General features: G+C 42.2%; 3 protein-coding genes, 1 long non-coding RNA gene and 1 other non-coding gene across 7 annotated transcripts; 2 read left to right on the forward strand and 3 right to left on the reverse strand.

Moving 5' to 3' along the window:
- Positions 1–111: 111 nt before the first annotated feature.
- Positions 112–7,304, forward strand: CMTM5 (CKLF like MARVEL transmembrane domain containing 5). Of its 2 annotated transcripts, XM_056810073.1 has the most exons (6): positions 135–769; positions 860–1,081; positions 4,964–5,116; positions 6,290–6,382; positions 6,710–6,794; positions 6,943–7,304. In XM_056810073.1, the coding sequence occupies exons 2-6, from the start codon at positions 965–967 to the stop codon at positions 6,951–6,953; spliced, it is 459 nt and encodes a 152-aa protein (XP_056666051.1). In that variant the 5' UTR covers positions 135–769; positions 860–964; the 3' UTR covers positions 6,954–7,304. The 2 variants fall into 2 exon arrangements, with proteins under 2 accessions (XP_056666052.1, XP_056666051.1); XM_056810074.1 differs by lacking the exon at positions 4,964–5,116 and having other exon boundaries at positions 112–769.
- An 8,784-nt stretch (positions 7,305–16,088) lies between these two features.
- On the reverse strand, positions 16,089–67,384 carry MYH6 (myosin heavy chain 6). Its single transcript, XM_007479836.3, has 38 exons — positions 67,326–67,384; positions 66,598–66,810; positions 65,357–65,500; positions 63,559–63,715; positions 63,433–63,460; positions 63,066–63,177; positions 62,655–62,747; positions 59,862–59,925; positions 59,302–59,400; positions 58,411–58,514; positions 58,154–58,292; positions 57,211–57,479; positions 55,701–55,871; positions 54,131–54,440; positions 51,807–51,874; positions 51,448–51,535; positions 51,224–51,341; positions 50,935–51,058; positions 50,346–50,482; positions 48,930–49,185; positions 46,167–46,409; positions 45,179–45,355; positions 44,459–44,604; positions 44,046–44,136; positions 37,702–38,091; positions 35,889–36,015; positions 35,630–35,748; positions 34,698–34,894; positions 32,917–33,100; positions 29,979–30,144; positions 29,725–29,849; positions 28,468–28,776; positions 26,108–26,311; positions 23,399–23,524; positions 22,517–22,792; positions 19,919–20,014; positions 18,636–18,770; positions 16,089–16,200 (listed from the first exon to the last, which is right to left on the reverse strand). The coding sequence occupies exons 2-38, from the start codon at positions 66,796–66,798 to the stop codon at positions 16,180–16,182; spliced, it is 5,814 nt and encodes a 1,937-aa protein (XP_007479898.2). The 5' UTR covers positions 66,799–66,810; positions 67,326–67,384; the 3' UTR covers positions 16,089–16,179.
- A 6,878-nt stretch (positions 67,385–74,262) lies between these two features.
- MYH7 (myosin heavy chain 7) lies at positions 74,263–109,119 on the reverse strand. Of its 2 annotated transcripts, none has more exons than XM_001369320.3 (40): positions 108,942–109,119; positions 105,476–105,536; positions 104,854–105,062; positions 104,319–104,462; positions 102,429–102,585; positions 102,203–102,230; positions 101,671–101,779; positions 101,495–101,587; positions 101,329–101,392; positions 101,027–101,125; positions 100,729–100,832; positions 99,855–99,993; positions 98,869–98,987; positions 98,585–98,734; positions 97,884–98,054; positions 96,770–97,079; positions 96,382–96,449; positions 95,993–96,080; positions 95,625–95,742; positions 95,320–95,443; positions 94,730–94,866; positions 94,247–94,502; positions 93,058–93,300; positions 90,821–90,997; positions 90,098–90,243; positions 88,565–88,655; positions 87,068–87,457; positions 86,320–86,446; positions 85,461–85,579; positions 84,490–84,686; positions 83,351–83,534; positions 82,233–82,398; positions 81,877–82,001; positions 79,817–80,125; positions 78,888–79,091; positions 76,086–76,211; positions 75,709–75,984; positions 75,397–75,492; positions 75,064–75,198; positions 74,263–74,397 (listed from the first exon to the last, which is right to left on the reverse strand). In XM_001369320.3, exons 3-40 carry the CDS (start codon positions 105,052–105,054, stop codon positions 74,380–74,382), a joined length of 5,808 nt encoding a protein of 1,935 aa, XP_001369357.2. In that variant the 5' UTR covers positions 105,055–105,062; positions 105,476–105,536; positions 108,942–109,119; the 3' UTR covers positions 74,263–74,379. The 2 variants fall into 2 exon arrangements, with proteins under 2 accessions (XP_001369357.2, XP_007479899.2); XM_007479837.2 differs by having other exon boundaries at positions 74,263–74,400; positions 108,942–109,036.
- MIR208B (microRNA mir-208b) lies at positions 84,284–84,340 on the reverse strand. The gene has a single exon (NR_127518.1). It is a non-coding gene; the product is annotated as a microRNA mir-208b (primary transcript).
- LOC103093447 (uncharacterized) lies at positions 94,862–101,033 on the forward strand. Its single transcript, XR_008914853.1, has 3 exons — positions 94,862–95,172; positions 95,592–100,581; positions 100,891–101,033. It is a non-coding gene; the product is annotated as an uncharacterized LOC103093447 (long non-coding RNA).
- Positions 109,120–135,909: the final 26,790 nt, after the last annotated feature.

Here is a 135,909-nt window from a genome sequence, read left to right on the forward strand (position 1 = left end):
TCTCCTCCTAAGATTCCTTTCTTTCTTTTTGTTCTGTCACTCCCCCCTTCCCACCCCACCCGCCGGAACCTTGTGCCTCCAGCTCCCCACATACCCAGGGTGGGGGTCAGGCTGACTCTGGCCAGGCAGGGAGGAGAGACAGAGGCGCATTGAGGCCGCCAGCGCTGAACACAGCTGGCTCCTTGTTCCCTAGTGCTGCTCCTCTACCCCCCAACAATCTCCCTTTGTCCTCGGGTCCCACCGGCAGGCCACAGCCCAGGCCTGGGGGATAGCTTGGGCTGGGGTCCAGCTTCCTTCCCCCATGGTGGGGAAGGAGAGAGGAGGAAAGGAAGAGTGGAGGGGTTAGAGGAGGAGAAGGTGATGATGAGTGCAGGAACAAGAAAGTCATTCGACTCATCACTGGCCCCAAAGTCCTGAGGGTGCAGAGACTTTGGAGAGCTCCAGCCCTCTCCCTTCGGATTTCAGTTTGTCTGTTTCTCTGCCTCTATTCTTCTCTCTTGGAGGCTCTCTTCTCTGACTCCCCTTTGGGGCGGGGGTTGGCTGTGGGAAAGGGGAAGGCTTAAGCACTCCCTCTCTCCATCCCAGTCCTTAGCCACCTAGCCCGCCTCCTTCTCCCATCTCCCTGGCACTGCTGGGGACATCTGGCAGGCACAGTCCAGGGGACCCTGGCCTGGAGCAATATTTTTTACCCATCTAAAACGTCTCTACTTCACCCACCATTCCGGCTCAAGCCCCCCTCCTCATCAGTCTTGCACGTCCTCATTTTTGGGTAATCTTTCCCTCTAATTTCTCCTTTTTGCTTTTCTCTCTCCCTCCTCCCCTCACTCTATCACTCTCTCCTTTCCCCTCCCCATTCCAGATTTCCGGTTCCCTTCTTGGGACCAGAAGGGAAGACTCTTTGCCTTTTCCATCTGCTGACCCGGGTCTACCACTCTTCTGCCTAGCCCCCAGCTCCTCTGCAGAAATGCTGAGTGCCCGAGACAAGTCTCCAGAGGACGGGGGAGCTGGGGGGCTTCGGGGCTTCGCCATCGACAAGAGCTTTCTCACCAACCCCAAAGGCATCCTTCTGGAAGTTGAGCTGGTAACCCTCAGCCCTGCCCTGTCCCGTCCCTCTCCCCCCTCACTTCACTTTGTTTCCCCTGTTTCTCCCCCCCCCCCCTTCCCCTTCCCTGGATTCTGTTTACTTTCCCCAGGGGCTCAGCCTTCCAGCTTTACCGCTTCCCTCCTTTCCCTGACTCACTCAAACTGCATTCAACTCCCTTCTTTCTGCCTCCTGCCTCCACCTTCTGCATCCTTTACCTCAACCTCTCCTTACTCAGCCCAGTCTCTCCTTTTGCTTCTAACCCAATGGCTCCTAGCAATCATCTTGTCCCACCCTCTTGCCTGGCTCCTTCTCTCTGGGTTCCAGGTGCAGCAAGAAGGATTGGAGTTAGACACAAGGAGGGGATAGATGTAGATGCACATTTAGAGACAAATATAGATATAGAAACACAGCTATAGAGATACACATGTAGATAAACACACACACATAGATGGAGAGATAGATAGACACATATAGATAGAGATACACATAGAGAGATGCATAGATAGATACATATAGATAGACACATAGTCCCATATAGACACATATAGAGACACATATAGATAGACACATATAGAAACACATATAGATAGAGACGCACATAGAGAGGCACACAGAGAGACATACAGATAGACAGCTATAGAGACACATAGCTATAGAGATACACATAGATATAGAGACACATATAGATAGACACATAAATAAAGTCAGTTACAGCCACATAGATATAGAGACTCATATAGAAACTCATATAGAGACACACACATATAAAGAAGGAATGGGAGAAACTGAAGCAGTCTTCCTTCTTTTGGAGATCTTAAAAAGAAAAATCTCTCCTGCCAGGGTAATTCTAGGCAAAGTTTTAAAGCCAGGAGGGACTTTTATCTCTCCCACCTTCCATTCTTTTGGCTTTCTCCCCCCCCCCCCCACTCCTTTTTTTAGCCATTCATCGTCCTCATGCTCCTTTTCTTCACCCTAATCAAAGTTTATTTTCAAGACTCATAGATCTTTTCATTTCAGTAAAAATTTAAGCCCTCCTTTAAGGCTATTTTGCACCTCAAATCTTAGTGATCATCATGGGTTCAAAGATTTTGTTTGTCTTTTGGCAAATGGGGGGCTCTAACTAGAATTTTTTGCAACAAAACATGCCCAGGTACCCTTAAATCAAATTGGGTGGGAGATCTGGGACACCTTGAGATTGTTGTTGGGAGGCTATCAGTAGAGGTTGGAGAATGGGGAGGGAGTAAAGGGCTGAGTAGGAACCTACCTGAGGTTTAGCTTTTGGGAAGAGGAAATTTCCATCTGGTAGCTTCCTGTTTTATATAATTATTCTCAATAATTTAGTGCAAAGTTCAGAGTTTTGTTTTGTTTTTGTATTTGCTGATATTGAATATCTGAAACTGATGTTGCAACCTGTTTTGATGTTGGCATTCAGTACAAGGTTCTAACTTCAATTTCCTAGTTATGACTCTGGATAAAAGAATATCTAGAGAAGGAGCAGCTGGGTGGCTTAGTGGATAGAGAGCCAGGCCTAGAGATGGGAGATTCTAGGTTCATATCTGGCCTCAGACACTTCCTAACTGTGTGACCCTGGGCAAGTCACTTAACCTCCATTGCCTAGCTCTCACTGCTCTTCTGCCTTGGAACCAATTCACAATATTGACTCTAAGACAGAAGGCAAAGGTTAAAAAAAAAAAAGAGTATCTATAGACATCTTAGTCTAAATGCTCTATTGGAGGAATATAATTTTGTCCAGCTGGCAGATTGTGTATTTGTCATCTGAAGGGCAAGTGAGTTCATTTCAGAGGGGCTTCCTTAACAGAAGGTTGGCCATCAGGTGATGGGTTTTTGTTGTTGTTGTTGTTACTTTTTGGCCATAGCAATTCATGGGGTTATCTAGAAAGATTAGAATAATCTGGAACTAATTTGGTGTAGGGATGAAATCAGAGATTCTTGGAGTGTTGAACTAAAAAACATCAGGGAGTGGTAGCAACTGTTTTAGAGCAGGAAAAAGCTGTAAGTTCACAAGTTCATAGATTTAAAGTTCTTATGAACGTCTAGAATCACTTAATCCTGGCAGAATGAGGATTGATTTGAACCTATGTCCTACCTCCAAGTTCAAGGCTCTTTTCTCTACATCTTATGAGTGCTTCTCCCCAGTCCTTGGAATCATCCTTAGTAACATTAACCTTGCCCAATCTAACCTTGCTCATCTGTCTGGTTTTTGTACCCATTATTCCCTAGAGGCACAAGAATGTCTCAATGGGAGGTGTAGGAAGGGAAGACAAAGACTTTTGATATCTTGGTTTCTGCTTTACCTTCCTGGAGTTGGTAGGTGGTGTGAAAGGAAATTCTTTGAATTATTTGTCTATTCTGAGTTTATACTTGTGAAAGGGAATCCTTTATTCATTCCCTTTGTCTATTTTTGAGTTAACATTTTGGTTAACAATAATTTAAATACCCCTATTTAGTACCTCACTAGGTTGTTTAGACAGGATTAACTCTACTTTGTCTACCTTTTGACTGAATCAACATGTTTAAACTAGGTGGAGGAGCTCACTAGCCATTTAGTGAATTCACACCCTCAGAAACTCAGTGGTGATAGAGGAGGGACAACCTCATTACAAAAAAAGAAAAAAAGCTTTTTTTTGATGCCTTTTGTGTTTCATTATGACTACCCCCAATCCTTTAAAATTATTTTCTTTTATTATTATGAATTTGACCCATGCCAATGAAGATTAGCATCTCCTAATGCAAGGATTTTGTATTTGAACCTGTGAATTTCTATGTATAGCTTTTAAAAAGTTTGTATTGATTTGATGTGGTAATTCCAACACAATTCAGTTTGCTTGTATCACCTTCTTTTTTAAAAAAATTATTTCCTTTGAAAATGAGCAAATAAAATAATGTTTAATAGGAAAAAAATATTTCCTTCTGTCTTATATCAGTACTAAGATGGAAGAGCAGCAAGGTCTAGGCCATAGGGATTAAGTGACTTTTCCTGAGTCACACAGCTAGAAAGTGTGTCTACCTAGTTGCCCCTGCCTGTATCCCTTCTGAAGAACCTTCTTTTGTAACAATTGAGAGAGGAGTTGTGTCTGGCTGTGTATGTAGTATTCCACATCCAAGGAAAAGAGGAAGGAACATTTCTTTTTTTTTTTAGTCAATTTAGAACATTATTTCTTGGTCACAAGAATCATATTCCTTCCCACCCTCCCCTCCCTCCCACCCCTCCCGTAGCCGACACACAATTCCACTGGGTATTACATGTGTCCTTGATCAGAACCCATTTCCATGTTGTTGGTGTTTGCATTAGAATGTTCATTTAGAGTCTACATCCCCAATCATATCCCCTCGACCCATGTAATCAAGCAGTTGTTTTTCTTCTGTGTTTCTACTCCCACAGTTTTTCCTCTGGATGTGGATAGTGTTCTTTCTCATAGATCCCTCCAAGTTGTTCAGGATCACTGCATCGCCACTAATGGAGAAGTCCATTACATTCAATTGTACCACAGTATTTCAGTCTCTGTGTACAATGTTTTCCTGGTTCTGCTCCTCTCACTCTGCATCAATTCCTGGAGGTCATTGCATTTCACGTGGAATTCGGAAGGAACATTTCTTGTCTTTTCTCAGGGCCAACCTTAGACATCATAATTACATGGAAATTGGCTTAAAAAATCTTTTCAAATAAAAAAACAACTTTTTAATATTTATTATTTTACCGACAATTTTTGTCAGACTGGGTCTCTCCCTGGCAAGGGGAAAGCCAGGCTGAAGCTGGGTTTGGGAGGGCTGTGAGGCTGGGTGGTCGAGGATTCTGGACACTTCCAGGGCACTGGGGAGTCCATTGCCTTCAGTTCTTAGGATGGTTCTGCCTTACAGGCTCTGACATTCATCATGGCCATGTGCTTTGCAGCCTCCATCTCAGCCTACATGGCAGCCCCCCTGCTTGAGTTCCTCATCACTTTGGCCTTCATCATCCTCTATGCTACCCAGTACTACCAGCGTTTTCAGCGCCTCAACTGGCCCTGTTTGGTGAGACAGCAGTTGCTTCCAGCCCTCTGGTTTGGACATTCCCATCCCTTTTTCCTTTTCCTTTTTCAAACTATTTTCCCTTGGTATTCTTGCCATTTGCTCTGCCCAGGTCAGTCTCTAATCTACCCACTCTCCTTATCTCTACACCAAAACTCTGCTTCCCACCTCTTTAAATTCTCAATTTGGGGCCATCTAGGGATGCCATCTTCCTTAAAAAAAAGAAAGAAAAAAGCACTAATATAACTCAAAAATGATAGAGCTCATGGGCAGCTAGGGGGCTCAGTAGATTGAGATCTAGGCCTAGAGACTAGAGGTCCTGGGTTCAAATTTGATCTTAAGCACTTCCTCGCTGTGTGACCCTGGGCAAGTCACTTAACCTTCATTGTCTAGCCCTTACCATTTTTCTGCCTTGAAACCAACATACAGGATTGATTCTAAGGTAATGATTAAAAAAATAATAACAGAGCTCATTTTATTTTGATTTTATAGCTAATATGCCTGATTCATTTGATTATAGCATCTTAGTACTTAAAGGAACTATAGATTTAACAGACTGGAAACTCAGACTGAGAGAGGAAAGCAGCTTGTTCAAAGCAATATAGCAAGTTAGTGGGCAGATTTGGTTGTTAATATAAGAGGCTAGAAGTCCTGGAAGTCCTCTTCCTCCTTCTCCCAATGTTCCCATCCCATTTGTTTTCTCTCCTTCTTCACCTAAAACCTCAGGTACTCAGTCCCTGCAGACAGACTATCAGGGGAAGTAGAGTTCAGGAAGGAATCTGAGGTCCAGTATCATAGGGTCTAAAGCTTCCCTTGTAGTAGATTTAAACCCTTCCCACCTTCCTTGCTCTATCCTGACAATTTAAGGATCCTCTGGTAAAGTAACTCCACGCTTCTTCCCAATAATCAAGCCCTATTGCAAACTTAGATAGCCCAGAAGACCATGAGTTGGGGAGCAGGGGGTGGCAATAGGTCTCTCCTGAACTCTCTTCCATCCCACCTTCTTCCATCCCAGTTTCTCCACTCTCCCACCCACCCCCAGTTAGAGTGAGTTGGCTCATTAATGGAATAGCAGTTTGAGTGCTCAGGATTACCCAGCTTCCTCAACATTGGTCCTACCATTGTCCCACCCTTGACTCATTTGTTTAATCTATTCCTATTCTCCTCTATCCCCAGGACTTCCTTCGATGTATCAGTGCTATTGTTATCCTCCTAGTTGTGTCTTTTGCTGCAGTAGCCTCTCGGGAGGGACCTGCCATCGCTGCTTTTGTGAGTTCCTTTTTGCCTCTCAGACCCCTAGTCTGTCTGTCTTCCTCCTGCTCCTCTTCTCTACCAGACAACATTGTCCTTCAAAGAGTGCCCCATAGTTGAGAGTCCAAACCTTGTCCCTGGGGGAAAGAGGCTGAATGATGTTTGGGTAGGGTGCCCTATATATTCTGGGTCATTCCCCTTCTTCCCCAGATGCACATTGCATCTTACCCTGTTGCCTGACTTGTTTCTATCCCATCCTTCTCCCCTCACTCTTCTCCTCCTTTGTCTAATCTCACAACCTCTACTGTTTCACCCCAAATCTCCAAATCTTCCCCTCCAACCCAGGTTTTTGGTGTTATCGTTGTTTTTGTCTTTGTCTATGATGCATTCAAGACCTACCAGACAGAGATGGCACCCAGAACCACTGAGGGTGAGTAGGCATGCTGTCCCATGACCCCAAGACTAATCAGTTCTTTTCTTTCCCATCCCTCCACCAGCACCTTTCAACAGAAGAGGGGTGGGCAGAGAAGCACTAAGCCATGACCTCATTTCCCTTTCTTTGGGTACCATCTTTCCAGGGGACCAGTAGTGAGAGAATCTCAGAAGTTCTGGTTTCTATCATGAATCATGTAGTTCCTAAAAGCCTCAGAGACCTGTTGGATCTCCAGAAGCCCAACCAGCCTGAGGAGGAATGAGCAGGGGGACAATACTTCTGCTCCTTGAGGTTCCCTCAAGCCCAGGAAGCATACAGAATCCTGAATGTGTGTTCATCCAGCTTTCCAGCAACAAGACCCAGGTTGCCACTGGTTCAAAGTAGCAGACTGATGCTATAGATTGCGGGGGAAGGGAAGGAAGAGAAGAGAAGTTGGGGAAGGGGTTGGATGTGGCTAAGCCCTAGGGTCTCAAAGACTGTTCACAAATTAAAGGTGTCAAACCCTGACTGAGTTTGTCTCTTTCCTAGTAAGTTAGGTGAATTCTGAATGTATTGGTCTACGATAGTGAACCTATGGCATATGTGCCAAAAAGGGCCCTCAGAACCCTCTCTGTGGGCATGCCTGCAGTCACCCACCAGAGTTCTTTACTAGAAATCCAGAGGGATTTCTGTGTATGTGTATGTGAGAGGGAGGAAGTGCTCCCATTGGGCTGCTGGGCAGGGGGCAGATGAAGTGAGGGTAGAGCTGTTTCCCTCCCACTCTCCATGCACCTGAGGATATTTCCCCCATCACCAGCCCCTCTGCCCAGCAGTCCAATGGGATCACTTACTCCATCCCCTGCTGGGGTAAAGTGCTGGGGGAAAGACAGGACTCACATGCTGCATGAGGGTATAGCGCAGATAGCAGCCTGTTGAGTCTGTGGTGGGGTTGGAGAGGAGGTAGGTTTGAGGGAATCATAGTACACAGTGTGGTACATAACTAGAGGGGAGCAGAGCACTCTAGTCATTCTCCCCCCCCCCCCTCCATGTGCCTGAGGACATTCCTCACTTTATCTGCCCAGCAGCCCAATGGGAGCACTTCTTCCCTCTCTTGTCTGGGGTAAGGGCTGGGGGTGGGAGTAGAGGTAAGGTGGAGTGTGTGTATGTGGGCATGGCACTTGGCCTCTGGGAGGGAGATAAGGCACTTGGTCTGGGGGGTAGGGGGGGGCCCACTACTCCATCTCTAAAAGGTATGTCACCATTGGTGTAGATTTTTTTTCTTGGAAGACTGTGTGTGTGTGTGTGTGTGAGAGAGAGAGAGAGAGAGAGAGAGAGAGAGAGAAGACACATACACAGAGACAGAGAAAGCAAGTTTTATTTATTTTGGATAGGGAATAACTGGTTAAGAAATTGATGTCAGAGAAAATAATTTGGATTTCTGGACCAATAAAATACAAACATAAAGGGCTCTTATCCAGTAATGGAGTGCTCCTATAGTAAAAATGTATATAGATGATATTCAAAATGTCTTATGAGGAGCTGTTACAAGGGAATCACTTTAAAAGACTGATATATATTAATTTAAGGTCGCCAAGGAATTCAGCTATGTAATTCCTAAATGAAAACTCAAGCCAGCAGTCAATCTTTTATGGAGTTTAATTACAATAGGAGGAAGAAAGGAATTAGAGAGAGAGAAAAAGGGAGAGAAGGGAATAGGGCTTAAATACCCCTTCTGTTTAGTCTGGGCCAAAAGGCCCAAGCCCTTAGATAGCTGGGGCAAAGAAAAGAGATCAGTCCCTATTACTCACGTGACCAAAATGGAGAAACAGTCTCAGAGGCCCCCACCTTCAGCTTCCTTCAGAGCAAGCTTCTCAGAGCACACCGCAACCACTCTGGCAAACTCCTCCACCCCCCTCTCGAGTCTTCAGACCCCCCTATCCTTAAGGAAACCATCCAAGTTCCCTCCCCTCAGTCCTCACATCTACCAATCACGTGTCCATCAATTTCCCTGTGCCAATGGAGGCTCTAGCTTAACCCAGGACCGCCCAGAGGCTTTGCACATGTCTGTTGAAGGTCATATTTTCAAATAATTAAATCTTTGCTCCTTTGCTACAGCCCTTTCTAAATCCTGTTAACCTGAGTAGGGTAGAGATTGAAATAATTAAATTTTGATCTAGGCTGCAGCCCTTACTCAATCCTGTTAGGACTGAATAGGGTGGAGATTGATTCCAAGTATCTCCATTGTATCAATTCTAAAATCAATCATGACTCAAAGAAATTCCTGTTCTATGCTTAAGCATAGGTCAAAGTCCTTTCCATTGTTCAGCAAAGGGTTTCTGTCCTAAAGTAATCTTAAGAAGGGAAGGAGAAGGAACCTCCCATGCCAATGGGATTCACATTCCAATAGTCAAGACCCACTATTAATAGGAAATTTTTCAAGTATGAAATTTCCCAATGGTGAAATTTCCAACATTTATAAGTCTAAGAAATTTTGAGGTTTACAGAGCCCACTCCTTTTCTTTCTTGAATGTCCTGGAAAATATGTGAATTTTTTAGAAGGTATGTATTCAACCCTCTTGAGTCCTTATTGTATTATGTACCTTTTTTTATTATTTATTATGTACCTTTTTATTATCAATAATTAAGAATAATTAGTTGACACCCCATTGCTGACAAAAGTCATAGGGATCCATACCTTTAGGTTTCCCCTTTATTTTTTAATTATTATTTCTTTTAGAAAACTCTTACCTTCTGTCTTAGGCAGAAGAGTGGTAAGGGATAGGCAATGGGGGTTAAGTGACTTGCCCAGGGTCACACTGCTGGGAAGTGAATGAGGCCAGATTTGAACTTATGACCTCCTATCTCTAAGCCTGACTCTCAATCCACTGAACTACCCAGCTGCTCCTGGGGTTTCACCTTTAAAGAGAGGTCCTCTTCAAATATGTGGGTTGGGGGACAAACAAAAGGAGAAAGGAGAAAGGGGCTACTTAGAAAAATCTACTGAGTTCTCAGGAGAGAGGCTGGTGCAACCAAGTAGTCCTTCTAGGGGCCCTTGAAGCCCTCAAAGGAAACGTGCATGGGGAAAATGGACCAAGTTAAGATAAAGAAAAATTTAGGGGAATGAGGCGTCTTATTGACTGTAGATACCAGAAGGTCCAGGGAAGGAGTGGAATGTTCTCCTGAGGGACAGAGCAGAGAAAGAACTTGAAGTGGATGGAGATATGGAAGATGTAAACCTCAAATTTCCTTAGACTTATAAATGTTGGAAATTTCACCATTGGGATATTTCATACTTGGAAAATTTCTTACTGATAGTCTATTGGAATGGGAACCCCATTGGCATGGGAGGTTCCTTCTCTTCCCTTCTTAAGATTACTTTAGGACAGAAACCCTTTGCTGAACAATGGAAAGGACTTTGACCTATGCTTAAGCATAGAACAGGAATTTCTTTGAGTCTTGATTGATTTTAGAATTGATACAATGGAGATACTTGGAATAAATCTCCACCCTATTCAGTCCTAATAGGATTGAGTAAGGGCTGCAGCCTAGATCAAAATTTAATTATTCCAATCTCTACCATACTCAAGTTAACAGGATTTAGAAAGGGCTGTAGCAAAGGAGTAAAGATTTAATCATTTGAAAATATGACCTTCAACAGACATGTGCAAAAGCCAGAAACCTCTGGGCGGTCCTGGATTAAGCTAGAGCCTCCATTGGCACAGGGAAATTGATGAACAGGGATTGGTAGATGGGAGAACTGAGGGGAGGAACTTGGATGGTTTCCTTAAAGATAGGGGGTCTGAAGACTCCAGGGTGGTTGTGGAGGTTTTGGTCGGTGTGGTTCCTGGGCTCTGAGAAGGCTTGCTCTGAAGGAAGCTGAAGGTGGGGGCCTCTGAGACTGTTTCTCCATTTTGGTCACGTGAATAATAGGGACTGATCTCTTTTCTTTGCCCCAGCTATCCAAGGGCTTGGGCCTTTTGGCCCAGCCTAAACAGAAGGGGTATTTAAGCCCTATTCCCTTCTCTCCCTTTTTCTCTCTCTCTATCTCTAATTCCTTTCTTACTCCTATTGTAATTAAACTCCAAAAAAGGCTGACGGCTGACTTGAGTTTTTCATTTAGGAATTACATAGCTGATTCCTTGGCGACCTTAAATTAATATATATCAGTCTTTTAAAGTGATTCCCTTGTAACAAAGAACAGAAAGAATTGGCAAAGTATTGGAGCAATCCAGATCTATCTTTTCGCCCATACTGAGTCACAAGGACTGTGTTGGTCTTAAGGAAAAGTATGATCTAGCAAAGCAAAGAATTTCTAGACTTCCTAATAGCCCTGTCTTCTGGTTCAAAGTGCCACACCTACCCTCTCTCCCAAGGTAGGACTATAAAGACTGTACATCTTCCTGGGAGAGATGGAGATTCACCAAAAGAAAGGGTTGCTTGATTCTTTTAAGGGCTAGCAACTGAAAATACTTTCAAAACCTTTATGGTGGGGACAGGGCATCAAAGATAGTACAAATTTAAAGTTCTGTATGAGTCTCTGGAAAATATGGAATTCCACTGGAAAAGTGTAGGAAAGTTGTATTGACTATCTAAAGACTTGAGTATGAGTTCTTTTCTTTTTCTATCAGTTTAAATAAAATTTGTCTTATAACCAATGTCTGGTTACCTTGAGTTCTTGAAGGAGATAGCAAGGGTTTTTAACCATTTTTTTTGTTTGTTCATGGATCCTCTGACAGGCTGGTGAAATTGATGGACCCCCTCCATAGAATAATGTTTTTAGAAGCATAAGATATAATACATATGATTATAAAGGAAGCCAGTCATAGTAATATATGTATAAAAAAAAAAGACAACAATTTCATGAACCCCTGGCTAAGAAACCCTGCCTTAGAAAGACAAAAACCAAATTCTATTGTTTGCAGGGGAATCCTGATTGGGCAGAAAACAGAGGCAAAATTATCATATTTTCAGGAAAAATCCTGAAGGGAGATGTATGCCATATATTCAGATGCTGAAAATTCTGAGACTTGAACTGAGTTCATGAGAGTTTATCCTCATGTGAATCCAGAGACTCAGTAAAGGATTACAAATGACAGGCATTTGCCTAGAGGTTGTAAATCTAGAACTTGGAACTGAAAAGGAAGCAGCAGAAAGGGGAAAGGAGAAAACAAACAGGTATATTCTCCAAACTAAGCCACCTAAGTGTTTATAAGGGTAGGAAAAATAATAGCCCTAAATATATCTGGAAATTCTCAGGAGATATAAAACTGTGCCTACCCTTAGACCCAGCAATGCCATTTCTAAGTCTATTTCCTGAGGAGATCAGGGAAAAAGAAGAAAAGACCCCATATATTCCAAAATATTTATAGCAGTTCTTTTTGTGGAGGCAAAGAATCAGAAATTGAGGGGATGCCCATTAATTGGTGAATAGATAAACAAGTTGTGGCATATTAATGTGATGGACTACTACTGCATCATAAGATATAATGAGTCCATTAATTAAAAAAACAAACAAACTTGGAAAGAACTTCACAGGATAATGAACAATGAAATGCTTAGTACCAAGAGAACATCTTATACAGTGACAGAATTTATACTGGAAGAATAAATTGGAAATGCTGCCTTTAGAGAGTGAACTGAAAGGTGGAAACATGAAAGATAGAATTTGTATGAATTGTCTTCCAGGTGATACCTTCTATGATATGGGGAATGGAGGGAGAGCTGGGACACTTGTGGATACATTCTTTTAATTAAAAAAAAAAAAAGAAAAATACTCAGGAGACAAAAAGCTAAGAAAGGAACTAATGATAATGTGGCTAACGAGAAAAGTGATCTAGAAATCCCAAGGCAAAGAAACTAATTTGACCTCACAGGTATCACTGAAGGTTGGAATCATAATTGGATCTGGCTTTAGAAAGGGTATATATACCTTATATGAAAGGAACACACTAGATAAAAGTATGGGTTGATGTGTGCGGGAAGAATGGGAGGGAGAGCATGTGGGCAGGAAGAAAATGCTAAGAATTTTGGTAACAATCAGTAAATTCAATGAAGGTAGAACTAGAAGTAATGCCATTTCCCCCAAACTTACCCCTTTTCCAGACTTTCCAGTTTCTTTGGAAGGAACAACCATTTTTCCAGGCTTCTTGGTTCATAAGCCCAGTGTTATCCTTTGTTCCTCCATGTCCCTCACTCATATCTATGTGATTTATTGCCAGTCATGCTTTTCTACCAACATCTCTTGAATCTGACCCCCACTAAAATCCCTTACTACACCTCTCTCTATACATATGTGACCTATTAGTTCAGGCCCTTATGAGCTCTTGTTGAGATTATTGTAATGCTCTCCATAGAAAAAATTATTTTATGCGTATTAAAACAACTCTGAGGTACCACCTCACATCTAGTAGATTGGCCAATATAATAGTAAAGGAAAATAATAAATATTGGAGGGGATGTGGCAAAATTGGGACACTAATGCATTGCTGGTGTAGTTATGAATTGGTTCTACCATTCTGGAAGGCAATTTGAAATTATGTTGAAAGGGCTTTAAAAGACTGCATGTCCTTTAATCCATCAATACTAGGCTTATATGCCAAAGAGATAATAAAAAATAGTTGTACAAAAAATATTCATAGCTGTGCTCTTTGTGGTGGCAAAAAAGAAATGAGGGGGTGTTCCTTGATTGGGGAATGGCTAAACAAATTGTGGTATATGATGGAGATGGAATACTTTTGTGCTATAAGGAATGATATACTGCATGATTTCTATATGAACTGGAAAGACCTCCATGAACTGATTCAGAGTGAAATGAGCAGAACCAGGAGAACATCGTACACAGAAACTGAAACATTGTGGGAAAGTCAAATGTAACTGACTTTGCTACTAAGAGAAAGAACTGTGGAAGTAGAAGTACAGAAGAAAATATATGATTGATCACTTGTTTATATGGGGATAGGATTTGGGGCTTGGGTTTTAAAAGATTATTACAAAGTGAATAATATGGAAATTGAATGATAATACATGTTAACCCAGTGGAATTACTCCCAGAGGGGAGGGAAGAGGGGAGGGAGAGAACATGAATCATGTAACCATGGAAAAAATATTTTAAAATAAAAAAATTAAAACCATCAACAACAAAAACAAAAATCTAAAAAATAAATGAAAAAATATATATAATTGAAAAAAGGGAAAATGTTTTTATATATTATTTGGAAAATTTTTTATATTTTTGAAATCCAATTGTATGTGACTCAAAGTTGTCTATATTCAGAAAGTTGCCCGACTCCAGTATTTTTCTAGGAATGTTAGAGATGGCTTACAAGGTATTTTGGATTCTCCTAGATCCTGGATCCACCCAGAGCATTCTAGTTTGGGATTACTACACTCAGGATTTGTGATGGGTCCACCATTGCTCGTGTTTTGGGTTCTCAGAAATTTCATTGTATGTTTACACTAACTCATATCTCTCTCAATATATCTTACTTTCAAGTTGCCTCCTTGGCAACTTTGCTTGACTATGCATTTGTGGTTTCTGTGTTGATTTTTATTGAGCTGTGCTTGACTCTTTGTGACCTCATTTTGGGTCTTCTTGGCAAAGATACTGGAGTGGTTTGCCATTCCTTCTCCATTTTACATTTACAGATGAGGAACAGATGAAGCAAAGAGGGTTAAATGACTTGTTCAGTGGGGTCATATAGCTAGTTCAGTGTCTGGGGTTGGATTTGAACTCATGAAAATTAGTATTTCCTGATTCCAAGCCTAGTACTCTATTCACTGCACCACCTAGCTGCACCTAATGTTGGTAGCCTTTTCTAAATCCCTCATTTTGCAAATTTTCTAGAATCTGGAGAAGAGGGAGCCACATCTCCTTTCTGGTTCAATCTCCTCTACCAAATGATCTAATGAATTTATTTCTAAAATTATTTAAGATTTGGGGGTCTTTCCTCATGAACAACAGCTCTTACTTGGTGTCCCTGCCTCTAGTCTATCCTCCGCACAACTGTCAAAATGATTTTCTTTAAGTCCAAGTCTAACCAAGTCATTCTTATACTCAAAAAACTTCAGTGTCCTCCACTTGCCTCTCTGATAAGATATAAACTTCTCGGTTTTGCTTTTTCAGTCCTTTCTACTTGACTTTTTCCATCCTCATTGTATGTTCTTCTCCCTCTTTTGTTCTATGATTGGACTAAACTGGACTTCCTTCTTTTCTTCACATATAATATTCCACTTCCCATCTCTGGGCATTGGTACTATATATTTTTCACTCCTGGATCCCATCGCTTTCTCCTCTCAGACACATATCCAAGGGGAGACTTAAGTCCAGGGCTTAATTTAGCTATCAATCCCCAATGCCATCCTAATGGCTCTCCACAAGTGGGACAGATTGCCTTGGGAGGTAGTGAGCTCCTCATTGGAGGAGTCTTCAAGCAAAGACTGGACTGAATACTTGTTGGATGTGTTATAAGGAGGATTCTTTGGGAACTATGCTTTAGACTAGATGACTGCCAACACCCCTCCCCATCTCTGAAATTTTATGATTCTATATAAATGTGAGTTATTGTTTTTTATTTTATTTTTTAAAAAAACCCTTGCCTTCAGTATTGTGTATTGGTTTCAAGGTAGAAAAGTGGTAAGGGATAGGCATTGGGGGTTAAGGGACTTGCCCAGGGTCACACAGCTAGAAAGTGTCTGAGTTCAGATTTGAACCCAGGACCTCCTGTCTCTAGGCCTGGCTCTCAGTCCACTGAGCCACCCAGCTGCCCCTTCTCTAGATATTCTAGAAGAAAAAAATCCCTCAAGACGAAGTTCAAGTGTGGTCTTCTACATTAAGCCTTTCCTGGTGTGGGTCTGAACCAGAAAAAAATGTAATTGGGAAATATTTAACAAAATAAATAGAAATTCAGTAAGACTGATACTATTGCATTTTAAAAAGAAGTCAAAGCAACGAGGTAGCTCAGTGATAGAGAGCCAGGCCCTGAAGATGGGAATTTAAATCTGACCTCAGATATTCTTAGCTGTGACCCTGGGCAAGTCACTTAATCCCAGCTGCCTAGACTTTACTGTTCTTCTACCTTAGACCCAATACTTACTATTGATTCTAAGAGCGTAAGGGTCTAAAAAACAAACAACTAAGTCAATATGCAGCCTACAGCGATCCTTCTGTACAGTTTAATGGTCCACATTTTTATGGGAATTTGGAGACATTGACCCAGAGGATTGGGTCTTCCCTACATTCAGTCTGGGACACACCTAGATCTCTTGTAATGGAAGAGAAGACAGAGCAGACAGAAAGGACAAAGACACTGGAGCTAAAGTAATACACGTTTATTGTGTGCCAGTCATTCTGGACCCCAGAGGTGGAAGGGAACAGAGGGCCTTGCTTGGATTGTAGAGGGCAGGCTTATTCCTCATCATGCATCTTCTGTAGGAGAAAAGAATTGGAGAGGTGAGAGGGATATCTCAGCAGAAGGGAGAATAAAGTCAGAGGTCTGAGGATGGGGATGGGGATATGGTATATCAGAATTCAGTAACTAGGTGTTACGGTTTATAAGTTGCTGAACTGAAGTCAGGAGAGTCTTGGACTTGAATTCTGTCTCAGTTACTTATTAGTTGTGTGACCTTAGGCAAGTCATTTAACCTCTTCCTTTAAAAAACAATATTATTATCATATGTAGATATTACATCATGGTATATTATATAAATTAAAATTAAAACATTATATTTAAGAACAATTTAAAAATATTCCTTTTTAAAAAAAGTTTTGAATTCCAAATTCTCTCTCTTCTTCTGATCCTCTCTCCCTGCGATGACAAATAATCTGATATAAGTTTTACATGTGTAATCATGTAAAACATTTTTCTATATTAGTCATTTCATGAAAGAAATCTCAAATTAGAAAAAAGAAGCAAAAATAAGTAGAAATATGTTCTGCTTTCAGACTCTATCAGTTCTTTTTTTGGGGGGCAGATGGAATTTTTCATCCTTCCTTCCCTCCTTTCTTTCTTTCTTCAATACTATGTATTGGTTCCAAGGCAGAAGAGCAGTAAGGGCTAGGCAATGGGGGTTAAGTGATTTGCCCAGGGTCACCCAGCTAGGAAGTGTCTGAGGCAAGATTTGAACCCAGGACCTCCCATCTCTGGGACTGGCTCTCAATCCACTGAGCCACTCAGCTGCCCTCATTCAATCTCTTTTATTATCTTCATCCATTAAATTAGAATAATAATAGTCCCTAACTCATAGGGTTGTTGTAAGGATCAGATGAGATAGCACATGTAAAGTATTTTACAAGCCTCACAGTGCTAAAGAAATGTTAGCTCGTATTAATTATTATGTCAGAGGGTGATGTGTATGTGTGTGTGTCTCAGGGAGGTTCTCACTGGGAGTGAGAGATGGTAGCATTATTGGCTTATGTATGTAACGATCTCTCTGTGGGAGAGGTCAAGGCTTTTAACATTTTTCTTCTTCTCGGTGGGAGGAGAGGAAGCTTCCTTGAAGAGGCCAGGATCTCATGGGATCTCTCTAAGAGAAGTCCAGGGTCTTAGGGATTTAAAGGATGGTCTTTGGACATAAAGGTGAGAGTCGTGGGTTGATGAGATCTATATCTGGGGGGATTACTCTACACTACTTTTGACTCTAAATACCTTGCAGTTGTAGCTTTATAAATCTTTTGGGCAGGGGGCAGCTGGGTGGCTCAGCAGGTTGAGAGCCAGGCCCAGAGATGGAAAGTCCTGGGTTCAAATCTGCCCTCAGACACTTCCTAGCTGTGTGACCCTGTTTAAGTCACTTAAACCCCCATTGTCTAGCCCTTACCTAAATGTTTCTATCTCAGAACCAATATACAGTATTGATTCTAAAATGGAAGGTAACTATGCTACTGTGAGGCATCAGAATTACATGGGTTTTCAGGGGAGGAGCTGAATACTATGTATGGGCCACTGGAAAAGATTTGGGGGTAAATAGGAAGCTAGTAGGGGCAGATATGTATATGTGAGGCTATAGCTAGAGGCTTTTCCCCAGAGTTGGGGAGGTTTGGAGTAACTTAATCTAGAAATAATAGAGATGGTAATTTCTCTAGCCAGCTAAGGCATGGGGAACTGGAGAGGACTGGCTATGGACTCTGCTGTTTTAACATTCTGAACCTTAGGATCATAGATTTAGAGTTGAAAGGGACGAGAGGTCATCTATTTGACTTCACATCATTATACAGATTAGGAGACCTAGGCTCACAAGTTAAGTCCCTTGACCAAAGTCACAGTCAGAATTTGAATCCAGGTTCTTTCTAAATCCAGGGGTTTATCATGGCTACCATCTTGTAAAGTTGGATACAGGCTCTTGTCCTTAACAACACTTTTGCTAAAGAACAATAGATACTGAAGAAAGGGAAAGGAGGGGAAAAGAGTGTCAGAGGTAGACTGATAGCCATGTATAATGGCTATGGACACTTTGGAATATATATGTGTGACAGCTCCCCAGTGAAACTGGCCCTTTGGCTGGTAAGATTTTGTAACAGGGAACATAAGGGAGAGAGACCCTCTAGGATGCATGGGAATGAAGCCTGTGTCTTTTGAGACCAACTTTGTTGGGTAGTTGTCATGGTCCCCTTGTTCCTTCATAGGATGAGAAGTTGAGAAGGGAGTTACAAATTGAGGCCTCATAGCCTAAACTCAGGGCTTCACAGAATCAATCTTTAAGGGCCCTGGGCTCCTGATTCATGAATAGGGGTTGGGGTATGTAAGTGTACTGCTTAGTGTGGGTGAAAAGAGCCTCTTGTTGCCTATTTTCATGGGGCATGAGGGTATCTGACACAGTCATCCATGTTCAGAGTTTGGGGGGGGGCCCTCCATGATGTGGGCTCACCTTGGCACCAATATCACGGCTTTTGGCCCGAAGCTTGTTGACCTGGGACTCAGCAATGTCAGCTCGTTCCTCAGCTTCGTCCAGCTCATGTTGTACCTTCCGGAACTTGGACAGGTTGGTATTGGCCTGTTCCTCCTGTGACAGGAGAGAGGAGAGAATAGGATAGGGTGGAAAGATTAAGAAAAGCTTAATTCTCCATCCTGAGGATCCATCTCCCTTCCCATTCTGAAGACTTGGGTCTACTGCCCAGAATGAGGACCTTTAACCCTGATCTACAGGTCTTTGATCATATTACTTTCATGCCCCAAATGTTCAGTGGTTCCCTTTGCCTATAAAATAAAGTCCAGACTCTTTAGTCTGGCAATCAGTGCTCTCTGCAGTCAGTATCTTATCTGCCAGTCTTTTGTGTACACAACCAGCTTTTCTAATCTTTTTCTTGACAATCCCCTAGATATAACATTTCCTCTTTTGCTCTATTACATGTGCTATTGCTTTTACTTGGGATGCCAACCATAATCTTTCTGATCTAAATTCTAGCCCATTCTTTGAGGCTCAGCTTAGATCCCTCCTCCTCCATTTAGCTCATCCATTACCCACATACAGATCTCTCTTTGCCTATAATGTCTATCATGCTTACTTTTTTGTCATTCAATCATATATTGCCTCATGTTATCCTAGGGTGATTTTGTATAAAAATCCTAATTCCTCCAGTCTTTAAAAAAAAATGTTTACCTTTTGTCTTAGAATCAACAGTAGTGCTGGTTTCAAGGCAGAAGAACAGCAAGGGCTATGCATTTGGAATTGTGACTTGCCCAAGGTCACACAGCTAGAAGTATCTGAGGCCAGATTTCAACCCAGGATCTCACTTCTCTGGACCTGGCTCTTAATCCACTGTTCCATCTAGCTGCCTCAATTTCCTCCAATCTAGAAGTCACATAAACTTTATGCTTGTCATATCTGTTCTTAGGTAGTGAGGAAACAACAACTCCTCTCTGAAGACTTTGGTTAAATAATGGCTCTATTGCTTATAAGCTGGGTGACCTTGGGCAAGCCATTTTAACAGACTGAACCTTAGTTTTCTCATCTGTTAAACAGTGATTGTGACACATACTATTTTCTTAATAAGGTGGTTTTGAAGAAAGCATTTTATAAACTGTAGGGTCCTATAAAATTTGAGCTATTATTGCTTTTTTTGTTCAACACAGTAGATGCTTGTAAATATATTAGCTGAATTAAAGTGACCCTCTTGTGTCCAAGTCCCACTGTGGGCAGCCCTTGCTTACCGCCTCCTCAGCCTGCCTCTTATAGGCCTTGACCTTCAGCTGCAGTTTGTCCACCAGGTCCTGGAGGCGCAGTAAGTTCTTCCTGTCCTCCTCTGTCTGTAGGGGGAGAAGAAGCCAATTCAGAGGAAAGGGAGTATGGGCCTGAAAGAAGGGGTGATGAGGAGAAAGAGTCATAGTAGGGAATGTGCCTGAAAGAAAATATGAGGACAGAGACTCATGGGAAGGTGCCCAGAAAAAGGGATGATGAGGACAAAGGCCCATGGGAATGTGCCCAAAAGGAGGGATGATGAGGACAAAGACCCATGGGAATGTGCCCAAAAGGAGGGATGAGGAGGACAAAGGCCCATGGGAATGTGCCCAAAAGGAGGGATGAGGAGGACAAAGACCCATGGGAATGTGCCCAAAAGGAGGGATGATGAGGACAAAGGCCCATGGGAATGTGCCCAAAAGGAGGGATGATGAGGACAAAGACCCATGGGAATGTGCCCAAAAGGAGGGATGAGGAGGACAAAGGCCCATGGGAATGTGCCCAAAAGGAGGGATGAGGAGGACAAAGACCCATGGGAATGTGCCCAAAAGGAGGGATGAGGAGGACAAAGGCCCATGGGAATGTGCCCAAAAGGAGGGATGAGGAGGACAAAGACCCATGGGAATGTGCCCAAAAGGAGGGATGAGGAGGACAAAGACCCATGGGAATGTGCCCAAAAGGAGGGATGAGGAGGACAAAGACCCATGGGAATGTGCCCAAAAGAAGGGATGGTGAGGACAAAGACCCATGGGAATGTGCCCAAAAGGAGGGATGATGAGGACAGAGACTCATGGTAGAGAATATGCCTGAAAGAACGGGAAAGAAAGATACATGGAAGGGACTTAAGATAGAGAGATGAAGGGAAGGGAATAAACATGTATGTTGTATCTACTATGGATTAAACACTATGCTAAGTGTTTTACACTTACAAATTTACAAATATCTTATCATAAAATCTCCATTCCCTAGTTTTACTTTTCCATTCATGCTTTCACCCCCTCCCAGGCCAAGAATACACCTAAGGTATGAACAGGTTCTAAGCAGTAGGGAAAAGTAACTAGAGTTTTGGGCTTTCATTCTAGAATGGAATGAAGGAAGCTGAGATGTCTCTGGGAAGGCAACTAGGTCTGGTTCTGGAACTAAGGCAAAAGTTTGGCCTGGTGTGACAATACAGGGTTATCAGTATACTCCAACTTGGGAGATGGAAGCACCAACTTAAATGTTTTTGGAGCATGGGAGGAGGTTGGGGAAAGGTTCCAGGTAGTTCTATATTCTAGAGCAACTAGAATAATTCTGATGTGAGTAGAGGTTGAGCTTAGGGTTAGAATCACTCTTTCTAAATGGACATTTCTGGAGAGAAGTTTTGAACAGAAAACATGGAGGAGAGAATAAAATGGTTTAGAGCAGGGATTCTTAAGGTTTTTTTGTGTGTCTTTGATTCCTTTTTTTTTTTTAACCAGGAAGTAAAGCCTATGTATTACTTCTCGGAAATTTAATGTTACATATTTGGACAGAGATTCTCCATCTAGAAGAAGATGCCTAGAAATGATATTGCCTCTATTAGTCTCTAAACTAAGGGTTTTTAACCTGGGTCCATAGACATATTTCCAAATAAGGAGGCTTGTGAATTTGTTTTTTTAATAACAATATTCCAACATCTCCTCTATAATCACCCTCTGAAAAGTGGGATATGTTACTTAGTCAGATGTAGCACTAAGGCATTGATGGTAACAATGGGAATCACATGCAAACCTGGGGCAATACTAATTAATAGGACTCTCAGGAAAATAGGTCTGAGAAGGAGAAATACATTTACTTTCCCTTTACTAGAAGAACACTTGTGCAGCTCTAGACTTTAGAGTACTTTCAGAGCATCTCCAATCATTTACTCTGCTCTTGACCACTTGTGCCATCATCAGCAAACTAATCATCATCTTCAACTCCCTTCCCACATGGAGAAGGGATTCTACCAGTGGAGCCACCTTGTGTTTCGAGAGGCCAACTTTGAACTTATCTTTCTCAGTTCTAGACCTCCACCATTCTACTCATACCTCCTCCCACCCCAACTTTGTAGCTATTCATATCTCTTTTATGAGTTATCTTCCTCTAGTAGAACATAAACTCCTTGGAAGCAGGCAGTATATTATGCTTTTTTTTTTTTGATACTCCTAGAATTTAATATTGTGCCTGGCATATATAGTAAGTGATTAATAAGTTCTCTCTCTCTCTCTCTCTCTCTCTCTCTCTCTCTCCATCTATACACCCACCCATCCATCTTTGTATGTATGTATGTATACATCCTTGGATCCCTGTATCTATCTATCTATCTATCTATCTATCTATCTATCTATCTATCTATCTGTCTGTCTGTCTGTCTGTCTGTCTGTCTGTCTGTCTGTCTGTCTGTCTATCTGGATAAAAGAAAATAGTTAAGACTAAAAGACTAGCTCAAGTTTCAGCCTGGTAAGACATGGTGACTTGGATAAATTCTCTGTTTGTTTACAGTGAGATGTTCTGATGGGATTCTGTAGTTGCCATCTTGAGGATCAGACATTCCTATGTGTTCTCACCTGGTAGGTAAGCTCCTTAATTCTTCTCTCACATTTCCTCATGCCTTTGACTGATTCAACATTTCTCTTTTGTTCTGACTCAAGCTCATTCTCCAGCTCCCTAACTCGGGCTTCGAGCTTCTGAAGCTGCTTTTTGCCACCCTTGAGGGCGATCTGCTCAGCCTCATCCAGCCGGTGCTGCAGGTCCTTGATGGTCTGCTCCATGTTCTTCTTCATTCTCTCCAGGTGGGCACTGGTGTCTTGCTCCTTCTTCAGCTCCTCAGCCATCATGGCTGCCTGGAGTGTAAGGAGAACAAAGTGATTGACTAGATATCTCCCTACCCTACTAAGGATCACCAATATTTCTTATTCTGTCCTCTGCTTCCCAAAAACCTTTGGTCTTACCCTGAAGTTAAACTAGAGGCCAGGACCCATGGGATGAGAACTGTCATTTGGCAGAAGGGCTAGATTGGCTTTTGTTTGTTCCTACTGGGAAAAACTGTTGATAACAGATGGAAGTTTTAGAAAATCAAATTTCAGTTTAATTTAAGGGAAAGCTTCCTAACAATGAAAAGATATGTTAAAACATATAACAGGTTTTTTCAGGACTCAGGGTCTTGAAGTACAAGATGGATGATTACTTCTTGGGGACATGGTACAGGGGATTCCTGTTCAAGAAAAGGTGGGATTAGGTGATCCTTGAGGTCTCTCCAAGCTCTGAGACTCTATAACCACAATTACTTCACTGACCTGAATCCAGCTTTCCTCAGTCCCTCTAAGTCATTCAAACTACAGTTATAGTTACTGCTATGGTAGTTTGGGCCCAATCCTTCCACTTTTTGCTTCTTTACTTTAGAACCCAAATGAAATATAGAAGGCAAGAGGGCAAAGGTGGTAACTCACGTCAGTAATGGCTTTCTTGGCCTTTTCCTCAGCATTTCTGCATTCCTGCACTGATTCTTCCACTTCTGACTGAAGTTGAGACAGGTCGGCTTCCATCTTCTTCTTCTGGTTGATTAGGCTGGTGTTCTAAAATAAGGACAGCAACACAAAACAAGGAAGAGAATTTAAGACTTTCTGATCAAGTCAGGGATTCAGGCTATTCCTTTCTCTTTGTATAATGCCTTTCTTCCTCTAGAGACAGTCTTGGAGGCCATTTGGACATGTTCTAGATCCGAGGTATTGAATATGATAATATGGCTAAACACAGGAATGCTGTCCTCAACACTATCAGGTGTAGCCAAATCAAATTAAAATGTAATTGGCAAGGGGCAGCTAGGTGGTATAGTGGATAGAGCACCAAGCCTAGAGATGGGAGCTCCTGGGTTCAAATTTGGCCCCAGATACTTCCTGGCTATGTGACCCTGGGCAAATCATTTAACCCTAGTTGCCTAGTCCTTACCATTCTCTTGTCTTGGAATCAGTACTTTGTATCAATCTATACAGAAGGTAAGGGTTAATATGATAAAGCACCAGATCTGGAGATGGGAGGTCCTGGGTTCAAATCTGATAATAGATATTTCCTAAATGTGTGAACCCAGGGAAATCTTTAACCCCAATTGTCTAGCCTTTAGAATGGAATTGATACTCATTCTAAGATAGAAGGCAAGTTTTTAAAATTTAATTAGAAAATATTTAACAAAATAAATAAAAATACAGTAGAATACAGATGTTAATATATGATTTTCCAAATAAATATGTCGTCAGCAGGGATCTTTTGTATAGTTTGGTGGCCCTATTTCTACAGGAGTCTGACACCACTGATAGCTCTTTCAGTTTACTCAGTGTTGGAGAAAGACCTTTCAAGGAAGAAAGTCTGGAATTTTAAATTTTAGTTTCAGAATGAATGTTGTTAGAGGCACAAACTTGGGAGTGAAAGAAAAGATTAGTCTCTGGTTCCAGGAAAATAATTCTATAGCTACAGTTTCAGAAAGAATGAATGAGAGATGGAGGCTTTGTTACTAGAATAAAGGACTAGGTTTTACTATGATTTAGAAAGAGATTAAGCCATTGATTAAATGGTATCATTTGCCAGATTCCTAGGTTGGTGAATTCTACATAATAGTAGCATTTTAAGGTTTCCAAAGTATTTTGGTAACAATGAACTTTTGAGGTAGGGGTTGGGAGCTCTATTATCCCTCTTTTAAAGATGAAGAAATTAAGCTTCAGAGACATTAGGTGGCTTTCCTATGGTCATAAAGCACTGGTATGTACTAGAGTTAGAATAGAAACGCAGATTTCTAGGGTCCAAGTCCAGCATTCTTTCCACTATAACCCATTGTCCTTCTAGGACCCTAATCTAAGATGACTCATAAGTGCATTTAACTTAAGCAAATTCAACTCTATGTATTGATCCAGAATGATGGCCCCTTGGCCAATGGTCCAACTGATCCCTCCTTGTCTCCTTCCCCAGGGTCTCCTGTGCTGAGCCTAGCCAAATCAAATGATCAGGGTGCAATTGCTATTCTGGAACCCAGTTGGACTGTGAAAGTTCCTGGGGGCTTTCTAGATCTTGCTTCCTAGCTGTTTCTTTCTCTTGACAACCTCGAGTTGTGATGCCTAGAGTGTGTGTGAATCCCAGGTCATACCGCTGGAGAAAGCCTTGCTGTACAAATGCACTGCAGGCACTTCCTTTTAACTGGGAGCCTTAGGATGGGGGAAATACCCTTGGGGAAACCAGAGCACCCTTGTGGGGAGAGAATTAGCATGGATAGAATGTTGGAATTGGAATCAAAGAAACCTGGATTCAAGTGTCACCTCAAATACTTACAATGTAACCCTGGCCAAGTCCCTTAACTATGATCCTCTGGGCTTAGTGGAGTGAGGTGATGCTATTGTTTGTTTTGAATGTTACATTGTAAAGACCATCCTTCCCTATAGTTCCACTCCTTGCACATAGTAAAAAATAAATGCTTGATGATAGCATGGTTGTGGTCATTGGGTGGTATTTCCCCCTTAATTAGGTTCCATCTAAATGAGAAAGTAATAAGAGTTCTGCCTAATAGAAAGGAGTGAAGGGTTTTTGGGAAGACTGAAAAGGCATTAAATTTTACCTAGAAGATACAATTTGTAAATTTGTGTCTCTCCTTGACAATGCTTTGTGACATAGCTTAAGATCTTAGCCCTTGCTTAAATTTCTTATCAAAGTTGTATAACTTTCTTTTGCTTTTTTTATTTTTTTTTAACTTTTACCTTCTGTTATAGAAGGGATACTAAATACAGGTTCCAAGGTAGAAGAAAGGAAAGGACTAGGCAGCTGGGATTAAGTGACTTGCTCAGGGTCATATAATTGGCTCATTTCTAAGATCCTTATCTTCTGTTTTAGGATCAATACTGTGTGTTGATTCCAAGGCTGGGCAATTAGAGCTAAATGACTTTCTCAGGGTTGAATAGTTGGGAAGTGTTTGAGGCCACATTTGAACCCAGAACCTCCTGTCTTCACTACTTGGCTTTCTATCCACTGGGCTGCCACCTAGCTGCCCCTAGAGTAATACTTTAAAATTCCATCTTGCCATAGCAGGTAACCTGCTGGGTATTAGATGTTCATCAAAAAAAGAATGACTGAGTTGTGGGTGTTCAAGCCAGTTTTCACCTGCAGGGAGAGCCTCTCACCTGGGAGTGGAGCAGCTGTACCCTCTCACTAGTCTCAATCAGCTCCTGCTCGGCCAGCTTGCGTGCCCTCTCTGTTTGCTCCACCACTTCCCTCAGTTCCTCCAGCTCAGCCTGCAGCAGGTTATTTCTTCGGTCCACAATGGCGATGTTCTCCTTCAGGTCATCATTGGCCCGGATGGAGTCATCCAGCTGGATTTGGGTGTCCTATAGGGGAGAAAGGAGAGTGCAGAATAGATTATCCCAAACCTCATTTGTGTTTCTGGCCACCCTCACCCCTCTCTGCTTCTAGAGAAGAACCTGTGGCTTGGAGTTGAAAAAGCAATTATTTCCTGGGGAGACAGGAACCACAGATTAGTGGAAAGAGTGTTGGTTTTTGAGGAAGAGATCCTGGCCCTCTTACGTGCTACCTCTGGGACCATGGATAAGACTCCATTTCTCTAAATCTCAGTTTCCTAAACTGTAAAATGAGATAGTTGGCCCAAGTAACCTCTAAGATATTAGTGAATTAATGTACATTTGCTTTCCTTGACTGCATATTTTCACAAGAGTTTTTCCCCTTTTCCCATGAAAAGGTGAAGAAAATAAATACTGGTTAATTTGTAAAAAAAAATGATAAAATGATAAGCAGGTTAATTTTAAGAGAACATTGAAAGGGAGCAGTGAGGTGGCACAATGAATAGAGAACCTGGGTTCAAACTTGACTTCAGATACTTCCTAGCTGTGTGATTCTGGGCAAGTCACTTAACCCTGTTTGCCCATTCCTTGCCCTTCTGTCTTAAGAGTCGTTACTAAGACAGAAAGTAAGGATTAAAAAAAAAATAAAAAGCAGATGGCTCAGTAGATTGAGAGCCAGCCCCAGAGATGGGAAGTCCTGGGTTCAGATACTTCCTAGCTGTGTGACCCTGGGCAAGTAACTTAACTCCCATTGTCTACCCCTTACCCCTCTTCTGCCTTGGAACCAACACATAGGATTGATTCCAAGATATATGGTATGGGTTTTAAAAAAATAAATTAAATTAAAAGTAAAAATTATATAAAAAATAAAATAAAAATTTCATGAAATTATGAAAAACAAAAGGGAATCGAACCAAGAGAACATTATATATAGTCACAAAAATAACGTTTGAAGAATAACTCATGACTGTCCATTTCTAAAGAAAGAACAGATAAATAGAAACATGCAAGATATAGTTTTGTGTATACATACATATATATTTTAAAAGACAAATACCTTCTGTCTTAGACTCTGTATCAAGTAGAGGTTCCAAGGCAGAAGAATGGTAAGGTTTAGGTGGTTGGGGTTTAAGTGGCTTTGCCCAGGGTTACTCAGCTAGAACTGTCTGATCATATTTGATTCTATGGCCTCCGGTCTCCAGGCCTCGCTCTCTATCCACTGAGCCACCTAGCGCCCTTACATATATATTTTTTTCAAACCATGCCTTCTCTAGTGTGGGGAGGGGAGGAAGGAAGAGAGATACCTGGGAATTTTAATGTAACTAATAAACTAATTAACTTTTTAAAAGGAACATTTAAAAAATTCTAATTACTTCTGTTTTCTTCCAAATCTAAATCTGTGATCCTACGATTTTGCTCCTCCCTTTTCTCCTATCCCTCTTCTCATACGCTCACATCTTTTGTGAGCTAATTTTATTATACCACCTGGTCTGTACACATTCCCTCACCTGCAAGTGAGTTTGAAGGACAATGAGTCAGTATGTAGAATGAATAGAACCAGGACATATTCAGAATCATCAACTATTCAAGCTGGAAAGGCACAGAGAGACAACCTAGTCTAATCCTTTCATATTAATGATGAGAAAATGGAATCCCAAAGATCCAGGACTCAAGCAGCGGTCCCTTTTCTCCCCTCTGAGACTCTACTAATGTTGCCCAGATCTAGTTTGAAAAGAGAGCATCCATTCACCTATGTATTAATCTTGTTAGCCTCCATTGCCTAGCCCTTACCACTCTTCTGCTTTGGAACCAATACACAGTATTGATTCTAAGACTGAAGGTAAAGTTGTTTTTTTTTAAGAAAGAAAGAAAACAAATGAAGCCCAATGGGGAAGTGGACAGAATGTTCATCTTGGATTCAAGAAGACTTCCAGATGAAGCCTACCTCCATCACCTATTCTCTGTGAGATATCAAGTTTATTTACCCTATTGGCCTCAGTTTTCTCATTTGTAAAATGGAGATAATTATAGCACCTACCTCCCATGGTAGCTGTGATGATCAAATGAGATAATATACTTTACGTGCTTTGTAAACCTTAAAGCATTAAATAAATAAAAGCTATCATCATTTCTTTCTCATCCATAGACTACAGTTTCACTTTTTTCTAAGCCCCTCATTCTGTTACCTTTAGGTGGGCCTGGGCTATCTTTAAGTGCTTCTGGGCCTCAGAGGACATCCGGTTGGCTTGGCTGAGCTGGATCTCCATCTCATTGAGGTCTCCCTCCATCTTCTTCTTCACCCGAAGGGCCTCATTCCGGCTTCGGGTCTCAGCATCCAGGGAGGTCTGCAGGGAGTCCACCACTCGAAGGTGGTTGCGCTTGGCCTGTTCCATCTCTTCATCCTTCTCTGTTAGCTTCCGTTCAATCTCTGCCTTGATCTGGTTGAACTCCAGCTGAGCCCGAAGAATCTTCCCCTCCTCATGCTCCAAAGAGGCCTGGAAGAAGAAAGAGGAAAAAGGAGTTGAATGCCACTTTTAATGTCAGAGGGGCATGCTAAGAGAGGAAGGGATGAACAAAGAAACATATAAGGAATTACAAGTTAAAGGAAACAAAACATAAAGAGTTAAGGAGATTTGGAGGATAATGCAAAGGTAGGGGCATGGAGCAGCTAGTTGGCTCAGCAGAAAGATAGCCAGGCCTAGAAATGGGAGGTCCTGGGTTCAAATCTGACCTCAGATACTTCCTACTTATGTGATGCTGGACAAGTCACTTAAACTCCATTGTCTAGTCCTTACCAGTCTTCTGCCTTAGAACCAATCGAAGATGAAAGGTAAGGGTTAAAAAATAATTTTTTAAAAAATCATCACCTGGACTCAGTTCATGGTGCTTTCTTTTGAACAATTATCTGTCACCTTTAGGGTACCTAGATGGTGCAGTGGGTAGAACTCTGGGCCTGGAGTCAGAAAGACTCATCTTTGGGAGCTTAAATTCAGCCTCAGATGCTTCCTAGCTGGGTGACCCTAGGTTTCCTCATCTGTAAAATGAGCTGGAAAGCAAAATGGCAAACTCCTCCAGAACCTTTGCCAAGAAAACCTCAAATGGGATAACAAAGAGTTGGTAACAACTCAACAGCTATCACCTTTTCCTTAGAGGCAACCATATAAAATATGGCACCTTGCCAAGACTGTCCTGAAGCTTCCGTGAGGAAAGAGACATGGGGGAAACTTGCAGGAAGATGTTTTTCCTTAAAGTATAATGATGTGGAATCTAAGAGGAAGGAAGAGAACATTCCTGGGCAGGAGCAAAAGGAGGAGATGATTTTTCACAAGTGGATCAAGCAGTTATCCTAAAATGGTTTCCATTCGACCTTGGGGATGGTGATGGGGGAGTTGTACAGAGATAGAAAGAAGAGACAGAAAGCAGAAGAAGCCAGCCCCTCTCACCTCTGCTTCCTCCAGGGCTGACTGCAGCTCCAATTTCTCAACTTCCAGCTGCTTTCGGATCTTCTCCAGCTCATGGACATTCTTTCCCCCTTCTCCCAGTTGCTCTGTCAGGTCTGAGATCTCCTCTGAGTGAGGGAAGAGATAGGAGAGCCTCAGGAACTGTGGCCTCTTCATCCCATCCTTGCCATTCCCAAACACTTTCCCTAGCTGCTGCTGCCTCCTTCCTCTTCTCTTTTATTCTTTCCCCAACTCACCCTGGAGGTTCTTGTTTTCCCTCTTAAAGGTCTCCAGATGCTCCAGGGATTCCTCATAGGCATTCTTTAGCTTGAAGAGTTCAGTGCTGAGGGAACGAGCCTCCTTCTGAGATGACTCTAGCTCTGACTGAGACTCCTCATATTTCTGCTTCCATTCAGCAAGGATCTATAGAGCCAAGAATAGAGATCAGGTCACCTGACAAGTTCCCAGGGCTGGTTTTCTGCACTTCCATCAGCTCTATCCTAAGCATTTTGGGCTAGAGAGACTCCATGACTTTTGGCTTGTATTTCTATCTATAACACAGTCTCCTTCATCCCCAGTGTAAACCTCAAAATTCCTTAGACTTATAAATGTTGGAAATTTCACCATTGGGATATTTCATACTTGGAAAATTTCTTACTGATAGTCTGTTGGAATGGGAACCCCATTGGCATGGGAGGTTCCTTCTCTTCCCTTCTTAAGATTACTTTAGGACAGAAACCTTTTGCTGAACAATGGAAAGGACTTTGACCTATGCTTAAGCATAGAACAGGAATTTCTTTGAGTCATGATTGATTTTAGAATTGATACAATGGAGATACTTGGAATCAATCTCCACCCTATTCAGTCCTAACAGGATTGAGTAAGGGCTGCAGCCTAGATCAAAATTTAATTATTCCAATCTCTACCCTACTCAGGTTAACAGGATTTAGAAAGGGCTGTAGCAAAGGAGCAAAGATTTAATCATTTGAAAATATGACCTTCAACAGACATGTGCAAAGCCTCTGAGCAGTCCTGGGTTAAGCTAGAGCCTCCATTGGCACAGGGAAATTGATGGACAGTGATTGGTAGATGTGAGAACTGAGGGGAGGCAACTTGGATGGTTTCCTTAAAGATCAGGGGGGTCTGGAGACTCGAGGTGGTTGAGGAGTTGGTCGGGAGTGGTGGCAGTGTACTCTGAGAAGCTTGCTCTGAAGGAAGCTGAAGGTGGGGGCCCCTGAGACTGTTTCTCCATTTTGGTCACGTGAGTAATAGGGACTGATCTCTTTTCTTTGCCCCAGCTATCTTAGGGCTTGGGCCTTTTGGCCCAGCCTAAACAGAAGGGGTATTTAAACCCTATTCCCTTCTCTCCCTTTTTCTCTCTCTCTATCTCTAATTCCTTTCTTCCTCCTATTGTAATTAAACTCCATAAAAGATTGACTGCTGGCTTGAGTTTTCATTTAGGAATTACATAGCTGAATTCCTTGGTGACCTTAAATTAATATATATCAGTCTTTTAAAGTGATTTCCTTGTAACACCAGGAGAGTTTTTCCTAGCATTTTTACTACAAATCATTCTCTTCCATTTCCCCCTTTAGAGCTATCTTTCCTTTCCACCTGGTTCTTATACCATATTCTTTCTCCTTGCCCTTTTTTCTTTTTTCCTCTCTTCCATCTCTCTACTTTGATTCCTTCTATCTTTAATTAACCTTCTTCCTCATTTTTATTTCCTTATTCCCTTTCTTCATACTGACATGGGCACTGTACCCCCAGAAACCCAGGCGAACTATTATCAGGGAAACTCCTTTGCCCTTACATCCTTGTGACTCTTAACCTAGAAACACCCAATGACCCCACCCAGGGTCCTGAGATGTTTACCCTCTTTTGTCCTCTAGATTTAAGGTGGACAAAGAAATGAATCTTTATGCCTCCAGGCAGACCCCAGTCAGATGACCACCTCACCCCACCAAATGCCTGAGTGACTAACACTCACTCTGGTCTTGTCCACACCAGGACCTAGCATCTAAAGAGCATATAAACCCCAGAACTGATGTCGTCTGGGGGACAGCCTTTCCATCCATGCTGTCCCCATGGAGGAACAGCCTTTCCTTTCATGCTGTCCTCCCAGGGAACTGCTCCCCATCTTGCTGTTCTACCTTGCTATCCTCCTGGCCACTCTCAACATTACTTTCTAAATTAATAAATCTCTTTTGTTTTTAAGCTAAGTTTTGGAGTCATTGCATGCTTGCAAAAGGTATCCTTCCGGAACCCCAAAGGGTATCATTCCATACCCATAACAATACCTTGTCCAAGTTCCTCTGAATCTTGCTTAGGGGCCAAGGTTGAGAACCAGATCACTCCACCAAGTCTCCAGACTGCACTCTCCTTAGCCCCATTCCTGGGGCCTCTTTCTATATTCCCCCCCAACCCATTTATCCTTCTACATTCTTCCACTTTCCTTGCCCTCATCTCCCTGGACATTTCCAAGTTCCCATCTTCTCCCTTTGGTTTCCTCTCCCTGAGTCTCTCTCTGCCTTCTCCATACCTGGATCTTCCCTCTGGGCATTACTCAGCTTCTAGAAGGTCTCTTTGGTTCTTTTTACTCCTATCTAACTTTCTCTTTCTTCTATTTACTGGCCTTTTGCTCTAGATTCCACCCCCTTTTCTCATCTATAGTATGGCTCAGAAAAAAGGATTGGATTTGGTACCATAGCCCCTGGAGTAGGACTCCAGGGCTTGCCACTTGATAACTGCATGACCTTGGGTGAGTGAATTTTCTCATCTGTAAGATGGATGCCAGTAACAGAAAAATTGTGAAATGGTCAGCTGTGATAGACTTAGCTACTCTCAGCAATACAATGATCCAGGACAATGCTGAAGGACTTATAACAAAGAATGCTATCCACCTTCAGAGACAGAACTATTGAAGTAGAAATGCAAATGAAAAAATATGATTTATCACTTGTTTATTTGGGTTTATGTCTCAAGGTTTTGGTTTTATAAGATTATTTGCTTATAAAAATAAACAATATGGAAATGTTTTGCAGGATAACACATGTATAATCCAGAAAAATAATAAAATAAATGTAAAAAAAGATGAAGATGTTGTCATAAATGTCCTTAAGTCCTTCAGGCTCTAAAGCAATGCCTGGATTAACCCTCTGACCTTGTTTCAGTCCCTCTCCATCCCATCCTCACCTTGTCAAAGTTCCTCTGTTTCTTGTCCAGAGCAGCAGCAGCAGCATTGGACCTTTCCACATCTACCATCAGGTCCTCGATTTCATTCTGCAATCGGTGCTTGGTCTTCTCCAGGGATGAGCACTTGGCATTCACAGCCTCCACAGCCTCCTCTGCATCCTGCAGCCTCTGAGCCAGCTTCTTCCTGGGAGAGTTAGAAGGCAGAGGGGAAAAGAGTGGAAATAAGTCTATGAAGGAGGGGACAGCTAAGTAGTTCAGTGGTTTGAGGATTGAGCCTAGAGACAGGAGATTGATTGTTGGTTTCAAATCTAGCCTCAGATACTTTCTAGCTGTGTGACTCTGGGCAAGTCACTTAACCCCCATTGCCAAGCCCTTTTCTGCTTTGGAACCAATACACAGTATTGATTCTAAGACAGAAGGGAAGAGTTAATAAAATAGTCAGTCTATGAAGGAGCAATGCAAGCTTCTGAAGAAACTGCCAGAGGTGTGTCAACATGGAAATCTAGAGATCCCCAGTTTATTTAGTTTGAGTGTAGAAACCCCAGGTTTTGACCTTGTCACAGGAGAGGTTTTCCCCTGAGGGAAGGTCCCTCTTCACCAGACAGTGAACTTCCTGGTAGTTTGGGTGGGAATAGCTAATCCCATCCAATATTAAGCATCCCTTTTGTCCCAATGGCTTCTCCCCCTAGGCTAAGGTCCATGACCAAGGTGACCCAGCCCTGGGCTGAGTCTTTCCCTTTTGTGTCCATTGTAGGGCACCAGCCCCTCACTTATTCCTGTCTGGAACTCCTCATTTTCCTTTCTTACCATTGTAAAGTCAATCAACTGTCTCTAATCCTAAAGCCCCCAGGTCATCTAGAGTGGTATATAGGTTCCCCAAGTTCTTTTGTTCCTTGGAGCCCATCCTGAGTCGGTGGCATGACCAGGGGCTGGTGACCAGGGCGTCTTGACTCTGTGCAGTCTTGGAAAGCAGCTCTGTTGTAGCTAACCCCTTTTCCCTTGATTAAAGAGTGATTTTTGGCTATTTAATAGTTCTGCATTTTTTCTAGTTGATAGATATAAGGTCATTTAAGGAACTATTTTCCTACAACAGCCTAGAAGTCACAGCAGAGATATTGGAAACTAGTATTCTAGACCCAAAGTTACCGGGGATCCTATTCTAGAGGGATCAAGTGTCTAGGACTGGAGTTACTGTGGTTCCAGCCCCTCCCCATGGGCACTTACCTGGGCCGATGATGGATCCTCCGACCAACGAGCTTTTTGCTCGTCTTATACACATGCATCAGGTATAACCCGGGCCAAAAGCTCGCCTGTCACAGGAAGTGGGCTAGGGCCAGCCACGAGGGGGAGGGGCAGATGGTTGGGGCTAGTGACTTTCCAGATACTCATTACCTGGCAGAGATGGCTCCAGATGACCTCCTTTTCCCATCTTTTGAGGATTCCTCGATTATTTCCCCTTACTTCCTCTTTCCCCTTCAACCTCCCATCTCATGCCCCTTTGCCCCAGGTCTTTCCTCATTGCTCCAAGTGAGGATGTTCATGCCTTTCCTCCTTGAGTTGGATGCCTGGGAGAGATGTAGTGTGTGGACCACACAGCAAGGTTGTCCCTGACACATGTAGCGAGGTTCTGGGGCCTCCTGTCCCTCTTCCTAGAATCACTTCTCTATCATTCCCCAACTTTCTCATCCATGTCACTCCTTGTAATTTCATCTGCTGGAACCCCAGGATCCAGAACTCAATGGAATTTAGTGACTGGGATGGTACAGGCCCCAAGGACTCACTTGGCCTCTTCCAGCTCTTCAGTCCTCTGGATGGCGTCTGTCTCATATTTGGTCCTCCATTGTGCCACCTCTGAGTTGGCCTTGGACAGGACCCGCTGGAGCTCAGCCTTGGCCTCAGTCTCCTCCTCATATTGCTCTCTCAGGAGGTCGCAGTCATGGCGGGCTGACTGCAGGGCATGTGCCAGGGCATTCTTTGCCTTTGGGAAAGCAGAGGAGGGAAGAGTTGGGGAGATTCTGCTTAGCTTCTCTGGTGAGGAAGAACACACCAACCCTCTGAGTTCTGTCCCAATGTAAATTCTCCTTTTAGCCTGTAACTCATCGAGCTGTAGAATTTGAGAACTGGCAGGAACCTTGAAGATAATTTATTTTAACTCCCACATTTTATAGATTAGGAAACAGAGGCTAAATGACTTGTTCAAGATCAAATAGTTGGTGAATAGTAGAGAAGGGAATAAATCCAGAACTTTAACCCTAAGTAAGGTACTTGGGGTGCAGCAGCTCAGTGGACTGAGAGCCAAGCCCACTGATAGGAGGTCCTGGGAGGTCAGATTTGAACCCAGGACTTCTCATCTCCAGGCCTGTTCTGTCAACTGAGCCATCTAGCTCCCCCCCCCCCAACTCATTATCTTTGTGATTGACTATTGGTGAAGATCAAATGAGATAATGTATGATGTCATCCATACGTACAGCATTATTATTATTGTAGGTGGACAAACTAAAGAGAGAGAGAGGTCTTGTTTGCCTAAAATCACACAGCTGACAGCTACTGGGGCTACAAGAAAAATACAAGGTCCTTGGGCTGTGTGTGTATTTTACTATCTAGTATACTCTCTTAGTCTCAAGACTCTACCTCTCCACTCCCAGGTTCAATCTTGCTTGGCCAACACCAGACATATCTATGTCTCCAAGTCCTCTTCCTACCCTGGACTTACCTTGGCCTCCTCTTCCAGCTGTCTCTTGAGGTCCTCCATTTGCTGAGTGTAGGAGAGCTTTCCCCTGGTCAGTTGGGAGATCAGTGCCTCTTTCTCTTCCAGCTGTCGAGTCAGCTCGCCTAGAGCAGAAGGAATGAATGTTCTTGTATGTGACATATGGAGTGCGCTTTAGCTGATGACCATAGTAGAGGCAAGTTTAGGGTGGTGGGAAATCATCTATAATGGGGGGCAGAGAAAGACCTAAGGGAAGGTCACTCACCATTCTCTGTCTGTAATTTGGCTCGCTGGGTGGTAAAGTCGTTGAGGGAACGCTGTGCCTCTTCCAGCTTTATCCGATACTCATTTGCCTGGTCCTCCAGGGTCCGGGACACTTTCTCCAGGTTAGCCTGTGGATGATAAGGAGAAAGAAAGGCTCAGAGATTGTGTTTAACAGAGGGTAAGGATGAAGGGAACCAAGTAGAATAATCTAGCTGCTTAGAAAGAACTGAATGAAGAAGAGAATGAGAGGGTTACAGGATAAAATGAAAGAAAAGTGGGAAATGTTCAGTTGAATACAATTCATCAGTCATTCATTAAGTATCTATTAGGTGCAAGAGGCCAAATGACATAGAGGATAGAGTACAATCCTTGGAGTTAGGAAGATTTGGGTTCAAATCCCACCTTGTCCAGGGCATACCATTTAGCCTCTCAATGCCCCAGAGCAACTCTAAATTTGTAGAACAGTTGACAATCTGTACAGGTAGAGGGAGGGGCTAAGACTGATTAAAATCACAAATCCAGGCCAAAGAAAAACAACAGACAAGATATTCTACTAAGTGCCAAAATGTAAAAAACAAAAAACAAACAAAAATAAAGCTGTCCCTGCTTTCTAGAAGCTCCCATTCTACTGGGAGGGGAAACGTTATCACTTCCTTTGAACTGGAATCAAATCACCAACCCAAGGATGCTCCAGAGAATCAGACTTTATGGTCCTCCATTCTACCAGCTAAGCTGGTCCAGAATAAAAAGGGAGATGAAAATGGATGTATGCTATAAATAGTTAGAATGAAAGAGAGAATGGGATGGTGAGAGATTATAGGTGAGATACACAGAAGAAAAAGGATGAGATTTCCTAAAAGAGTGAGGGACAGTGGTATAGAGGAGGAAGAAAAAGAGCAAGATATATATAAAGGAAGCAAAGAGAAAAGGCAATGAAGGAAACTGAAAAATGTGTTCTTAGAAGTGATCCAACTTTGTGACTCTGGACCAGTCACTTAACCCCCATTGCCTAGCCCTTACCTATCTTCTGCCTTGGAACCAATATATAATATTAATTCTATGACAGAAGGTAAGGGTTTAAAAAAAGAAAAGAAATGCTCCAGTTTCCTCATTCTGCAGTTGAACAAATTGAAGCAAAGAATGGGTAGATGATTTGTCCAGGGTCACACAGGTATGGCTTCAAACCATGTTCAACTCTGTCTTCTAAGCTAGTGCTTTTTTTTTTTATGACACCACTCCATGATAACACAAGGTATCAGGAACTTGGAGATCATTTAATCTAACTCTCATTTTAGCAAGCTAATGCTAAAAGACAGCAAAGGTAATTTCTCTCATCAAATGTTCTTATAACATTTTGTCTAGATCTCCCCTTGGTCCCCATCACATTCTTCTTCCAAGTATACTTATTAGGGCGATGCCTATCACTTCAGAAGTATTACTATCAGCTCCTTGTGGGCAAGGAATCTGTAAAAATCTTTGCATCCCTGGCAACTAGCAATAGTGCTCTGAGCATCAAAGGCACTAAATTGTTGAATTGTTGAAGGAGAGAAACAAACAAAACAGAACAAAAACAGAGGGCAGATGGAGAAGAAAGCAACCAGAGATGAGGAAGAGAAACCAAGCCAGAAACTACCCGTCCCTCTCTGTCTCTGTCTCTGTTTGGCTCTGTCTACCTAAGTGTCAGTCTCTGTGTCTCTCTCTGTGGTCTGTGTCTGTCTCTCTGTCTCTCTGTCTCTGTTTCTGTCTCTCTTTCTGTCTCTTTTGAGGGGTGTCTCCTTCCTCCCCCCCCCCCTTCTCTTCCTCTTCCTTTTCACCTTGGCCTTGATGACTTGCTCCATGTTGGAAGTGACATCATCCAACTCCAGCTTGAACTCACTCTTCTCCTTCTCCAGCTTCTGTTTGACCCTCTGCAGGTTGTCAATCTGCTCTCCCAGCTCAGCCACACTGTCTGCATGCTTCTTGCGCAGGGCAGCTGCTGTGGCTTCATGCTGCAAAGTGGCTTCTTCCAGGTCCCTCCGTATTTTCTGGAACTCTGCCTCCCTCTTCTTGTTCATCTCAATCTGGACCGAAGTGGCCCCTCCAGCCTCCTCCAGCCTCTCACTGATTTCCTCCAGTTCCCTGGATAAGTCTGAGCGTAGCTTCTCCACCTTGGCCCGGGCTGTCCTCTCTGCTTCCAGCTCTTCCTCCAACTCCTCGATTCGAGCCTGGGGAGTAGAGAAGAGAATGTGAATCAAGACCTGGGTCTTGTCTTCAAAAGGAAAAATCTGTCATCTAGTTGAGAAGAGAGGAAAGGAGCTGACTTTGGGTCAAGAGCTAACACAAGGATCAAAAATGAGAAGAAAAGGTCATGACAATCTTTTGACATTATGGCTTTCATCAACAGGGCACTAACTCTAGTACAGAAAGGGCATGATGGAGTCTAATCTCATCAAGATAACCCTGGCATTCCACTATCTATTCTAAAACCTGGAAAAAACAAAAAAGAATATACATTCACACTTATATAGCCTTTTAGACTTTACATAGCTCTTTTCCCCCTTCCCCAACAACTCTGAGAAGTTGATGGTACAGGTATTCCCATTTTACAGATAATAAAACTGACATTTGTAGAGATAAAGTGACTTGCCCATGGTTGCACAGTATCAGAGGTGGCATATGATGGATGATATGCCCATACCAGGCCTGCTCAGAGATGGTTTCTTTGCTACACCATGGCCTAGAATCTCCAATCTAGAATTTAAACTAATGGAAAATGGCATTCCTTCCATCTGGAATTCATATTATGCTGATGACTCTTATTTTAATGCCAAATTTCAATGACTGTTCCCTTCTGCTTCTAGGGGATGTGATCAAACAACAACAACAAAAATAGAAAAGCTCTAATTAAAAAGGAACAAATAAATTCCAGGACATGTCTTTGGCATGGTATAGTTTCAATCCAATTTCTTATACCTTCTACAACTTCAGTATGGGAGGACAAGAATTTGTGTGAGAGAGATGACCCTGAGGCAGAGTAAAATCCTAAATCACTAGAGGAAATTTCCACGAGGTTCCTTATAATCTGCTTCATGGGGCAGGAAAATGAACTTGTATACTCTATGTAGATTTGCATGGGAAAGTGTCAAAAGAAAAAAGCATTTTCTGTTTAATCTTAGGCAACCAGAAAATTCAATTAACCACTGATTCTCCACAACTCCTTCCAAATCCTTGAACTGACTGGCTATTTGAGGTTCACTGCATTTACCTCCTAATACTGAGTCCTAGTGTTTATCCTCTTAGAACACCTTCTTCCTCTGTTTGCCTATCTACTCATCCATGTATCTAAGTGGAAGGCCATCTCACACTCATCTAAGAGCTTTGAGATAATGTTGTTTAGTCATTTCAATCATGTCTGACTCTTGGTGACTCCACTTGGGGTTTTCTTAGTAAGGACACTGGAGTGGTTTGCCATTTCGTTCTCCAGCTCATTTTATAGATGAGGAAACTGAGGCAAACAGGGTTAAGTGTCTCACTTAGGGTCACACAGCTAGCAAATGTCTGAGGCCAGATTCGAACTTACAAAGGTGATTCTTCCTGACTTCAGGCCCAGTACTCTATCTACTTTATCACTATAAGACATAAATAATACTAGTATTGTTATCTCCACTTTACAGATGAAGAAGACGAGGCCCAATGAAGATAAATAACTTTCCTAAGGACAGAAAACTAGTGAGTTCTGGAGTCTGGACTCAAATTCAAGTCTTCTTACTCTAAAAACTCTGCTCTTTTTTTTTTTTCCTACATATCAATTCTCTTTATTCCACCACTATTTTAAGATTTATTCTCTGGATGCAACAGGGGCCAAACAGAGGGTAGGATGTGATTCTTTCCCTTGGAAGAATGTCTAAACCCTATGGCACTGTGTGTCTGCAGGGAAGAGGTTTCCACTGGTTTCCTTATTTATTTATTTTCAGTGCTGTAGAAAGCAGTAGTAGGAGAGGGCAGCCACTCTTCCCACTTCCCAGCAGAGGGGAGCATCTCTGCTGAAATGAGAAGAGAAGGCTTTTATTCTTCAGTTTACAACAAGTGATGGAAATGACTTCGTCCAACAGAAAATTAGAAAGGACATTGTTCTTTTTTTTCTTTCTTGAAATCCACACAAGTATTGGTTCCAAGGTGGAAGAAGAGTAAAGGCAGACAACTGGGCTTAAATGACTTGCCTAAGAATGACATAATTAGGAAGTGTCTTAGGGCAGATTTGAACCAAGAACTTCTGACTCCAGATCTGGATCTCTATCCACTGTGCTACCTAGTTGCCTGAGATTTATTAAATTCTGTGACTCCGGATGAGTCATTTCCTCCTTTTTGCCTCCGTTTTCTCATCTATATGAAGGAGATGATGGAAATAATACCTGTACAGTCTACCTCAGAGCTATGAGGACAGACTCTGTAAACTTTAAAGCCCTATAGACATTGAAGTTATTTTGGCAAAGGGAGGAGACACAAATAAAGCTCTTTTTCCCCATTCCAGAAAAAACTCCAACAATAGCCAGTGAAGCACAGGTGAGTCACTTGGAGGATATAAACAAGATAGGCAGTAGAAATAGCACTAGATCTGGGGCCCAAAGATCTGTTTTCAAATCCCACTTCTACCCTTTAAGATCACAACCACCAGTAAACTTGCTGATGATGGATGAGTCTCTCTAAACTTAGCTCTCTGGGTCCTTGAATGCCAGAGATAGCTTGCTGCTGGGCTCTCTTGCTGGATTAGACCTGCTGGAGTCTGTGTTCTGTTGTCAAAGTTTTTGAGTACCTAGGGTCACCTCCATATCAAGTCCAATAGGACTCAAATGGATCTTTAAGATCATATAACTGAATGAAGGTCAGTCATTTCCTATCTCTGGGCCTCAGTTTTCTCATCTGTAATATAGAGATAAGGTGGAGAAAGGAGGGGACTGAATTAGATGATCCATAGAATGAAGCTTCCTGATAATCTGTTGCCTTTTTGTCTTTATATCTTCACCACCAGGCACTGTGCCTGGCACATAGTGGGTCCTTAATACATCAAAAATAAATCAAGCAGCTACAAAGTACAGTAGATGGAGTGCTGAGGCTAGCTAGAGTAGGGAAGAACTGAGCTCAAATTCTGCCTCAGATACTTCCTAGCTGCGTGATCCTAGGTAAGTCACTTAACTTGTGTCTGTCTCAATTTCTCCATTTGTAAAATGGGGATAATAACAACATCTCTTTCAGGGTTGTTGTAGAGGATTTTTAGAAATGAGATTATATTTGCAACGTGCTTTATAAACCTTAAAAGTGCTTATATAAATGCTAGCTGCTATTATTTTTTGTTTAATTGAATGGAAAGGATCTCTAAGATCCCTTCCAACTCTATATCCTATGATCTTATGATTCATTTAAAATAGAACGGGGTTTCCCAAGAGAGAGATCTATGAGCACAGGCAAATGCCTGAGACATTTGTTTTCATTACACTGGCAATCAGTGGAAATGGCAGGACTTAGTCCTGAAAGATTGTTGGCAATGAACCCTATTGGGTAGCCTTTTGAGACATCACAGTAGTGCAGTGAACAGAGCCTGGCCCCAGAGTCAGGAAATCTGAATTCAGGTCTCCCTTCTGATACTTGTTTTGTGACTCTGGATGAATTACTATACCTCAGTTTCCTCAATTGTAAAATGGGAATACCAATAGCACCTACTTCCCAGGGTGTTGTGAAGATCAAATGGGATGAGATTTTTAAAGTACCCAGGAGTCTGGCACACAGTAGGTACTATTTTAATGCTGCCTTACTTCTTCCTTGGGTGCCAAGGGGAGATCGGGCGCTCTATGGCTCCTTCCAATATCTCCCTTCTAGCTTACATCATTGTCCCTTCTCCAAAAAGTTTGGAATTTCATCAGGATAGTGATTCTCTTCCTGGATGCTGATCAGAACCTGTTCCAACCTCTTCTCCCTAAACACTCTTCAATAAATGGTCTCATGAGTTACATTGCTCAGAACTTGGTGGCTCACTTGATGATGGATGAGCCTCTCTAAACTTAGCTCTCCTGGTCCTTGAATGCCAGAGATAGCTTGCTGTTGGGCTCTCTTGCTCGATTGGACTCATTGGAGCCTGTGTTCTTCTGGCAAAGTCTCTGAGTACCTAGGGTCACCTCCATACCATGATGGGTGTCCAATAGGACTTGAGGGGAAGATAATAATAGCTGACCTTTATGCAGTGTTTTCTGGCTACAATGTGTTTTACTCTCATTATCTCACTGAATAAGTTAGCAGCCCCATTAGAATGGCAGGACAAATATGGACTGTCTAAAAAGTCCTAGTGAAGTTTAAAGCTATTAGCCCTTAAAACTACATGAAGGGGGGTCAGCTGGGTAGCTCAGTGGATTGAGAGTCAGGCCTAGAGACAGGATGTCCTGGGTTCAAATCTGGCCTCAGACACTTCCCAACTGTATGACCCTGGGCAAGTCACTTAACCCCCATTGCCTATCTCTTACCACTCTTCTGCCTTGGAATCAATACACAGTACTGATCGTAAGGCAGAAGGTAAGGGTTTAAAAAAATTGGGGGTTCACAGAATTTATGTAACTTGCCCAAGGATATCTAGACAGTAAATGTCAGCATCAGGGCTGGACTGGATAGAGTGATTGGAGGACAAATAACTTTATCTTTCTCAGCCTCAGTTTCCTGATTTATTAAAAGGGAATAATAAAAAATCCTTAGAGCATTTCTCTGAGGATCAAATGAGATAATGGTAGGCAGCTCAGTGGATAGCCCTGGGCCTGGAGTCAGCAAGCTCTGAGTTAAAATCCAATATTTCCTAGCTGTAAGATCCTAGGCAAGTCACTTAACCCTGTTTGTCTCAGTTTCCTCATCTGTAAAATGACCTGGAGAAAGAAAGGGCAAACCACTCCAGTATCTTTTCCAAGAAAACCCCAAATGGGTTTATGAAGAGTAGGACACAACTGAAAAATGCCCCAGTAAACTTAACTTTTATTCCTAGATGTAGTCATTTAACCTCTACCTGCCTCAGTTTCCTCAATTGTAATAAAGGATTATTGTGAGGATCAAATGAGAAAATACTTACAGTGCCTGGCACATAAGTGCCATATAAATGTTAACTATATTATTATATTCTACTTTGTTAAATATGAAGAGTTTTATGTAAGATTTTACTTCTTGTTTTAAAAGTTTATTTGACTCTTTGTTGTTGTAAAAGGTTATCAAGTTTTGGCTTTTTAAAAAGAGATCCTGAGGCTTCCTACCTATCTTTGTGCTAGTCTGCACCTTGGTCTAGGAGGTAAGGGGACAGATAGTCTTTCTCCATCATTTCCTTTAGAACAAAAGGTCCAGGAAGAAGACACCAACATTACTTTTATCCAGGAAAAAAAAGTGGCTAATTGTAAGGAGACATTTTCCTCCACAGTAGCTTCCAGAGTAGTCTAGCTTGAGACTGCTTTAGAGAAAGTGAACTTTTCTCATCTGAGAAATAATTCACACTCTAGAGAGTCACTAAACCCAGAGGGGAAAGTGATTGAGTCTCCATGTTGGGTAACTTTGAGGTTTCTCAAGGAGAAGAGGCCCTGTGACCTCTGTTGAAAGAACACTAGCTCTATAGAGCTGGGTTCAAATCCTCCTTCTGACCCTTACTACCTATATGACCTTGGTTAAGTCACATAACCTCTATGGACCTCATCTGTATGATTGGGGACAAGGGAGAACTAGATGCCCTCTCAGGTACTTCTGCCATATATAGATATATGTGTATATATATTTTACATATGATATATATAGATATTTTCAGCTTTTAGTTGTGTGTGATTCTTCTTTTTTGACACCTTTTGGAGTTTTCTTGGATAAGATTCTGGAGTGGTTTACCATTTCCTTCTCTAGATCATTTTACAGATGAGGAAACTGAGGCAAAGGCTTGCCCAGGGTCACAGAGCTAGTAAGTGTCTGAAACCAGATTTGAACTCAGGAAGATGAGTCTTCCTAACTCTAGGCCTGGTGCTCTATCCACTGTGTCAACACGATACTCTATTAGGTGATGAAACCAAAGCTTATTATATCCTAGTAGGTCTTAGGATGTCATCTTAGCCTATTTGAGATGTCCAAACTCTTCAGTTCCCCACAGTGGCCTTTACCTAGTTGTCCAGACAATTACCTGGTTTTCCTTTAGTTTCTTCTGGAGCTGGAGAGCCACAGCCTGCTCATCCTCAATTTTGCTGTTCAGCTGATTTATGTCAAACTCTTTCCTGGAATGGAGGTAGTTAGAGGCTAGTGGTCAGCCCCCCTCCTTCATTTCTGCCTCTTCTCTTCCCCTGTTTCCATACACTGGAATTACCCAGTTTCCCCTAGAGATTAGTGATCTGTTCCAGCCTTTCCAGGGAGTATGGATGGGGAGGGGGATAAATCTAGGATAAATCTGCCTGGTGGAAGGGGCTACATTTATCATTCCCTGATACCACTAAGAGAACAGAGGCATGATGGAGGTTGGATATTCTGTTCTCTTGAAGTGCTCTCTCATCAGCACACAAATCTCACATACCCTCCCTCCCTCCCACCATGGATACTTACTTCTTGAGTTTCTCCTCTAGCTGCTGCTTGTCATTTTCCAAGTCCATGATGCTCTCCTGGGTGAGTTTCAAGTCACCTTCTAGCTTCCTCTTTGCCCGTTCCAGGTCCATTCGAACCTTTTTTTCCTGTTCCAGGGATCCTTCCAGCTGATAGAAAGATACAGAGAAACAGAGACAGAAAGAGAGACAGACACAACAGGATAGAGACAGATGCAGTCAGAGAGATAGACCATTCTAGTTAAGAAAAAGAATCTACTCTACAGAATGTTATCTTTCTACCAATCTTCATTCTAGACCCAAAATTTATGTGGCTCCTGTTCTTAAGTACATGGGACCTGAGGTCAATTGCTAAAGGAAACAAAGATAAAGTCTGAAGACATTCCAGTGACTTCAGGTATAATCATCAATGGGTTTAATTTAATTCAATTCAACAAATACTTATTAGGATCCTGCTATGTGCAGGTTAGTGGGCAAAGTGCTAGAGAGGATAGAATCTTAGATCTAGAGGTGGAAGGGATTTGGTGCCATCTGGTCCATAATCCTCATCTTAAAGATGAAGAAACTAAGGCCCAAGGAGATTAGATGACATGCCCACAGTCATACAAAGAATGAAAAGAGATAACCCTTACCTTCTAAGAGCATCTAGGTTCCATCTGACCACTGAAGTCTCCTGGAAAGAACTAGCTTAGTGACATAAGGAGGTGGGATCAAAACCACTCACATCATCCACCTGCTGCTCCAGCTTGACCTTGGACTTGGTCAATGTGTTGACCTTGTCTTCCTCAGCCTGCAGGTCATCTAGTGCTTGCTGGTGGGCCTCTTGCAGGGCCTTCTTCTCCTTAGTCAGCTTGGCAATGATCTCATCCAGCCCAGCCATCTCCTCTGTCAGGTTTTTCACCTTTGGGGTAAGAACCACATTCCCCATACACCATTGTGGTCAAAGGTTGGCAGGCCTAAACCAGTTAACTGACCCCAAAGTTCTTTCCAGGAAAAGGCTTTGTGAGATGCAACACCAGGGCTCATGTTAACCTCATAGACCACTGGGAGAATGACAGATTTGATCATGAGTATGCGGGGGAAATTTATTAGCTGAGACACCAAAATAAAACAAAGTCTCCAAGTTAAAAAAGAAATAGGTTTATTGAGAGAGGTCCAGTCACACAATAAAGCCAGACTCTGGTTAGCAACCAAAGACCTCAAGCCTTGTGAGCAGCCTCCTTTTATAGCAGTTTATAGAAATGCTGTCTGAAGCACAGTTGAAGTTCCTTGACCCAGAGTTGTCTCAGAGTTTGGTATACAGTGTTGGCAACTCTGACCTATATCAAGGAGCTCATAATAGAGGAGGGTGTACAGCTTAGTCAACCTAAGATGAATGAGGTCAACAACTTAAATATGGAGGGGTAATAGCAGAAGTAAGGTCAGAAATGCACATGGCCATTATCATTATCATTCACTTGGCTCATGTCATTGCTGGTGCCCCTTGACCCATATCATTGGCTCAAGTAGGTCCTTTGACTATCACATATCTACCACACAGTCAGCATGTACATTCCCATGGGTTGGGTCTTGGACACCTTCAGGGGTTCTTAGTCTAATTACAACATATTGTGAGCATTTTTCTTATGGATCAAGTGTTATTGTTAGCCTGTCCCTATGTTAGAGCCCAGTCTGACCTACACATCCCATGGAGATCTAGGGATGGAACTCACCTTGTTCTCTGTTGCATGTTTCTCCTTCTCCACTTTGGCCAGGGTCAGTTCCAGATCATCAATATCTTTCTTAAGCTCTGAACACTCATCCTCCAGTTTTCGCTTCTTGGCTGTGAGTTCAGCATTCATTTCCTCCTCATCCTCCAGGCGTTCTGTCTGCTCCTTCACTTTGGCTTCCAGCTGGATCTTGTTTTTGATCAGCTGGTCACAGCGCTCTTCTGCATCATTGAGGTTGTCTTGCTCCTAGAAGCAGAGTGTGGAGAAAATGAGAAATTGAAGAGAGACTACCTATTGGGCAATGGTCAAACAAAGTGCCATATGAATGTAATGGAATATTATCATGCCATAGAAAAGGCCAATATGATCAGTTTCAGAAAAGCCTCAGATCTGAATGAACTGATGCAGAGATAAGTGAATAGAACTAGGAGAACAATTTATATAATAATGACAAGACTATAAAGGAAAACAAGACTTGAAAACTCTGGTCAATGGAATTACCAGTTGTGATTCCAGAGGACTGATGGGGAAATATATTACACATGTAAATCTTGAAATTTCTCAGACTTGTGAATGTTAAAAATTTCCACATTGGGGAATTCTCCATTGGAACAATTCTCTACTGGAAACATTCCCCATTTTGACAGTGAGAACTCTATTTGGATCAGAAATGGGAGGACCTCTACTCCACCCATACTTGGGACTGTTTTGGGGGAGAGAACTCCTTGCTAAACAGTGAAAGTACTTTAACCCATACTTATAATGAGGCAAAAAGTTCTTTAAGCCATGCCTATTTTTAGAATTAATACAATGGGGTGCTAAGTACCTATTAAAGGTCAGGCAACTTGTAAACTTGCCAGGAGCAAAGAGGTGGAAACTTATTCAGAAGTTTTTTCTGATTCAAACTTACTAAAGGGATTAGTCCACCCAGCAGTGAATTCAGAATGGGCTGTCCTTTGGAAAAACGTCTACTGTGATTGGTAGATGTAAGGACTTAGGGGAGGTGACATAGGAGAAAACCCCCTATATAAGAAAAAGCAGAATCGCTTGAGAACAATCCTTTTGGAGAAATCTCTTATGAGGATCGCTTGAGAAAGCTCTTGAGATGAGGCTTTTGGAGGCTTTTGGAAGGAGATTCTTTTGGAGATTGATTGAGAGGAGCTCTTGGAGGAATTCTCTAAGGAGGTCTCTCAAGGGAGGCTGACTCTGGCTGGAACTCCCTCTGGGGAGACTCTGTCCCTCTGAATCCCTTACTTGGACAAATTTTATGGTGAGTGATAAAAGACTGACTGACTGATCTCTCTCAAGACTCAGGTCTAGGCCATGTTGGCTTAAGGCCCTTCATACTTATACTTTTTTTTTTCTCTCTCTCTTTCTTTGATTACTCATTGTATTATTAATTAAATTTTCTATAAAACCCAGTTGACTTGGGTATATTCATAATTGGGAATATTTCCCTGGCGACCACCTTATATTTGATTTAAAACTAAGACACTGTAGTGAAACATATTTTCTGCGGTCACAAATTTGCTCACCCACTCTTATATCTACTACAATTTATATCTTCCACCATTTTAACTCACTACAGTTTATGACCCCAACTCTTTTAACTGCCACAGTTTATGTCTCCCAACTATTTTAATTATAACAGTTTAAGGCCTTTAACTATTTTAAATCTCACACACACTAGACAAGGATGATGGATTCAAAGTGTAGAACAAGACAAACAAAAATTTTTAGATAGAGCCAAGGTGAGGACTTGTTTTGCTTGACTATGCATATTTGCTACAAGGACTGTTTTTACTCTTTTCTTTCTTTTCTAGTAGAGGGAAGTAGGAAGAGGAGGAAGGCACAGGGATAAATAAGGCTAGCAAAGAAAGAAAGAAATGAAATGAAAGAAAAGAGAACTCAATGAAGCATCTTTTTATTTTATTTTCTGTTTTAAAACCCTTACTTTCAGTCTTAGAATCAATACTGTGCATTGGTTCTAAGGCAGGAGAACAGTAAGGAGTAGGCAATTGGGGGTTAAGTGACTTGCCCAGGGTCACACAACTAGGAAATGTCTGAGGCCAGATATAAACTCAAGTTCTCCTATCTCTAGGTCTGGCACTCTATCCACTCAGTCACCAACTGTGCCCAAAACATTTTAAAAATGCAGAGAAGGGAATAGAAGAAAAGCCAGAAAGAAACAGAAATAAAACAAGCAAGACAATTTTGAAAACGAAAGGTTAAATCTATTATATATTTTAGAAGATAAGCAACCTAAAAAAAAAAGACAAACTACCCAAAATATACCTGCAGTTTCATGGATAATTTTCTTTTTCTTTTTTACTGTGTATGTGGAAATTTCTATTTTATTGATGTTTGTTAAGTTCAAAATAAAAACAAACAAAACAAGAGAGTAAAGGGAGAAGGAAGATAAAGGATGATTAGAAATAGAACTGGAGGGGATAGCTAGGTGGCGCAGTAGATTGAGAGACAGGAATCCTGGATTCAAATGTGATCTCAGACATTTCCTAGCTATGTGACCCTGGGCAAGTCATTTAACCCTCATTGCTTAGCCCTTACCTCTCTTCTGCCTTAGAATCCATATGCAGTATTGATTCTAAGACTAAAAGTAAGCATTTTTAAAAAAGAAAGAAAGAAATAGACTTGGAACTCAGAGGCTATTCTAAAGGTTCCCTGAGGCAGGGAGATGGTCTATTTCCTTAATGAGGATAGGGTAAGGAATATGGAGGAAGATCAAGGAGGATCAAGAGGTCTTACTGCCTGGACTTGTAGCTGCAGATCATTCTTTTCCTGCAGCAGGGATACCATCTTTTCTTCCAGTTCCTTCCGTCGAGCATCAGACTTCTCCAGGGCATCTTTGATGCGCCCAAATTCTTCCTTCATGTTGGCCATCTCCTTCTCTGTCTCTGCACTTTTTAGCAGAGGCTTAATCTTAAAGTAGAGTTTCATCCAGGGCCAATTCTTGACCCCCATGAAAGCCCTGATGTTCCACTGAATCACTAGGAGGGCATCCCTGAGAAGGAAAAGTCAATGTAAGGAGGAGAGGAAGTGCCACAAACCTATTTATTCTGCTCTTCCCTTCCATCAACCATACTTCCAGTAAGACTCGTGAGTATCAAGAACATTTAGAGGGAAGGAAGGGAAGTTGTAAACTCCTTAAGGACAGAATAAGCACAAATGTTCTCTTTCTTTGTATCCCATAGAGAACCCAGAACAGTGCTAACACCAGCAGGTACTTACAGTGTTTGCCGGTTAACATGTTCATAGAAAGGGGAAGACCTCTGTCAATAATCACTCACACTTATATAGGGCTATAAATTGGCAAATTGCTTTCCATTCCTTATCCAATTTGATCCTTACAACACTTCTATAAAGTAGGTATCTCAGACATAATTATACTCATTTTACAGAGAAGGAAACTGAGTCTCAAAGAGGATAAGTGACTTGCCTGAGATCACACAGCTAATAAAAGTTAATGATGAGATGTGAAGCCAGGTCTCTCTTGAATCAAAGACCAGTGTTCTACCCACTATAGAGTAATTCCCCTGAGTACCACTGGTTACCACCATCCCCTTGCCCTGCAGACTTTGTGCTGAAACTTCTCATATCCTCAGTATCATTATGGTAATGTGCCTCATTGATAACTGCTGACACACAGGAGTATGATGATGGGTCCAAGAGGAGCCAGGTATCAATCACTTCCTAATAACTATGATTTCCAAGGTCTTTGGTAGTTCTAGGGTTTGTGACTAACCTATACTATCCCATGACCACCCATAATGCCTAGCATATATTATAATTAAATATTCCACCCACCCACCCCCAATTATATAGAATTTCTATATAATACTGGTTGGCTGCTGTATGGTACATTAAAGCTCATTCAAAGTACTTTATATAGGTTTTCTCCTTTGATTCTTTCAGTAACCCTAGGAGATAGGTGCTATTATTATCTCCACTTTACAGATGGGGAAACTGAGTCTGAGAGTTAGGTGACTTGCTATGAGCTATTAAGTATCTGAGGCATATTAGAACCTACTTCTTCCTGACTCCAAATTTGGCACTGCACCATCTGGCAGTCAGTTCTTTTTAGACAATTTATCAAGCCCTTTGGTTCAATGGATCTCCAAAGTCTCTCTTTCAACTCTTGTCCTGACTTCTTTCCCTTCTCACCTTCGTTCCACAATTTTTTTGAACTCAATTCTCATTAGCTGACCACGGGCCTGGGCCTGAATCCGGGTGATGATGCGAGAAAGTCTCTCATCTCTCATCTCCTCCAGCAGCCCCAGCAACCCAGCCTTGAAGAACACCTGGAGAGAAGATTACATGTTGTGGATGAGGAACAAGGAGTGAGAGTTCTCTCTTCACTGGAACATCATCACCATCCTCTCAGGAGAGACTTGGGGAAGGAAGATGGGTGGAGGAGGGAGATTTTGTTACGGAAGGAACTGCAATTTCAGAGTCTAAGGATGGAACCTAAATCCCCCTTTTTAGGATTCTTCTACTCTAGCCCCAACATTAGAACATGGACTATGGACCAACTTCTCATCAAGTGATGACCATGACTTCTGGGGGTAAGGAAAAGAAGGAAAAAGAAATCGGAGTTGAGCCTGATGAGAAAAGGGAACCATAATAGGGAGTGATGATGAGATGGGTCTCTCCTTCCCTTTGCTCTTCTTGCTGTGGCCTAAGACCCTCACCCCTTGGGCAGTTCCTACACATTCCCAGTGAGCCTTCTCCCCTTTGGTCCTGCCTCCCTCACCTTGGTGTGGCCAAACTTGTATTGGTTGTGGTCAATGTCCAGGGAGCCAAGCAGCTTCTCTGCCCCCTTCCTGCTGTCTATGAACTGGCCCTCTGGGATGGCTGCTGGGTTCAGAATTCGGTACCTGTTGGGGGTGTGTGTGGAGACAGTCACCTTGCTGTGTGGTTCTTGATTAAATGGAGAATGATGCAATCTTCTGAATGATGAAATCTTCTACTATCAACCCTCCCTACTTCTGACCTGCCCCATCCTCCCGATCCAAATACTTTTTCCTGAGGGTCTCACTCACCTCTGTCGGAAGTCCCCATAGAGGATGCGGTTGGGGAATCCCTTCCTGCAAATTCGGATCCCCTCAAGCACTCCATTACAGCGTAGCTGGTGCATAACCAGGGGGTTGTCCATCACACCTGTAAGTAGCAGAGGAAGAGATAAAGGATAAGTTTCTAACTAAATGGAGGCAGAACTTTTCCTACTTTCCTCTTGGTTGAATTGCCCTCCCCACCTCCTACTCACCAGGAGCTTTCCTCTCATTGGGGATGATGCATCGCACGAAATGAGGGTGGGTAGTCTTTAGATTGGCCATTAGCTTGTTGAGGTTCTCCTGGGGGTGGATAGTAGTGGTCAAGGAGGATTAGAGATGACAGGAGCCATCTCTTGGACACCCCAAAGGCCAGTCCTAGCAACACTGAAACTCTATGTTGACTTAAGACCAACACCCCTAAGTTTGCATATGACCTGTGTAGAATTTGCATGTTTAAGGTGACACATCTCTGAAGCCTTTTCCCTCTCAGTTCTTTCTTCCTCCATTCCACCTTGCATGGCTAAGTCCAATTTCCCTCAGTGCTCCCAGTTCTACCCACCACCTTTCTTACCCTGTGGAGGGCTGACACTGTCTGGAAGGAAGAACCTTTTTTTTTGCCTCCTTTGCCTTTGGCATCAGCTGTCAGAAAGAGGAAAGAACCAGTCAGGGAGGAAAGGCATGCACTTCCTGCCTCCACTCCTCGAACTCCCTCTCTCCTTGTGTTTCTATTTTCATTATCTTTCAACTCAAGTCTTCCATCATCCTATCTTCTCTTACTGTCAAAGGTACCAACATCTCCCCAGGCACCTAGGTGTGCAACCTAGGTGTTATCCTTGCATCGTAGGTATTACTTTCTCTCTCTCCTACCCTCCCCAACAAGGCCATAACCAATGAGCTGTCCAGTCCTGACATTTCTATCTCCTTAACTTAAATCTCTCCTATATGCTTCTTTCTCTCTTCTGACACTACAACTATCTTGCTATAGGCCCTTATTATCTTGCGATTACAATATAGCCTGCTTCTGAGTGTCCTTGTTTTGTCTCTCCCATTTTAATTCATTCTCCTCCCAGTGGTCAAGTGTCTTAATGTACAGGTCTGATCCTATTATCTGCTTTAGTCAGTAAATTCCAGTGTCTCCCCTTTACCTCTAGGATAGCATATAAAATCATGTGTGTGGCTCTTAAAGCCCTCATAACCTGCTTATCCCCCCCCCCTTTCCATTTTTCTTATTCCCTTATTCCCTCTATGTTAGTTTCTATCCAGGGACCCTTCTTACTGTTCTTCTCACACATCTCTCCATCTTCCAACTCTAGATTGCTCTCCCTCCTCATCCTCTGCCTCCTAGCTTCTCTGGCTTCCTGTAAGTATCAGCTAAAATTCCACTTTTTTAAAACCCTTACCTTCTGCCTTAGAATCAAGGCTGTGTATTGGTTCCAAAGCAGAAGAATGATAAGGGCCTGGCAATGGGGGTCAAGTGACTTGCTCAGGGTCACACAGCTGGGAAGTATCTGAGACCAGATTTGAACCCAGGACCTCCCATCTCTAGGTTTGGTTCTCAATCCACTGAGCCACCTAGCTCCCACCTTCTACAAATTGTCTTTCCCAGTCCTCTTTAATTTCAGTGCCTTTCCTCTGAGGCTACCCCCAATTTATCCCATGTGCATCTGATTTTTGCTTAGTAGGTTGTATGCTGTAAGCCTCTTGAGGGCAGGGACAATTTTTTGTCTTTGTACCTGCAGCACTTAGCACAGTGCTGGCACATGGGAGAGTCTTACTAAATGTTAGTTGATTGCTTGACTGATAGGGCTCAGAGACTACTCTTTCTCCTGAGCATAATGTTGCTACTGGTGGCTTTGGCAACTTCAGTTTAGTTTAGGGAAAGTTAATAAGGTAGGACTAGCCTCATCTGCCCAGCCAGCATGGATATGTTCCTAATAAGGTGAGTGATACAAATTGTGTTAAACTCTGGGGTGAACTGAGACTCTCTATCTTGTCCTAGCTCTGGTCTCCTCCACCCAAATCTGAGACAACACCTCTGTCTGTCTGTCTGTCTGTCTGTCTGTCTCCCTTTATCTTCTGGCTTAGAACTGAGACTAAATATTGGTTCTAAGACAGAAGAGCAGCAAAGGCTAGACAATTGGGGTTAAGTGACTTGCTCAGGGTTACACAACTAGGAAGTGTCTGAGGCCAGATTTGAATCTGGTCTCCAGGTTGGTTCTCTATCCACTGAGCTACCTAGCTGCCCCTGTCCTGGGCAAGTAAAAAAACAACCCTTACCGTTTATCTTAGAATTAATACTGCATTTCGGTTTCTAGTAAGGAGTAGGCAATTGGGGTTAAGGGACTTGCCCAGGGTCACACAACTAGAAAGGGTCTGAGGTCAGATTTATACACAGGACTTCCCATCTCCAGGTTTGGTTCTCAGTTCATTGAACCATCTAGCTGCCTCCTTGCCTTGGCACTTCTGACTTGTACCCTAACCATTGCCTCTGGCCCTTCGTCTCTTCTAACTCATACCTGTTTATGCTCAAGTAACCTGCTGCTTCTGACTCCTTCCTAATGGAGAATCTTCAGCAGTAACCTTACCCAGTTACCTGGTACAATAGGCTTCAGTTTGTATAATGAGAGATTTTAGCTCTAGTCTATGGCTGGTTCCACCCTGGAGTTTCCCACTCATGTACATCCACTGCTCTCTTTCCATTTCTTTTCCTTTATCTCTCCTCTTCCTCAATATGTTCTACCTCTTTTCCCTTCCCTTTCTGGAGTTGGAGTCATCTGTCCCATCACCTAGTAATAGGTCAATAGGTTCTAGGAACTCTTCATTTCCTGGCAGTCAGACTGAATTCTATAAAGTCTCCTGGGGTACTACTATTGAATCCCAGAACTGGGTCTTTACCAGTATCAGCAGAAGCATAGGAAGAAAAGAGTGTCGCCATCAGCTTGAGGGAGGACTTCTGGTAGAGGCCCACCACAGTTTCATTGAGTGGGTCCTTGTTCTTCTCCAGCCAGCCCATGATATTGTAATCTACGGTGCCTGCATAGTGTACCAGGGAGAAGTGGGCTTCTTGCTTCCCCTTGACATTTCGGGGCTTCTGGAAGTTGTTAGACTTGCCCAGGTGGTTGTCGTAGAGTTTGGCCTTGAAGGTTGTGTCAGTGGCTTTGGGGAACATGCATTCCTCCTCCAGGATGGACATTATGCCCATGGGCTATGGGGAAGAGATGGGAAATGTAGTCAAGTTTGCTCCCAAGGGTTCACAGACTCCCCACAAGGGAAGGAACCTCTAAAAGTTAGCTAATCCGTGCTTGTATTTGAGTGCCTTGTCTGTTACTGACCCACAGGAGCTTTCCATATCCTCTTTCATTAATCTGCACGACTAACTCATGACCTGAGGGTGAGGCAACAAACAAAGTAGGGGTGAATGGTCTTTAGGTCAATGAGGTTGAGTTCAGGAAGTGATTTCTAATATCTAATCTAAATATAAGCAATTTCAGGTTAAACCCATCTCATGACACAGTGGAGAGAATCTTCCTTCCTTCCTTCCTTCCTTCCTTCCTTCCTTCCTTCCTTCCTTCCTTCCTTCCTTCCTTCCTTCCTTCCTTCCTTCCTTCCTTCCTTCCTTCCTTCCTTCCTTCCTTCCTTCCTTCCTTCCTTCCTTCCTTTCTTCCTTCCTTCCTTTCTTCCTTCCTTCCTTCCTTCCTTCCTTCCTTCCTTCTTATTCATGAAAGTTTCACCGTGATAAATATAGTTCCTATCCAAGAAACTCTGGAACATTCTGGGGGGTCAGAGGCAAAAAGTACCTCAAGAATTCAATCCAACAATAATAAACTAGTGGGTATGGTGGTAAGCTCCTGTCCCTCTGAAAGTTTTGCTAATTTGGCAAGAGTGTTCTAGAGACTTCTAATTCTGTATAGAATTCACTGTGAATACATTACAGATTCATCTGTTCAATCTACTCAATCATCTAGTCAATCTTGGCATGTAGGGAAGTAACCATTTCCTGAAGATAAATTACTTAGACTGTTGAGGATTGATTACTCAATAATGGCTCTTTACTCAATGGTGGTGATTACTCAGTAGGTGGTTCTGATCTACAAGGAGAAAATGCAAAAGGCAGTGAAGAGTACTCAAAGAGCCAGCAGGGAGAGAAGCCTGCTAGCTTTCCTATTTACCTTTCTCTCTAGACATGATCGCCACTTAGATATCTGTGTCTAAAGATGTGCTTAGTTTCTATTTATCAATGAATAAAGGAGACCCCTTTAGATAGTACATTTTGGTTTGGCAGAAAGACATAGAATTCCTAGTTACAGATATTGATTCTATGACTGATCCTCTTTTTAGGCGTTAGGGAGGCAGGGGGGCAAAGGCTGTGATTCTAACTTCTTGACCTTAGACTCCATTTTCTGACATGGACATGATGCTGTCCCTCAGTTTGAGGGCCTGGGTCCAGGGGGAAGAGACTGGGCACCTTCTCAATGAGATCAATGCAGGCCTGCAGGTCCATGCCAAAGTCAATGAACTCCCACTCAATGCCTTCTTTCTTGTACTCCTCTTGCTCCAGCACGAACATGTGGTGATTGAAGAACTGTTGCAGTTTCTCATTGGTGAAGTTGATGCAGAGCTGCTCAAAGCTGTTGAACTGGGGTGAAAGGGAGAGAGTGGGACAGGTCAGTCACTCAGCCAATCAGTGAATATGGTATAGATGTGGAATAGGAAAGACACCAGAGTTTCAGTGGGGTGGTGGAGCAGATCATGGAGGACATGCTATATTAGAAAGAAGAAGTGTTTAGAGTGTTGAGACACCCTGATCCTAGTTCTAGCTATGTAAACAGAGGCAAATTCTTCCTTTCTGGGCCTCACTGTAAAAAGAAGGAGTTGGACTATTTGCCATCTAATATTTTTCTCTGAGGTCTGACAGTATCTGATTCTAAGCATGTATTGGAATCTATACTGTGCTAATTACTACAAAGGCAAATGTGTGGTTAAAAGACAAAAATCTCTTCTTGAAGGGAGTTTCCAATTCAACTGGGGATCAGAAAAAGAGGAAAAGGTACTATATGTAGGAAAATATTTATAGCAGTTCTCTTCATAGTAGCAAAACATTAGAAACTAAGGGGGTACCCACTAATTAGGGGATAGTTGAACAAATTATATAGTATGTGATTATTGTGTTGTGAAAGACTTGTCTGAACTGATGCAGAGTGATATGAGTGGAACCAGGGGAAAATTTATACAATGACATCATTGTAAAGATGAATGATTTTGAAAGACTTAAAAACATTGATAACACAATGATCCACCATGATTCCAGAGGAATAATGATGAAAAAATGCCTTATACTTCCTGACCAACAGATGATATCCTAATAGAAAAAATGATAAACATTTTTGAACATAAGAATATGGATGTTTGTTTGATTATGTATATTTTATAAAGATTTTATTTCCCCTGGTTGGAAGGAAGAAAAATAATGTTTGATAACTGAAAAAAATTATAATAAAAAACTAACAGTTAGGGAGATTATTCTAACACACCCCAATTAGAGAGCCAAATAAAGCAGTCTGGCTTAACCAAAGCTAACCAGTGTAGGGTGGAATATAGGTATAATAAGAATTCAGAGATTGGGTCCATCAATGTGGGCTGGAGCAATTGACAAAGGCTCCTTGGAAGAGGCGGCACTTGAATTAGGGTTTAAAAGAAGGTGTGTTTGGAGCAGCTAGATAGCACAGTAGATAAAGCACCAGGCCTGGAGTCCAGAGGACCTGGGCTCAAACCTGGCTTTAGATACTTCCTAGCTGTGTGAACTTGGGCAAGTCACTTAACCCTGATTGCCTATAGCCCTTGCCTCTCTTCTGTTTTAGAAGTGATACTCAGAAAGTAACGATTTTAAGATGTGGCATTTCCTGTTCCTAGACTAGCACTGCTATTGGGCTCATCCCTAAACCAGGTTTCCACCCCACTCCAGGGCCCCAGCTCACATCAAAGATCTCAAAGCCAGCAATGTCGAGGACACCAATGAAGTACTGGCGTGGCTGCTTGGTCTCCAGCGTGGCATTGATCCGAACCACCATCCAGTTGAACATCTTCTCGTAGACAGATTTGGCCAGGGCCCCAATGGAGTAGTTCACCTGCTGGACACTCTGGCCTTTGGTGACGTACTCGTTGCCCACCTTCACACGAGGGTGGCACAGTCCCTTCAGGAGGTCAGCTGAGTTCAGCCCCATGAGATAGGCTGATTTGTCAGCATCTAATGGGAAGAGAAAGAGTTGAACATGCTCTCCTGCGCCCCTCCAGGCCCTCTCCCAAGTTTCATCATCGTGATCTCATCTCATTTCCTAGCAATTACAGAGCTGAGCCCTTAAAGAGCCAGTTAGACACTCTTTACCTCTACCTCTCAAATTTCAGCTAAATTGACTTACTCGCTCTCTGTACCTAGTTTCATAGTTTTTCTTAGTTTCCTATCTGTACAATGAGAAGATTGGACTAGATGTTCTCTGAGGTAGTTTCTGACTCACAATTTATGATCTTCTAGACCTCTCTGAACCTCCATATTTGCTAATATTCCCTATTACTTCATGTCCTCATCTTCTATTTTTGGAACTCACCACAAGATCTCCCCATCATCAGGAGTGAGGGTGAAGCTGAGCGTATTAGGTAGAGCTCCACCAGTCACTTCTTATTTTGTAAACTAAGCTTACTTGAGCTATTAAAGCAGAGACTGGTCACAACAAGACTGTGAAGTTGAAAATTATATGAAGATCTGCAGTTCTCATTTTTGACCCAACACCCTTAAATGCTCTCTCTGTGTGTCTCTTTCTCCCTCTTTCTCTCTGTCTGTCTTTCTCTGTCTCACTGTGTCTGTGTCTCTCTCCCCCTCTCTTCCTGCCCTTGATCCAGTGTTCTCCCATTGTTCCCTCGAACCTTCTGTGCCATCTGGTTCTGCCTGCTCCTCCCTCTGCTTCTGCTTGAACTTCATGTTCCCATAATGCATGATGGCCCCTGTCAGTTTGTAGACCCCAGCTTTCTCTTCTGCTGTGAAGCCCAGGACATCAAAGGCACTCTGGTGGGTGGGGAGATGGGGATGAGGAGAGGAAGACAATTTAGTTTTAAAGTGGAGTTCTGGAGTATTTCAGCATCTCTGTATATCTCCCTCCCCAGCCCTGCTCCCATGCACTCACATCAGTGGCCAGGAGCTCCTCTGAGTCATCAATGGAGGCCACTGACACCTCCCCCTGGGACACGAAGGCATAGTCATAGGGGTTGTTGGTGATCAACAGCATGTCTGTTCCAGACATTAGTTAGGAAAAAGGGGAGAAAAGGAGGAAGACAGAAGAGGAGAACACAGGGAGAAAATTCAAGGAGTAGTTAAGGATAAAGAGTTGGAAAGGGAATTAGAGAGAGAGAGAATGACAGAAATAAAGGGGATTAAAATAGGGGAGGGGATCCCAAGGAGGGAAGAATAAAGGATACAGATGGAGAGAGGAGTCAGAAAGAGAATGGAATAGTGAGAGATGGGAAAGGAAAGGAAGAAGGGGAAAAGAGGAAACATGGAGAAGATGAGATTTAAAAAGGGAGAGGGAAAAAGAGGAAGATATGAGAGAGGAACAGGAAGGGAAGAAAATGGAGAGAGGAGGAGGAAGAGGGAGGGAGAGAGAGAAGGAATGGGGAGGGAGGGAGAAAGAGAAGAAAAAATGGAGAAGAGATTTAAAAAGAGGAAGATAGGTGAGAGGAATGGGAAGGGAGGAGGAAGGGAAGAAAAAGAGGAGGAGGAGGAAGAGAGAGAAAGAGAGAGAGAGAGAGAAGAAAAAGCAAGTGAACAAGGAGAGTAAGGAGGGAATAACATGAGGAGGTAGAAAGAGAAGAACCATTGAATGAGTAAATTAGAGAGTCTAAGCATTTGAAGACCCCCTAGCCCCCACCCCCTACCCCCCACTCCCCAGAGACATTCAACTCTCCCCTCCCTTGAAATGAATGTGTGTGTGTGTGTGTGTGTGTGTGTGTGTGTGTGTGTGAGATAGACAGAGAGAGAGAGAGAGAGAGAGAGAGAGAACTCAGAGGCTGAACTTTACCCAGAAGCTCTGGCTTCTTGTTGGACAGGATCTGGTAGAAGATGTGGTAGTTTCTTTCTGCTTTTAGCTGGAAGATAACTCGGGACTTCTCCAGGAGGTCTGAGAAGAGGCAAAGAAGATTAAGAAGTGCAAGATGTGACAAAGAAAGGAAGAGAAAACAAGAAAGATAGAAAGGGGGAGACTGAAACTCAATGATGGAGAGACAAATAGAAGGTGGGGGAATAGAGTAACAAAGTCATACAGAGACAGAAATGGAGATAAAGATAGAGACAGATGGAGTTGTGGGGCAATTGGGAATTTTGGAGATAATGAGAAGAGAGATAATGGCATATAGAGAAAAATACAGAAGCAGTGATAGAAGGATGGGGAGATACTAGAAAAATGATACAGAATGAGAGCTGGATAGGTTGGGAGCTAGAAAGATGAGTCTCAGACACAGAGGCAGAATTAGAGAGTGTTTGACTCAGAGGGCCAGAGATCCTAAGACGTGGGGAAGCTGCAAGGTTGATGGAGACAGACAAAGACAAGCAGAAGAATTTGGAGGGAATTTAGTCACTCACAGGTCTCTATGTCAGCTGATGCCAACTTTCCGGTGGCTCCAAAGTGAATCCGGATAAATTTTCCCTGAAGGATGGAGGGTGGGGGGAGAGGCAGAAGGGAAGGCATCATCAGGAGGGGCTGGTTATGATTTTTCTCTCTGTTCTCCCACACAAACCCTGACGTACCTATCATGTACTATTTGGCCTTGAGTAAGTAAAAAAAAACAACAAATGATACCCAGACCCACTACGACTTAGGGAGCAGTGTGTTAACTAGTGTGGAAGAGCTTTGGAAACAAAGTCATTGAATAGAACTTTGGGCCTGGAGTCAGGAAGCCTTATCTTCCTGAGTTCAAATATGAACTTGATGAGTGACACTGGGCAAGTCATTTAAACTGTTTGCCTTAGTCCTTCATCTGCCAAATGAGCTGGAGAAGGAAATAGTAAACTCCTCCAGAGTCTTTGTAAAAAAAAAAATCCAAATGGAAAGGCAGCTGGGTGGCTCAGTGGATTGAGAGTCAGGCCTGAGACAGGGGGTCCTGAGTTCAAATCTAACCTCAGACACTTCCTAGCTGTGTGACCCTGGGTAAGTCACTTAACCCCCATTGCCTAGCCCTTACCACTCTTCTGCCCTGGAACCAATACACAGTATTAATTCTAAGACAGAAGGTAAGGGTTAAAAAAAAAAGTCATTACTAAGCACGATACTCTGAGCTAGAATCATCTCCACTTCAGAGAAAATATCTCAAGGAAATTATAAGGAAAAAAGGGGGGCCCTATACACCAACATATTTTCAGTAACACTTTTTTTGTAATAGCCTAGAAATAGACACATAGAGATGCCCATTGAAGGGGTGGGGAAGAGGTGGCTAACCAAATTGTGGTACATAATAGAATATTGTGCCCTAAGAAGGTACCGTGGACAGAGTTCTGGGTCTAGGGTCAGAAAACCTGAGTTCAAATCTGACTTCAGGTACTTACTGGTTGTATGACCCTGGGCAAGCCACTTAACCCTTTTTTGCTTCAGTTTCCTCATCTGTCAAATGAGTTGAAGAAGGAAATGGCAAACCACTCTAGTATCTTTGCCAAGAAAACCCCAAATGGGCTCAGAAAAGAGTTGGTCATGACTGAAATGACTGACCAACCAAAAGATGCCCATTGAAGAGGTAGGGTGGTGATGGCTGACCAAATTGTGGTACATAATAGAATATCCTTGTGCTATAAGAATGAGTAATAGGACATATTTAGAAAAGCATGGTAACCCATAGGAGCTCATTCAAAATGAAGTAAGCAAAATCAGGAAAACCATATAGATGAGGACAACAATATAAATGGAAGGAACCAAAACAAAAAAAGAAAAAGAAATGGAATGTTGTGTAATTATAATGTCCAAGACTGGCTTCAGAGAAAAACTGAGGAAAATGAACCTTCCTCCCTTCTTTGCAGAGATGGGGGACTATGGGTGTAGAATGGTGTACATCCTGGGAGAGAAATTGATGAAGGCACTATGGTACAGTTGAAGAGTTCTAATTTTGTAATGGGTTCAAGTCTTGATGTTAAGCAAATCAGTAACCTCTCTGGTCTCAGTTTCCTTGTCAGAAAGGTGAAGAGATTGGAGAGAAGACCTCCAAGATCCCCTCTAGCTTTAAATATGTGATCCTAAGTGTTGATAGGTTTTCCTGAACTTCCTTTTTTCTTTTATTCATTTTTACTTTTAGGAGGCAAACAGGACAGTCATTGTTATTCCCATTTTACCAAACTATCCATCTGTCCACTTCTCTCTTTCTTGTTCTTTCTCTCTGTCTCTGTCTCTCAAATTAAATCTTTGTTACAAGGAATGGCTTGTTGGGGATGGGAGAACAGGACGATATATTTGGAAATAAAGTTGATGTAAAAAGAAAAGAAAAAACAAAGATAGAATAAGGAAATAAAATCACTAGAGGAGTATGTGCTTTTATAGTCATCTCCCAATTTCCTACATGTACATTATCTACTTTTGGGCTGTGATCCAGAGCCAAATGCTGATAATATTGATAGCCAGGCTGAGTTTGGAAAGGCAGCTCCAAACCAATGTGATACAAAATAGAATTCATATGTTTGGGGATAGGGTTTGGACCTGTGTTTTTTCAGTATAGGGAACTCTCACCTGAGGAAATGCCCCTTACAAATTCCCCTTGGCATCTTTTTTGCAACTTAGTCTTAGCTTCCTAGAATTGAGAAGTTAAATGACTTGTCCAGGATGAATCTATATTGGTATCAGGATTTGAACTTAGGTCTACCTGGATCCAAGAGCAACTGGACATCTACTATAGTGGGTTGCCTTTCTAGAACTTATATAATGCAAAAAAAAAGTCCTTACTTTCTGTCCTAGTAAAAACTCTAAGACAGAAGGACAAGGGCTAGGCAAATTTGGTTAAGTGACTTGCTCAGGGTCACACAGCTAGGAAGTATCTAAGGCCAGATTTGTACTCAGCTCCTCCTGATTCCAGGCTTGGGGCTCTAGCCAATGTGCCATCTAGCTACTCCCTTATAAAATGCTTTAAAGTATGCAAAATGTTTGCTTCACAATCATACTGTGAGGTCAGTAAGTGCATATTATTGTTAACCCCATTTTAAAGATGAGGAAATTGAAGATCCCAGAAATTAAATTATTTCTCCAAAATCTTGAAGCTAAAAAGTATCTGATGACATATTTTAGTTCAGGTGCCTGTCTCTAAGTTTAGCCTCAGACTGAATAACCCAGTGCTCTGTGCTAACTGGATCTCTTTATTAGGTGAGGTTAGGAGAGTTCATTGTTTGGTCAAGATTACTTACAAATCGAGAAGAGTTGTCATTCCTCACTGTCTTGGCATTTCCAAAGGCCTCCAGGGCAGGGTTGGCCTGGATGATTTGATCCTCCAGGGTTCCCTGTAGAAGGAGGAGACCCATCCCAACAAGATGTCAGCTCCCAAGTTTGACTAGGTCTGTTGGGGTTGAAGAGGCTTAATTGGGAGGTGCTGGGTGGGTGAATGTCTAGGCAATATGGTAGACTGGGCTCTTATCTACTGTCCTACCTGCAAAGACTTTGCCTTCTTTATGCCTCTTGCAAGGAAAGGGGAGTCTAGCTTGTGGATTCACTTTTGAATGAAGGGATGACTTATCCTGAGTGGTTCCCTCAGAGTATTAGAGTCCTAGTGTCTTGGGCGGTCTGTTTTATCCCCCAGGAATCTGTGTCCCCATGGGTACCTTATTGGCACTGGCGCTGTCCTTCTTGCCACGGTCCCCAATGGCTGCGATGCTGGCAAAGTACTGGATGACACGTTTTGTGTTCACAGTCTTCCCTGCCCCAGATTCTCCGCTGGAGGGAATAGCAGCTAGTGAGAACCAGTACTCCGACCATCCTCTATTCTGAGCCTGCCCCATCCTCTTCCAATTGTATCCCAGAATTCTATTGGTTATAGTCTTGACTTGCCTGAGAATCATCACTTAGCTCCCTCCGTATTCTCTTGGAGATACCCTCTTTCCTCCCAGTACTCTGGTCTTCTCCCTGAAACCCACCCACTCACAAGAGGGAAATGGGTGTGCTTGGGTTAGGGGGCTGATGGAGACTCACGTGATAAGGATAGACTGGTTCTCCCGGTCTGGAAAAGAGAAGAGGAAGGAAGGGGAGGTTCAGGATGCAGAAGCATGAGAGGGATTGGAAGGAGCAGAGAGGGTTCCTTGCTCAGGGGTCTCTCACCTGTCAGCATGTACTGATAGGCGTTGTCAGAGATGGAGAAGATGTGCGGTGGAGCCTCACTCCTCTTTTTGCCCCTGTAGGCAGCAACCACCTCTGCGTTGTATACTGGCAGCCACTTGTAGGGATTGACAGTGACACAGAAGAGGCCCGAGTAGGTCTGTAGCCGAGAGAGACAGAGATTCAGAGAGACAGACAGATTCAGAGGGACACAGAGACAGAGAGATTCAGAGAGACAGACAGAGATTCAGAGGGACACAGAGACAGAGAGATTCAGAGAGACAGACAGAGATTCAGAGGGACACAGAGACAGAGAGATTCAGAGAGACAGAGAGATTCAGAGGGACAGACAGAGATTCAGAGGGACACAGAGACAGAGAGATTCAGAGAGACAGACAGAGATTCAGAGGGACACAGAGACAGAGAGATTCAGAGAGACAGACAGAGATTCAGAGAGACACAGAGACAGAGAGATTCAGAGAGACAGACAGAGATTCAGAGGGACACAGAGACAGAGAGATTCAGAGAGACAGACAGAGATTCAGAGAGACACAGAGACAGAGAGATTCAGAGAGACAGACAGAGATTCAGAGGGACACAGAGACAGAGAGATTCAGAGAGACAGACAGAGATTCAGAGAGACAGACAGAGATTCAGAGGGACACAGAGACAGAGAGATTCAGAGAGACAGACAGAGATTCAGAGGGACACAGAGACAGAGAGATTCAGAGAGACAGACAGAGATTCAGAGAGACAGACAGAGATTCAGAGGGACACAGAGACAGAGAAATTCAGAGAGACAGAGATTCAGAGGGACACAGAGACAGAGAGATTCAGAGGGACACAGAGACAGAGAGATTCAGAGAGACAGACAGAGATTCAGAGGGACACAGAGACAGAGAGATTCAGAGAGACAGACAGAGATTCAGAGAGAGAGACAGAGATTCAGAGGGACACAGAGACAGAGAGATTCAGAGAGATAGACAGAGATTCAGAGGGACACAGAGACAGAGATTCAGAGAGACAGACAGAGATTCAGAGGGACACAGAGACAGAGAGATTCAGAGAGACAGACAGAGATTCAGAGAGAGAGACAGAGATTCAGAGGGACACAGAGACAGAGAGATTCAGAGAGATAGACAGAGATTCAGAGGGACACAGAGACAGAGAGATTCAGAGAGACAGACAGAGATTCAGAGGGACAGACAGAGATTCAGAGGGACACAGAAACAGAGAGATTCAGAGAGACAGACAGAGGTTCAGAGAGACAGACAGAGATTCAGAGGGACACAGAGACAGAGAGATTCAGAGAGACAGACAGAGATTCAGAGAGATAGATTCAGAAAGAGACAGAGACAGAGACAGATATAAAGATTCAGAGAGACACAGAGACAGAGCAGAGAGACAGACAGACAGAGATTCAGAGAGACAGACAAGAGTAGGGTCAGACCTCATACAGATGTTCGAGAGAGGGAGAAGGGAGGAGAGAAGTCTCACAGATGTTTTCCTGTGTGCATGTGCTTGTATACAAGGCTAAGCAGGGTGTGTGTGTGTGTGTGTGTGTGTGTGTGTGTGTGTGTGTGTGTGTGTGTGTGTGTGTGTGTGTCCTGAGCTTAGGGATGGGACTGGCTTTTCTCTAGCCCTCCCGAAGATGGGAGCTGGTACTCAGCCTCTCCACAGCTGTCCAGAGCTTCGTGGGAGACATGTTGAAAGCTAGGAAACAGGGGTCATGTCCCATTTCCGTTCCCCTTTGGGATGATTGGGTCTGGATAATGGAACTCCCCCGGCGGTGGGCACTCACATAGATCATCCAGGCTGCGTAGCGCTCCTTGAGGTTGAAGAGAACAGCAGGCTCGTGCAGGAAGGTCAGCATGGCCATGTCCTCGATCTTGTCGAACTTGGGTGGGTTCTGCTGCATTACCTGGTCCTCTTTCACCGTCACCGTCTGGCAGGGAGGTGAGCTCAGATGTGACACTGGTGACCCCTCCGTCCGCCCACCCCAACTTCATTTGCCTTCATTTTCCAGCTGATGGCGTCCCTCCCTGAGCATCTTCCATCCGAGGCTCTGGCTTGATCCCTCGGGCTCTATCTCACTCACAAAGCCCTTCTGTCTCCTCCCTGTCCATCTGCTGACCCACAGCTCTTTCCCAGCTCTCCTGCCTTCTCTACCTGTCCCTTTCCTACACTTTTCTTAGGGCCTTAGCTCTTCTCCTTGCCCAGCTCCAGACTGGACACTCCAAGCCTTCTGATCCCAATCCAGCACCATCCTGATTAAGCATAGTTGTGGGTTAGCTCTGTTGATCAGTCCCTAAATAAATTCTTTCTCTTTGTCATATTTTGAAACCAGAGGTTGTATGTCTAACACATATAAATATATGCCCGTTGTCATCAAGAAGACAGAATTAGAAGTTTGAACGGCTCAGTGCAATTCCATTCTTTTTAAAAATTTTGAACCCTTACCTTTTGTCCTAGTAACAACTCTAAGACAGAGGAGAAAGGACTAAGCAAAGCAGGGTTAAGTGACTTGCCCAGGGTCACCCAGCTGGAACGTGTCTGAGGCTGGATTTGAACCTGGGACCTCCCATCTCTAGGCCTGGCTCTCAATCCACTGAGCTACCCAGCTGCCCCAAATTTATTTATTTTTAACCAATTACATATACTAAATTTCCACACAGGTTTTCCAAAGCTCCAAATTATCTCCTTCTCTTCCCTCCCCACTCTTGGAGCTATCAAGGAATTTGATCTGGGTTACACATGTATTATCATACAAAACATATTTCTACATTGTTCATTTTTGTAAATAAATAATCTGTTAAGACCAAACCCCTCCCCCCAAATAAATAAAATCCATTCTTAATGCGCATAGCACCAGCCTTAGAAGATGCATCAGTGAGATCCTCTGTGGAAAAGGGATAGCTTTGTTATTACAACAGAACCCAGGATTCTTAGAGCTCTTTTCCTATCCTGCGCTAACGCCATACTTTCCCCCAAACAATCCTGGAAGCCCATCTTCCCCTCTTTGTTCTTGGCCCTCCTTTTCACCTTGCCGTTCTCGGTCTCGGCGGTGACCTTGCCCCCTTCCCGGGACACAATCTTGGCCTTGACAAACTCCTCCTTGTCATCGGGCACAAAGCACTCTGTCCGGATGTCGAAGGGCCGGGTTTGTGCCTCTAGCCTCTCCTTATCAGACTTGCGTAGGTATTGGGCAGCAGACCCAAATTCAGCCATATTGGAATCACCCATCTTGACAGCCAACTAAAGGATGGGAAGAGGAACACTGCTGTGAGTCTTCAGTAACAAGAAAGAGACCAGAGAGAGAGTCGGTGGCTCTCCAACACTCTTACAGCTGTACCCCAAATGTCATTCCAAGGATAAAGGCCTCAGTGGCCTGGAAGGGAGCAGGAGGCGCAAAGCCAATGGACTCAAACACACCTAGGGGCTCAAGACACTTCAGTTTTAGTTATTCAGGACACAATATTAAACTTAGAGAACCCCTTCACCTTGGGTGACCAACCTCTGTCTACTTTCCAGCTCATCCATGATGCCATATTTAGCTGTGGGTTCCTCCCTCCATTATCAGCTCTCTGCCTTCATCCCTTTCTTTAAAATCTGAGGATGAAGCTAAAGAAAGGGCCACTATATGGACATGAGACTAAGGACAGAGGGAGGGTAATGGATGTACACTTAGCTGGACTCCTAAAACCCCTTCACCTGGATTCCACTACATGGCTATGTGTGGTCAAGGGGACAGAGGAAAGGTTGGTTCTTACCTGGACAGCTTTTTAGAGAATTCAGAAGAATCCTGGGTAGTGGGGATGAATGGCTGTGGTTAGGGATAGAGAATGGAGGGGCAGAGATACAGAGGCCATAGAGAGATGGGGAGGGTGGGGAGAAGAGAGACAGAGACCAAAAGGTGAGAGACAAAAAGATAGAGCACAGAGAAAGAGACAGACACAGAGAAGACAGAGAGAACAGAGAGATAATAAGTACCATGCAGAGATTCAACAGAAAGACATGGTCAGGGAAACAAAGAAACAATGAAATGGAGAATGAAGAGAGACAGAGAAATAAGAATAGAAAGATGGAGAAATGAGGATCCCAAAGTAGAGGGAGATTAGGAGAGAGACAAACACAGACACAGAGAGACACAGAGGAAGAATGAGTGAGAAAATAAGATAGAAAATGGAGGCAAAGAGAGAAAGAATAAGAGAAAGAAAATGAGAAAGCACAGGAATCAGAGATGGAAAGGATAATACAAAGAGATGGAAACACATAGAGCCAGGAAGAAACAAAGATAGAGATGGGTGGGATGGAAAAGGGAGGGCAAGAGAGAGAAAAGTAATTTAAAAAGAGACATACAGAGAGGGAAAGTATAGAGAGAGACAAGATACCAGAAGATGGAAAAAGGTGGAAAAAGATGAAGATGGGGGTGGGGATGGGAGTGAGTAGAAGAATAGAAACAGAAAGAGAGAGAGACAGAGAGAGAGAGAGACAGAGAGGGAGAGGGAGAGGAGAGGGAGAGAGAGAAAAGAAGAGGAGGAGGAGGAGGAGGAGGGAGGGAGGGAGAGAGGGAGAGAGAGAAAAAGAGAAGGAAAAAAATTTTCACTTTTTCAGTAATCTCTTTTTAAAAATAAAAGTCTTCCAAGGGCCACAGTTTTCTGACACTGGAGTGCCCTGACAACCCTCCTTCCCACAATCAGAAGCTTTAAAAAGAGAGAAAGTTTCCAGTGTCATTCCCTAGGTGCATGGGGATGGAATCCCAAAGGAATAAAGGTAACTTCTCAGCTCTAGAGAGTCTCCCACTCCCCAAAGCCCAGTCACAAGTAGACCAGGGCTCTCCAGCCTACCCCCAAGGTGGAGGAAGGGAATCTAGGCAACATCCCTCACCAGCCATCCCCCTCTTACCTAAGCCAACCGAAGACTGCACAGCTTCTGTGTCCTCAGAGCTCACTATCTCCTTTATATTCCCCCCCCCCCCAACTCCCTCTGTCCAAATTAGGACCCATTGTATGGGACCCTCCCCCCTCCCTTTCTCCTCCTAGTTCCTCCCTGGCTCCCTTTGCCCTCGAGGTGACAGCAGGACAGCCAGGCCCCCAGATTTGCCCATGAAAGGTGATTTGCCCCAACCCCCTGGCTCTGGGACCTTTTTTTAGGCCTTGGGTGCATTCCTCACCTCGTAGGGGCTGATGCGTTGATAATGGTAAGACAGCAGCCTTCTTTCAACACTGTCCTCCCTCCCCCCATGCTCCTTACCTCAGTTATTTTTAACCCAAAGGGTGGGTGTGGTGAAGTAAACTCATTGTGGGTCACCTTCTCCCATTTACTCAGATGCTTGTCCCCCCATAATCTCCAATCACAGGACCCCATCTCCCCCTAACCCCAGTGAGTGAGGAAGTTTTAGGCTGGAGCCAGGATGGCAAGGGGAGTTAAGAGAGACCCCTAGCACTTCTCTCTGACTCAATTTCTCCTTCTGGGATGGACAAATGTCACCTCCTACTTTTCAAGGAGATTCTACATCTCTATTACTGGCCCCAATGGGGTGCCTGGGTTCTGGGGATACTTGAGGGCTCTGGAGCTGGAGGAAATGGCTCCAAATCTCTCTGGACAGTGATTGCAACTGTCCAATATTTCCAGTATATTCATATAGAACCAATTCACTCTTTTCCAGGTCTCTCCTACATAGTGCATGTTTTCATATGTACTCTCAGTCACACACTTAGATTTGCTTGGTCACATACATGCCTAAACCAACGCCCTCACCTTCACTGCCCCTGGTGCTGGTGGGAGGTGGGGTGGGCAAGGAAAGACTGGAGGTGTTAATCCTAGGGTCTAAAGGATGGGGGCGGTAGTAAGGGGCTCCCTTTTATTTGGAGCAAATAGGGGTGGGATGGGGGACACAGGTGCCAGTGGGGATGACTGGGAAGCCTGTCATACTTTGGGATTAACACACAGGCTTTGAGCTTGGCATTCCTGGCAGAGTGATGGGACCTTTATTCCTATTCTCTCCCTCTCACCAAGAAGACACCTCAGTGGTCCCCACTCTGCTTTCCTCAGGGGATGTTTGCCCTCACATCTTTTCTAGGGGGGTACTCTCAACACTGCTCCCCCAAATCCTCTCGGGCACCCTTGCCTATGCCCTTGGGATGGGCTGCCTCATTGAGGCTGTGGGTGTCAGCCCACAGCAGACCGTGCCTGTTGTGACTAAGTGGACATTGTGTCCAGGGAACTAAGCCAGAATTCTACCCCCTCCCAACCCATGCCAGGACACTCTCCCCAGACTCCCCCCTCCTCTCATCCCCTATCCCCTGCCACCTCTCAATATAGCTCCAGGAGTGTGAAAAAGGGAGGGAGGGAAGCCGAGGTCAGCACCCCAGAATAATGGAATTTTCCAGTGGAGTCACTCTCCCACACTATTCCTAGCTCTCCAGGACCCCTTCCTTACCCAGGAATATGCACCTCCTTCTCCCAAGAGGCTATAGACATAAATGCTCCTCCATGGAGGGTATGTCCCCCAGAATATCTCCTTGACCCCCACAAGTACCCTCCACCAATGAACATGGGCCCCAAATCCCTCCACTATCAGGAAATGTGCACCTCAAATCCTTCCTTCCCCCCTTCTAGGTACCAACTGTCCTATTTCTCCAGACTCGGGGTCATTCTATGTCACTGTAGGGATAATTTAGCCCAGATCCCTCTATGTCGCTAATTGTCCTTGTCTCCCATCAGCTTGGGTACATGATAAGGGGGCTGAGCGTGCCAGGTTAGATGAGGTCGGGTCAGGGCAATGAGAGCAGAGTGTGTCCTTAAGGAACCCTGTGTCCTGAGCAAGCTGGTGGGCTAGATGAGGGTCTGAGAGTAGAGGAGGGGTGGGGAGTGGTGGTTGGATAGGTGGCGTACAGGATCCTGGTGCCTGATAAAAGAGAGAGGACTGGGAGGGGTTAAACTGATTCAGAGGCTCTGCTCTTCCAGTCTAGGTCCCTAGGTCCCCCTTCCCTTTTCCTTTCATCAAGGCTTCCTCCTCCTCCTTCTCATCCCTAGCTTCCTAAACCTACTCCCCGACTCTGCCCAGTGACTAGAATGATGAGAGTTGGAACCTGAGAGCAGCAAGTCAAGCTTCAGGTAAGGAAGGGGCATTTTGGATTTTACTTCCTACGGGACAGACTTCTCATCTCTACACTTGTAGGACTCAGTTTGCCTCTATTTCTATTTCTTATCTGTATTTTTTTCTCATTCTGACTTTCTTTTTGCCTTTTCCATACCACATCTCTATTTGGTATTTGGATTTTCTCTGAAGTGTGAGATTTCTCTCTAATATGACCCAAGACCATGTGCTTGCCTTTCCCATTGCCCCCAATTTTGATGAACCTCTGTTTATCTCCCTTCACTTTTCTGTTTCTTCCTCTCTCCCTCTCCCCTCTCTTTTACCCCTTCTACCTTTGCATCTTTCTTTCTTCCTTTGCTTTTGCTATATTTTCTTGTTAACATTCTTCTTTGAAAAATATTTTTTCTAACTCTCCTCCTCTCTCTCTTATCTCTGTCTCCTTCCTCTTCTCTGTCTTTCCCTCCTCCTCTCCCCTCTCTGTTTCTCTTTCTCTCTCTCTCTCCTTTCAACTAACCTCATTCCCACTTTCTAAGCTTCTTAATTTCTCCTTTATGGAAACAGAAAAGATAAGAGACATAGAAACAAAGGGACCAAGAGAGAAGCAGAAATAGAGTAGGGGGAAATGCCCAGAAAGAGGGAGGAAATAAGGAAGAGACTAGGGGAGAAAAGGAAGTACAGAAAAAAGAGGAAGAGAATGGAGAGAGAGAGGGTCATTGAATTGTAGAGGTTCTAAGGCTAATCCATTTTTCTTCTGTATTCTGCCTGATTCTCTGTTCTCTTCTTTGTCTCTGTTGCTGCATCATTCTCTGTATCACTTTTGTCTCCCTGATTTCTTCTCTTCCCTTTCACTCATGTTCCTTTCTTCTAACCCTGAGATTCTTAACTTTTGTGTGTGTCATGGCTTATTTTGGCAGGATGGTAAACCAATGGGACCCTTCTCAAAACAATGTTTTAGTAAGGGAAAGGAAAGGGAACACAAAAGTATTAAGTACCTATGTGCAGGCACTGTGCTAAGAGCTTTTTACAAACACTCACTTGGTCCTTACAATGACCTTGCAAGATAGGTACTATTATTATTCTCATTTTACAGCCAAGGAAACTGAAGCAAACGAGTTATGTGATTTACCTAGAATCGCACAGATAGTATGTGACTGAGGTCAGATTCAAACTCAGCTCATCCTGACTCCAGGCTCAGTGTTCTACCACACCATGCCACCGGTTACCCATACATTCTATTGCCTCTATTCATAATGAAAAGAATTGCTGTTGTTGCTGGTCTTTTTTTTTAAACCCTTACCTTCCCTCTTGGAATCAATACTGTGTATTGGTTCTAAGGCAGAAGAGTGGTAAGGGCTAGGCAATGGGGGTCAAGTGACTTGCCCAATCTGGGCACAACTGGGAAGTGTCTAAGGTCAAATTTGAACCCAGGACCTCCCATCTCTGGGCCTGGCTCTTCATCCACTGAGCCACCCAGCTGCCCCTTGGTCCTTTGTTTTTGAAGAAGACCAATGCCATAATGGGGTCTTGACTTAACATATAATACTTGTCTTGCACATAAATTGGATTTGTGAGGCAGGGATATACAAAGTCATCAACCTCACTTTCCCTCCATCTAAGTGCCCTATCCATTGATTTCTTGGGTTAAGAATTCCTAATCTAGATTTACTCTTTTGCCCCCACCCCACTGAAGTGTTCTTGCTCAGGTGGGAGGTCTGTGAACTGTTTTGACTCTAAGAGCTATTGGATTGCCAGGGGAACTGAGGACTTACAGCAAGATGCAGCTAGGGTTGAGAGTTAGAGGGCAATATAGAAGGTAATTTCCCTGGGTTCCACGTTCACCTTCTTTCCGTCATGTCCTATGGGGCAGGAATCAGACACGCTTCCATCCAAGGTCTGTTGGTGTCCATCCATTGGTGTCTATGTTCTCAGCCTTCTCAGTGACCAAGTGATCAATTTTTCTTCCCCTAAGGGGTCCTCTCGTCATCCATCTACTCTATGACACACCTGTCCTGCCTTATTAGGAAGTGTTGGACCTCATGGGTCAAAAGAACAGCCTTCTTACTCTTGAAGGGGGAAAGGGTGGGAATAGGAAAAGAACAGGGCTTAAGGAGAGTATTAAAAAAAGGAAAAAAAAGTCCTAGAGCAACAATGTCAAATTCAAATAGAAATGGGGGACCAGAAGATCATAATAAGGATCCCTCTAAGCTGTGTATTGATTTCATTTTAAAATGTAATATTACTCTGGAAGGGCGGGGGGAGGGGAGGGAGGAATAGAATATTATTTTTGTAACCAAGGAATAATGTTTGAAATTGACCAAATAAAATTTTTAAAAATTTATTTAAAAAAATGTAATATTACTGGGGAAGCTAGATGGCCCAGTGGTATTAGAGTCAGGTCTGGAGATGAGAGATCCTGGGTTCAAATCTGACATCATACACTTAGTATCATAGGTCACTTAGTATCAATTCTAAGACATTAAGTGAGGGGTTAAAAAAAGTATATTACCTAGGTTTTATTGTATTTGTATATATTTTGCTAAATATTTCCTCCTTAAACCTTAAGTCTATTCCAGGCTGTACTCAGCAGTGATGTGGCCCATAAACCATGTGTTTGATATCTCTGATCTAGCAGCAGAAAAGCAGGATCCCCTATATCCCAGAGAAAACACTTGGAGGGTGAAGGGGAGAGAAGTCCTCTGAGCTGGTAGCTGGAAGTGGTATTATCTCATTAGACAGTGCCATGATAGGTGAGGTGCCAGCATGGCCTTCATTGAATCTGGGTTCCAGGGCCTTGTCTCCCTTTACAGTGACTTCACTGGGAGGAGAACTAGCGTAGAGGGCTGATGGCTTTCCAATGTCACTGGGAGTGAACCAGAGCAATGGATGAGAGACTGTCTCCTATCTGACCAAAAATGGACAGATGGCTGTTTTCTCTAGATCTTTGAATCTGATCATGGGATATGTTAATAGGTCGATATGAATGGCCCAGGTTCCAAGCAAGAGATACAGTGCCATTCTGGACTGGACCTGGAGCCAGGGTGACCTTATATGTTGGCCAGACTTTTCTTAGGGGGCTACATTCTCAAGCAGCCCCAACTCTGGGCTCTAGAATGGGTCCTATCTTCAGTTAGAGGGGAACACCAAGAGAATTCTTGGGTCTATTCATGGGATCATAGATCATGAGCTAGAAAAGACTCAGAGGCTGTTTTTCAATAGATGAGGAAATTGAGACCCAGAAAATTGAGGTGACTTTTCTCAAGACCACACCACTTTTAGGTATTAGGGGAGGGACTTGAACCTAGGGACTATGAATCCAGTCAGTCCTTTCCCCACTATTTCATGATACTTCTTATTCCATGTTGTTCTTCTCCGTGGGATAGAGAGAGGAATCCAATCCCTGGACATCTTGCCTGATCCCAAAGTATAGGGAGAAAGGAGCTAGTTGAGTGGACATTTTCCCAGAGGTATGTGAAGACATAAGCTTGCTCATAGCTACCTTGCCTAACTCATACCCCCAAAGCTTTTCCTTCCTAATAATGCAGCCCATCTCCTCCCATTCTCTGTTAGGGCAAGGTGGCGCAGAAAAAAAGGCAGGAACCAGTGTCTCAACTTTTAGGAGAATTTTTTATTCTTCTTCCTAGGCAAGGCCTAATGTATAAGGGACCATGGAGTTGAGAGGGCCTGTAGTCACCTGTAGGTCAGTGTAGAACATTATGGCCTGGCTACTCCTCATTCAACCCCTTCTGGAAGGAAACAAAATCCGAGTCAGTTCTGAAGGAAGGGAGTCAGGGACCTGGATTCTTAGGGAACAGTCTGGTTCTGGGATTTGATGGAACCTCCCAGTGCATTCTGGGGAAAGCATAGCTATGGAGCTGATTGACAGGCATAGTTGTATGGGAGTCTTGGGAATCAATGCAAAAGTTCTCCAAGGTTTGGATCATGGGGATATATGGCAGAGGTCTAAGGATCTCCAGGATTGGAATGGATTTAGCCTTATGGCTCACGATAAGCCTGGGTATGAGATTCATAGAATCTTGGAATTTTAGAGCTAGACTTGAAAAATCTTTTAGATAAACCCTCTCATTTTACAGAATGGAAACTGAGGCTGAATCATAAAAATGACCTACTAAAGGTGACATAGCTGGTTTAGTTAGTGGTGATTAGATTCTAAAAAGAGAATCTCAGTCTGCTGGGCTATGGAGCCCAGTGTTTGAGAAGCCCGGAGGATGGGGAACCCAACATTTGTGGGGCAACTGTGTTTGGGATGTCTGATAGAGTGATGCTCCTGGAGGGAAGCAGTGGTATCTAGAGCAGGTGTGATTGCTACAGTGAGTATGGGGCATCATTGTCTAGCAATTGGGAATAATATCTAGCAATTGGGGATACCCTCCACAAGAGGGGCTCACCTTGGCACCAATGTCACGGCTTTTGGCTCGAAGCTTGTTGACCTGAGACTCAGCAATGTCAGCTCGTTCCTCGGCCTCATCAAGCTCATGCTGGACCTTCCGGAACTTGGACAGGTTGGTATTGGCCTGTTCCTCCTGTGGCAAGGCAGGGAAAAGAAAAGGAGGAAGTGAGTGGGGGTGAGGTAAGATAGAAGGAGTTCCCTAGGCATCTTCAGGCTGGGGGACCAACAGCTCCTTTTCTATTTGGGGTGCCGATTAGGCTTCCCCCGTGAAGACTCCTATTGCCTATATCCACTGTCCAGGCTTCCCAACTCCCATGAAGTGGACACTCACCGCTTCCTCAGCCTGTCGCTTATAAGCCTTGACCTTCAGTTGTAGCTTGTCTACCAGATCCTGTAGCCGAAGCAGGTTCTTCCTGTCTTCCTCTGTCTGCCAGGGAACAGGGATGAAGAAGAAGTCACTGGAGAGCCCACTGACCTCTTTCTGTAATGTCTTTATTATTCTTTTACTTAATCCTCAACTGGGAGCCACTATTTTCTGCTTTTCACTCACTACCACCATCATCTCAAAAGGAGCAGAGAGGAGTAGGAGACATGAGTTGGGGGTTTTCCAGTGAAAAAGACAAGGTTCTGGGCTTTGGCTCACCTGGTAGGTGAGCTCCTTGATGCGCCTCTCACACTTCCTCATGCCCTTGACTGACTCGGCATTCCGTTTCTGCTCTGACTCGAGCTCATTCTCCAGCTCCCGAACTCGGGCTTCGAGCTTCTGAAGCTGCTTTTTGCCACCCTTGAGGGCGATCTGCTCAGCCTCATCCAGCCGGTGCTGCAGGTCCTTGATGGTCTGCTCCATGTTCTTCTTCATCCTCTCCAGGTGGGCACTGGTGTCTTGCTCCTTTTTCAGCTCCTCAGCCATCATGGCAGCCTGAAGTTTGGGGAGAGAGGGAGAGAGCCTCCTTTAGGCCTAGGTCCATCAATGGCCATGGCACTTGGCCTGGAGTATTATATAGTGGGCATCCGACTCACATCAGTGATGGCCTTCTTGGCCTTTTCCTCAGCATTCCTACACTCTTGCACGGCCTCCTCTACTTCTGTCTGAAGCTGAGACAGGTCAGCATCCATCTTCTTCTTCTGGTTAATTAGGCTGGTGTTCTAAATGGGAAGAAAAAAACACAAAGAAAATTCATGATTCACTGGATTGGCGCTGTCCAAGGTTGAAGGCAGCTTGGCAGCTCAGTGGTTAGAGCCCTGGGGCTGGAGTCAGGAAGATCTGAGTTCAAATCCAGCCTCAGCTAGAGACCCTGGGCAAGTCACTTAACCTCTGTTTGCTTTAATCCATTGGAGAAGGAAATGACAAACTACTCCAATATCTTTGCAAAGAAACCCCCATGAACAGGTCTCGGTTTTTTAAGATTGTCCACTACAAAAATGAACAATATGGAAATATATTTTGTGGGATAATGCACGTATAACCCATATTGAATTGCTTAACAGCTCTAGGAGGGAAGGAGGGGCAGAGACAATTTGGATCATATAACTTCAGATAACTCACGTGGAAATGTATTAAAACAGAAAGAAAGAAAGAAAGAAAGAAAGAAAGAAAGAAAGAAAGAAAGAAAGAAAGAAAGAAAGAAAGAAAGAAAGAAAGAAAGAAAGAAAGAAAGAAAGAAAGAAAGAAAGAAAGAAAGAAAGAAAGAAAGAAAGAAAGAAAGAAAGAAAGAAAGAAAGAAAGAAAGGAAAGAAAGAAAGAAAGAAAGAAGGAAGGAAGAAAGAAAGAAAGAAAGAAAGAAAGAAAGAAAGGAAGGAAGGAAGGAAGGAAGGAAGGAAGGAAGGAAGGAAGGAAGGAAGGAAGGAAGGAAGGAAGGAAGGAAGGAAGGAAGGAAGGAAAGAAGGAAGGAAGGAAGGAAGGAAGGAAGGAAGGAAGGAAGGAAGGAAGGAAGGAAGGAAGGAAGGAAGGAAGGAAGGAAGGAAGGAAGGAAGGAAGGAAGGAAGGAAGGAAGAAAAAGAGAGGAGGAAGGAAGAAAGAAAGGAAGGAAGGAAGAAAGGAAGAAAGAAAGGAAGGAAGGAAAAGAAAGAAAGAGAAAGAGAGAAGGAAGGGAGGGAGGAAGGGAGGAATGAAAGGAGGAAGGAAGGAAGGAAGGAAGGAAGGAAGGAAGGAAGGAAGGAAGGAAGGAAGGAAGGAAGGAAGGAAGGAAGGAAGGAAGGAAGAAAGGAAGAGAGAGAGAAAGAAGGAAGGAAAGAAGGAAAGATGGAAGGAGGAAGAAAAAGAGAGAGGAGGAAGGAAGGAAGGAAGGAAGGAAGGAAGGAAGGAAGGAAGGAAGGAAGGAAGGAAGGAAGGAAGGAAGGAAGGAAGGAAGGAAGGAAGGAAGGAAGGAAGGAAGAAGAAAGGAAGAAAGGAAGGAAGGAAGAAAGAAAGAAAGAAAGAAAGAAAGAAAGAAAGAAAGAAAGAAAGAAAGAAAGAAAGAAAGAAAGAAAGAAAGAAAGAAAGAAAGAAAGAAAGAAAGAAAGAAAGAAAGAAAATGCAAGAAAACTCCATGAATAAAATGGTCCATAGAGTCACAAGGAGTCAGATGCTACTGAGCAAGAGTGGTTTACTCCCAGCTATGAACTAAGTACTATTCCTTCATCTAAAAAGACATTAGTAATTTTTATAGTTATTTATGAAGTACTTTAAGGTTTACAAAATAAGGTTCTCAATCTAGTCCTGTGGGCTCAAGAATATTATTCCCATTTTTATGGATGAGAAAACTGAGGATCTCAGAAGTTAAGGAACTTGTCAATGGTCACACAGCTAACAAATATCTGAGGTAGGATTCAGATCCTGTTTTCCCAATTCCAAGTTTGTTCCTCTTTCCATCACCCCCATGCTACCTTTATAAACAAAATGCCCTAGTTGAATAATCCTGCCTAATCAGATATATGATCAAAGGATCACAGGGTCTAGTTCTGAAGGCATTTATCCTAATTCCTTCATTTTATAGACTAGGAAACTGGGGCTTGAAGTGAAAAAAACATACAAACAACAAATTTAGTTTTCATGTCAGAAACAACTACTTAAAGATTAGAGCAAGCCATTCAATCCATGAGAAGGCCTGCTTCCCATGGCTCCTTTTCATTGGAGGTCTCAAAGCACCAGCTGGATGACCCCATATTGGGTATATTATGGTAGGATTCTTTTTTTCCGAGTAGATGCCCACTGAAGTCCCTTCCAACTCTAAAGTTCTGTAACTTTGTCTTGTATACTCTACTCAGAGACAACACCCAACAAATGGTTTTGTTCCAGACCACTTTCTCTGGTGGTATTGTTGAAAGGTATAAGTATGGGTGAGCTGAAGCCAGTTCAGGCATTGCTGGAGAGCCAATTGTTAAATAAAGTATGAGGGTGGCTTAAATAAAGCCACTTAATAAAGGCTTAAATAAAGGTGGTGTTAAATAAAGCAGGGTGGCTTAGTGGATAGAGAGTCAGGCCCAAAGGTCCTGGTTCAAAATATGACCTCAGACATTTCCTAGCTGAGTGCTCCTGAGCAAGCCACTTAACCTTATTTGCCTAGCCCTTTTTGTTTTGAAATTATTACTAAGATAGAAAGTAAGGGTTTAAAACTAAATTAATAAATGGTCTCAGTGTCTATACCTCAAAGGCCAGCAAACTGCAAACAGGGATTGATTTATTATTTTATTTATTTATAGACTGAAGAAAGTAATGGAGAAAATGTTAATAATGCAGATTAAACCTAAAAGCAGGCCACTTTTCAGAGAGCAGGTTGCTAAACATTTATTAGTGCACTCTTGGTCCGATGACCAGTGGAGTTCTGCATGGTCCCTTCTCACCTGGGAGTGGAGCAGCTGCACCCGCTCGCTAGTCTCAATGAGTTCCTGCTCAGCCAGTTTCCGGGCCCTCTCGGTCTGCTCCACCACAGCTCGTAGCTCCTCAAGTTCTGCCTGGAGCAGGTTGTTGCGGCGTTCCACGATGGCGATGTTCTCCTTCAGGTCATCGTTAGCCCGGACCGCGTCGTCCAGTTGGATCTGGGTGTCCTGAGAATGAGGGAAATGGATGTTAGATAGCATCATGGCCGTGGTGTCCGCTGAGTGGGTGGCATCTAGAAGATCCATGATGAGCTAAAAAGTCTGGGGTTCCCATTCCCTCACTCATGGCCAATACCTCTGCCATGACCTTTGATTGCTAGCCCCGGCACCATGGTTCTAGGGCATGTACCAGAACTTGTTCCCAATACAGGGTCACAGATTTAGATCTAATAGAGATCTTAGAAGCCACGTCGGACAGCTAGCGGTGAGAGTCCTGGGCCTGGAGTCAGGAAGACCTGAGTTCTCATCTGACCTCAGACGCTTATGAGTTGTATGACCTCAGGCAAGTTACTTAACCTCTGTTTACCTCAGTTTCCTCGATTGTAAAATGCAAATAATAGCATCTACCTCCCATGGTTATTGTGAGGATCAAATAAGGAATATTTGTAAAGCATTTAGCCCAGTGTCTTACATGTTAGGCATTATATAGATGTTAACTATTATTATTATGTTTTTAATCTAGTCTAACCCCTTCATTTTACAGATGGGGAAATTGAGGCCTGGAGATGCTAAGGAACTTGCTCTGGCTAACAGAGACAGGATTTAAATCTGGTTCCTCTCTCTCCAAATCCATTATTCTTTTTGCTGAACCACTAAACAGTTGTCAAGATATTTAAATCATTTCCAAGATGGTAGAGGGGGAAATGCCTCTGGATCTGAGAAAGCGGACCTACTTTGAGCAAGCCTTGTAGGGTCTTGACTTGCTTCTGGGCCTCTGCAGCTATGCGATTAGCATGGCTGAGCTGGATCTCCATCTCGTTGAGGTCTCCCTCCATCTTCTTCTTCACCCGAAGGGCCTCATTCCGGCTTCGGGTCTCAGCATCCAGGGAGGTCTGCAGGGAGTCCACCACTCGAAGGTGGTTGCGCTTGGCCTGTTCCATCTCCTCATCCTTCTCTGCCAACTTCCGTTCAATCTCTGCCTTGATCTGATTGAACTCCAGCTGGGCCCGAAGGATCTTCCCCTCCTCGTGCTCCAAAGAGGCCTGGAAGAATGGAGAAGAGCTAAGAGTGAGTGGTGTTTGGGGTACACACGCAGAGGGAGAGGGGTGCAACCAGTTAGAGATGCTGAGTGGGGTCGAGAAGGAGGGAGGAGGGAAGCATAAGGGGAGACTGTGGCAGAGAGGCACAATGAAAGCAGAGGCGGACCAAGACAAACCATCAGGGCTCAAGCACCAGTTCCTGTGCACATTGAGGAGGGAGCCTGAGAAAATCACTTGCCCCAGGCAATTAGCCCTCTGAGACGACATACTGCTGAAGAAGTGGCGTTCCACATGGAAGACTGCTAGATCTCCATCGATTCCTCCTTGAGGAACTCCCTATTCCAGTGAAATCCCAGATTGAGTCAAACAAGAAAAAGGGAATAAGGGAATGAGACATGGAGATGATACAGAGGAAGAAAACCCAAGGCAAGAGGAGAGGTCATCGAAGTCATATGCAAGCAATCTAATATAAGCAATGTGAGTACAGAAAGGGATTATAAGTAATATGAATGCGGAAAGAGTAATCAAAAGTAATAGAAGTGCATAAAGAGTAATATAAAGGAATAGAAGTAATATGTAATATTACATTAAATAATATGAGGATGTTGAGAAATATAAAGTCATATAAATAGTGTAATATGAGTATGTGACTATATAAAAAGTAATATAAGTAATAATATATAATATAGTATAAAGTAATATAAGAGCATATAGAGCAATATAAAGTAATATAAATACTGAGTAGTGTGACTCTATAAAGAGTAATATAAATATAAGTAACAAATAACATAAGCAATATGAGTGCATAAAAAGGAATATAAGTAATATATAATATAAAGTAATATAATGCAAGAGTATATAGAGCAATATAAAGTAATAAAGTAATATAATGAGTAGCGTGACTATATAAAGAGTAACATAAATAATACAAGTACATAAAGAGTATAATAATATCTATTATAATATAAAGCAATTTAAGTAATTTAAGAGTCCATAGAGCAATGTAAAGTAATGAATGACATATGATATGATATGTATGAGTAGTATATGAAGAATAATATAAAGTAATATAACAGTAATATAAGGAGGGCAGCTGCATAGCTCAGTGGATTGAGAGCCAGGTCTAGAGATGGGAGGTCCTAGGTTGTGTAAGAGGGAAATAATACAAGGTTTAAATGTGGCCTCAGACACTTCCTAGCTGTGTTACCCTGGACAAGCCATTTAACCCCCATTGCCTAGCCCTTACCACTCTTCTGCCTTGGAACCAATACATAGCATTGATTTTAGATTCTACCCTAGAGGGTAAGGATTAAAAAAAAAGAATAACATAAAGTAAGATGAGTAAAATGAGAGTCATATAAAGATAACAGAGTGAAGAGAAAGGGGCTGCTAAGAATCCAACAGGATTAAGGAACAACATGATTCAAGGGAAAGATTTGGATTCAGAGTTGCTGGGTTTGAATCTCAGCTTTATTACGTGCTATCTGGATTGTCCTAGGGAGAGCTATTTGTTTCCTTATTTGTCAAAGGAAAGAGCTGGACTAGATGACTTTTAAAGTCTTTTCAAGCTCAGAATCTATGAGCCTAAGATCTGGGAAATACTGAAAAGATGAGGTGAAAACTGGTAGGTGGATGGAATCTGAAACATAGACATGTAGAAATATACAGGTCGGAGAGACTGTGGATGACTTTCTTGGGGAGGAAGATAGGATACAAAGAGTAGACAGATAAAGGGGGGCCCTGGCCTCTCTCACCTCTGCTTCCTCCAGGGCTGACTGCAGTTCCAACTTCTCTGCCTCCAGCTGTTTCCGGATCTTTTCCAGCTCATGGATACTCTTCCCACTGGAGCCCAACTGTTCTGTCAGGTCTGAGATCTCCTCTGTGGGTCAAAGTTATTGGGATGGAGTCACTGAGATGATCCTACAGGGGAGGGAGTCTTTGGCTTCAGGAATCATCAAGATTCCCTGGGAAAGCCATGGCCACCATGTTGTCATTTCCTTCCTGATCTATCAGTTGAGTAAGCAGGGAGGAGGGATACTAGTTCACAGGGTCAGTTAGTTCACCACCAAATCTGCTGCTCCCTTCTTCCTTTATTTTCTCCCCAACTCACCCTGGAGGTTCTTATTTTCCCTCTTGAAGGTTTCCAGATGCTCCAGGGATTCCTCATAGGCATTCTTTAGCTTGAAGAGTTCAGTGCTGAGGGAACGAGCCTCCTTCTGAGATGACTCCAGCTCTGACTGAGATTCCTCATATTTCTGCTTCCACTCGGAAAGGATCTATAGAGCCAAGAATGGGGACCAAGTCACTTGACAAGTTCCCAGGGCTGGCTTTCTGCTGTTCTATCAGCTCTATCCCAAGCATTTTGGGCAAGAGACTCCATGACTTTTGGCTTGTATTTCTTTCCATAACACAGTCTCCTTCATCCCCAGGAGAGTTTTTCCTAGCCTTTTTACTATAAATCATTCTCTTCTATTCCCCCTTTAGAGCTATCTTTCCTTTCCACCTGATTCTTATACCATATTCCGTTTCCTTCTTGTCCTTTCTTCTTTCTTCCTCTCTTCCATCTCTCTACTTTGATTCCTTCTATCTTTAATTAACCTTCTTCCTCATCTTTATTTTCTTATTCCCTTTCTTCATACCTTGTCCAAGTTCCTCTGATTCTCTTCTAGGGCCAAGGTTGGGAACCAGATCACTCCACAAAGTTTCCAGACTGCACTCTCCTTAGCCCTATTCCTGAGGCCTCTTTCTATATTCACCCCAACCCATTTGTCCTTCTACATCCTTCCACTTTCCTTGCCCTTATGTTCCTGGACACTTTTAGCCTCTGATCTCCTCATCCCCTTGGCTTCCTATCCCTAAGTCTCTCTTACCTGGATCTTCCCTCTGGGCATTACTCAGTTTCTAGATAGTCTCCTTGGTTCCTCTTACTCCTGTCTAGTTTTCTCTTTCTGCTCACTCTAGCCCCATTATGGAGATTCCATCCCCTGTTTTTCTTTCCTTTCTCATCTATAGCATGGTCCAAAAAAGAAGGATTGAATTTGGCACAATGGGGCCCTGGAGTTGGACCCTGGGTTTGCCATTTGATATCTGCATGACCCTGAGTGAGTTAATTTCCTCATCTGTAAGATGAAGATGTTGTCATAAATGTCCTGACGTCCTTCAGACTCTAAAGCAATGCCTGGATGAACCCTCTGACCTTGTTGCAGTCCCTCTCCATCCCATCCTCACCTTGTCAAAGTTCCTCTGTTTCTTGTCCAGAGCAGCAGCAGCAGCATTGGACCTTTCCACATCTACCATCAGGTCTTCGATTTCATTCTGTAGTCGGTGTTTGGTCTTTTCTAGAGATGAGCATTTGGCATTCACAGCCTCCACAGCCTCCTCTGCATCTTGCAGCCTCTGGGCCAACTTCTTCCTGCCCAGGGCAGAGGTGGGAGGCAAAGGGGAGCAGCATGAACCTTCTGGAAAATGATTCCTGGGCACTCCTATGGCCTACAAGGCCATTTAATTAATCTAGAACCATGCTAGAAAAATCTAGAACAGCCTAAGGCTAGGTACCAGAATGATCTAGACAAAACACAAACAGAAGGGACTCAAGAACAAGTCTTAGGCCAGGCATCAGAATGATCTAGATAACATGCAAATGACATAGTAACTAGAACAGGAGAACAGCACTAGAGATCTAGAACATAGGTTCTAGATCTTTTTTTTAAACCCTTACCTTCCTTCTTGGAGTCAATACTGTGTATTGGCTCCAAGGCAGAAGAGTGGTAAGGGCTAGGCAATGGGGGGTCAAGTGACTTGCCCAGGGTCACACAGCTGGGAAGTGTCTGAGGCCAGATTTGAACCTAGGACCTCCTGTCTGTAGGCTTGGCTCTCAATCCACTGAGCTACCCAGCCACTCCCAAGAGCAGACAATCTAAATACAGGTACAAGCACATTTTAGAGCACATAAAATTCATGCAAAATCTTCATAACATTGACTTAAGAAATGAAACCACCAATATCCTACTAAAAAAAAAAATGTCTTTATGACCTGGTGTAAAGTTCTAGATCAAACTTAGGATGGAAAAGTACAGTTCCTGTGTTGAGTTCATATACCTGCTGAGCAGCTCTTCCCAGGGCCTTAATGCCCTGCCACATGCTGTAACTCTCTGCACACAGACAAACCTTTTGTTCGTCTTATATTCAGATCCAAAACATAACCCGAGCAAAAAGCTTCCCTGAGAGGAGAAGATGCAGGAGTGGGGGAAGGGGTTTGTCTCCCATCCCCAAATTGTTTTTTGAAGAGAGGTCTGGCCCCTGAGCCCTGAGCCTTACTTATGTTCTATTTAGTGATAGAGGGGATTGGGGAAGCCCCAAAGACTCACTTGGCCTCCTCCAGCTCTTCAGTCCTCTGGATGGCGTCTGTCTCATATTTGGTCCTCCATTGTGCCACCTCTGAGTTGGCCTTGGACAGGACCCGCTGGAGCTCAGCCTTGGCCTCAGTCTCCTCCTCATATTGCTCTCTCAGGAGGTCGCAGTCATGGCGGGCTGACTGCAAGGCATGTGCCAGGGCATTCTTTGCCTGGGAGTGCATGAGCAGAAGAGGAAGAGATTATGTGTACCATCTTTTGGTGTAACAGTAAGGACAACCCTGTGCTCCATCCCATGATGGGTTTTTTCCATCAGTTTCCTTGCTATTAGCTTCTTCTGCATCCACCCTTTGTGTTCATCCCCAGGCAAAACATCAAACAAATCTACAAGTATCTACCAAGGACTTTCTCTACATCATAGGACCATAGCTTGACAGCTGGAAGGGATCTTAAAGACTCTTCAATTTAACTCTCTTGTTTTACTGATGAGGAAACTGAGGCAATGAGACATTAAATAGCTTGCCAGGGTCAGATAACTGGGGTGGATCTGAGGTACATTTTGAACCTAGGTCTTCCTGACTCCAAGTTCAGTTTATCCACTACTCCACGCTATCTCTCTCTAGGATCTGGAGCTTTTTGGTCATTCAGGATCATAGTCTGAGCTCCCATTTTGCAGATGAGGAAACTAAGGCCCAGAGGCCAAACTTGGCCAAGGTCATATAGTAAGTGGTAAGGGTTCAAAGCTTTATCTTTTTCCTTGTGAATAACACTGGGAGGACTAAGGGCTTATTGGAATGGGCCAAACAAGGACCAAGCATCCCTTATGATAAAGTGCTTTTGGAGCTCTAGAGAAGCAATAGGCAAATAGTAGTCTCATTTGGGGGCTTATGAGAGGGAGATGGGGGAGATGAGGTAGTTGTTAATTTCTCTTCCCCACCAGAAGAGTGAATAGGGGACTGAAAATGAATGAGAAGTCCAAGGCTCACCTTGACCTCCTCCTCTAGCTGCCTCTTGAGATCTTCCATTTGCTGTGTGTAGGTAAGCTTGCCTCTGGTCAGCTGGGAGATCAGTGCCTCCTTCTCATCCAGCTGTCGGGATAACTCACCTAGGGAAGCACAGAGAACATATTTAGCTCTTAAACGTCAGGAATCCTCTTTCCTATCCAAAAACTCTGTTTTAATGGTCAAAAGATACAAATAGGCAGTTTTCATATAAAGAAATCAAAGCTATCAATAATTTTTAAAAGCTATCAATAATCACATAAAATATTCTAAACCCCTCTTGATTGGAGAAATGCAAATTAAAATAACTTTGAGTGCTATCTCACACCTATCAGATTAGCTAATATGTCAGTAAAGAAAAATAATAAATATTGGAGGGGATGTAGAAAAATTGGGACACTAATGCATTGCTGGTGAAGCTGTGAACTGATCCTACCATTCTGGAGGGCAATTTGGAACTATGCCCAAAGGGCTATAAAACAATGCATATCCTTTGATCCAGTAATATCACTAATAGGTCTGTATCCTAAAGAGATTTTTTTAAAAAGGGAAAGGACCTGTTTGTCCAAAAATATTTATCTCTGCTCTTTTTATAGTGGCAAAGAATTGGAAACCAACAACTCTGTCCTGATCTTTAGTCTTAGGTCGCTGGAATGATTTGGAACAGGGATCTGTGGTACATCTGTGTGGGGTGGGACTGAGAGTGAAGGTGAAGGAGCTGGTGATCTTGTGGGTCTACTTCGTAATGAGACTGATTCAGGGAGTGAGGTGACCCCAAAGCGTTCATGTTGAGGAAGGATTCATCCCTCATGGAGCATCTCAGATTAGCCTAGCCCAGCCTCACCATTTTCTGTCTGCAGTTTGGCCCTCTGGCTGGTGAGATCATTGACAGAACGTTGTGTCTCCTCTGCTTTACTACGGTGCTCATTCATTTGGTCTTCTAGGGTTCGGCACATCTTCTCTAGATTAGCCTGAAAATGGGGAGAGTGATGAAGAATACAGGGGAGGGACATGATGCAAAGATTTGGTAAAATGGGGCATTAAAGGAGAACAGAAGCTGAAGAAAGTGAAGTGAATGAGACTAAGGAAAGGAGGTAATGAACAAAAGAAACAGTTGGGAAAAGAGAAGGTGTTGAGTAGAAAAAAATGAAGAGATGAATGAAGAGAGTCTAGAGAGACTAGCTAACACTTTTAGGTTTGAAAAGGACTTTCTGTAGGTTAATTCATTTGATTGTCACAACTACCCAGTGGGAAAGGTGTTATCTTTATCCTTATTTTGCAGATGAGGAAACAGGAAGACAGACTTTAAGTGATGGCTCAGAGTCCTAAGACTAGTAAGTGTCTGAGGCACAGTCTGAACTCAAATCTTCTTACATCTAAGTTCTGTGCTGTATTTACTGTGCCACCTATCTGCTTATCATCAAAGAAAGAAGAAAAGAACAAGAGAGATGAGAAGATATACAGGGAACTTGAAATGGAAGCCAAGATTGGTTCCCAGAGAGAGGAGATGAAGCAAAGAAGAAGAGGTGAATAGATAGAGATAGATGGAGGAAATTGAGAGAGAGTACACTTGTGTTTTATAAAGCTCTCACCTTGGCCTTGATGATTTGCTCCATGTTGGAAGTGACATCATCCAGCTCTAGCTTGAACTCACTCTTCTCCTTCTCCAGCTTCTGCTTGACCCTCTGCAGGTTGTCAATCTGCTCTCCCAGCTCAGCCACACTGTCTGCATGCTTCTTGCGCAGGGCGGCTGCTGTGGCTTCATGCTGCAGAGTGGCCTCTTCCAGGTCCCTCCTCATCTTCTGGAACTCTGCCTCCCTCTTTTTGTTCATCTCAATCTGGACCGAAGTGGCCCCTCCAGCCTCCTCCAGCCTCTCACTAATCTCCTCCAGTTCCCTGGATAAGTCTGAGCGTAGCTTCTCCACCTTGGCCCGGGCTGTCCTCTCTGCTTCCAGCTCTTCCTCCAGCTCTTCGATTCGAGCCTGGGGAAAGAGAAGAGACATTGCTACCCAAAGATGCAGAATCTTTCATTGCAGAACTGCTAAGTGAGATTCCAAGTTCTAATTTGTTGTGTTTTAAAAAAACAGCATAAACAGCAAAAACAGCACAAAAGGAGGCAGTTGGGCTGGAAGGTTTTAAATCTCTGGTCCTATGAGAGGTGATGAAGGTCAAGTGAGAAGGCAGAGAAATAAGATAAGTGGTGCTAGGATTGGACTCCATGATTGCTAAAGGACTTCCAGCTTTAGAATTCTGAGTCTGTCATGATGAGAATTAAAAGGAAGGAAGAAAAGAACTTTATGACTATAATTCTGGTAAATACAAGTTATGCAGAGTGATCTCTTGGCTTCCTTTGCCAAGGAATCAAAGATAGAGGAAGAAGGGAGCTGATAGGTTATGAGTATATGAATGTCTGTTACTTGGAAGAGTTACATACAGTCCACTTGTTCCCATTGCCTTGGCAGGATGAGTAGACTTCAATCTATTCCCTAAAGATGTTCTAGTAATATTAGGCAATAGTACTGCCCTCAGCAGGAAAGGAGTAAGTAACACAGTCTAATGGCAAGACCGTTGGATCTATAGTCAGTAAACTCAAGTTGAAATCTCAAATATGTTACTTAATAGCTGAATGGTCTTTGGAAAATCACTTACCTTTCCTGAGCCTTAGTTTCCCCAATTGTAAAAGTCAGAGACTTGGGATATATGATCTCTAAGTTCCTTTCTAGACCTATCATCCACTGGATTCCCACAATATTGAACTTTAAAGCAAATTAGAATCCTGTCTGTCAGGTTGGATGTCCATTTTCTGATGGCCTGCCCCACCAACCCCAGCCTAACTCGTTGTAGTGACAGTGCCCATTGGGGCTCAACAGAAGGAGACAGTTCCTGCTTTTTAGCCAAGAGAGCCCCAAATCATGGAATTATTGGTGTATCTCCATTTTTTTCTTGTCAGGTTCATGATGGAACCCTACCTGACAAGGCCTAATCATCTGAGCAATGGATGCCATGGAAGTCCTGACTGGGGAGTCCAGGAACTAGACAAAAGGTCCTTGCTTCATGACTTGTGTATCCACCTTGTTCCTAGGCCTTACCTGTAGTTCTTTGAGCTTCTTCTGCAGTTGGCTGCCTAGAGCTTGCTCATCCTCAATTCTTGCATTGAGAGCATTTAGTTCAAAGTCCTTCCTGTGGAAGAGGGAGGTATGAGGATGAGAGACAGAAGGCATGTGTCCTGAAAGGAACTCACTATTTATAGAGAGGTGACAGGTACCTTTCATGGAGGACTGGAGTTACCACAGAGGCAGCCCAACCATCTACATCTTTTACATTACAATTCTACTACACTGAGAATTGGACCCTATCATAGAGTCAGTAGATCTGGGTTATAATTCAGTTTCTGTCATTAATTAGCTGTATAATAGGCAGCTAGATTGCATAGTGGTTAGAGTTCCAGGTCTGAAGTCAGGAAGACTCATCATCCTGAGTTCAAATCTGGCTTTAGACACTTATAGCTGTGTGACCCTGGGCAAGTCACTTAACACTGTTCACTTCAGTTTCCTCATTTGTAAAAAGAGCTGGAGAAGGCAACCACTCCAGTATCTTTGCCAAGAAAGCCTCAATTGGGATCTCAAAGAGTCAAATACGACTGAAAAATAAGAAGCTATATAATCTAGAGTAAATTACTTAAATTCCTTGAGATTGCCTCAGTTTCGTCAACTGTATAATGAGGGCTAGGCTAAATTATCTCTAGGTTCTTTCCAGAAGAATCATTGAAAATAATCTAGCTGATCTCTACTTTTATAGCTCTATATTCTGTGATTTTATGATCTTGGATGTCATTTAATTTTTTTGGCCTCAGCTTCCTAATTTTTTTTAAAAAATTGCCCTACATACTTTAGTGCTCATTTTATTATTTTTTTAAAGCCCTTACCTTCTACCTTAGATTGGTTCTAAGGCAGAAAAGCAGTAAGGGCTAGGCAATGGAGGTTAAGTGACTTGCCCAGGGTCACCCAGCTAGGAAGTGTCTGAGGTCACATTTGAACCCAGGACCTTCTGTCTCTAGACCTGGCTCTCTATCCACTGAGCCACCCCTGCTTCCCCCTTATTGCTCATTTTATAATCTAGTAGATTATTCATTAATTTACTCATAGCTCTACACAACAATTTTAATATGAATAATGATTCTTCTTGACATCTGCATAACACTTTGAAGTGCTATATAATTCTGAGATATTGTTTTTATAAAAGAACCCAGCTACTCAAAATCCATTTTTTTTCTAGTGATGTTAGGTAGTTAGGATACCATAATCTCTGACAAATGGAAACTGAGGCTCACCCAGAGGGCAATAGAGAGACATTTAATAGGTGATCATAAGCAAGCTATAATATATCACAGAACAATTAGTACACAAGAAGTGATATAAAAATATAATCAAAGAGATTTATTACTAGAAGAAGATATATGGCTTTCCATATCAGAAGAACAAGGAATAACTAAAGGACAAACATTGGCTTCATCGATGATCCCTCCCCTCTCCCCCCATAAAAGGGTAGAGACCAGGAGCCATAATGCCAAGATAGTCCTTCTTAGCTAAGCAAGGGATGGAAATATGGTCAAGGATGCATACTTTTTCAACCGCTCATCTAACTGCTGCTTATCATTCTCCAGGTCCATGATGCTCTCCTGAGTCAGTTTCAGGTCACCTTCTAGCTTCCGCTTTGCTCGTTCCAGGTCCATCCGAATCTTCTTCTCCTGTTCCAGGGATCCCTCCAACTGATAGAGAGGAAGAAATGACCAACAATTATGGTGGGATGGGAGATTCCTCCCTGGTAATTTTGAGAGTTAAATCACTTCAGGAATTGAGAAAACACAGGGCAAGACAAATTGACTTGAGAGAAATCCAGTTTTAGAAAGATGTTAGTCAAAACTAATGGACAGATATCACCAAAGATCTAGAAATGAATCCTAAATGTATATGGCATGACAGTGAAGATTAGATTTCATGTAAAATCTTAGGATCCCTAAGAATTCCTTTTTTAAAAGAAACTCACACAATTGTTAAAGTCTTGAATCCCTTCCCAGTGGATCAAGCCTCCCAAACTTCCTGCACAAGGCAGGAAAAATGGGCTCAAATTTGGGTGGCAATGGAGATCCCTTACCTACCTCTGATAACACCGATGATATTAGGTCAATGACTAGGATCTAAGAACTATTCTCCCAGTCTTTTCTCCCCATTTTCTTTCCTGAGAATGATCATGAAAATGAAGGATTCTTCTCCCCTACCCTACCCACCATCCTGTAAAGGTCACACTAAGATGGTATTCCGATATATAACTGGCCATTTACTTACATCATCCACTTGCTGTTCCAACTTGACCTTGGCCTTAGTTAGGGTGTTAACTTTGTCCTCCTCAGCCTGTAGATCATCCAGTGCTTGTTGATGGGCTTCCTGCAGGGCCTTCTTTTCCTTGGTCAGCTTGACAATGATCTCATCCAGCCCAGCCATTTCCTCTGTTAAGTTTTTGACCTAGCATCCAAGAACCCCCAATTTCATTTAGGCCACTGGTGGTATCCTACTTGTGGTACTACACTGTTGTATTCAAAGGGAATTCCCAGGTATTCCATGCCAGGTATCCCCATATACCACAAGGATCAAAGGTGGAAACTGCTTAATCAGGATTGTTCCTTATATGTGGAAAAGCCCAATGTACTAGAAGTGCTTGGTCCACGCATTCAGAGTATTAAAGAATTCAGGCAATGAACCAGAAGAAAATGGAGCCAACTTTGTTTCTTTCCTCATTTTTTCTCCAGATCTCATAGGAAATTTGATGGGAAATGGGCAGGAATGAGTGTACTTGCTATAGGATGGTGATCATTTCTCCTAACTAATCTAGGGTCCTCAGGAGCAGGAGAAGGAAGGAAGGGCCAGGAAGGGAAAGGCATAAATAAATGTGGACATGGTCAATATACATTTAGGAAAAGTGGACATTTTGGTAGAGTAGACCATCACAGCTGTCCTTGTGGACAGTCAACACCATGAGCTATTGTGAAAGAAAGTAGGATGATACTGAATTTTGCTATGAAGAGTATGGTTTGAAAAACTGGCAATTTATTCCTCAATTGTGGCCAATGTTGTTCAGTACTTTAATCAGTTTGGACTCTTTTAAGAAGGATGTGTAGACAGTAAGAGCAACATTATGGAATAATCAACTGTGATAGACTTAGCCACTCCCAGCAATACAATAATCCAGGACAATTCTGAGGGACTTCTAACAAAGAATGCTATTCACCTCCAGAGAAAAAACTGTTGGAGTAGGAATGCATACAATTTTTCACTTGTTTATTTGGGGTTTTGTTTTGGGGTTTTGGTTTTATATGATTGGCCACTTAAAATGAATACTAAAATGTTTTGCATGATAATACATGTATAATCCAGACTGAAATGCCAGCTGTGGGAGGAAGGGTGACAAATATCTTCAGAAAACTTATGTGGAAATTTATTACATGCAATTGACAAAAATAGATAAATAACAAAAACCAACAAAAAAAGGAGGAAGATGTGTAGAAATGGGAGAATTTGGAAGATAGAAATAGACAATGATATGGAGAAAGCAAAAGACGTATTAGGCTGAAAAATGGTATTCCTAAAGGGAAAAGGAATTTTGATATTATTAGCTTGGAAAAAAGAAGGCCAAAGGGAAACATAATTACTATTTTCAATTCTATGGAAACTAATATAGTGCTGAGCTATTTTCCAACTTCACTAATAACTGATAACAAAGGAGAATTATTTTTAGCCATGAGGAAGATCCTTTTGATAAATGATGAGTTCAGGGTCTTGGTAGAGGATTACAAGGAGGCTGTGGAAGACTCATCCTTCTAGGGCTCTAAGAAGAGGATGTGGCTTTATTGATCTGATGTGAGTTAGGTTCAGTGTTGTGCTATTTATTCTCTGAATGATCTTGGATAGATAATTTTCTTTGTGTCTCTATATCCTCATCTATTAATAAGGAATAAGGAAGCAATGACTTATATGGCTTCTGAGGATATTTCCAGAACCTATGATTTTATGAATGCCATGCATTTATGAAGAACTCTTTGACAGAGAAATAAGAAGGGGTACCACTGGCTACCATATTGGCTAGAATTAGCCCAGAGTTCGGTGTACAGTATTGGCAACTCTGACCTATATCAAGGAGCACAAACTCATAATAGAGGAGGGTGTACAGCTTACTCAGCCTAAGATGAATGAGGTCAACAGCTTAAATCAAGGAGGGATAATAGCAGAAGTAAGGTCAGAAATGCACACTTGACCATTATCATTCACTTGGCTTATGCCATTGCTGGTGCCACTTGACCCATACCATTGACACAAGTAGGTCCTTTGACCATCACGGTCAGCATGTATATCCCCATGCACTGGATCTTGGAAACCTGCAGGGGTTGTTAGACCAATTACAATATATTGTGAGCATTTTTCTTATGGATCAAATGTTACTGGTAGCCTGTCCCTATGTTAGAGCCCAGTCTGACCTACACATCCCATGGAGATCTAGGGATGGAACTGGAAGGGATCCCTTTGCTCACCTTGTTCTCTGTTGCATGTTTCTCCTTCTCCACTTTGGCTAAGGTCAACTCCAAGTCATCTATATCCCTCTTGAGCTCTGAACACTCATCCTCTAGCTTTCGCTTCTTGGCTGTGAGCTCAGCATTCATTTCCTCCTCATCCTCCAGGCGTTCTGTCTGCTCCTTCACTTTAGCTTCCAGCTGGATCTTGTTTTTGATCAGCTGGTCACAGCGCTCTTCTGCATCTGCCAGGTTGTCTTGTTCCTGAGGGCAAGGTCAGGGTAAGAATGGTTTAGAGGCCCATTATCTGGGGTTGTATCTTCATTCCAAAAAAGGAGGGGGTGAGAGAAAGGGAAAGAAGCCCAATCCTAGTAGGGAATATGCTGGATGGGATGGACATGGACCACCATCTTTAGATCCCAGACTTTCCTGGAGCTTCCCAGTTATGTAAACTTTCAGAGAAAACAGGCGAGGAAAGGGATGGGGGCAGTGGAGGATTAAAAACAAGTGCTAAAGAGGAATGAGACAGGGATTTCTTTTCCTTGCTTTTCTTTTCTTTTTAAACCCTTACCTTCTTCTTCTTCTTTTTTTTTAAACCCTTACCTTCCATCTTGGAGTCTTGTGTATTGGCTCCAAGGCAGAAGAGTGGTAAGGGCTAGGCAATGGGGGTCAAATGACTTGCCCAGGGTCACACAGCTGAGAAGTGTCTGAGGCCAGATTTGAACCTAGGACCTCCCATCTCTAGGCCTGGCTCTCAATCCACTGAGCTACCCAGCTGCCCCCTAAACCCTTACCTTCTTAAAATTTTTTAAAATTATTTTTAAAATATATACCCATTTTATGAATTATATATAATAACAAATTTCCACATAAGTTTTCATAAGTTATATGTGAGAACTTATCTCCCTCTCTCCTTTCCTTTCCCCATCCTTGTGCTGATAGGCAATTCTATTTGAAACCCTTACCTTCTGTCTTAGAATTGATACTAAGTAAGGATCAGTTCTAAGGCAGAAGAATGATAAGGTCAAAGTAATTGGGATTAAGTGACTTGCCCAAGGCTACATGGTTTAGAATTATCTGAGGTCAAATTTAAACCCTGGACCTCCCATCTCTAGTCTTGGCTCTGTGTCCACTCAGCCACCTACCTATTCCACTGGGTATGAGGAATGAGAGTGAGAAAGAGAAAGTTGGAAGTACCCTTGGGTCTTACCGCCTGGACTTGTAGTTGTAGATCATTCTTCTCCTGAAGCAATGACACCATCTTCTCTTCCAGTTCCTTGCGTCTTGCCTCTGACTTCTCCAGGGCTTCCTTGAGCTTCCCAAACTCTTCCTTCATGGTGGCCATCTCCTTCTCCGTCTCTGCACTCTTTAGTAATGGCTTGATCTTGAAGAAAAGCTTCATCCAGGGCCAATTCTTGACACTCATGAAAGCTCGGATATTCCACTGAATTATCAACAGGGAGTCTCTGTGGAAACCAGGAGAGAGAAGTCAATAAACAAGCCTCTCACATTAACTCTCTTTTTTTTTAGTCTTAGAAAATGTTCTCTATACACCTTCTAGGTCCTACAAGTCTGATGTGCCCTCTCCTGCCATGAACCCTATATAGGCTGCCTCTGTGTTTCTTTCTTTTTGAAGATCAATAGGAACACATTGAAATGGAGACTGGGGAACTTTTCCCATAACATTTCTCACCTTCTTTCCAGGATCTTCTTGAATTCCATACGAGAAAGCACACCCCTGGATTGGGCCTGGATACGGGTGATGATTCGAGAAAGTCTCTCATCTCTCATCTCCTCCAGAAGGCCCAGCAGCCCAGCCTTGAAAAACACCTGAAAGGAAGGTACATATGTTAGAGAGGGGAAGTGAAAATTATCTCAATGGGAAAAGTTTTGATAATATTATCAAGCAAAAATTGTGTGGGGAGGAGTAAAGCACCAAAGGAGCTAATGACATGTGTCCATTGTGGAGGATATAGTATATGTAATTCCAAAGTCTAGTGGTAGAAATTTAATTTTTTCCCTCTAGTATGCTCTTTTAGACATCAGGTGATAATGGAAGCATAGGAAGATTCTGACGTCTGAAAGTAAAAGGACAAAGAAGAAATGGCATGATACTGGCGGGACAAATAAGACATGGTAAGTAGTAAAGGCCTGGAAGGATTTCTCTCTCTCTCTTTCTCTCCCTCTCCTCTTCTCTCAGCTATGACTTCAAACTCTCTCCCCTTGGGGAAGTCCTTATACATTCCCAGTTAGCCCATTCTCCCATGCCCTTGCCTCCCTCACCTTGGTGTGGCCAAACTTGTATTGGTTATGGTCAATGTCCAGGGAACCAAGCAACTTCTCTGCCCCCTTCCTGCTGTCGATGAACTGGCCCTCTGGGATGGCTGCTGGGTTCAGAATCCGGTACCTGTTGGGAGAGATTAAGAAGGTCACCTCATTCTGTGGTCCGTGTCTGAATGAAGAATCCCCCTTCCCTTGGTCTTAACCAAGAGGGGTAGGAACAAGAATTTCCAAACATATCCCTTTCCATCTTTAATCTAGTTCTCTCTCTCTAGACTCAAATACTTTTTCCTGAGGGTCTCACTCACCTCTGTCGGAAGTCTCCATAGAGGATGCGGTTGGGAAATCCTTTCCTGCAGATTCGGATCCCCTCAAGCACTCCATTACAGCGTAGCTGGTGCATAACCAGGGGGTTGTCCATCACACCTGTGAACAGGAGAGGAGGAAGAAAAGATACATAAATGAAGGGCTAGTGAACCTGAGTAAGTTATGGAAAATCTATGATAGTGGAAAACATGTGATTTGGAGGAGAATGATGGTACAGATACAGAATAGAGATCCCTTTCTCTAGGATATCCCTCCAGGATAATAGTTGGGAAAGTGTGTCACCAAAGGATTGTTCTGGGGCAGAAAATGCCCAGAAATGGACTGAGTCGTCCTGGAGGTGCGGTCTCACCTGGAGACTTGGTCTCATTGGGAATGATGCAACGCACAAAGTGGGGATGAGTAGAACGGAGGTTGGTCATAAGTTTGTTCAGGTTCTCCTGATATCAGAAAAGAAGGAAGAAGAGGAGGGGAAAATGAGGGAAAAAAAGAGAGAATGAAGGGAAAGGTGAGAGAAGAGGAACTATAAGTAGAGAAGGGGATTGGAGACAAAAAAATAGGAGAAAGAAAATGATGGAAGCAAGAGGTAGAGCAAAAAATACTGAAAGACAAAGCAGACAAGTATGGAGGGAAGAGGGAGGAAAAAGGGAAAGAAAAAAAAGATAAAAGGACAGGAGAGAAGGGTTGAAATCTCAGGGAAGGGCCATGCATCTGATGTGGACTGAGGAAGGGGGCACTCACCCGATGCAGGGCAGACACTGTCTGGAAGGAAGAGCCTTTCTTGGCTTTGCCTTTGCCCTTCTCAACAGCTATAGAGATGACCAAAAAGGAAAACTGTTAGTCTTATCATGAGGACAAGGGCAGGGCCATGGGCAGGGAATGAGGAACACTGACCATTTCTTGCAGCTCTACCACACAGGTAGCCTATTGGATTACCAGCTCCACAAAAAAGTCAAATGCTGATATCTTGGTGTTTTTATCTCATCCCTCCTTCCCACTAGATACATGAATCTCAGGCAATAACTTAACGTTGGGATTTCTACAACAACCCTTTATTTCTATAGTCAAGGGTTCTTCTTAGGTTCCACTGACTAGTCCTCTAGGAAACCATATTTCCCACTCTTCTTACGTGCATCAGCTCCAGCATAGTTAGCAAAGAGATTGCTGAGCAGCTTGAGGGAAGACTTCTGGTAGAGTCCCACCACGGTCTCGTTGAGTGGGTCCTTGTTCTTTTGCAGCCAGCCTAGGATGTTATAGTCCACAGTGCCAGCATAGTGTATTAGGGAGAAGTGGGCTTCCTGCTTCCCTTTGATGTTGCGGGGTTTCTGGAAGTTGTTGGACTTTCCCAAGTGGTTGTCATAGAGTTTGGCCTTGAAGGTCATATCAGTAGCCTTGGGGAACATACACTCTTCCTCTAGGATGGACATTATGCCCATGGGCTGTGGAAAAGGAAGAAAGGAAATGAGGCAAGGAAGAAGGAAAAGAAATATCACTAAGGGATGGTGGGAGGTAAAATTCTGGTGTAATGGTGAATATTGAATAGTATTGGTACAGACTTTCTAGAGGGAGGGAGATCTTAGTCTGTAGGAAACAGTGTATTAAAGTGGAAAGCAATGAACATGGAGTTGGGCACTTTGGTTTGAATCCTGGATCTGCTCCTTATTACCCATTTCACCTTGAACAATTCATCTAATTTCCCTGGACCTCAGTTTCCTCATCTGTGAAAAGAAACTTGGATGATGGCCTCTAAAGTCTCTTCTTATTCTAAATATTGATATCATATAAAAGTCTGAGAATGTGGCAGCTGGCTATTAAATTTTCATTGTCATCATTGTCATCGCCACTATTTTTTTGCCATTATTATTTCCTTCAAATTCTTGAGCTTGAGCTTGAGAGGTTAAAAGTGTGAACTGCCCTCCCTGTTCCCTGCTTCGCCTCCAAATTTCCTATTTTGTCAATGACTAGAAATCTGAACAGCTGGATATACTAGATCAATGGTATGGGGAACGGGATACCCTGATGGAGAGAAATGGTTGGAGAGGGACTGAGACTATAGGTCCTGGAGAAGAGAAGGGATTCTTTTGGTCCTAATAATTCCAGAAGGGTCTGAAAGAGAAGGTCTGAGGAGAAGGAGACAGGATGCTGTGATTCTGACTTCTTGTCCTTAGACTACATTTTCTGACATGGACATGATGCTGTCCCTCAGTTTGAGGGCCTGGGTCCAGGGGGAAGAGACTGGGCACCTTCTCAATGAGATCAATGCAGGCCTGCAGGTCCATGCCAAAGTCAATGAACTCCCACTCAATGCCTTCTTTCTTGTACTCCTCTTGCTCTAGCACAAACATGTGGTGATTGAAGAACTGTTGTAGTTTCTCATTGGTGAAGTTGATGCAGAGCTGCTCAAAGCTGTTGAACTGGGGTGAAAGGGAGAGAGTGGGACAGGTCAGTCACTCAGTCAATCAGTAAACGTGGCATATATGTGTAACAAGCAAGACCCTGGTCTCAGTAGATTAGAGGAATGGTTTTTATTGGTCTGTTGGAAAGTGGGAGGGGCTAAAATTATTAAAGCCAGATTATGGAGGACTCACTGTTTTAGAAAGAGCCATTCTTTTAAAAACAAACAAACAAATCTTATCTTCTGTCTTAGAACCAATACCAAATATTTGGTTCTAAGACAGAAGAATGGTAAGGACTAGGCAATTGGGATTAAGTGACTTGCTGGGTCACACAGTTGGAAGTGTTGAAGGTCAGATTTGAACCCAGGACTTTCCTGTCTCCATGCCTGGCCCACAATCCATTGAGCCACCTAGCTGCCCCCCAAGAGCTGTTGTTCTCTTCAATATCTCCTATCTTCTTTGGCACCTGATGACACCAAGTATTATCCATCTTTCCCATGGCTGAGGAAAGGCAGCATAGTTAGTCAAACCAGGCTCCCCTCACTCACATCAAAGATCTCAAAGCCAGCAATGTCGAGGACACCAATGAAGTACTGGCGTGGCTGCTTGGTCTCCAGTGTGGCATTGATCCTTGTCACCATCCAGTTGAACATCTTCTCGTAGACGGACTTGGCAAGAGCACCGATGGCATATGACACCTGGAGGTAGGAGGGGGACACCCATGGTCAGGGGAAAGAGAGCAGGTAGAATTCAGGGTCAAGACTTTGAGAAATCAAAGAATGGATAGCCCATCCCATCCCACTCTTCCTACCACCCGGAGGAGGGCGCTCACCTGCTGGACATTCTGCCCCTTGGTGACATACTCGTTGCCCACCTTCACCCTTGGGTGGCACAGCCCCTTCAGGAGGTCAGCCGAGTTCAGGCCCATGAGGTAGGCGGATTTGTCAGCCTCTGGAAAGGCAGACAGGGAAGATGGTGACTAGATACCAGTGAGAGAACAGACTTACTTTTGGATCAATTAGGTTGTTTATCAAAAAGTATAGCTAATATAATAGTTGTTTTTTATGTAACTTTAAAATTTGAAAAATACTTTACAAATATGATTTCATGTTATCCTCACAACAACCCTAAGAGGAGGATGCTATTATTATCTCCATTTTACAAATGAGGAAACCATGGCTGATAGAGGTCAAGTAAATGACTTGCCCAGGGTTACCCAGCTAGTAAATGTCTGAGGCTGGATTTGAACTCAGGTCCAACATTCTATCCTCTGAGCCACCTAACTGCCACTATATTAGATAGTGGGGATACAAAGACAAGGAAGAAACAGACTTTGCCCTCAAGGAGTCCACATTCTTTGGGAGGAGATCAATGCTTAAACAGATTTAGACGAGGGCACCACAGATGTGGAGCTCAGGAATGGCTTGGGATGGAAGTGGCTCTTAGGTTGAGTCTTGGAGGAAATGAAGGATTCTAAGAGTATGCAGTGTATTTCAGCCATGGGGGGCAGATAGCCCCAGTAAAAGTGGTGGGAGGAAACATCTCCTGTTTGAGGAACAGTCAGAATGTTGGCTTGGTTGGTCTTAGAAGGGAGTGAAGGGAAATAACAGCTAATCCATCTGGAGAGGTAAATGACAAACTAGGGAATTCATTTTTGATTCTAGGGGTAACAGGCAAGTGTTCGAATCTATTGAATAGGAGTTGATGCGGCCAGACCTGCCATTTAGGAAAAGCTTGTGGGCACAGCAAAGAGGATGGATTGGAGTGGGGAGAGACTTGAGCCAAGGTTAATCTAGTCCAGGCTGCCCCTCTTCTTACCTTCAGTGCCATCAGGTTCAGCCTGCTCTTCTCTTTGCTTCTGCTTAAACTTCATGTTCCCAAAGTGCATAATGGCCCCTGTTAGCTTGTAGATGGAGTTCTTCTCTTCAGGAGTGAAGCCCAGCACATCAAAGGCACTCTGTGAACAGGCATAAGGTTGGACACTGCTCAAAAGCAGGTTGGTTGTGTGACCCTGAGCAAGTCACTTAACCCCCATTGCCTAGCCCTTACCATTCTTCTGCCTTGGAACCAAGTATCGATTCTTAGCCAGAAGGTAAGAGTTAAAAAAAAAAGACCATAGGACAAACCTGATTTTTTTTTCAGCTGTGTCTAATTCTTTTAGACCCCATTTGGGATTTTCTTAATAAAGACACTGGAGTGATTTGCCATTTCCTTCTCTAGATCATTTTACAAATGAGGAAACTAAAGCAAACAGGTTTAAGTGACTTGCCCAGGGTCATACAACAATTAAGTATCTGAGGCTGGATTTGAATTTAGGTCTCCTGACTCCAGGCCTGGAGTTCTATCCCCTGCACTACCTGCCTAACTAACTACCCTGAAACCTAATTTAACTCATGATAATAACAGCTAACATTTATGTAGCACTCTAAGGTTTGCAAACCACTTTATGTTAACATATTTGGTCCTTACAACAACCTGGGAGATATGTGCAATTATTCTCTCCATTTTACAGATGAGAAAACTGAGGGAGACAGATCACAAATAAGTAAGTATCTGAGGCTGGATGTGAATTTAGGGATCCCTGACTCACTTTACCCACTGTGTATTTCAGTGATTTGAGAGAACTGAATTGACTCCACTTGTTCTAGTCTTTTGGAATCCCAATCCCCACCCCAATCTTTCCTTCACTCACATCAGTGGCCATGAGCTCTTCAGAGTCATCTATGGAGGCCACAGTGGTCTCTCCTTGAGAGATGAAAGCATAGTCATAGGGGTTGTTGGTAATCAGCAGCATGTCTAGAGAGAAAGAGAAATGTGTTAGAAGCTATGTAGGTCTCTGACTCTTCCACAACAGCCTTATCCAAATCAGCCCAACGGAGTAGAGGAATCCATCTTTCCAAAGAAGTAAATGAGATAGCACTGAGCCCAGAGAATAGACACAGAAGACACCCATGGAGGGAACCGCATGCTGCCCGAGAGCCCGGACGTACCCAACAGCTCTGGCTTCTTATTGGACAGGATCTGGTAAAAGATGTGATAATCTCTCTCTGCTTTGAGCTGGAAGATAACCCGGGACTTCTCAAGGAGGTCTGAGAGAGAAAAGGGGAGAGGAAAGATGGTAATGGAAGGACAGAGACAGAAAGGTAGCTGGAGGATGATGGCGAAGGAGGTAACTACATCAACAGAGAGGCAGGGATAGAAAGACCCAGGGAGACAGCAAGATTGATAGTCATAGACAGAGCCAACTGGGAGAGAACTTGGGGGCCAGCCTGGACAAATTCATGTCACTCACAGGTCTCAATGTCAGCGGATGCCAGCTTCCCTGTTGCCCCAAAATGGATTCGAATGAATTTGCCCTGGGGAGTTAAGGAGTGTGAGAGAATTAAAAGGAGAGCTCAGAGTCAAAGTCATTCCACAGCCATGTCCAAGTCCCAACCTGGAAGGCAAGTATTACTCACAAAGCGGGAAGAATTGTCATTCCTCACAGTCTTAGCATTGCCAAAGGCCTCTAGAGCAGGGTTGGCTTGGATGATCTGGTCCTCCAGGGTACCCTAGAAAATATGAGAGAGACCAGCTGGGGATGAGGAATGTTCTTTCTCTGAATTGCAGATCCCTGAGAGACTGACAAACCAACCTTGCCTGGGGTCTGCTCCTTCTTGCTTCGATCCCCAATGGCTGCGATGACGGCAAAGTACTGGATGACTCTCTTGGTATTAACAGTCTTCCCTGCCCCGGATTCTCCACTGTAGGGACAATCAGTTGGTCAAATGGAGCAGCCAGAAAGGGATTGCTGCATTCCAAGTGTATTCAAGGAACCAAACAAAATGAGGAAGGGGCAGGGAAGGTTTCTGGGAGAATAAAGAGAAGAGAAGAGCTAGAGAGAGGGGAGAAAGGAAAGGAAAAGGAAATTGAGAGAATGACAGTGGGAAGGAAAGATAAAGGAAAAAAGAAGAGGGAGAGAATGAAGGGAGAAATAAATGAGAGGGGATAGAAGAAAAGGGAAGACTTAAAGAGCAGGGGAATGATAAAGAACAAAAACTGAGATGGATTGGAGGGAAGAGGGAAAATTGGGGCTTAATAGTTCAAGATTAGATCAGGAACCCCAGATTTAGGATTGCATGATAGGAGTGGGTGCTAAAGGAGACCAGAATTAGAGCTTTACTCACGTGATGAGGATAGACTGGTTTTCTCTATCTGCCATAAGAAAATGGGAAGGAGAGAGTCAGGGAGTGCAGAATTAACTCAAATTACTTCTCTGATATTCTTTCTGTCCTCCTCCCTTACATTTGATTCAATATCTCCCAATTTTCTATTCTTTCTGGGAGGAAGGAGGTGAGTATGGGAGTTTCCTCCTTTGAGCCACGCCCAGGAAAGTGGGAGGTGTTTTCTCACCTGTCAGCATGTACTGATAGGCATTGTCAGAGATGGAGAAGATGTGCGGTGGAGCCTCACTCCTCTTTTTGCCCCTGTAGGCAGCAACCACCTCTGCATTGTACACTGGCAGCCACTTGTAGGGATTGACAGTGACACAGAAGAGACCAGAGTAGGTCTGTAGCCAAGAGAGAAAGAAAGAGAGGAAGGTCAGAGACAGTGAGGGACGGGGAGAGGAAAAGAAAACACAGATTCAGAAATGGGCAATACACATAAGCATTCTCACATACCCAGAGTCTCTTTTTGTCTCTATTTATTTCTCTGTCTTTTTTCTGTATCTCTATATCTCTGTCCTTTTGTGTCTAACTTTGTGCATCTCTCCCAGAGTGTCTGGCTCTCTTCTCTTTATGTCTCTCTTTCCATATCTCTATCTCTGTCTGTCTCCGAGTTTCTCAATCCTCTTTCCCTCTGTCTCTGTAACTGTATCTCTGTATCTGTTTTTGTGTCTCTGAATCTGTCTGTCTCTTCAACCAAGGGTACTACATATATATATATATATATATATATATATATATATATATATATATATATCAGAGGATTCAAAGAGAAGAAAAGGGGGGGAAATAATGAGTTCACTGAAGAAGGAAAAATTATGCCTATCAGGAGGTCAGAAGTGGGCCAAAGGGTGATTGATTGATTATATGCAGTCCAAGTGAATAATAACATTTGGATACAGAGGGCAGAAACATCTGGGTCCCAAAGGGTCAAGAAGCTGGATCAGAATGAAAACATCTGAATTCAGAATGTTCAGCAAATAGTTATGGTGTATCAACTGTGAAAATCATTGTATTAAGTGCTAAGGGAGATACAAAGATGAATAAATTGTGGTCTTTGCCCTTAAGGAGCTCACAATCCAGTGGGGGGGGAAAGATATGTGCAAGTTACTGTAACACAAAATCGAACATAATAAGTTCAAGTGAGATTTTTGAAGTGTTATATGATTTTTTTTAGGGAGGAGAGAATTTTTGGCTGGGAAACAGAAAGTTTCAGGGAGGAGAGAACACTTGAACTGAGCTTTAAAGAATGGGTAGGATTTCAACAGGTGAAGGTGAGGTAGAGGCATAGGGAATGGTATAAACAAAGGCATGGAAGAAGGAAATAATAAATGTTATTAATAATAATAATAACTAATGTTTATATAGTTCTTTAAGGTTTAAAAATATGTATATATTTTATCTCATTTGATTTTCATAATGATCTTTTGAAATAGGTTCTATCATTTTCTCCATTTTATAGATGGGGAAACTGAGGCTGGCAGATTTGCCCTTGATCACACAGCAAGTAAGTATCTGATGATAGAATTTGAAATCCAATCTTTTTGATCCCAAGTCCAACACTTTTCCTCTTAGATAGTATGGGATATATTTATGAATACATGAATAACCTAGCTTGGCTGAAGCATGGAGTATATAAAGGAGAGTTGTGTGGGATACAGACTTCTGGCCAGATTGTAGAGAGCCTTAAATGCCAGGCTATGAAGTTTGGATTTGATTCATTAGGCATGTGGAGCTACTGAAGCTTTTAGGATTCAGGAGTGATGTGGTCAGAGTTGTCCTTTAGGAGGATTAATCCAGCAGTGATGTGTAGAAAGGGAAAGGGATTGGAGGACTAGTAGCAAAGAGAATAATTAAGAAGCTATTATAATAGTCTGGGCAAGAGATAATCAGATCCTGAATTAGCGTGGTGGTGACAGTGGAAATAGAAGGAAAGGGACAGGTGGAAGAGTCAGGAGATAGGATTAATAATGATAGTGCCAAGGATGATGCCACTTTCTATTGTAGAGAGAGGTTGGTATGCAGAAAATATATCTAGAGGGATCCAAGAGGGTTGGTCCTGGGATGGAGCACTCACATAGATCATCCAGGAGGCATATCTCTCCTTGAGGTTGTATAGCACAGCAGGCTCATGCAGGAAGGTCAGCATAGCCATGTCCTCAATCTTGTCGAACTTGGGTGGGTTCTGCTGCATTACTTGGTCTTCTTTCACTGTCACCGTCTACAATAGACCCCCATCCCATCATCAGATTACACTTTCCCAATTCAGGCTTCTTACTCTTAGAAGAATATCAGGAATTAAGGTCCACTGGGAATGGCTGGGGTCCAATGGGAATGGGAAGGGATGGCTAAGGATTACTGATAGGATTGGAGATGGTTAGGGGACAGGGGTCAGATCTTTTGGAGGAAGGTGGAAGACTAGGAAGTTGAAGGGAAGGAGAATCAGGATCCCCAAAGGAGAAGGGAAGTTTGAGGCAAGTAGGATAGTATAAATCCCTTAGATGGAGGAAAAATGGGACACCTTTGTGTTCATGAAGCAGGATCTGGGATATATTCAATTCAGCTAACCCATTTTGGGACCTCTAACTTTCCCCATCCATCCTATGACCCACCTTGCCATTCTCAGTCTCGGCGGTGACTTTGCCCCCTTCCCGAGATATGATCTTGGCCTTGACAAACTCTTCCTTGTCATCAGGCACAAAGACATCCTTCTTGAGGTCAAAGGCCCGGGTTTGTGCCTCTAGTCGCTCCTTCTCAGACTTTCGAAGGAAGGGGGCGGCTGCCCCAAATGCGGCCATCTCAGCATCACCCATGGCTATGCCTGAATGAGGAAAGAAACAGACTGACCTCTCTGCCTCCTCCTTCTTCCTTTCCAGTGTCCCCAATAAGATTAAACCCCATGATACACCTCCTGTTTCTTCAGCCCACCTCTCCTATCAAGCAACTGATCTCTAACAGCAAAAGGTTATTTGTTCAGCTTGGAGACACCCCATTAGGAAGAGGTGTTTGTGCTTTGAGCTCAGGCTCTGTGATTGGAGGGTTTCTCTAGGTGTACCCCTTTCCCTTTCCCTCTTTTCATTCCTCCAAGGCACCCTATGGTTTCCAATTCACTATCAGGAGATCCCTTGTAGAAGGCAAGGATAAGTGAGAGCTGCCTAACTTCCCAAGCTCTGGGGTTACTGGACTCCACATCTCCCTTCCCTTTCTCTCATCCCCTCTCCCCTAACCACTTACCTTGGTTTCTCCTCAAATGGGTCTGCAAGAGAGGAGAGAGGAACTCAAGCCTGTAGGGGATCTGGGAAACAGAAGAAAAACTCAGAAATTGAGTACAGGAAGCCCTCTACCTCACAGCCTAGCAAATATCATCATCTTTGCCCTTCTTTGGCTGATCCTGCCCCTCACTTTCCTTTATTCTGGTTGTCCTTTTTTTCGTTTGTTTGTTTGTCTTTGTTTAAAACTCTTACCTTCTCTCTTAGAATCAATACTATGTATTGGTTCCAAGGCAGAAGAGTGGTAAGGGGAGGCAATGGGGTTCAAATGACTTGCCCAGGGTCACACAGCTGGGAAGTGTCTGAGGCCAAATTTGAACCTAGGACCTTCCATCTCTAGGCCTGGCTCTCAATCTAGTGAGCCACCCAGCTGCCCGCTCTGGTTGTCCTTTGGAGCCCATGTATCTTGCCCCACACTCATCCCTTTGGGTTTGGGAGTGAGGGTATTCTCCTCTTTCTCTTCTCTCAGACATCATAACTTTTAGATCAGAGCTTTAGTCCCAACAGCTGCAAGTTGGTTTTCTCCTGGTGATTAAGCCTTGAGTCTTAATCTTCCTCATTCCTTCAGAAAATTTGGAAGATAATCCCACTCCTGCTCATTCCATGCATGTGTTCCTGGCTTATAGAAAGTGTGGCTACTAATGAATACCTCTAATTTCCATAAACCACTAGACTCATCGGTCTCACTATACTGGAAAGACACCTAAAGCATGCTAAACCAATTTGTCTTGGGTATATCCATTCATTTAAAGGATAAACTGCACTCTATGCACCCCAAGCCATATACCAGACACACTGATCATATACACCCACCACATCCGTAATCTCCTATAGGAGCTCTCTCTCTCTCTTTCTCCCCCTCCTTCTCTCCTCCCCCCTCCCCAGATACATGCCCACATTCCAAACACATATACTTCCTTCCTTCCTTGCTTCCTTCCCTCCCTCTCTCCCTCCCTCTCTCTCTCCCTGTCTCTCTATCTTTGTCTCTGTCTCTCTTTCTCTCTCCCCTTTCCTTTTGTCAGTATCAATTCCAAGAAGAGCAATAAAAGCTAGGCAATTGGGGTTAAGTGATTTGTCCAGGGTCATGCAGGTAGGAAGAATTTGAGGTAGATTAGGTATGGTGCTCTATCCACTGTCCCTACAAATACATACACTACTCCCAATATGCACAGCAGACTCCTATGAAAGACTGTGTGGTGTAGGGGCAGCTGATGGCTCAGTGGATAGAACTCAGGATAAGGCTCAGGAAGACCTGAGTCCAAATCCCACCTCAGACATTTTCTAACGTATCCTGAGTAAATTAACCTCTTTGTGTCTCATTTATAAAACAAGAAAAATAATAGTATCCATTTCATAGAATTGTTGTGAGGCTCAAATAAGTTATTATCTGTAAAGTGCTATATAAATGTTGGCTGTTATTATATATGGTCAACCTTGGAGAAAGCCCTGAATTCAAGACTTGCCTCTGATGCATTCTGGCTGTGTGAGCCGGAGAAAGTCCCTTAATCTCTGTATTTTAGGAACTCTCCAGCTTCTTTTGCTGATCTCCCCCAGTTAAAGTAGCTCCCACTGGATGATTTCCCCTCACTAAAGAAATCATAGGTCTGGACCACCTCCGTCCCAAGATTGTCTCCAAAGCAGATTCAAATATGCCATGCAGACATATTTACATAATAATCATTAGGAAATAGTGCTAGATTTGTAAGAAAGCAGGAGTTCAAATCCCAGCTCTTTCGCTTACTAGTTGTATAACTTTGGGAAAGTTCCTTAACTACCTTGTGCCTCAGTTCCCTCATCTGTTAAAAGGAGGAATGGAATGATGTTAGCAAAACTTGATATAATGATAATAATAATTCCTGTATTTATACTGCTTTAAAGTTTGCCAAGCACTTTGCCCACAATACTAGGAGTCAGAGAATACAAGTATTAACCCTTAAAAAAAAACAACTAATGTAGAAAATGAGGCACAGAGAAATTAAGTGACTTGCTCAGATGCAGCTAATAAATTCTGCTCAAGTCAGAATCACTGGTTTCAGAGCTGAAAAGAACTTTGTGGTCCTCAGTCATTGCAGTCATGTCCTATTCTTTGTGACCCCATTTGGGATTTTCTTGGCCAAAATACTGGAGTGGTTTGCCATTTCCCTTCCCCATCTCATTTTTCTAATGAAGGAACTAAAGCAAAACAGGCTTACATGACTTGTCCAGGGTCACACAGCTACTAGAAAGTATGTGAACTCAGGAAGATGAATCTTTCTGACTTCAACCTGGCATTCTATCCACTGTTATCACCATCATCTAATCTAAACCTCCCCCTTTTTCAGATGAGAAAACCGAGGCCTAAAAAGGTTTCACGACTTTCCCAGTGCTGTAGAAGTAGTAAATGTCAGGAAGCAGTAATTCAAAGCCAAGGATGCCTAATCCAGTGTTTTTTCTTAGATTCAGGCTTTCTTATTCCATTAATAATTCCATTATTATATGCATGTATAATATACATATATAAACATATAGTATATACATATATATACACAATATATGTGTATATAAATATATGAATTGCACTTGCATGTATATATGTAATCAGGTGCATATGTATGCCCAGGGATATATATCTGATAGATATGTATCATATATATAAAATAGATACATAGATACATCTATAAGCATAGATGTATCTAATATCTATATATATTATACACCTATAGATAGATATATGTATTTAATATCTACTTATATACTATATACACCTATATATTATAATATATAATGTATTTATATATATATATATATCTACCTGATATTATACATGCATACTTATATGCTAGTGGGATTCACTCCTAAGTATCTGCAAAATACCCAGGCTCACAGATGTACATTATACATACCTGGACACACTTTAATGTGTCCCACATTTTCTGATGTCCAACAAATGGTATTAGTTCTATAAAGTCTCATCCTCTCTGCTATCCCCACTTCCGTTAGAGTGGGGGGCATATGCCCTTAGCGATTTACTCTTTATAAATACCCTTCCCCACTCTGACTTATCAAGACAGGGACCCACGGATTTTTAAAAACCCAATTTCACCTGCCACATTCACCCGCACTTTATTCATCCAGCACCACCCCCGCCCCCACCCCCAAGCAGGTAACCAGGCACCTACTTTCGTGGAAACCTCTTTCAATACATGCCTCCCCCCTGGCTAATACACACGCGCCCCCTTCCGCATCCCAGCTGGGCCCCCTGAGAACCATTCCATACATCCCCCCAGAGACTCCACTTCCCCTGTAAGGTCCACCTGCACAGGTGCGCAGGCACCCCCCCTTCCTTGGGATGACTACAGCCATCCCCGGAAGCCACTCTCTTCCTCCTGTCCCCTCCCCATTCACGGTGGCCCAGGCGGATGGCGGGGAGGTCACAGGCTCACCACTCCTACCTGAGATTAGCAAGTCAGACAGACAGAGAGACAAGGAGAGAAGAATGTGGAAGCAGGGCTGGTCTCAGGGGCCTTATATACGGAACTGAAGGGTGCTCCCACCCCCACCCGCACCCCGTCCCTAGCCGGATTTAGAAAGGGCTGTTGTCACCAGAAGCATTTCCCCCAGTCCCCCTCCCCCCTTTCCAAGCAACGTTCTCCCCCACCCCCCTGAGGGATAGGAAACAATTGGAAGTGGTCGTCATTGTTATGGCACGGAGATCTCGCAGGGTCTGAGTTCCCGAGGGCGGGGGCAGCTCCAAAGGGAGCAAAAATATCTCCCTGGCCAAGCCTCGCATTCCACAGCTGGCAGGAGTAGGGAGCCCACCAAAAGGGATAAAGCACAGGCTGGCCCTCCCGAACCCCTAGCCAGGCGTCTCCAGGTTCAGACCTGCTGCCACCTCTCCTTCCAGCCCCTGGCACTGCCCTTGCCCCCTTCATGCTCACTGGAGCCTCCCTGCTCCACATTCCCGGGACTTTCTTCCAAACTTCATGGCTTAGGCTTGCGGAGCTAAGTGTCACAAGTGAGTTGAGACTATCGGTGGAGCTATAAAGTGGTCCAGCCATTCTGGAGAACAATTCGGAAGTGTACAAGAAAGATCCCCAAACGTACATACTCTATGACCTGTCAGTACTACAGTTCCACACGTAGTCTGAGAAGGAAAGAACAGAAGGAAAGACTTCATAGAGACACGAATCTTTATATGAATCCTTTTTGGGCAATTAGAAACAAAACAGGTACCCATTTGGTTGGGGAATAAATATCTGAATAAATTGTGGTAGTATGTGGATGCAATCAAATATTATGGAATAAAGGAAAAAGCATTTATATATTTATATAGCATCTACTAGTTTCAAGACATTATCTGGGTGAATCTGGAGAGAAGGGAATGAGAATTTATAAAGCACCTATTACATGCTAACCAATTTTCAAGTCTTATCTCCTCAAGTCTTATTTAATCCTCACAACAATCCTGTGAGGTAGGTGCTTATGCCCTTTTTATAGTTAAAGAAACTGAGGGACATCGATGGTAAGTGACTTGTCCAGGGTCATACAGCCTGTAAACATTTGAGGTGTATTTGAACAAGGTATTCTTGATTCTAGGCACAGCTTTCTCTCCACTACATCAATTTAGCTGCCCCTTTGTTGTCTGTTTGTTTTGTTTTGTTTTTCACACAGAAAGAAATCCAATGAAAGTGAAATATTCAGAGAAATTCTCAAAAGACTTTCATGAACTGACCTAGAGTGAAAATTACAGAACTGGAGAAGAATTTATATAGTGATCTCAGTAATGGAGAAGAAAACAAGATAAAAAGACATTAGTTTCTTATACAATCCCTTTTTCTTGTCCTTTTGTATATTGATATGTTTGGGTTTTTTTTTATAACTCCCAAGTTTATAACATTTAAAAGGGTAAATGAAATAAACGGGAAGAATGCAAGATGTAAGAAATTTGAATGCATTGACTAGTCCTGACTTTAGAGTGTAAATCATACTTCCAACCACCCCACAAAGGAACAGAGGCAGAGAAAAAAGTACTGGTTATCAGACATGACCAGTGTGTGGATTTGCTTTGTTAAAAGGGAGAATTCTATCTGGGGAAGGAAGAGAAAGGGAACAAGAATTTAGTAAGTGCCTGCTATATGGGTTTTACAGATATGGAGAGATGATATGAAAAATCAATAATTTTTTTTAATCATGAAGGAGTTGGAGCAGTAGAGGAAGACTGCAATGGGAAGGAGGGAAGGAAGGGAAAGATGTGGAATAATGGAAGGGGACATCTAGAAGATGTGAAATTCTAAAATAGAAAGGATGTTACTTTGGAATTAGACGGAAACTCTGCCTCTGCCCCTGACTTCTTTAAACTATTTAGTTACAACAATGATCTAGGACAATTCTGAGGGATTTATAAAAAAGAATGCTATCCATTTCCAGTGAAAGAACTGTTGGAGCAAAAATGCAGATGAAAACATATGATTTATCACTTGTTTATTTGGGCATATGTTTGGGGGTTTGGGTTTTATAAGATTACTCACTTATAAAAAATGAATAATATGGTAATTTTTTTAAACTACAAAAAAAAGCTAGTTACTATATAGAGGCTTGTAGGATTTTAGTCACAAGGGACTTTAGGTAGCAGACATTTATATGATTCTTTTATGGTTCACAAAATGCTTTATGCACTTCACTCTGATTTTCTCCACACCTATGCAGGTAGTGTCATTTCCATTTTACAGATAAGAAAACTGAGGTCTAGGAAAGATAAATAATTCATTGAAGCTTACATCTGGGCTCATTAGTGGCAAAAATTGGACCAGAACTCAGGTTTCTGAGTCCCTCATCTGGACATCTGTCCCCATCACAATCTCCACAAATCTCAATTTCCCTTTTTAGTTATTCAAAAATCCTTGAATTCCCTGTGTCACTTTAGAGTTATAAGAGTGAGTTTTGACAGATTCCCACCATCAAAACTAGTGTTGCCTGTCCTACTCCTTAACAAGGAAATTCATATTTAGGCAGAAAAGAAGGCTGGTGATGCAGAGAGACCAATGGTCCCCCTTTCCAAAGGATAGCAGCCAGTGTTTTAGTGTCAAGTCTAGTCTTGACTATGATGTTAACTAGCTATATGATCTTGCAAATGCCAGTCTCATTGGGCTTCAGTTCCATCACCTGTAAAATCAGTGGACTGAATTTGCCTCCATGATGAGATTTAGGGAGGGGGTCAACCAATCTGTACTGAGCAGGGCAGAAACTTATTCTAGTTCTAGTCCTGACTTCTAGTCTTGACTATATTGTTAACTAGCTGTATGATTTTGAGCAAATGCCAGTTTTGTTGGGCTTCAGTTCTATCACCTGTAAAATCAATAGATTGAATTTGACTCCATGATTCCATGTCTCCATGATCTTACATAGATTTGGGAGTGGATCTTACATAGATTTGACAAGGATGATTCTTTGTCAAGGAGACCTTGAAGCCCCTTCCAGCTCTCTATCTATGGTCCTATATTTCACACAGTCAATTTTTAAAGCCCCCTTGCTGGAATTTATCTTCTCATCTGATGTGGATTAACTCCCCTGAATAACTAGCTATCACTTTGGACCTCAGAGAAGACTAATCCAGAGAAGAGGCAGCATGGGATAGTAGGTAGAGACAAGACCTGAGTTTGACTTGTCCCTCAGATACTTACTAGCTGGGTGGTCAAGGGCAAAGCAATTAACCTATTAAGTTTTGGTTTCTTTATCTGTTAGATGGAAATCATATTATCTGCCTCACAGGACTGTAGGCTGAACCTAGTTGCCTGCTGGTGACATATACACCAGGAAAGACTCTGATGGTCCTGAATTGGACTCTGCAAAGACTTTGCAGAAAGGTCAAATACATTAGACAATATGCCTAGGGATGACAGAGACTGGGCTGAATAGATGTATGATTTTCCTTCTGTCTCTTTTAGCCATCACAGACACAAGTTACCTTCCTCTCCCAGTCTGGGGTACAGGTCCCTGAGATACTGCTTAGGTGAGAGCTTATTCATGTCAAAACTAATGTCCTAATTATGGGCATCATTTTCTCTTTGGAGGTGGGATTGGGATCTTATCTTTCCACAGTCTATTCAACAGAAATCCATCAAGCTTTATTTGCCCTAATTCTTGGTTTGGGAGCTATTAGCCTGCTGGGGGAAACTGGAAAAGAGAAGAGCTTTTCTTTCAATTTTGCTCCCTAAATCCGATGCCTTGGGAACTCATGTTGGGGATAGCAGGGACTTCCTAGGAGTCGTCTATTCTTTCTTCTAGTCTCTAGATTTCACCTCCACCATCCCAGACAGCTGGATGTCTCTGCTGTCCTTAAAGACCCCCACAAGACCCCTCAGACACCTGCTCTAATGTTTCACACCCACACCTGTCAAGGAAACCTCCCTTTTTCGGGCAGCTGTCCAGGGTGAATAGTTTTGCAAACCTTTTAGAGAAGCTAAACTCTGAGGATAAACCTAGAGCTCCTGGCTGTAAGCCATCCTGGTGTGCTGGGGACCCACTTTCCAAGCAAGAATAGCCCTGGATCTATGGAGAAAGGGGGCATTGCCTGTCAAGGGGGTGGAGGGAGAGTCATGGATGAGAACAAAAGAGAGAAGATGGCTACAAATGGCTATAAATAAAAAGGAGCAGAAGGGAGGGCTGCCTTGCCGAGGAAAGCCAAATAAGGCTTGGAGTGGAAGGAAGGTGAATCTGGGCATCCTCTCCCCTCCTCCCCTCATTGTGCCTGCTTTGTCTGGGCTCTGTGTCACCACCCCAGTGATCAAGTGTCAGGCCCCAAACAGGGATCACTTGCTGGAGTTCTGGGGAAAGCAGCTAAAATTATCCCCAAGGCAGAGAAGGGAGATAGGGCAACTAGTGGGCAAGGGAAAAAGGGAGCAGAGACCCAGAGGGAAGTGAGAGCAGGGGAAGGCACCGCTTGAGGAGACACAAAGAGAATCCTAGGAGGGAAATGGAGAGAGACACAGAGACAGGGACAGAAAGACCAGGAGAGAAAGAGAAAGAGAGACAGTAAGAGACAAAGAGAAACAAAGAGAGAGACAGAGAACAAGCTGGAGGCAGAGAAGAAAGGAAACCTGAGCCTTCCTGCCTTGAGATAATGGAGTAATCTGGGGTCTGGGTTGCCCTGTAGAGCGTCTCTGGCTAGGGCGGGCCATCTCCCCCCTCCAGGGCTCCACACGAGCCAGGGATTAGAGGGCTGAGCTCAGAGCCTATATCAGGTTTCCTTTTCCAAACAGCTGCTCTTCCCTCTCCCTCTTTGTCTTCTAACATGCTCCCAATTCTTTTGTATTTTCTGCCTGCTCCCCCACCCCCCAGTCTCTGCCCTCAGACAGACAGCGGGCAGCTGGAGAGTAGGGGGAGGAGGGCTAGCAGAGTTGTCCTGGGGACAGGGAGACAGGGCTCTGGGACTTTCTTTGGGTTATCGCTGGAGTTAGATGTGTTCTCTGTGATGGCATAGAGGGGGGGGGACAATGGAGATAATCACACACAGGAGACTTGTTGCCAGGGAGAGGTCAAAGTAGACCCCTGGGCCAGGCCAGACTTATTGGGGTCCTCCAAACCAAATCTAGGACACTCCCCAATTTTTTTGGATAGAGAAAACCAGGCATTTTCCCCTGGTGCTTGACCTTTAGCATTTATTCCATGTCAGCTAATGGACTGGGTATACTGAGGTAAGGAACAGTTAGGTGGCACAGTGGATAGAACTCTGGATCTGGCCTCTGGAAGCCTCATCTTTCTGAGTTTGAATCTGACCTCAAACACTTACTAGCTGTGTGACCCTGGCCAAGTCACTTAACCCTGTTTGCCTCAGTCTTCATCTGTCAGATTGAGCTGGAGAAGGAAATGGCAAACCTCTCCAGTATCTTTTCTTAATTTATTTTTTAAAATGGTTACATGATTCATTTTCTCTCCCTTCCCTTTTCTCTCCTTCCTCCCAGAACTGATAAATAATTCCATTTCTCCAGTATCTTTGTCAAGAAAATACCAAATGGAGGGATAGCTAGTTGGCTCAGTGGGTAGAGAGCAGGACCTAGAAATGAGAGGTCTTAGATTTAAATCTAACTTCAGGTCCTCCCAACTGTGTGATCCTGAGCAAGTCACTTAACCCCAATCTCCTAGCCCTTATTGCTCTTCTGCCTTGGAGTTAATACTTAAGGTAAGGGTTTAAAAAAACAAACAAGTAAAATCCCAAATGGGAAGTGTCAGACACGACTAGAAAACAACTAGACAACAATAATAATGACAAAGGTACTGAGGCACCATTAGTTTATTTTTTCAAATTAGCAAGCATTTTAAATTAATCTGTCCCTCCTTTATACCCCTCCTTTAAAAAAAATTTTTTTTAAAGAAAGGGAAAACCAAAGCCCTTCACTCACAACTGCATAGCCCAACAAAACAAATTCTCACATTAGGCATGTTTGAAAATATATCTCTTTCTATATTTTAAGTTCATTACCTCACTATTGGGAGACGAGTGATGGGATTCTTCATTCTTTTGGATTCATGATAGATTTTTGGACATGCAGTCCATTATTGGATATTGAATAATGCTTACAATTTAGTACTCAGGGAAGCAATGCCTTGTCTCTTCACCCAAAAGAGTTGGGGTATATCCTGGATTTGGTCTGGAGGAGTGTTGATACGTCGAACCTGGCTCAGGGACCTGGTTTGATGTCTCCCTGGTCATTACTATACTGTGGCTACCTCCACTTGTTCCGCTTGACCCCACTGTCACTATTTCCATCCTTGCATTGCATAAATCAGAGTTCTAAAGTCTTTCAAAGTTGTTTTTCTTTATAATTATCATTGTATACAGATTTCTCTCCTAATTCTGTCCATTTTGCTCTGCATGTTCATAAAGGTCTTCCCAATTTCCTCTGAAATGATCCATTTCACCATTTTTTTTTAGAAGAGACCAGGTTATTAAATAGCTTAGAAAAAACAAAACAAAACAAAAACACCTTACCTCCTGTCTTAGAATCAATACTAAGTATTGGTTCCAAGGCAGAAGAGAGGTAAGGACCAGGTAGTTGGGGTGAAGTGACCTGCCCAGAGTCACACAGCTAGGAAGTGTCTGAGGCCAGATTTGAACCCAGGATCTCTTGTCTTTGGGCCTGTCCCTCTACCCCACTGAGACACCTAGCTGTCCTTATGAAAGAACTTTAGATGATAAGAAAATATTTGTTCCTGAAGGTAATTAGGAGCCAAAGATTCTCCTTGAATGGTGGGGTGACATGATTGACCTAAAGTTTAGAAAAAGCCCCCTGGAAGCTGAGTGGAGGATAGACTGAAGTGAAGAGAGATTTGAGACTGAAAGACCAGGCATGAATTAAAGAGAGTTTGATCTAAGGTTATGACTATATGTATGGAGAAAAGCAGATGTACATGAGAGATGTAGAAGTAGAAATGACAAGATTTGGCAACTGATTGGATGTGTGGAATGGGTAAGAATGAAGAAGTGAGGTTGCCACCACAGTTAAGAACTTGGGTGATGAGGAGGAGGATGGCACACTAGAGAGTAATAGAGAAATTCAGCATTTCACCACTTTTTATGGCAGTAGGGGTATAAAGGATGTTCTGGGAGGACTAGCATCTCTGGTGTGAGGGCTCGCCACGTCCTTCTCAGGGCTTCTCTTTCACCTTTGGTGTCCACCTTTCACCCAACTCTCACCTGTGGCTCTCAGAAGCTGTAGCATGTGCATCAGATACACTCCATCTCAGCAGAAGGGCTAAACCAAGTTTAGAGTAAACAATAGGTCTCAAACCTGTCCGTTATTTAGGGGAATGTCTACCCCAAGCATGTGAAGACTTCCCCTGATGGAATAAGCAGATGAGAACAATTTGTTCCAATGGCCATGAAGGCAGCTGCAGAAGATGCTGTGGTATACTTAGAGCTTGGTAACACATCAAAGATGGACAAGGTCATCACCCACTGCATCCCAGGCCATCATCAGTCATCTTACCACTAGACTTCAATGACTCTGGAAGAAAGTAAGGCTGATGACTTTGTGCAACTCTGTCTTACTTAAATCCAATTCATGTATTGCAAATAATAATAATATGGTTCGTTAGCTCCAGGAGCGGGGAGGTAGGAGGGGAGAGAAAGAACACAAAGCATGTAAGGAAGGAAAAGTATTCTAGATTATTTAAATAAATAAATAAAAATTTCAAAAATCCAATTCATGCACAAATCAAGACCTTGTGACACCATCGATCTTCTTTGAAAACAAAGGATGAATGATAACACGCCACAATTATATTCCATCACATTCACATACCACAATTTGTTTAGCCACTCCCCCTCAGGATGCTCCCTTAGTTTCCAAATGATAATTATGGGGAAAAAATGCTATTTTAAGTATAGGAGGGTGCCCTTATCTATGGTTTCACTTTCTGTGATTTCAGTTACCTATAGTGAACTATGAAGCACCAGAGGTCCTGCCCCCATCTATATGGGGTCAGCAGGTGTTTACTTATGTCTGTGATTTCATTCATCTCTGATAGGTCTTGGAATTTATCCTCCATAGATAGGAGACCCTACTATTTTTGTACATATAGATTTTTTTTTCTTTATTTGATTACTTTGGTGTATTATCACATTAGCAGTGTAGCTGAGTCAAAAGGTGTAAATAGTTTGGCACTATCATCTTCATAGGTTGGATCAATCTAACTTGCTGGATGGTTATAGGTAAGGAGCTGCTTGATTTACCAAGTTCAAGAATATTCTTGTTCTTGCTGAAAACCTTTGGCTTGAAAAGTTTAGGGAACTTGACTCAATTTGGAGGTTCTTTGAAGAGTTTGGTTTGCTGAATGGTGAGCCAAGATGATCCTGGGAGAATAAGAGAGGCCAAAATAAATGCCAAAGGCTGCCTAACAAGAGTTTGAATCCTCAAGAGAATAAAAAGATAGTTTATTTTCTGATTGAAGAGATCTCCCAGATCTTCTAAAATGAAGGTTGTGCATATTACATGTGTGTGTTTGTGTGTATGTGACTGATCCAGATTGGCTTGAGATATCATGGCACACTGGGTCTATTGGATCATGAAATGATCTCTGCAGTAATGCCTAGAATGTTCTGGGAGAAAATTGGAAATAGGTATTTTGTCATGAAATAATTATAACAACTACATATAAAAACAATCTAATACAGTCAACACCATGGAAACTTTTGCTAAAAATCTGAAGTCTTGCTGTTTATACATACTCATCCTTGAGAGATGGTGTCTCTTCCAAATCTGGATCTACTTGGGATCCAACTCAGTGATCCTGCATTGGCATCTCAGGAGTCCTGTATCATCCTCCTACTTCTCTCTGACTGAGACCATTCTTGGGGTGGTGCCGATGGTTGCTTCCCTTAGGGTTGCCAAGCCTGGAACAACCCTGGGCATGGGGATCAGGCAGAGACCATGGGATTTATTGGGACCTGAGGGGAATGTGCTTGATGAGGGGGCCAAGAGACCGGGGAGCTAATAGTTGGCTGTGTACCCCTTCCTGGGGGAGAAGAGATTCCCTGCCTGTCCCACTGACCCACTGTCCTTACCAAGAGGTATCCCCACTTCCTTAAGTAGAGCTCCTGAGCTAGTCTTACTCTATCCTACCTCACTACCCACTCTCCACTCCCTACCATTAAGCAGAGTCTAAGATATGTGCCTCAGCCATTTTCTAGGGAGAAAGTTGACAATGGAGCCAGAAGAATCAGCCAAGAGAAGAGATTTTTCTCTGAGCATCTATTCCAGCTCTCTACAGGTCCACATGTCCTCATAACAGTGTCCCCACCAATCAATGAATCTAAAAGCATGTTACTGATCCCATACTCCATACATACATCTACCACAGGGCATATAAATATGTCTAAGAAATGATCTTTGTGCTTAAACTTCCAATCTATTTGAGAGACAAATCTAAGTTGCATGAAACAGAGAGTACTACTACCAACAATGGCAGGCGTTAGTTACTATGTTATTTTAAAGCATACATTGTATTTTGTATGCATTATCTCATTTGAGCTTCACAATGACTTTTTAAAGTAAGTATGGCAGATATCATTATGCCCATTTTATAGATAAAGAAACCAAGGGTCAGAAAGGTTAAGTGATTTGCTCACGGTCATGTAACTGGTTTCAGAGGTAGGATTTGGATACTAATCTTCCTGACCAAGTCCAACACTCTAGTCACTCTATTACAATGATGTTAAAGTAGTAAAGGGAAGTTAAAGTAGTACAGTAGTAGAAAGATCTGGATTTGCAGTCTGATCTCTAGAGCAGATTAATAAAAGATGTGACCCCATGCAATACCCAGTGGAATTGCGCATCAGCTATGGAAAGGGTGGGGGGAGGGGATGGAGGGATAGACTATGATTTTTGTAACCAAGGAATAATGTTTGAAATTGACCAAATTTTAAAAAAGAAAAAAATTTTAAAAATAAATGATGTGACCCTAATGGTAAGGGTTAAAGAAATTCAGGGAAAGGAGAGATCACTATGAATTGGAGTATTCAGGAAAGGTTTCATGGTCCTTGAAGAGAGGAGTTGGATTTAGATAAGCAGTGGGTTGGAAAGAGAGGAAATTATAATGGATGGAAACTTTAGTATGAGTAAAGACCTGGAGGCCAGAGTGAGCATCATGTGTCTGATTGAAATACTTGCTTCTCTAGATTTGTGGGTCCACATGATGTTGTACAATATATAGAGGGGCATCATGGTGGTGTGCAGAAAGAGCCCTTGACCTAGACTCAAATCTGAGTTCTGCCCTTCAGGTTCTAAATTCTATGCTCATATCAAGTTGGATAGAAAAGGTGAGGTATTCTAGAATGTGTAGGGCTTTGAATTTCATGCTCAAAGGTTTGGACTTTGTCCCGATAGTAACAAGGAGACTATACAGTGCAATTTATCATAATTAGTACAATTTTAAACTGCATTAATATTTTTGGGACACCCTGTATAGAGATTTGAGCAGGTGAGTGCCATTATCCTGATGTGATGAGAGGAAATTGGTGTAGTTTAGTGAGAAAAAGCATTGGATTTGGAGTCAGAGTGATGGGGTTGTCTAGATTCTATTATTTACTAATCCTGTGACTTTAAGCCAGTTTCTTTCCCTCTTGGCGTCTCAGTTTTCTTATCACTATAATGTGATAATTGGCCTATAAACTGACTCAAAGACTTGTTGAAAGAATAGCCAATGTTGGAACCATAGCTAGGCTCGAGGTCTCCTGATTCCAGACTGTTGAATGCTCTTTATATTACTCTGTCCTTTCTCACAATCATGAATCCAGCTTCCTCCCTCTCACTTTCTGTTCCTAGATGGATGCTCTGGGAAACTTCCAGCAAAGTTGTTTCAAACAGTGACTCCCATCTCAGTCTCTTGACTGAATTCTGCTTCCTAAACTCCAGGGTACACTGTCAATTTGATCAGTCTATCTAAGATGGCTGATATAGGACTGGAGAACTGGGAGAGACCCTAGTGGTCTGGAAACCTCAGCAGCCCCCAAATAACTCATCTTCTTCTACTTGTTTATCCCCTTTGTTTATTTGTCCAGAAGGACAGCATTCTTAGTCTGTCAGGCATAGTTTGTCACTTCTGTCTTGCTGCCTCCACCCTGTGGTCTGGCATCCAGAAAACTTCCTAACCTTTCAGAGGAAACCACCTGGCAGGGCACCAAGGGGTTGGCAAAATACTAACTGATGATCTGATTTTCCTGGTCTTTGGGAGCATTGCAGTTTCCCTGATGTTGGGCATGTGCATATGTTTTTAGCACTATATTTTTACTTTAATCATGGAGGATTTATAAGAAAATGTGGCTAGAAACCACTTTTGCCAAGAAGGATTGAAAGGGCTAGAATTGTTCATCAATAGAGGGAGTGAAATAGAGGGATGAAATCACAAATCTACTAAAGGATAAAAGTATTTTGCTAAATATGTCTTCATTCTGTTTCAACAAATTTTGGAAATCCAGTATATGAGTACAGTAACATGAATGATTCAGATCTTACAAAAGAGGATGAGAAGATATTACCACATTTTCCCTGGGCTTTAGACCCATGGAGGTCAAATATAAGATAGAGAAGGTTGGGAAGCTAAGTATTATCAGTCAGTCAATGGAATCTCATGCTTAGAGGGATTTGAGAATTCTACTTCTTCTTCTTTTTTTTTTTTACCAGTGCTGGAACTTTTAGTTTTCCCATTTAAGTGAGAAAACAGTTTCTACTCTTAGATAGGCATCCTATATTTTTGTGCTTTGAATTCATTGGATAAAAATTGCTAGAGGAGTTCTGAATACAAGAAAAGAGATGGAAACAGGAAGTAGTTGGTTGAGAGGGGAGGCTGACTGAGGATATGGGGGACTTCAGCAAGAGGCAGAGATAGCAGGGGGAGAGTAGAAACCAAAGAGGAAAAAAAAAAAGGAAGAATGGCAGGGTATTTGATGGGATTGGAAGAGCAATGGTTTTTCAGAGAGAAGGAAAAACAAGGGACAGATTGGAAAGGCCAGCAATGACAGGAAAATGGTAGCTATGAAATAGAATGGTAGATGTGAGGTTGGTGACCTTGTCTAGTCAAACCCAAGGGCAGAATCTCATGGCCCTGAGCAGGCGGGGACGTGTTGTCCAGCCCTGCCCCCCTGGCCTCTTTGCCCCTGAGATTATAACCTAGGCTGCCAAGGATGGCTTCATGGGGGTGGTGAGAAGCACACTGAGGCCCTTTTGTGGTTATGTGCTCCTAAGAATAGCTGTGGTTGAGCTAGGGGAGGTGTCTTTTATTGCTAGCGTGTTTTGTGTCTTGTTTCTAGAGGTGTCCTGTGTCTGGTTTCCAGAGGTGATGATGTCTAATTGTCAGGGGGAGCAGGGGCCTCTTGCTAGTCCCCACTCTTGTAACCATTTCTTGCCTGTAGCCCAGGTCCTAGAGTGGGGAAATTTAGGGAGAAGAGGGGTAGAGGAATTGGGTTTGTTATTGAGAATAACGAAAGGTATAATGGGAGATGGATGAAAGTGGTTAGAAAGCATAGAGGGAGGACAAAGGATAAATATGTTAAGACTCAAGATTTGGAACACAAGGCAGAATTCTGGAGAGTGGGATCAAGTGGGAAAAAAAGATTGAACCGACAGAAAAGAGAGGAAAAAATTGATTAGAAATGGAAAAGAAGGGTCATAGTGAGAAAATGAGATGGGTGGGGAGTGGTGAAAGAAGGCAGGAGAGAAAGGAGTTGAGAAAGCAGAATGGCAGAAGGGATACAAAAACAAAGAATCAAAACCAGGAATTGGAATAAGAATTGAGGGGAAACAAGGAGGGGAAAAGGGAAGGATGAGAGGACATATATAGGGTTAGCATTGAAAGAAGGGAATAAAAAGAGAGAGAAAAGGAGAAAGGATTAGAGAGAGTGGATAGACAAAAAGGGATGGGGGTGGGGAGGAGAGTTCATGGAAAAGCTAGGGAGAAAGGCTCTCAAACTCCATTCCTTTGAGATAACAATGCAGTCCAAATCTCTCCCTAATCTCCTTCCTCCTATTAATAGCCCTCCCTGTGTCCTGTCAGAGTGGAGGCCACAGGTCCCCAGGCTCTGTGCTTAACCTCTATGCCCTTGGCCAGAATGGGGCAGCCAAAGCTGCATCTGCATGATCTAGCTCTGGCCCTTTTGGACTCTGGGCTCCTGCCTGGGGAACAGCAGGAAGGAGATGGGCTTTCAGAAACAAGAAGAATGAATTAGGTGGTTAATTTACAAGGACTTATTGCCTACCTGCTGCATTGAAGAATTGTGTTGATTGCAATGGAATATGTGGAAATTGTGAAAGAATAAGTTTGAGGAGTGTATAATCATGGATATAAAGCATACAAGAAGTGATGTGGAAACAATTATGAATGTCCAAATAAATGTTTTTGTGTCAAGGATAAAAAACTATCTAGTAGAGGGGCAGCTAGGTCCCTTGGGAGATAGAAAGCCAAGTCTGGAGATAGGAGCTCCTGGGTTCAAAGCTGGCCTCAGATACTTCCTAGCTGTGGGCAAGTCACTTAACCCCAAATGCCTAGCTCTTATATCTCTTCTGCTTTGGAACCAATACATAGTACCCATTCTAAGGCAAAAGGTAAGTGATTAAAAAAAAAGAAGAAAACTATCTAGTAGAAACTGAAACCACAGAATCTTGGGCAGGGGTTGGGGTTGGAGGTAGAGACCTCAGAAGTAATCTGCTTCAGTTCATCTATACCTAAAATTTGAATCCTCTCCGCATTTCTGCTAAGTGGCCATATACACAAAGTATCCCAAAAGTTCTGGTGTAGTTTTAAACTTTAGTAGCTTTGGGGAAATGCTATAAAGGCTTCTTATTTGCCTCCATTGATGGCAAACTTCCTATCTACTAAGGTAGTTCATTCTACTTTCAGATAGTTCAACTAATTAGTGAATTTTCTTCTTACTAAGCCAAAATCTGCCCCCCCCCATCTTCTACCCCATTCTACATAGTGTAGAATAGGCTTAATCCCTTTTACCATGACAACCTTTTCTAAGGTTGTCTAATTTCTAAGACAATTTTCCCAAGTCCTCTCTGTAGTTGTTCAGACTTTTCAGTCACGTCCAACTCTTGGGGAACTCATTAGGGGTTTTCTAGGCAGAGATACTGGAGTGGTTAACCATTTCCTTCTCCAGCTAATTTTACAGATAAGGAACTGAGGCAAACAAGATTAAGTGACTTACCTAGGGACACACAGCTAGTTTGTGTCTGAGGCTGAATTTGAACCCACTAAGTTAAGTCTTCCTGGCTTCAAGTCTGGCAGTCTATCCACTGTATCACCTATTTCCCCACAAGTCTTCTCTCTTCTGTGCTAAGTAAGTATCCCCCCTTACTTCAACTAGTTCTCCTAAGCTGTGACTTGAGTTGCCTTCCATTCTGACTGCTCTGGGAAGATGGGTTAAATGTCCTTTCTAAAATAATAGAGCATCACAAACTGGACCTGGTTCTCCAGATGTGGTTTAGTCAGGACAGAGTACCTTGGAATAATCATCTTCCCACACATGGTGGACATTATATTTTTGTTAATGCATCACAATTCAATCCAACTGACTTTTATCAAGTGCCCACTGTATGCAAGGCACTGTCCTAGGTGCTAGAACAAAAATGAACCCTCCCCCTCCCCCACATATGTATATATTTCCTAGTTCTTAAGGAATTTGTAATCTAGTAGAGGGAAAAGGGAAAGGAGAACATACAAATACCTTTGATATGAATGTGGAATTCCTGTCTGGGAATCTTCATTTGTACATGAAGTTTGGAATAGGATTGGAGGAGGTAGGGGTTGACCATTCCTTTTTCATGCTATTTTCTATTCTTTAGTTGATTAATAAAGTTAAACATAATGGTGGGTGGCTACAATATGGAAGAATGGACCTACAGAATACTCAAAGCTAAGATAAGAATGGTAGCTATAAACTTGCAAAACCCTGGGATTCGCTTTCATAAATACACAAGTGTCATAGAGTGGGTATTATGGGCACATATATATGCTACACAATCCAGAGTTCTACACATAGAAAACACACGTGGCCTAGAGGACCACACTTTTGGCATGACAGGGTCTTGATTTCCTTTTCTTTCTCCTGGTGTCTTCATGTTGCTCCCACTCCATACTGCATTCCTGTTGGGGAGATCACTCAGGCTTGGCTCCCTGGGTCTACTCTTCTCTGCAGCTCACTTTTTAACTTCCAGGTTAACTCTCTCTTCAGAAGCAATGACAAAGTTAATTGGATGCTGGACTTAGAGTCAGGAACACCTGGGTTCAGGCCTCAGGTGGAGGCCTTGGATACTAGCTATGGCTTAACCGCCCTGGGTTTGTTTGTGTCTCAATTTCTTTATCTGTAAAATGAGAGAATTACACTGAGAGGAGTCCTTTAGCTCTAAATCTATGATTCCATGATTGCAGCTGGATGTGCTGGGCCTTCTATTTGCTGGCTATGGAAGCTCCTACAAGGCAAGTGGCACTGCCTATAGAACACCAAAGACTCCCTACCCAGAGAAAAATCCTCTCTCTGACTCCACCCCAGAGGAAAGGGGGCGATTCCATTTCAAGATCTGAGTTCTTCCAGAGCTGGTTTTCTTCTTAACTGTCAAAGCTCATACTTCTTTTTCTTTTTAAATCCTTACCTTCTCTCTTAGAATCAATACTGTGTGTTGCTTCCAAGGTAGAACAGTAAAGGCTAGGCAATAGGGGTTAAGTGATTCATCCAGGTTCACCTAGCTAGGAAGTGTCTAAGGCCAGATCTGAACCCAGGACCTTTCGTCTCCAGGCCTGGATCTCCATCCAGGGAGCCCCTAGCTGCCCCCACAGCTCACACTTCTAGGAGAGCATTTGTCTTATTTTTTCAAACACTACCAGGATTCTTGGTCAGGCAGTGGTTAGCCACCATCTACTTCCATTATTTGACTTGTCAGGACTGATTTAGACCTTAGGAAGGAGTAACAAAGTACGAATGTGTCTTTGTGCTTTGCTTAAGACATTAATACATCATTGTCTCTGTGACTTGCCTCTTACTTCTCTAGCAGAGACCTCAGATGACTCAAGGGACATGATGCTAGGTCTAGAGTTAGGAAGACCTGAGTTAAAATCTGGCCTCAGACACTTACTGTGTGACCCTGGGTAAGTCATGTAACCACTATTTGTTTTAATCTACTTGAAAAGGAAATGGCAAGACCACTCCAGTATCTTTGCCAAGGAAACCCATGGACAGTATTGGTGTGCTATGTCCATGGGGTCACCAAGAATCAGACATGACTAAATGATTGAACCAAAACAATCCTAATGAACTACCCTCTCACTATACAAGTATAGACATGATAAGTACAAAGGAGAGTTTAAAATTCAAATTCAGAAGATTTGAAAAAGGAGAGGATAATTAATTAATGGCTATGTATCTGAGGAGACTTCACGGACCAGGTGATACTCAACCTAAATCCTGAAGTTAAAAGAAGGTTTAACAGGAGGACATTCCATGCATGGAACAATCAAAGGCAAGACAAGATCAGGGAACTTGTTCCCTGCTGTATATTATAGTCAGATTAACCCATTTTGGTTAGAACATAAAACATATGTAGGAGAGTATTGAATATTTCAGGATACAGATTGGAGCTAGACTGGAAGGTCTTTAATATCAAGCTAAGAAATTTGTGCTGGTATCCCTTCCACAGCGTGACTTTCCCCATCAAGGTTCTGATATATTGTGAGTCAGCATAAGAAATTAAATGGGGATTTGGGGGGAGTTTTGTGGAAGCTGCAGACAACATGCAAAGATCAGCAAATGACATGTGACGGTCAAATGACAGAAAAAGTTGAGGAACTGGATAGCCAATACTTAACCCAAGTTTTACAATTAGGTACTGTAAACACCCCATAAAAGAAAAAGAAAACATTTAGACTTCTTCTCTAGTACAAAGAGAGGACCAAAAACTTTTGCACAGGTTTTCTAGATTGCAGGAATGCTGAACCTCTAACCCCCACGATGTGGAAGGGACACCTATATTTTATTTCATCAGCAAATCAGGAATCTCAGAAGCAAAGGAATTATCTGGTCAGACTATACCTTAGGAAAATTAGTCCGGTGGTAATAGAATAGTTTGGAGAAAGAAGGGGCTGGCACCAGGTAGGAAGCTATTATAATTGTTTTGGCAAGAGGTACGAAGGTTGAATCACAGTAGCAGTGTAAGTAAAAAGGAAGGAATGAATATAAGAGATAATGAGGAGCAAGAATATAGATAGAATTTACCAACTGATTTCATAGTGATTAGGGAGAGAAGGAAAAGTCAAAGATAATGTTGATTTTTGAATCAGGCCAAGAGAGTGATTTTCCATCAAAAGAAAAAAGAGAGAGAGAGAGAGATTATTAGAAGAAGCAGGATTTGGGAAAAAGAAATGAAGTCCAGTTTTGGACATATTAAGCTTGGGATAAGTAGAGGACATTGAGTGGAGAAGTTGAGCATATAATTAAACACAAGGGACCAAAAATCCAGGAAAGAGTTTAGAGCTGAGGAGATAAATTTGAGAGTAATCTGCATAGAGGTGATAACTAAATGATGGGAATTAATAATATTGTCAAGGGAAAGAGAATTTAGAGATGAGGTAGGAAAAAAAGTTTATCACATATAGAAGTGAAAGAAGAATAAAAAGTCAGTGAAGAAAGCAAAAACCAGTGATCATAGATGTTGATGAAGATCTAGTAGGATCATCATTTCCTTCATCCTGGATATCATATTTCTATCAATAATAAATCATTAAAAATGTTTAATTTTCATATGACACTGTTAATATGCAGTCTAGTAGACAATGATGGTAATGATAATGGTGGCAAAACAAAGGAAACTGTTTTCTTTTGACACTTTTTCCAACCTATGCTTGTGTAATTGATTTTTTTAAACATAAGAATGATATTTTATCTTTATTGCTTCAGAAGTTAATCTTTTTGTTAAACCTCACCTTCTCTCTTAGTATGAATTCTAAGACAGAAGAGCAGCAAGGAAAGGCCAGGCAATTAGGGATAAGTGATTGGCCAGGGTCACAGAGTTAGGAAGTGTCTCAGGCCAGATCTGAACTCATGTCCTCCCAACTCCAAGCCTAGTGTTCTATCCATTGAGCCACCAGTTGCCCTTGTAGAAAGATAATCTTAATAGATTTAATCCATCATTCCAAACTGTCATGATTTCATTTGTACAAAAACATAGATACTGATTCTATCACCCAGTAGATCAGCTATCTCTCTAAACTTTGTATCACCTGTAAAATTAATAAGCACTCCATTTATATCTTTATTCCAGACATTAGTAAAAGTGTGGAACAAGATGAGACCAAGTAGATAGCTCTGTGGCTCTCCATTGAAGACATTACTTCAGCATGATATTAATCCATAATACTATGTCCACACATAACCATAGCTCAATGATGGTCTATTGAATTGCATTGCATTTGTTAAATCAATACTCTCTGGAGCTGGTCATTAAACCAGTTCTGAAATCGTCTAATTGTACTGTCATCCAACCTACATCACTTCATCTCATCCACAAGGAACCTATCAAAATCTTTGTCAAATTCTCATTGAAATTTAGGGATATTATATCTATGGTGTGTGAATTAATGTCAAGGGGACCCCAGTTCCAGAAAGACTCATCTCATCACATGGGGTGCCATTGAGTCATGTGGCAGCATGGCAATGCAGTTCCTGTCCAGTGGAAGTTAAAGTGTGTGACATGTCTGCTAGGGAGGGGATTGAAGTAAAACCTTGGCCAATTAGAAACTCTGAGTAGGAAGGATTAAACCAGGTTTAAAAAGCTAGCGGGAGAAGCATGAAGCTGTCTCTGCCATTTTTTCTTAAGGGGCCAACTCTCCTCTCTCTGCCAGGCAGTCTTGCTCTTATCTGACCAAACAATCTATCCCAGTCAGGGCCAGGGAAGCCCAAAGAGGCTTAGGCTGCTGCCTACTGGGTAGAATGATCTAAAAGAAGAAGCCATGGCCAGTGGCACAATAGGGAACTTAGGTAGCAGCCCTACATGCTTTCATAAGGCTTGAGGCAATGAACAGCAGAGGAGACGACAGAGAAACTAACAGCTGGAGGTGTAGGATCCATTTGGATAAAGTAGCCCAAAGAAGGTAGCCAGGCCACCCCCTCAAAGTGTGCACTGAGGGAGCCAAACACAAGTGGGCTTACCCCAAGCACCAGAGAAGGTACAGAACAAGCTTGGGATAGCTCTCCCTCTACCCTAGATGAAGAACAGGATTTAAATAGACAAAGTAATGGAGTGGGGATGAGGAATGAAAACAAAACAAAACAAAACAAAAATGAGCAAGAGACAAAGAAAAAAAAACCTAAGCTTAGAAAGTTACTTTAGGGACAGGGAAATCAAAATATAAAGACAACAGCAAAAAGGAAGCATGTGAAACCCCAAAGGAAAATGAGAAAAGCTGTCAAACCCCCAAAAAACTCTTGGAAGAATTTGAACAGATGCTTAAAAATCAAACAATAAAAGAAATTATAAAATAAACAGCTTGGAAACTAGAATGAGGCAAAAGGAAATGGAGGCCAAAAATGACCCAAGAAAACAACTCTCTAAAGAATAGAAAAAGTAGAACTGAGCAAATGGAAACTAACTACACGAGGCATCAGGAAACAAAATAAAATCAAAAGAATGAAAAAAGGAAGAAAATCTGAAATACTTAACTGAAAAAACAACTAACCTAGAAAAAAGATGCAGAAGAGACAATCTAAGAATCATCAAAATTCCTGAAAGCTATGTTCAAAAAAAAAGAAAGTACATTACTCATCTAAAAGTTAAGCTACTGGTTAAACAGAGAAGGAAAGGTCATATGGTTTAGCTTTGAGAGTATGGTACTATAGTGGTTACTACATACAGATAGACAGATAAATATTAAACCATTACCTTCTGTCTTAGAACCAATACTAAATATTGATTCCAAGGTAGAAGAGTAGTAAGGGCTAGGAAATTGGAGTTAAGTGACTTGCTCAGGATCACACAGCTAGGAACTGTCCAAGGTCTGATTTGAACCCAGAACCTCTTGTTCCTAGACCTAGCTCTCAATCCACTGAGCCACCTAGCTGTCCTCTGACAATTACATTTCTAGATAAATTAAACATAAAATTCCTTTCTGGAAGTAATTTGTAAAATCTATCAAATTATACTTTGCACTCTGATTCCAAGACTTCAAGGTTTAAAAAAAATGATTTTCTGAAATAGGATATTCAGGGATTTTTCCATTGTGTTTTTCATGGAGGCTCATAACTTTAAAAATTATATCTCTGGACTTCTTTTTCTAGGTCTGTTATTTAATAGTTTTGTCATATTTTTACTTTGCTTCAGTCTTTCTTGCTATATTATCATTTTAAAGTTCCATTTCCTCCATTCTACTGCTTGGCTAAGATTTTTTTTTTTTAGCTTCAGTTTCAAGACATTAATTCTATTTTCAAGTTTTCTTTTTAGAGTTTTGTAATTTATGGGGAATTATCTTAAATTTTCACTACTTGGGAAGGTGGTCTGAAGTATACTTCTATTATGATATTTATGATATCCTGTTTCTTCCTGCTTTCTTTCTCCAACTTCTCCCTGCCTCATATTTTTAGATTTCTAAGAAAGGAAAGAAACATTTATGTAGCACCTACTATATGCCAAGCACTATCTTTAGTGCTTTTCCTCTGATATTTACAATATTATAAGGAATACACTGTCATTATTCCTATTTTAAAACTGAGAAAACTAAAATAAATAGAGGTTAAGTGACTTGCCAAGGATCACACAGCTACTTTGATGCTGGATTGGAACTCAAGTCTTTCTATTTCCAGATCCAGAGTTTTATCTTCTGTGCCATTTATCTACATAGATATATTAGCTTGGTATATAGTTACATTTAATGTTGTTCATTGGTTCCACAAAAACATTATTTTGGACAAAACAACATTAGAAGGAGCAGTTAGTTCTGTAGAAATAATATTATGTATACCATAAATGGACCATAGGCTGAATAATGCTATAATCTTATTTAACAACTTTATTTTATTTTATTTTATTTTATTTTTTAAAACCTCTGCCTTCTTAGAATCAATACTAAGGACCAGCTCCAAGGCAGAAGAGTGGTAAGGTTTAAGCAATGGGAGTTAAATGACTTGCTCAGGGTCACACAGTTAAAAAGTGTCTGTGGTTAGATTTGGCCATAGACTTCCCATCTCTAGGTCTGACTCTATCCACTGAGCCATCTAGATGCCCTTCTTTCCATGTTTTAAGAAATTTTCAAATTTGTTCTCAGATACTTCCTAGCTGTATGATCCTGGGCAAGTCACTTAACCCCTATTTTCTAGCCCTTACTGCTCTTCTATGTTGGATCTAATACACAGTATTGATTCTAAGATGGAAGGTAAGGATTAAAAAAAATTAACTTGCTCATCATTTCTTAGGCTGTAGTAGTATTCTATCACAACCATATGCCACAAATTGCTTAGCAATTTTCCAATTAATGACCATTAATAATAATCAATAATAACTAACAATCTCTTTTTATAGGGAAAGTAAGTCCATTTATCTTTGAAATTACAGTGATTATATATGACTTAACTACTACAATTAAAAAAAATTTATTTGCTTTGTCAAAAGCCAACATAATCTTCCTTACTTCACCAATACTAATCTTTCTTTAAATCTAGCAACAAAGTTTCTACAATTTAACCTGTTAATGCTTTAAATTTTCTGAAAATGTGACATATATTTCTTATTTATTTAAGATAGAAATTATGTTCTGGGATTACACCATCCCTACTACCACTTTTCCCTTTTTTGCCTGTTTTTCTCATTCTTTATTTGTAATATCCTTTTCAATGACTTATTTTGTTATTCAGTTTCCTTCTCTCCTCTTCATTTCCCATAATCAATTACTAAGTCAAGAGTCATAATAGGAAATTGAGGTACTAGTTATATGTAAGGTTTTTAAAAAAGATTTTCTTGTAGTAAATTCCAGGTGAACACAAAATTATTGAGCCTAATGTAATGAGTTTATGAAATATTATATTCTTTTAAAATCTAAAATCATAGATTAAACCCAGAGGGAATTGCCAATATAGAGAGGTAGGATGCTTACAGAATTTAGGACAAGTTCCTCATCTATCTTCCTCTATAGCAGTAGTTCTTTACCTATGGATAATACCTAGCCAGTAGAAAGTTGGGGCATAATCTCTAATCCTCTTTTCTACCTTTATCTGTACACCTGGAAATTATAATCTTGATTTCTGCTTAATGACCCAGTTATATTTCAGAGGCTCTTTATTTTGTTTTCCTCTAATCAAAAACTCTTTTGATACTGGTTCTTTTTTATGTGAAATTTTCAAAGTCATCTTGATTTTTAAATGATTATCTTTAAAAAAAATAATTTTTCTAAGAAACTTATTTGAGGATAAGATCCAACATTTCCTAGCTTCCTATGAGTTTCTAGTTTCTTCTGTGACTTCACATTTTAATAGAAAAATGTCACAAAATCTAAATAGATATTTTTATACATACTTTTTAATGACTCGTTGAATTTATCTCTATGTCACTGTGGTCTTGCAACTTGATGATAATGTATCTGATTAATTGAATTGGAGGTTTTCATGGTTGGCTTCCTGTGATTTATATCTATCTGTGTGCTGGCTCTCATTTTTAATATATCTGCATATTTTTGCATTATATTCTGAAATATAGTGGGCAAGTTCTTTTCTTGTCAAAGTTTTTAGAAAGTTCAATAAACCCAAGATTTATTTCCCTTGATATGTACTCAAAACCCACCTTTTTTCTTCATTGCTTCCAGATGTATTTTATTTGAATTACTTCCTTATTTGAAAGTTTTACATATACAAACTTAATAATCATGAAAAGTCAGCAACATGAAAACACACAAAGGACAAAAAAGACTATATATACATACGAACTTCTTTTTTGCTTTAAAAAAGTTGTCTTAAATTTAACTAGTAACAAAGTTGTCTAGTTAATTTCTTTTCACTCCTACAAATTCCTCTCTACCTTTGTTAGATTTGTCCCTCATAATAAATAAGTGTTGTTAAGCAAAACAATTAACACACTATGTCTAAAAATGTATATCTCATTCCAAACCTCTTTTTCATCATTTCTTTGACAAGAGGTGGGAGGTAAGCTTCATCATCAGCCCTCTGATGTCATAATAGGATATGCATTGATCAGAAATCTTTTTTAAATTGTTTCATTGATTTTGGTTTTTTGAAAATTAATTTCTTTACTTTTAAAAAATATCTTATTTTCTCCCAATTATATATAAAATTATTTTTAACATTCATTTAAAGAAAAAAATGAGTTCCAAATTCTTTCCCTCTCTCTCACTCTTGCTCTTCTCTTCCCTTTCTGAGATGGTTAGCAATCTGATATAGATTTGACATGTGAAATCATGTAAAACATTTTTCCACATTAGTCATTTTGTGGAAGAGATCTCAAACAAACAAAAATAAAAAGGAAGCAAAATATAGTCTGTTTCTGGCCTGCATTCAGACTCCATTCTCTGAAGACAGATGGCATTTTTCATCATGAGTCTGTGGGATTGTCTTGGATCACTGTATTGCTAAGAATATCTAAGCCATTCACAGTTGTTCATTGTACATTATTTCTATCATTATGTACAATGTTCTTCTGGTTCTTCTCACTTCACTTTGCATCAGTTCAGGAAAGTCTTTCCAGGTTTTTCTGAAATCATCCTGTTCATCATTTCTTATAGAACAATAGTATTCCAGTATAATCATATGCTATAACATGCTTAGCCACTCCCCAATTGATGGAAACCCCTAAATTTCTAATTCTTTGCTACTACAAAAGAGCTGCTATAAATATTTTGTACCCATTTTTAGAATTGATCAGAATTCTGATGCCTTTTTTTCTTTAATAATAATAGCTAACATTTATATGGTCCTTTGAAGTTTGCAGCATGCTTTACAAATATTATTTCATTTAATCCTCACAACAATCTTGAGAGGTAGATGGTGTTATTCACATTATTTTACAGCATGGGAAACTGAGTCACAGAGTAAATGACTTGTCCAGAATCACGCAGCTATTGTTTCGTAGGTCAGATTTGAACTCAAGTATTCTTGTTTCCAATTTTAATGCTCTGTCCACTCTGCCATCTATCTGCCACTCTTACTGTGTTCTACATGTAAACTATTCTGGTTCTGTTTATTTTTTCCTGTATCTATTCATACAAGTCTTCCAACTTTCTCTGAATTCTTTCTTTATATTAGTCATTTCTTGTGTCACAGTAATTTTCCATTACATTCATAAACCATATTTTGTTTAACAATTCCCCCAACTGATGGGCAGCCACCTTGTTTACAATTGTTTGCTACCACAAAAAGTATTTTTTAAACTGTGTATGTATTTTACCTTGTATTTTAATATCTTTAAGACATATTTCTTGTAGTAGTATGACCACAAGAAAGACTTTGTACAGTTTAGTGTCTTTGGGGATCTAATTGCAAATTGTTTTCCACACTAGTGGGATTAATTCATTGCTCCATCCACAGTACATTAGTATGTATGTCTTCCTACATGCCTTCCAACATTTGCCATTTCATTTTTTATTATTTTTATGAATTTGATAGATATGTAGAGAAACCTCAGAGCTATTCTAATTTACATTTATCTTATTATTTCTTTGGAGCACTCTTTCATATAGCTGCAGATAGTTTCTCTTTTGAAAATTGCCTTTTCTCATCTCTCCTTTGGGAACAAATTTGGTCATTATAATTACAAAGTATTCAATCTCAAGTTTTGTTTTGTTTTTGTTGTTGTTATTACATTTGTCTTGTTTCAGTCATTCGTGTATATTGTTTCCCCAATTCTTACATCCAAGCTTTTACATGCTCCTCTGAATTCTTCATATTCATTGTTATGAATGCACTATGATGCAGTGATATTGCATTGTATTCATGTATCACAATTTGTTTAACCATCCCCCAATCAATGGGTATACACTCACACATATTATTTGAAGCTCTTTGCAACAACAAAAAGTACTGCTATGAATATTTCAGTATTTATGAGAACTTTCTTTCTTTGATCTTCTTGAGATACATGCCTAGAAGTGGCATCTCTGATTCAAAATATAGGGATATTTAGCCACCTTCTTGGCATAATTCCAAATTGCTTTTCAGAAATATAGGACCAAGTCAGGACTCCCACAGTATATTAGTGTTCCTGTCTTCTCCATTGCTTCTCCAAAATTGACTGTTTTCATCTTTTGTCATATCTGACAATTCGCTTAGTATAATATAAAACTTCAGTTGTTCTGATTTGCATTTCTCTTATTAGTGAATGGGAAACATCTTTCATATGGTTAATAGTAATTCCTTATTATTTGTTCAATTCCTTTGATCACTTATGACTCATAACAATTCTCAATATATCTTAGATATCTGATCAATAGCAGAGGCATTTGCTACAAAAATGTATCCTAATGCCTTCTCTTCTAATTCTTGTTGCATTGATTTTATCCATCCAAAAGCTTTTCATTTTTATATAATCAGGATAGTACATTTTGTCTACTATAATCTCCTTTAAGCATTCTACCTCTAGTCACAATTTTATAAGGTACCTCTTTTAATTTTTTTCCTAATTTTTTTAAATAATGTGACCTTTATTATTTGATTTATCTACTCATTTGGAGTTTATTGTGACATATCATATAAGATATTAGTCTAAAGCTAATTTCTGCCAGATTGCTTTTCAATTTTCCCTGTAGTTTTTTTCTAATATGGAGTCCTTATCCCAGTAGTTGATGTCTTTGTATACATTAAACACTACACTATTATGGGTCTTGTTTACCTATTTTGTTCTTTTGAAAAAAATTAGTATTAAATACAATTTTTTACTGTTGAGGGTACAATCACCAGCCAATCATCCAGACTCACAAACTAGGTGTCATCCTTGACTCAACTATCTCTCATCCTCCATATCCAATTTGTTGTCAAATTCTGTTGATTTTACATTTGTAATATATCTCTACAGAATAACGAGAAAGAATGCTATCCACAGATAGAGAAAGAATTGTTGGAGTAAAAATGCAGAAGAAAACATATGATTGATCATTTGTTTATATGGGTATATGATTTGGGGTTTTGGTTTTAAAAGATTACTCTATTACAAAGATAATTAATATGGAAATAGGTTTTTGAGTGATAACACATGTAAAACCCCGTGAAACTGCTTGTCAGCTCTGGGAGGGGGAAGGGAAGAGGGGAGGGACACAACATGAATCACGTAACTATGAAAAATTATAATTTGAAAATTAAAAATAAAAGGTGTAATATGTGTCCCATATGCTCCCTTCTCTCCTCTGACACTACTACCACCCTGATGCAGTTCCTCATCATCTCAGGCCTAGACTACTGAAATAGCCTGTTGATTGGTCTTTCTGCTTCTCCCCATTCCAGTCCATTCTCCACTTCTTGGTCAAATTAATCTTCCCAAAGTACAGATCTCACCGTCACTCCCACCACACCCCAATCTCCACTACATTTCAATAAACTCCAGTGGTTTTCTATTACTTCAAGATTAACTATAAAATTCTCTGTTTGGTATTTATTCAAAGCCCTTCACAGCCAGGCCTTCTTCTACTTCCAGTCTTTTTACCTTGCTCATGCCCATGTATGCTGTGATCCAATGACACTGGCATCCCTGCTATTTCTTAAACAAGATACTCCATTTCCTGACTCAAGTTGTTTTCACTGGTTGTAAGGATGATATTAGAAAATAAGTATTATTTTATTAGTTTAGCGAGAAGAAGTAGAGTGACTGGTTTGAGAAAAGACCTGGCGTTTGAAGCATGTTGATTTCAGATGTGACAGTTATAACCATTTTTCTATGTCAATTACTCTCT

Source organism: Monodelphis domestica, chromosome 1 (assembly GCF_027887165.1).
Source record: "Monodelphis domestica isolate mMonDom1 chromosome 1, mMonDom1.pri, whole genome shotgun sequence".
Lineage (NCBI taxonomy): Eukaryota > Metazoa > Chordata > Mammalia > Didelphimorphia > Didelphidae > Monodelphis > Monodelphis domestica.

What these genes read in the sequence shown, in the direction of transcription:
- MYH7 (XM_007479837.2), bottom strand. Translation starts at nt 105,054, where the DNA reads ATGGGTGATGCTGAGATGGCCGCATTTGGGGCAGCCGCCCCCTTCCTT. An exon ending in TTAGATGAGCGGTTGAAAAA is followed by an intron (nt 88,656 to 90,097) that starts GTATGCATCCTT and finishes CCTCTTCCACAG; the next exon opens with GAAGGACTTTGAACTAAATG. An exon ending in AGCTAGAGGAGGAGGTCAAG is followed by an intron (nt 84,687 to 85,460) that starts GTGAGCCTTGGA and finishes ATGCACTCCCAG; the next exon opens with GCAAAGAATGCCCTGGCACA.
- MYH6 (XM_007479836.3), bottom strand. Translation starts at nt 66,798, where the DNA reads ATGGGTGATTCCAATATGGCTGAATTTGGGTCTGCTGCCCAATACCTA. An exon ending in ATCAGCTGACATAGAGACCT is followed by an intron (nt 59,401 to 59,861) that starts GTGAGTGACTAA and finishes GCCTCTTCTCAG; the next exon opens with ACCTCCTGGAGAAGTCCCGA. An exon ending in CAAGAAGCCAGAGCTTCTGG is followed by an intron (nt 58,515 to 59,301) that starts GTAAAGTTCAGC and finishes TGTCTGGAACAG; the next exon opens with ACATGCTGTTGATCACCAAC.
- CMTM5 (XM_056810073.1), top strand. Translation starts at nt 965, where the DNA reads ATGCTGAGTGCCCGAGACAAGTCTCCAGAGGACGGGGGAGCTGGGGGG. An exon ending in TCCTTCTGGAAGTTGAGCTG is followed by an intron (nt 1,082 to 4,963) that starts GTAACCCTCAGC and finishes TCTGCCTTACAG; the next exon opens with GCTCTGACATTCATCATGGC. An exon ending in GACCTGCCATCGCTGCTTTT is followed by an intron (nt 6,383 to 6,709) that starts GTGAGTTCCTTT and finishes CCTCCAACCCAG; the next exon opens with GTTTTTGGTGTTATCGTTGT.